This window comes from Cryptotermes secundus, unplaced genomic scaffold (assembly GCF_002891405.2).
Source record: "Cryptotermes secundus unplaced genomic scaffold, Csec_1.0 scaffold478, whole genome shotgun sequence".
In the NCBI taxonomy this organism is placed as follows: Eukaryota; Metazoa; Arthropoda; class Insecta; order Blattodea; family Kalotermitidae; genus Cryptotermes; species Cryptotermes secundus.
The window spans coordinates 909,325-1,025,609 of NW_019721767.1; the positions used below are offsets into that span (position 1 = coordinate 909,325).

The 116,285-nt window shown below is 39.9% G+C and overlaps 4 protein-coding genes across 10 annotated transcripts in view; 1 reads left to right on the forward strand and 3 right to left on the reverse strand.

The window, feature by feature from the left end:
* Positions 1–17,052: 17,052 nt before the first annotated feature.
* On the reverse strand, positions 17,053–52,273 carry LOC111875704 (transmembrane protein 209). Of its 6 annotated transcripts, none has more exons than XM_033750176.1 (13): positions 51,954–51,961; positions 49,640–49,670; positions 44,501–44,629; positions 41,709–41,884; positions 37,999–38,142; positions 33,630–33,845; positions 31,403–31,528; positions 29,147–29,286; positions 27,541–27,769; positions 22,295–22,392; positions 21,022–21,231; positions 19,933–20,075; positions 17,053–17,287 (listed from the first exon to the last, which is right to left on the reverse strand). In XM_033750176.1, exons 3-12 carry the CDS (start codon positions 44,602–44,604, stop codon positions 19,947–19,949), a joined length of 1,572 nt encoding a protein of 523 aa, XP_033606067.1. In that variant the 5' UTR covers positions 44,605–44,629; positions 49,640–49,670; positions 51,954–51,961; the 3' UTR covers positions 17,053–17,287; positions 19,933–19,946. The 6 variants fall into 6 exon arrangements, with proteins under 6 accessions (XP_033606067.1, XP_023727924.1, XP_023727923.1 ...); XM_023872156.2 differs by lacking the exon at positions 51,954–51,961 and adding an exon at positions 52,048–52,273 and having other exon boundaries at positions 17,054–17,287; XM_023872155.2 differs by lacking the exon at positions 51,954–51,961 and adding an exon at positions 52,048–52,273 and having other exon boundaries at positions 17,054–17,287; positions 49,640–49,673.
* Positions 52,274–57,212: 4,939 nt separating this feature from the next.
* LOC111875714 (non-structural maintenance of chromosomes element 4 homolog A) lies at positions 57,213–85,352 on the reverse strand. The gene is made up of 7 exons (XM_023872173.2): positions 85,094–85,352; positions 81,515–81,595; positions 76,963–77,099; positions 72,579–72,791; positions 67,656–67,863; positions 63,809–63,924; positions 57,213–57,507 (listed from the first exon to the last, which is right to left on the reverse strand). Exons 1-7 carry the CDS (start codon positions 85,188–85,190, stop codon positions 57,427–57,429), a joined length of 933 nt encoding a protein of 310 aa, XP_023727941.1. The 5' UTR covers positions 85,191–85,352; the 3' UTR covers positions 57,213–57,426.
* A 3,969-nt stretch (positions 85,353–89,321) lies between these two features.
* The window catches only part of LOC111875710, a 59,133-nt gene continuing 32,169 nt past the window's right edge, over positions 89,322–116,285 (reverse strand). The window contains exons 6-10 of the mRNA XM_023872170.2: positions 98,338–98,528; positions 94,762–94,851; positions 94,388–94,474; positions 91,006–91,240; positions 89,322–89,754 (exon numbers count right to left, since the gene is read on the reverse strand). Coding sequence (XP_023727938.1) covers positions 89,472–89,754; positions 91,006–91,240; positions 94,388–94,474; positions 94,762–94,851; positions 98,338–98,528 — 886 coding nt within the window. The 3' untranslated portion in view covers positions 89,322–89,471. The remainder of the gene's footprint in view (positions 89,755–91,005; positions 91,241–94,387; positions 94,475–94,761; positions 94,852–98,337; positions 98,529–116,285) is intronic.
* The window catches only part of LOC111875711 (carbohydrate sulfotransferase 11), a 28,426-nt gene continuing 22,537 nt past the window's right edge, over positions 110,397–116,285 (forward strand). The window contains exon 1 of one of the 2 annotated variants that reach the window (XM_033750182.1): positions 110,397–110,945. In XM_033750182.1, the coding sequence (XP_033606073.1) occupies positions 110,799–110,945 (147 nt within the window). In that variant the 5' untranslated portion in view covers positions 110,397–110,798. The remainder of the gene's footprint in view (positions 110,946–116,285) is intronic. The other variant, XM_023872171.2, reaches the window with a different exon arrangement.

Consider the following 116,285-nt stretch of genomic DNA (forward strand, 5'->3'; position numbering starts at 1 on the left):
TGTCATTAGTTTCAGCTTCCATTGTGAATTTACTAGTATGTCTAACGCTTTTGAGATGGTGGGGAAATCCCTGTAAATTTGCTGGTCCACGTGGCCATACCACGAACGTGTCGTCGACATATCTGAGAAATTTAGCGGATTTGTAGTCTGCTGTATCCAATGTTATTTCCTCAGAGTGTTCTATAAATACGAGTATATTACTGACTACCGGATATAATGTGTTTCCCATTGCCATACCCTCTTTTTTCTGGTAGACTTTATCCTGAAACTGGAAGTACGTAGTTGTTGCCTACCTACTTACCACTTGGCGCTACAGCCCTGGGTGATCCTTGGCCTTCTGTACAACCAGTATCCACTGCTCTCTATTCCTCATCTTCTCTTTCCATTGTTTCACCTTCATCTTCTTCAGGTCTTTCTCATCGTCTGCTATCTCATCCTGGGTCTTCGTTTTCTGCTTCTGGAATAGCCTTCCTTCTGCAGTTGTTGCAGATGTCCAGTAATTCCATTAGGTCTTCAACTTGCAAAGGTGAGCGTTCTGAGAAAGGATCCGTATTGAGTCTATTTCTTATGAGCTGCAAGATTTCTTCCACTGGTACTTTGGTGAACAGATTAACAACCTCGAAACTTATAAGGTAGTCTCCGTTTCGAAGTTTGATATCCTGTATTAATTTTATAAATTGTTCTGAATTCTTCACGAAGGAGCTTGTATTGCCTGCTAGAGGGAGTAGCGCTAGAGCTAACAAGAAAGTCAGGTTTGTGTACCGCAGGAAGATCATAGAGCTGTAGTGCTTTACAGTGCTAAAGAGTCAGTTTATATTTCAAGGCTGGAGGAAGGATAATTTTGTGTTTGCTAAGAAGTTTCCGTGGCTGGTCACGGTAGCCGAGCGGTCTAAGGCATGCACTGTTTTCGCTCGCTTGGAAACCGGGATCGTGGGTTCGAATCCCACTCAGGGCATGGATGTTTAGTTTGTGTGTGTGTGTTTTTCTGTGTTTGTACACAGGTAGAGGCCTTGCGACGAGCTGATCACCCGCCCAAGGAGTCCTACCGAAAGTGTAAGATTTAGAAAAACCGAAGTGAACGGAGAAGTTCATGGAGGTAGGCCTAGGCCCACTGGGGCTGTAATGCCAAGGGGGGGGGAAGAAGTTTCCGTATCTTTCCCTTGCGCGTATTTATTTTAATGGGACTAGTAGTCAGTGTATAAAGCAGAAGACCGTTTAACAACGACAAAGTTAAAACAAGTTAAAAGCTGTCCCTGCTCCTACTTGATTAAGCACTATGCCATTAAACTGGATATGGAGGTATAGCTCCACCATTCTTGACCTCGGCTCAAGATGAAGTTGAGTGGTCAGCTTAAAACACCGGCCACTTTATTCCCGGGGGAGGAGCCCCTGGTACCCATTGAATAGAAGGCTGTAGGATGTGGAGAGGAGAAAGATCTTGCCGCTGCTGAAAGTCCCTTCATGTAAATTGTTACTCCTAACGTGTAGACTGCACGGCATGCAAACTCCTGTCACACTACAAGTAACTACAGCAAATAACAATTAGACACGCACTGCTTGCTGAGATTACGGTCTTTTGGGTCCAGACCGGATCTGAGACCCAACCAACCTCCAATCCAATGGGTATCGCGGGTTCTTTCCCCGGCGATAAAGCGGCCGGGGCGTGAGGCTGACCACTCACCTCCAACTCATACCGAGGTCAAGAAAATATGGATCTATATATCCATTTCCCTATACGCTTTCATGGTATAGTGCTTAATTACTTAATCACAGGGACAAATTTATATAAAATTTCTGCCGGAATTCCTGAAGGGAAGAGACAGTTTGGATGACATGCATTTACAAAGGAGGAGACAGTATCAAAATGGATCCTGAGGAAATCGAATGTGAGAATGTGGACTGGATATATCTGTCTAATCATAGGGATGAATGGCAGGTTGCTGTGTAAATGATAACGAACCTTCTGGAACCATAAAACGGAACGTTTCTTGACAGCTGAGGGACTGTCAGATTCTCAGAAAGGGTTCAAATACATGGAGTTATTTAACTAGTCGAGAAGAGAAGCAAACACCAGAAGATTATCTCGGGGCAATTGTTTCTGCACTTAATTTTAATCCTGGCTGTTTGTAATATGAGCTATCGGGGCTAGTAAGAACAGAATGTTCTTGAGCATCCAAGTGTCAGTTACCCGCGGGAGACTGTATACAAAGCAGTTTGTTATCCGCAAGAAATGAAGCATGAAACATGCGCCACACAGCAAACCGCGTGGCTGCAGAAATTATCTCGTCAGCTACTCGCAGACGGCAGACACTGTCACTCAAAGAAGCAGAGTATTAACTTGTCAAGGGGATGATAAATGATGACACATCGCGGGTCGGAATGTTACACTAATATATTAGACGACTACAAGTACATACCGTTTGACTCTTCACAAAATCATATATCAACAATTACAAAGGAATGGAATGTACATGTAGCGAATAAGTTAGTCCTAAGAACAGCAATAAATGAAAATAATTCAATATAATTATAATTCTCCTTTAAATTCAGTTATTTATATAAATAACTTCCGGTCTAGAAAAGTGAGATTAACGGCCGTGGGAATCCGTTGTGTTGACCACGCAACACCCTCTATCCGCTGAAGTTGGTACTAACTGAGCCGAAAAGCGGCGGTCGCTCGGTCGGTATAGCTCGCTTACGGACTTAAAACCACGGAGTTTGAGTTTTTTAATATAACTAACTAAACAAACATCATATTTGTGAAGCCAGAACGGGGAGTCTTTGAGCTAGTCTACAAGATCCCCGGCCCTTCATGAATTCCGAAAATTCATTAACATGATCGCGAGTTCGCCATTAGTCCCTCTCCATATGAATTCATTATACATCATCAAGCCATATTTATCTACGACCCAGTTTAATATTATCCTCCCATCTACGCCCACAGCATACAGCTCACTCAGGCTTAGGATGGAGAGGGCCATAGATAAGGGGGTAGTTGCGAATATATTGAATAAGAAATCGCTGGTATCCGGTAAGGGAAGTCCTACAACTTGGGGGGTTGGGGGTTACAGACTTTCGCCGTAAAAGGTTCGTATGTTATGAAATACCACACTTCTTTATATTGTCAATTGTAGTGGTCCCTGAAGACGGGGTACGGATTGGTAATTAGATTTATTAACTACCTACAGGTTGTAACTACAAATAATTATTACACTACTACTGCTGATTTACATAATTTACCATCACTCCACACTAAGCTCTTCATTCCGTTTCCACTAGTCTTCACTACTCTTTTACTGGCAACGGATTTATAACACAGGAACTATAAAAGTCTCACTAAATTACACACTCCTACATATTTTTACCGTCACACACCACGTCTTCTAATTCTTCTTCTGACCACACTGCTGTTCCCTTGGAACTTCGGAACTCAATTTGAAGTCATTTCCCATTCCCGTATTCTCTCATATCTTCTCGGCACGGACCACGCACAGAAAACACAGCCCCTCTATTTTTGCATGGCACAGACCACAAGAATGGCACAGGTGTCACTTATCAGACTGTGAGTTCATTAGCCCGTTCTCAGCGCTGGGGCCGGCGCGGACAACATAGAAAGCGCAGCCTCATATTTTGTTTTTGTTAGACAGCGTTTACAGAGCTGCTGCCTGGCAACGCGTTCATCAAATCCGTTACGTTATTAAAATAATAAATCTAGAACTGCAGGTGGAAAAAACAAAAGTAATGAAAATTTCGAGACAACAATCCCCAGTCACAATAAAGATAGACCAAAAACAACTGGAGAATGTGAAATGTTTTAAATATTTGGGTAACTTGTTAACAGATGATGGAAGGTATACTAGTGAAATTAAATCCAGGATTGCCATGGCAAAAGCTGCATTTAGCAAGAAGAAGAATCTTTTTACCAGCAAATTGGACTTAAATTTGAGGAAGAAACTAGTGAAATGCTACATTTGCAGCATTGCTTTGTATGGGGCTGAAACATGGACACTTAGGGCAGTAGATCAGAAACAGCTGGAAAGCTTCGAAATGTCGTGTTGGAGAAGGATGGAGAAGATCAGTTGGACCGATTATGTGAGAAATTAAGAGTGTTATTTAGAGTTAGTGAGCAGAGGAATATCCTACACGAAATAAGAAAACGGAAGGCTAATTGGATTGGTCACATCTTATGCAGTAACTGTCTTCTAAAAGAAGCTATTGAAGGAAAGATAGAGGGGCGGATAGAAGTGACCAGAAGACGAGGAAGAAGACGTAAGAAGATGCTGGCTGACCTTGGGGACAGAAGAGGATATTTTCATTTGAAGGAGAAAGCTCTAGATCGCATTAAGTGGAGGAACTGTTTTGGAAGAGACTGTGGACCTGTCGTCTGACAGATTACTGATGAATGAATGAGAACTGAAGCTGCTCCCATGCTTAGGCACTATGAAATAAAAGAGTATGGGAGAATTCCAAGATAACTCCATGCATTCTTAATTTCGGCATTAGTTTGTAGATTGCGATCAGCTTCAAGTTCTTCCCGTTTTAAGTCCTGACAAGGAACCTCGTGTACCAATTTAATAGGAGGCTAAGTGGGACGGAAGGCAAGGGTCCACAGAAACTTGCCGCCTCCACCTCCATAATATTCTGAATCTGCCTTCAAAACTCTGGTTCTTCGGTGTTAAGGTCACATCCCAGGGGACAGAAAGCCAGAAAAATTTTTTATAAATGGTCATTCACCTTGTACTTAATCACTGTAGCAGCTGAGCTACACCTGCTCATGTGTAGGCATCTACAATATAGAATTATACTCTCACTAGTTCAGGCTTTTTCGTTAAGTTGCAAAGGAGAATTGCGAGACCTTGAATTGGCTTAAATTTAAGCTCAATCAAATTTAGCATTTTCTGAATAAAAGAGGTACAAATTGAGATGAAAGCAGACTGCAGCGACAACGTGAATAGAAGGACACAAAAATCCTTCCTATTTTATGCATCTCCAGGCGATAACAAATCCGACACAGGGAAGCCCTTCTTCAGAAACTGATGACCACTCAGCTGGTCAGGAAATTCTCAGACTTTTAAGGAAACTGAAAGTTCATTACAGTGTTCACAGGAGGTCGGCATTTTATGCTGTACTGAGCCAACTTTAACAAGTCTAACCCTCACCTCCCTCTTAATCAAATGTAGGGTTTTAATTGAACACCTTTCGTAATGATAGTGGTTTTTTTAACTGACTTTTACAAGAATAAGTTGTTTTACATCTTAGTGACACTGTTAGCCTGTAATGTTGATCACAGTGACCGCACGGACTAAGGCACGGATGTCTTCGCTTACTAGAAAGCGTGGACTGTGTGTAGGTAGCGGCCTTGCGACGGGCTGATCACTCGTCCAAGGAGTCCTGCCGTCTGTGAAAAAAATGAATACGAACCTAAAGAAGAGGCCAGGGCCTAACAGAAGGGCTGTAGAACTATCGATAAATGAACGAAATGTTAGCCTATAATAAGTAATAAGTATTGCCTGAACTTTAATTATATTATCATAATCATCAATACCATCATTCACTTTCTGAATTTGTCCTGTTGTTCATGCTGCCTTAGTTTGTCCTTGTTTGTGTGTGTATATTTGTTTGATTGCATATTTGCTTGTGTTTATTTTATAATTCGCCTTTGGGCTGTTGTGTAAACATGTAAATAAAGAAAGCAAATTGATTTAATTATTACTTTTATTTTAATAATTTTATTTTATTTTTTGTATACTGACATATTTAAAATTCGAATTATTTGTCGCCGTCGTATTTTATACTGACCATATTAAAATAATAGCTGTGTTCATTATAAATATGTATATTATACTTACATCACTTCTCAACAATGACTTTGACATGTGTTAATGAAATTATTATTATTATACAAATTGCCTTGTTTTGTTTCTTTTTTTACTCGTGCTCAGTTTATAATTGGCTCTTAGGCTGTTAAATTGAGTGAGTCATCATCATTTAACCTGAAAATCTTAGAAGCAGAATCAGGCTGTTGTTAATTATAGACTAGTTCCTGGTTTTGTATTAAAGTCGTATTGAACTTACATACTGCAGACGTAATGAATGGTGGTGGTGTGTTCACACAGAGACGCTTCAGAATTGACAGCACGCCAAGAGAATCCCTCACGCGCCCTTGGTGCCATCACAGTGAATATTTTTACGCATCAATAAATTCATGATATGTTCATTAGTATCTCATCTCGACGTAACACAGGATATTGTGTGTGACTGGTGCAGAATAATCAGCAGCATAATAACCAGCTCTGGGCAAACAACTAAAATTATTTTCATATTGTGCTTGGATATATTTTATTGTACATGAAATATTTTAGAAATTTCGGAACTATAATTTAACAAAATCTTGTACATTTTTTAGTTCTTACACTTCTTGTTCTTCCAGTTATCACCCTCCTGGTCTTTGTTCCACGAATAAACAAAACTAAATCTATTTTGACAACCGTTTTCATAAAATTGTGATAGCATCCATGTCATGCCACTCTCTTGTTTACACTGTCAATCGATGCATATCACTTTTCTTCGACATAAGCATACGCTTGAACTAGGGGAGCCTGATTGACCAGTAAAATCCTTTGCTCTCTTGTCTGCAGAGCAAGTAAAAAGCTCTCCCTTAAGAGGACGTTGAGGCCCATAGGTTTCTGAGAATTCGAGGCTCGCACATTTTTTAGTCAATCGGCTCAGGGATGGGGTGAGGTTGTCAGCCTTACGCGCCCGCTGCCCTTTACCCACAGGAAGATTTCTGATACTCATTCCTGTTAAAAGTTGAGTCCACCCAGGGCCATAGTGAGGCTGGAAGAATTAGGTCAATTTAAAAATCCAAGGACCTGATCGGGAATAAAACCTGCGACCTTCCGGCTAGTAGCAAAGTGCCTCAAGCTACTACGCTACAGCGTGCCCCTTTTGAAGGAAATAAAGGAAGAATGTGTGTCATTTTTATCTTGACATTCCTTGTTACGGTTCCTGGAATCTTCTTACAACAAACTGAAAGAAAAATTGAAACAAAAATGTGTCCACTTCCTTCAAAGCAAGCGGCAGACAAAATATCAAACAAACTGACAGACTGCACGGCGCAGAGATCTTCTTGATGCTCTGTATAAAGCAAGGAAAGTATGGTAAACAATTATTTATTTTTTAACATGCAAAATTGTCAAATTTATATATTTATATCACTGCATACTACGAAATCCTTCTTCTTCTTCTTCTTCTATTCCAGTTATTTTTAAGAATTGATTATAGATAGATAGATAGATAGATAGATAGATAGTATTAGTAGTACTAGTAGTAATAGTTCTTGTCCTTGTTCTTGTTATAAGCACACGACCGCATGAAGTTAATAACACTAAGTTGCATAATTGCGGCAAAAAGCGTGCAGGTGCTAACATTTGGGCGTTATGCGCAGTTCGTTCTACTTCATTTCTTGCATCGCTGTTAGAAACTCGTCAGACACGTAAATCCACAAGAGCTGTGGCCTACAGGTGTGGGACCTGTTGTATTACAGCCCTGTTTATGATGCACTCGTAGTTCACCTGATGTATGCAGATGGAGGGCTTCGTCCACGGTGAACCGGTTTATTTTAATGAGTGGTACGTGACGCGCTGATCGAATTCAGTAAATATATTTTTGGATTTTTTTTATCAATTCCATGACTATATTCTCTTCTGCGTACTTCGATTTGACAGTTTAATGTTCGATTTTAGCCGCAAAGTTCAAGAAGATGCGACCGAATTTCTTGACGGAAATGAGCAATAACTTTCGTTAGAAATTATCAAGAAAGGAGACAACTTTGGAGACCTAAGCGCAGTGAATGGATTATTGAAATGAATATTAAAGAAGCAGGATTTTAGTGTATGCCAAGTGAAAGCAAAGTGTACTGCGCAGCTAATGAGTACTTCGCCCACCTCTGCCTAGGTTGTCTAGTCTTAAGAAGTTTATTTGTGTCATGTGCCCGCTGTCTGTAGTTCCTCAAAATCTGTTTTCTGTAAGCCTGTCAAATGAGCAACGGTTTTACACTTCTCTTGTCAGTTTTGAGGTATCCCTTTGGGTAGGAGGGTGGGTGAGCCCTAGAGCCGGTCTGGACGCTATGGAGTAAAATCTTTTGTCCATTCCGGAAAAGGAGCCCTGGCCGTCCACCTTGTAGCCCGTTCCTACAGCCGCGTAAAATTAGAAACATCACAAACGCCAACATTATCACAAATACTGCCGCCACGTTCTCTTTCCATTTAAAATGTTCACGCTCTTTCACCTGTTCGGCCTTCGAAATTCATTTCAGAGACATGCGGTAGGCTTCCCTGATGGGGGATCAGCCAACTACACATAAGAGGACGGAAACGTCATTAACTGGAGCAGAATTTGAATCAGTGATACGAGTAACCATGAGGTCACAAATTGATAGTTATGTTCCGGTAAAGCAAAGCGCTCGGAAGTCTGCATCTTAATTATGCTCCTGGATCGTTGCTTGAGGCCCTGGAAACCTGTCTGCAGAGTTCAGCGACTCTGCAGCTTGTTCCATTCCTTCCTCAGACCTGGTCCGCTCAGGCCGCAGTGAAGTAAACAGAAACATTTGAAGGCTAATTTTCATAACCGGCCGAGAGTGCAGCTTAAGGCGGGTTTGCACTGTGGCAATTTCAAGCAACTTAGTTGCCCTCCTCGGGCGACTCTTTGTCGTCCAATTTATCAAGCAGCATGCGGCCAGGAGCAACCGTTGCCGCATGCGACGGACCCCATTTACACCCAGAGCGACTGGTTGCTTCAATTTTTACGTCAGCGCGTGTAGAGATGTCCTCTTTTCCGTGCGTCAACCTCAAGAAGGAAACTCAATGAAGGGAAGTGCACCCACTGATCACCTTTGGCAAATCCGCCCTTCTTCTTTCTGTACCTGTGGAAGGTCGTTCTGAGATTTGTAACCTTTTCTTTCGCTTCCTTCACCGAACATTCAAACTTCGTGGCTAAGTCCTCCCATAGCTTCAACTTATTCCGACTGTCTTTATAATTGGGATCCCGCAAATCACACAGAATGCTCTTTTCGCGGTATTCTTCGATAAGGCCCTTCGCTTTGTTCGTGTTCCAATTCATCACGCCGCATGCGAGTAGGCAACTGCACCCTTGAGGCCTGGAGCAACTAGAGGACGCGGGACGCAAGCCGCATGCGAATGCGCTACCCAATACCTGCAAGTGAGTAACTTGCAGCATGCGATCGCGTCGCGTGCGGCGCAGTTGCCAATGGTTGCCTCAGTGTAAACCCGCCTTTAGACACCGAAGCAAAATATATTTACATATCTGTCATGTAGGGGATTAAGGCTTTAAGTAAATTAGGACTAAAACTTTGTGGTTTTGGAAGCGGCAGACACCTGGATAAACAGTAGCTCAAGAAACTGCCGTTTTACAAAGAATGTGCAGTTTCATTGCCATGATCACAACAGCCTGCCAGCGGACCCTAACATAAGCCAGATGAACCCGGTTCACATCTCCGCCGAGGTAAAAACATCAGACCCATTTCCATTCCTTCTGTTGTACTAAGGAATCCTGCGTAATATTTCACAACGTTTTAGATTTTACGATGGAATATTTTTAGTCCCCCTTCCAACCCTCGATTTTGGGAACCGTCTCTTGTCAGCTCTTTTATTCAATATATTCACAGCTGCCCTTCACGCTTAAATTTCGTCTAAATGTTTGATCAGAAGATAAATACCTTGACAGTAGGCCTGTCACTGAGTTTGAACCAGAGAAACCTTCTTTTCTGGGGATTTCGTAATTTTATAACCATCAGAGTGTAACCGAATAAGTCACAGATGCTTTTCACAAATTTAAGCCAGTTCATTATGCAGACAAACTTCATACATTGAAATAAAATGTGATTTAAGTAGAGAGACAAAATTTTAGAAAAAGATGAAATTTATATAATATATTATGATTTATATAATGTTGAAGTTAAATGGTATAAACTTTTATTAGGTACAATCTGGTGAAATTAGTGCTGCGTCTATTACATCGAGTGTAAACTTTTCTTTTTAAGTTGTCGATATACTGAATTATGCGGAATCATTTTATTGGTTTCTAGAAGGTGAATTATTGGACGTTTAATACAAATTCTGTACCCCCATGTGATTATCACATATCGCCTCACACCTCAAATTAAGTTAAAATGAGTTTACAATAATCATATTTTTCTTTTTTGATTTCCTGAAAGATTACACGCAGGAATAATTGAATACTTTTAAAAAATAAAAAATCAGTCACCATAGAGAACTTCACGGTTTCCACCTCAGAAGTTTACAAGACTATGTGATACTCCTGGTACCAGAAAGACACCCAATAAATTATATTATGTACCCACTGAGTCTCATAAATGTCGACTAATTTCTGCTTATAATATTGACGTCCTAACTGAAACACGAGGTATATGGAACCAATTTCAAACTGATAATTAACCCCATGACACAGAGTCCACTATGGAGTATCTTTGAGTAGCTCAGTCAGTTAAAAAATTACCCTATTTTACTGCTCTAATACATATTTTAATATTATCTTCCCATCTATGCCTAAGACTACCAAGTGGACTCTTCCCTTCAAGTTTCCGGACTGAACTCTCGGCTGACAAAAGTCAGACGGAAACTGTCTATCTCCTTTTTCATCAACTCCGGGTTCAGGACCGAACGCTCCACTTATGGGACGGAATCTTCAATAATGATGCGGTAACACGCCATTAAACCGATTTCACTGCTGAGTTATTCACAGGTAAACGCGCAGTGATGTACGAACCTGGTAACTTGTAGTGCAGTTTTTCGTCCCAAAAAGAACGTACACAATACAATGGCGCTGTAAGAAGTAATGGAAACTCCCACTTTAGTTTACGGACAAGTGACCCGTGGGGCATGATCCTGCCTGTTAGCTGTCTGAACCTTAATCATATAATTACAGTTCAAAGACAACATTAAATTATGACATGATGCTCAGGAGAACATGAGGACCTAAGAGAGAGGAAACAACAGGAGGACTGACAAAATTCCGGTGATGAGCCTCATAATTTTCAACTTTTAACAAATACTACTTAGAGCACCCTTCAAGCCGCACCATGGCCTTGGGGTCGACTCAGCCTCTAATAGAAATAAGCACCAAGAATCTTCCTCGGCAGTAAAGGGCGGCCGGCGCGTAAGATTGACAACATTGCCGCCATCTGTGAGCCAACTGTCTAGAAAATGTGGAAGGCTCGAAGATTCACAACCCTACTGGCCTTCACGGCCTGTTACAAATATAGATTTGCTATACATCCACTCCCCCATACGTCTTCATGGCGTAGTGCTTAATTAGATAAGCACAGGGACTTTACCTACTTACCTACTATTTACGGAGGTCAAATCAAGGAGGATGATATGGGTCGGGCCTGTGGAACGCGTAGCAAAAACGAGAAATAAATAAATATTTTACTCAGAAAATCTGAGGGGAAAAGATCATTTGAAAGTCCTGAACATAAATAAGAGGATAATATTAAAAGTAAAAGGAAAAGGTAAATTTGTCCCTTTCCTTAACTACATAAGCACTGCGCCATGAAGGCGAATGGGGGAATGGATGTATAGATCCACATTTGCTTGACCTCGGTACTAGCTGGAGGTGAGTGGTCAGCTTCACGCCCCGGCCGTTTTACGCCCGGGGAAAGAGCCCCCGCTACCAATTTTTTAGGAGGTTGGGTGGACCCCAGAGCCGGTCTGGACGAAATGGATAGGAGAAAATTCTTGACCCTACCGGGACTCGAACTCCGACCCCTCGGTCGTCCAGCTCGTAGCCAGTAGCTATACGAACTACGCTATCCCGGCTTCTGGATAATATTAAAACAGATCTTAAATAAACTGGGTGCGGCGATGTGGACTGATTTTAACAGCCAAAGAACACGAGGAAGGCTCTTGTAAAAAAGGCAACGAACTTTTGGACTTCATAAAGGGTGAGAAATTTCTTGACCAGCTCTGCGATTATTATTTTGCCAAGAATAATTCTGCTTCACTGGCACTGGTTGTACATCCTGCATATGACGTCTGTTTTCTACAGATCCACAGTTTGAAACAGCCCGGAGGAGCGGTCCGTAATATAACTGCAGGATCATATTCTACTGACTCCTGCGTTTGTTTTTCTTGTTTATTTAATCACGATTTTCAATGCTCTCTTTACAAAGCGCCGAATGAGATCTGACAAAAGACTATGAGCTGTAGAATGTTAAGGAAACGGCCATTGGCCGTGTGGAAGTAATACCGCGGTATTTGTCGAACATGAAGGCACTGAACCCCGTCTAGTGCCGAGATTACGAATCTGCAGAGCTTAATGTTTACAGTTACTTCTGCATAGCTTTCATATCATGCTTCCGCATAGTGACAGATTTCATGCAAACAGTTTCGAGAGGAATTAAGGAAACCCATATATAATACGTTTGTCCAGTTCCTGTGTAGGATCTGAGGTTCTCACAGCTGTTGTTATGAAGAGTTCTGTCTTCTTGAATTTAACGCCGTGTAGTCCGTTGAAAGTCAAACGAAGTTCCAGAAGAACACATCGCCTCCTTCGACCTTGATGGTGAAGGCAACATAATCCTCCGAAACGTCGGTTGACTTTCAACAGACTATATGACGTTTAATCGTAGAAGACAGAACTTTAATTAGTTAATTCCTGTCGGTATTAGAACTGGGTACCTCTCATACAGGACATAGGAGACGTTTTTTGTTTTGCTCTTTCTACGAAAATTGGGTCTAGTGTTCTTAGTGTTCTCTGAACTAAGTACAGAAACATTCTCAAACTAGGTTGAACTGAGAAAATAAAACATACTCAGTTTGGTCCAATAGACAGAGCTAGCCCCTATCTCCGGACAACTATGCCAGTTTCAGAAGGGGTTCATAAAACAAGCACAAAATAATCCATCTGTGAGAGCTAAGAAATGTTGAAGCTATCATATTTGAGGCTTAGCACCAGAGAAATATCTAGAATGAAATCATATTGGCATAGTTGTCCGGAGATAGGGGCTAGCTCTGTCTATTGGACCCAACTGAGTAGGTTTTACCTGAAGACGGGGACAGATTCCACTTCCCGAAACGTTGTGTTTTAATAGAAACTAGACGGTTTTTTAAGAACAGACAAGATGATGGATAATGTCCAGCAACATATTAATTGTAACAATTTACCATCATCACAAACTTTTAGATCTTATGAGAAAATAAGTTTTGCGGTTTGTCTACATTCTAGGCATAAGAGATCCTTGCGTAAAATTCCGAGTCTGCTGATCAAGGAGATCTTTCGCGGTTTATCCCACTTCTTCCACAAGACTAAAACGTAACGCTTCTCTTTCCGACTATGGTACATTGGATCGAGAGAAAAACGTTGAAGTTTTCAAACTGAGCCCAGCTACAAAGAAATCATATGTGACGGAGCACCAACAAACGCTTTAACAGAATTTCAGTAAACTAATTGACTTCACGGGCTGGTCACGGTAGCCGAGCGGTCTAAGGCATGTACTGTCTTCGCTCGCTTGGAAACCGGGATCGTGGGTTCAAATCCACCTCAGGGCATGGATGTTTAGTTTGTGTGTGTGCCGGTCACCCCAGGTTTCATGCAAAAAAAAAGTTCATAATGTGTATATATTAACATTCTTCAAGTGCATACAATCTCATTTACCACTTCTACACTACATGTTTCGGCAGTATGCTGCCATCTTCAGGTGTATCGATCTGTCAACTATAGGACGTAATATACAGACATTAGAAACACAAGAAGAACGGCTCCCATGTGGATGATCAATAATACACACGAATTTAAAATATGACGTATGAGACAGTAGGTTTTAACAAGTTTTAAATACACAAACTTTATTATTATATAAGGACGTATACAAATTTAATATTATTTGTAAATGGACATATAAAGGCAAGCAGTGAAATGGTTGACGGATCGATACACGTGAAGATGGCAGCATACTGCCGAAACATGTAGTGTAGAAGTGGTAGATGGGATTGTGTGCACTTGAAGACTGTTAATATATACACATTATGAATATGAAGCAGTGAAACAGGTCGCTAAATTCCACAACATAAAAAAAAGAGTTGCTCATGACTTTCGGTATGACCTATGTAGATGTAAGCAAACAATACCCAGCATTGCCATGGTATATGGGAAATCTGGACAAGGAACTTCATGGTTCACTAGATGTCAAAATCAGATGCAGATGAGTGTTTCTAGGGAAAGTCTCGAGCTTCCTGTCACCAATTAGGTAGAGGACCAATACTTTTGTGAAGACTAAAACTGTAGCTATATAGCGAGACACTTTGTACATAATGTATTACAACAGGCATGAAGGTAGCTGCACAGTGCATAACACTTTGGAAAGCGTACTTGCCTTTACACATTAGAATACAATTTTAGAAACACTTATATCATTGTTACATGCAGTTACATTTAAAGAGCTCTCAATAAAATCTGGAAGTTTAGAATTGAATCAGTGGTTAAAATCTAAAGGTCACATGTTGATATCCCCCAGAAAGTTAGGACATATTTCATTACTAATAAATTCCATATAGCACAGCCCTTCTTGAGAAGCTGACAGTCACACAGCTGGTCAAGACATTTTCCACCTTTTATGGAATATGAAGAATTACAAAGGCATAGTGTTTACTTCTACACGACCCTCCTCTTATATTGTAATTAACCTGTCAGTTCCATAAAACCATGCAATTTTTGACAAGCTGAATAAAGACTCCAGAAGACCATGCAGAGTTAGTACATTTTCATACAGTCTGTCACGTGAATACTTGCATTCAATTAGCAAAGTTTTAAATTTGTTATCAATACTTTATTATACTTAATTTTTCCATTATAACCTCAAAATTTGTATAAGGATTCCTGCAAAACTGTTTGCATATTTTCTACACTCTAATTAAAAAAAAAAATCAGAATAGATGTGAGGTCTTCATTTAGATACAGAATGTATAAATTTATGGTTGGGTGTAGGACAGAGAATAAGCACAAGCCTATGCTGCAAGGGTGATGTGTTTGACTTTGGTGCCAAAGGTTGTCAGTTCAGAACCAGGAGATCCAGCCCTGTTTTCTCTACATGCTTTTCCCATCCCACCCCTCTGACAAAGATAAAACATCAGGAATACTAAGCTCCCATAGCAGTTCAGAGCCAGTGTTACAGCAGAGATCCTGTGTTCACAATCATTCTACTACTGAGGGTACCACTGTGCCCCAGACGTAGCCCCATCTGAGAGACAGCCTTCTCCAGTAGTATACCACAGGACTCAGCTATCAGGATGGTAATAGGGCCATAACACAACAGAAAAGTTCATGGAATATACCATGCTGGGTTACATTCCTGTCTATCAAAATATGACTATAGTGTCATATGCCATATGTATGTTTGTACAGGTCATTGACAGCTAGACTTGTGGGTCAACCTCTCAGAAAATGTAAAGCTGGAAAACAGTGGTGAGAGGTGGATGAAACTAGCTCCAAGACTGTACCAGATGGTAGGCTTTAGTAGTAGAGGCTGAATCTCTGGGCCATTGACATTCACATGGTGATTTTAGAATTCTGAAGGATTAGGTTTCAGTATCTCTCAAATTACAGCAGCTATACTTCAAACATGTCTTTATATACATTATACAGGTATAGTTACAATTGTTTGTTAGTTATCATACTACATCAAAATATTTCATACCATCTCAATTGAATTTGATTCCCTTTCAAAAAAAATGACTAACAGCTGCATGCTTTAGAATGGTCTATCCATATATATGCCCTTTAACGATCCTACATAGAATGACACCAGTGTTGTATCACCTCGCAGGTATGCACGGTTGCTGTGTTAAGTCCTACTGACAACAATGTAATCAATCGCGTGATGATTTCGCACAAATCAATCAATGCTGTGTCCATAAAATTGACATCTGCATTTGAATCATGCCAGGCTGATGGAAAAACACACATATCCCAGTAACAGGACCCCTTCTCAGCCTTGATGTAAGACCTGCTTCAGTCCACCTACTGTGCAGACTGCTTATACAGAATGTGGCGTACAAACTTCCTCTTTTTGAAGGCGAATAAAAGAAAAATTATTGCTGATAGACAAAATTTATGTTTAGCTAATGAAAGAACATACTTTAAAGTTTTAAATCATGTAGTTTTAAACAAAATATCTTGAAGGTGGTGGCCACCGTTCTCTATGCACTGATGCAACCGTTTTCTGAAGTTCCCCTCTGCACGTTCCAACATGTGCACTGGAATTTGGGCTACTTCCTGCCGAATAACATTCTTCAGCTGAAGCAGGTTTGTGGGGCGATGTTTAAAAACCTCTGTCTTGAGGTATCCCCATAAAAAGAAATCACAGGGCATTAGATCAGGTGAGTGTGCTGCCCAAGGGATGTCACCTCGAAGCAAGATGAGCCATCCAGGGAACTTTGCCCTAAAAACTGTTATCGAAACTCGGGCTGTGTGGGCCGTGTCACCATACTGTTGGAACCAGATATTTCCTAGATGCATTTCTTCAAGAGGTGGTTCGAAAAAGATCTCAAAATAGACTGTTGAACTGCCTCCACATTTTCTGGCATTGTAACGGTCCATTGTCATCCCGATGATTTTTTCGCCACACTCCCGGTTGTCCTAAAGTTCTCTAGCCACAAAACAATCGATTTCCGGTTGCGAACCAGACCTCTGGGCTTAATAGCAAAGTGAGTACAGAACACACGCTGCACCGCCACGTAGGAATGGTTGTTTGAAAAATAGGCTTCGACAGCAAACGTGTGCTGCTCACTCGTCCAGCTCATGTTTCCTACTGAGGGGTATTAGACAGAAACTTCTGCAACTGCTGCGTTCGCCGAGCCTATCCGCACTTTTCTGCGACCTCCCCTCCCTTCGCAATGTGTCTTCACAAAAAGGAAGTTTCTGTGCCCCACCCTGTACTTGTAGGTCTGTTCTACTGAACAATTAGCAACACCATAATAGGTCAAGGAAATAAAAGTGAACAGGACTGGAATTTTAGATCCATTTATTTTCAAAATCTTACATCTATTAGCAAATGCTTGATTTAAAATATTTAAGACTTTTTCTCCAATGTGAAACATACATAATACATAAATTAAGGTATATTAATTCTATTACAATACACAATCATTCTACACTCTTCCTTCAGTAACAGATGCCAATTCCATCATATTCGAAATGCAGGCACCATAAAGCAGCATCACATGTTTCAACCAGTAAACTAGAAGAAATTCTGAAACATAAAAATTCACAATAAACTTCAAACAAATTGAATATTTACCTAGATCTACAGGAACAAAAATCAGTACTAAATTTAGAAAAACAAAGTTTGGAAATGCTGTTTCACTATACACAAAATTCCGATCAAAAAACTGCAAGGAAAATGACCACTTCAGAGACTTAAACATGTAGATGAGTGGAAAAAAATAAGGTGTAAAGGCAGACCACATTCACAGAGTTTAGGTCAGGGTCCATTCCGTGATTTTTGTAAATGAGGTAATAAGCCTTCAGGTTCCAAAGCATAGAATTTCTAGATCACTCACATTTCTCAAGGACCTTAGTTAGTTAGTTATTGGAGAGGGTGAGTTTCCCCATGCACTTAGACCAGTATTGGTCCATTGTGCTTCCCTCTATGATATTCTACCAGTCTCTATACCCTACCGATAATGGTGCGTGCCATCAGTCCCGCCGAGCAAGCGAGTTCGGCCTCCACTTGCTTAGCGGTGTCTATAATGCTTCCCCCATCTATCNGGCCTTAGAGACTATTGTTGGGCGGGAAACGTCCTGGAATTTGGCTCAGTGATCTCCTTTGGAGATATGAGGTTCTTTTACGTGCCGTAAAGTTACGACACGGGACACACGGCTTAAAGTCCCTCCCGGAGGACTTGTTCCCTGAATTTTTCTGCCCTTAAAAATTCGACTACCTCCACCGGGTATTTGAACCCGCGTACGAGTCATGAGGTGGGAACGTTACCTCTAGATTACGGAGGCCGCTTCTCAAGGACCTTGCTCCATGGGTAGTGAAAGTGTGATGGAATAAATATGGCTTATAATGAGAACTTCATTATAGTGACAAAAACCACTGAACTGGCAATTTCCCAATGTTGTACTGATGGAAAACTATCACATAAAATGGAGTTTCTTTCTGGCATGCCGGTCATAATGAGTGATGCCTAACGAGCTGTCACTCTTTCCCCATTCCTTTCTGCCAACAACTATACCTACAATTTTTCTTCTCTATGAGTAATAGGCAAAAAAAATCCTGTCATCCCAAGCTCTCTGCTGTATCCTTGGACTGGTGAAGGTTTGCATTCCACCATCCACCAGCAGTTTACTCCCTTCAGGCTTTAATCAATGAGAAATGCACATCACATGATGTCCACTGCACTGTGCAGTTATCCTTCTACCTTTACACACACATTTTTTCCCCCCCCCCCCCAAAATTCTCTGGCACAGATGGAACAAATATGTCACAAAATACAACTATGCAGGTGCATGTTTAAGGTTTTGTCACATAAAACAGCCACTGTGTTTCGGTTGGTGCGAACAGCAAAATTTTGGCAACAAAATGGAGGAGCTTACACATGTATACAAAACCCAAAGTAAAATACTAGGGTGAAGTCAGCAGCTCGTATATATCAAATATTTAGGCATGTTTCCGCTTCTATTATGACAGCACAATTCAGCAAAGATGTTCACACCAGTGGGAGTGGAGATTAAATCACCACCTGTAAATGGTTCATAATGTTTCCAGATACATGGCTAGATTTACCTTTGGCCTCACTGCTACATTCAAATGAGGCAAATAAGCCAGGATATGGACAACTTACTACTTCTGATTTCGCTAAAGCAAAAACAAAACTGATTGAAAAACCAATTAAACCAAGGGTGTATGACTGAAGTAATGCAAAGACTAGATGAGACGCTATGAGGAGTTAATCCGACTGTGGAGTCATATAAACAAATGCTTCAAATGAAATTAAAAGTATGAACAGATAAATAAAATACACTGATATTTAATTAATAACATGTATGGAAAAAAATATTATTCCTTTCTTTTGTGAGTACATTCTGGTGAAATTCATTTTGCAATCTGAGTTTGTGACTGCCACATAATACGGCAGGAGATGTCACAGGCACAGGGAACTATGCATGGTAGGGATCCTATCCAGGTGTCTTTATGAAGATATTCTGGTTGTGCTGTAAATAAAGGAGCATCTAACTCAGCCCTGTCTTGATTTCTGGCTGTTCACAGAAATCATGAAGCATAAAAGTAAAGTAAAGTAAAGTAGAGTAAAGCTATCCCTGTACCAGGCCGTGAAGGGCCATACAGTTGTGAGACGTTGAGGGTCTCACACTATCTAGACAACTGACTCAAAGACAGCGGTAACATTGTCAGCCTTACACTCCAGCCGCGCTTCACTCCCAAGGAAAATTACTTAATTAATTCCTGGTACTCATTTCTGTTAGAGGCTGAGTAAACCCCAGGGCCTAGTGCGGCTGGAAGAATTAGGTCAACTGAAAAAAATCCAATGACGTCATTGGGACTTGAACCCGCGACCTTCCGGCTTGTAGCATAGCCCCTCAACCAACTACACTACTGCGTGCCCCAATCATCAAATCATCAGTTGGGGAAAACAAACTTCAATAAAGGAATTACAGAAATATTTTCAAACTTGATATACAAATGAAGAATAAGCATAAAGAAAGCAGGAGACCATGTTGGAAATGATCAAAATTTGTGTGTGGTTCAATTTCAGTAATCGAGTTTGTAATAAAACTAACTTATTCTTGTACAGCAATTTTTAGCAATTTTTCTTAAAACAAGGCCCTTTGGGAGGATAAACAATTGCTACTTGTTAACAATGAAATGCTTACCACAAATTAAGTATTCATGTTTCAATCACCCATAACAAATTGACACCAGATGGACCCAAGTTTACTCGGCCCAACATTCCATGTTCCTTCGTGTTCACTAGATGAAGAAACAGCAGCAGTGTGTGAAACAAATTATTACGACCCTGTTGAGCAAAGAGATCACACTGTAAGGGTCAGTTTGACATGTTATTTGAGGTAAATGCAGCAATCAGATGTTCAATAAATTGTTATGACTTACTGAAGAAAGAGATTATACTCGTAATGTAATGGAAAATCTTCTTCTAGTGTATGTAATTAGAGTGAACAGTGAAGCTGTAAGATGAACTGTTTATTCATTCTATACAGCCCTACAATTTTAACTTATCCCAAATTTGAATATTACCAGATAACAGTGAACAGCTGCATGCGAATTAAATGTTAAAAAGAGTTCATCACAGTTATCTAAAATACACCACCTGTTTCATGAAGTTTTCAGTTTCAAAGCTAATAAAACAAAGGGTATTTTATAATCTAGAGGTGATGATGTAAAACTCATTTCCTTATGAGTTCATTTAATTAACTGAACTGGCAAACCAACAGGCTGAAAATTTCAAAAAGGTATCATCACCTAAGACGGGAATAAAAAAAAATTACAGGATACAGAACCACAGAACATGCACCAAACTTTGCTCAATAACAGCTTTTAATGCACTGTCAGACTTGTGGATATTCACAGCATGCATTACATATCTGAGTGCATAAGAGACAAGTGCACTTTCAAACCTACACAATGCAGCACAATTTATTTGCATTATATACTCCCGCCATGTTTGGTACAGCCACTTTCATTCTCCACCTCAAGAATTATTTAAATTTTGGGATTGTTTATTCCTTATTTACTGGAATGAAATACAAATTCTCAAGCCCAAAGGAATTCATTACTAAAAACCGTTTAATGCTACAGCATAATGCATACACAGTGTTCTACAGTACAATATGCATGCATTTCTTGAAAATCTTAAACTTATTAATATCCTTACAACTTTAAAATGATGCCACAATGTTTTAGTGAGTAAGATTTATATCCAGTCAAAAAAAACTCCACTCTACCTTTGCCACTTCCAGCGTATCTTCGCCATCCAGAAGAACATAGTGAGGGGGGTTCATCTGAACTTGGTAAATAGCAAATGTGTTCTTTCCCTGGGGGGGTTTGTCTGGAGTTTTGGCAAAATATGAGGATGTGAATGGGCGACCATCTGGATTCTGAGGCAATGGAGGTAGCTGAGAATCTAAATATGTTGCAAACAGGTGCATCACGACCTGAAACAGATCAATAAATCATAAAATTTTACATCAGAATCACAAAATAGCAGAGGTAAGACATTACCAAACTGTAAGCATATGAATGGGTGCACAAATTTTCTCAGATATAAATATTAATTACATTTTTAACATATTCACAGAATCACATATTTTGACACTTATCGGGTCACCTTCAGGTGTTCTTAGTTACATTAATTACTGAATTGAAATGCACGATCTTGTTTGAATATTTGTTATCATTGTATGACTGTTAATTATTATATTCCTAGTTTACATACATAAGCTGTAAAGTGGCTATGTATACTTCTTGTTTATTTATATACTACTTATTGGATACTGAATAAAATTGGGGTTAGGTATGAGGTTTTGTGTAAAATTAACAATTTTTTAAAAGTGAGTTAAAATTGATTTAAAAATGTAAAAAATGTTGTAAGCTGTAATTGGCTTCATGTCAGTGTGCTGTAATGGGCCACATTTATCTTCATGTTAGCTTTTTCCCAAATTCTTCTATTATTTGTTGCTTTAATTTGTTACATTGCTCTTCTTATGTTCTGCTTTCTTGAAAGCCAAATGACCTTATTTCTTCTTTGGTATGACTGCATGCCAAAAGTTAGTGTTATGTTCTGGTATTCAGTCTAGTTTACGTGGTAGTACCTAACCCCAATTTAAGTAAATATCCAATAAGTGGTATAAAACAATTAGAAATATACACAGAACATAGCCAGTGTATGGCTTATGTATGTGAACTATGAATACAGTAATTAAGACTTGTACAATGATAGGAAATATTCAAACAATATCATGTGTTAGAATTCAATAATTAATCATATAACTAATAACACCTGTAGATGACCAGATAAGGGTTAAAATATGTAGTGTGGTTTAAATTAATATTATTAGCTAAATAAATTTCAATCTCCTTCATTTTATATTCATTTTAAATGGTTCATTCAGAAATATAAAATCTAGGTTCACTGTAAATGGTTACATCCAGAAATATGTGATGATATTACTTCATGAAGGCTCACTAGTACTGGGTTAACCACAGCACTGTACTTACAGCCGAGTCGGTAGGCAAATGTTCTTCCCAGTCCTTATTGTGAAGACTTCCTCCACTATTCCACCGAAATTCACTCATGCATCCACCTTTTGCCAACTCTATATTAAAAATAAATATATAATATAAAACAAAATATTGGAGTAACACACAATAAACTTTGTGCTGCCTGAAACTGTTGACCTAAACACAAACTCCGTCATTTTTTTATTGCTAGTGAGGTGGGACTAAGTCCCTTGTACTGCGGCCACTTCTGGCCTATTGTACCAGCCCCAGATGATAGGTGAGGGTGATTGTGGAGCAATTGGTGGAATGAAGATTGGCAGGGGAAACTGAAGTACTTGGAGAAAACCTGCCCCAGCACCACTTTGTCCACCACAAATCCTATTTGACCAGACCCGGGATCGAACCTGGGCCGCGGCGGTGGAAAACGCCAGCGACTAACTGCTTGAGCTATGGCGCGGCCTTGAACTCTGCCATACTCTTACCTTAGGGGTTATATTCCTGCTTCACACTGTGCTACTGACACTCAAAACAACTGTGGTTTGGATTCACAAGTGGGATGCCATACAGTCCTTTTCACACAAACTCTGCATATATAAAACGTGCCTATGTAGAATTACTACGTGCACCAACGGTTGTTTGGTAAGAGGGGTAACGGTTTCAGAGATGTATTTTCGGTACCAAAATCATCAAACTATATGATAGTCCTTTCCAAACGGCAAATTTTGAGTTCATACAACTGCCAGCAGATACCAGTCTCTGTAGTAGAGCAAATAACATGGCACAACTGAATGTCAAGGCTGCCTCAGTATTAGTCCCTGTAGAATGAAATATGGCGTTGAGTTTATTTGGCATGGAAAGCCTGGGTAAATCCATAAAAACCTGTCTGAAGAGTAGGTATGCAGGCCAAGACATGACCTCATGACTCCCAAAATGTAAAGCAGCAGCATTAACTCTGTGATGTGTGGTATAAATATATACTGGATTCATAACTACATTGTATTTATTTATGTAAGGTGAAAAAGTAACGTTGTCCCTATGCGTAATTAATTAAGCACCACACCGTGAATGTGTGAGACAGTGGAGGTATAGTCCAGGTCCAACATTCTTGACCTCAGCACTGGATGGAGGTAAGTGATCAGCTTCATGCCCATGCTACTTTACCCTGGGGAAAAAGCCCCCTGGTACCCACTGAGTAGGAGCTTGGGTTTGTCCTAGAGTTGGTCTGGAGGTTACGGAGAAGAGAAAAATTTTGTGCCTGCTGGGAATCTAATCCCGTCCATCCAGCCCACAGCCCACCACTATACTGATGGCACCATCCATGCCATACAGGATAATTTATAGGATTTACTATATGTTTCACTTGTTTGGAGACATTTTGCTTTGTTGTAACTATTAACAGGTAAAATGAGTCTAATATTGAACAAAGGAATGACAATTTATATATACTTTAAAGGCTTTTGACAATAGCTGATTCAATATTACTGATGTGTTACAAATTTTCCATCATCTGAGTTATATTTAGTATTGCAGTTAGTGTACTATCACAGTATACAAAAGTTTTTTTCAATTTCATTCAAACTGCAACTAATATTTACACACACGTGAGGACATGGGTGTGTGTGCATGCAAACACAGATGCAGACATAAAATTATCTATATGATAACCAATTACCTCAGGGCAAGAGCACAGCCAACTATTTCAATGCTGTAAACTTGTAAACTAAATATACCTCAACAACAGTCAATGTCCAGCACAATGTTGGTATTATGGTGATATATATTATTATTTATACTTTTTGTCCTGATAAAGTTTTATTTTAAACTACACATTTTTAAGCTTTAGTAAAAATTATTGTGATGATACTTCCCTTTCCAAGAAAACATTATGCTTAACTACAAAAAAATTTCTCAGATCTCACATGGGTTCCTTCTGTCTTTCAATTTCTATGAATTTTGAATCATGAGCAGGCTTTTTCTTTGAGGATAAAGTGGCTGGAGCATGGAGCTGAGCACTGATTACTCCCCATGTCTTCATGGTGTTCTGGTTAACTTCTATCAAACAGGAATAGATAACACAGACCCCAGCAGCTTGCAGACAGATTTTAAATCATGAATTTTAACTAGTTATGATACGAGTACTGAAAAGATTATGTATGAGGGGGGACCCAAAAATAACCGGAAACGACTTGTTGCGCGCGCATGCTTTGTAGTTATGAGTTGTGCTGCTAGGTGGTGTTAGCTGGGGGTCTCCCGCGACTGTTAGTGAGCTGGCATCAGTCTGAGTTAAGTGGTTTGTCTGTGGTGCTCTGTTGTGTGCGTTCCTGTTTCAACCCTTTGGCGACTAGTGAGATGGCCGACCAGAAGGAACAAAGAGTGTGCGTGAAATTGATGAAGATCGTCGAAAGACCATTGACCAACTTTCTGAGGAACGAAAATCTCATTGAGCACGGTCCAGCGAATTTTAACCGACGGTTTGCACATGAGATGGGTGTCTGCAAAATTTGTTCCTCGCTTGCTCGGAGATGACCAAAGAGAAAACCGCGTGAATGTTTGCCGCGACTTGAAGAGTGAAGTGCAGTTTTCCCTAACAGAAAGCAAAATTTCACGCACACTCTTTGTTCCTTCTGGTCGGCCATCTCACTAATCGCCAAAGGGTTGAAACAGGAACGCACACAACAGAGCACCACAGACAAACCACTTAACTCAGACTGATGCCAGCTCACTAACAGTCGCGGGAGACCCCCAGCTAACACCACCTAGCAGCACAACTCGTAACTACAAAGCATGCGCGCGCAACAGGTCGTTTCCGGTTATTTTTGGGTCCCCCTTCGTATGTTAGGAACTATTCCTGCTAGTCAGGATAGTTCAGTTGGTACAGCAATGGGCTACGGCCCAGACAGCTGGGGTCTGATTTCTGGAACAGGCAAGATATTTTTTTTCTCTTCTCTACATTTTCCAGACTAGCTCTAGCACCCACCTGACCTCCTGGTCAATTGGTACTGGGAGATCTTCACCGAGTCAATAATGGTGGAGGTATACCTCCAGTCCCTAATACATCTTTATGGCATGGTGCTTAATTAATTGAGCACTATTCCTGCTACAATATCCTAGTTTGAGGGAAAACACACATTATTCTTTTAACCAGCATAAAAAGAAAGAATAGCTGAGAGTAATAAGTGCTAATGTAAACACAGCATTACCACCTGTTGCATATAAAAATATAAACACAAATGAATATTACTGTTAAACAATTCAGGGTCTCAGTAAAACACATTTTTCTGTATATACTGTAGCATGTAGACTCATTGCTAAGTAATGACTCCGTAAACAACAACCACTGCTATGTAACGGCTGCAACAAATCCCTTACATGCAACAATGGGACCAACTGGGAAGCAGTCTTCTCTAAGCTGTCCATGCGACAGCTACGTGATGCAACTGCTGGCAGAGGTTTTTGCTGTGTGGACCATGCTGAGTTGTTATAAGCAGGACAAGTCTAGAGTTGAGTTAGTTGTGAGACAGTTATTGGCCAGTAAGGATATGAACATAGAAGCTGAGGGATCTACAGTGTGGGAAGCCACTACCAGCTGATTGGTGAAGACACAGCAGAGAAAACTTAGTACATGCTGTAGTGAAGTACTGAGTGTGTGAATTAGTGATAGCGCTACAGCTACTTGTAGTTATGATTTCTAAGTGTTCAATAAATCCTACTACCAAACCAAACCCCGCTTACAGTCACTCATACATGTGACAATATATAATCTAATGCAAAACTTCTATATTGTGAAAGAACTCTGATTTGGAAGTTTACCTTCGCATGATAAATATGAACACATAAGTCTATATACATGCTGACTGCAAAAAGGGCAATGAATTTGACTGTGCTGATCTTTCATGCTATCTTGAAATTTGATGGAAGCTACGGAAAGGTACAGCCAGCGGTTTGAAAATGATGGAAAACCATTAGTCTCCTGGATAGGATTTCCAAGCTTACACCCCGAAACATGGCAGGAACCATATGTGGAGTTAGCGGGTCTGTAGTGTCTGTTAAGTCACAACTTGGAATAGTTCAGATATGTTTGGTGTGCACTCCTTTAAGATACGTGGCTGACTGACCTACGATACTCTTCAGTTTAATAAATAATGCTACAATATTAATGTTATAATAAATAAATAATTGTTCATCATTCAATTTGTACTTTGTCATCATTCTCCGAGGATCAACTTCCACCTACATACATCATGCCCTAGGGATTTCATGTTCCCAGCTTCCCAGTTTACCTCCACTTTCACCCATATCATCTTTTGATCCCTATACCTGAAGCAATTCAGGTGGTGCTCCTGTAAATCAATCATTAAAAGGGCAAGGTGAAAGTTGAAGGTGCAGTGTCAGGGTACATGCTACAATCCTGGATCTGCCAACTGTTAAGTGTGTCTACCTTCAAGGCAATCATTTGACTGACTCGTGGGTTAGATCTTCCTCTTGGGTTGGAATGAGGCTCCTTGCGCTATTTCCAAAAAATTGAGAACCAAAGTTTTCAATGGTCTATTTTCCTACCACAGAATGACAGAATGAGGTAGTGATTCATTAGTCACCTCCAACAAGTGAATACTTAATCCCTTTGTCCACATCCTCATTCTCAAATTAATGGAACAGCAACTAGTCATTCTGTCCTCTTTTTTAACTTAGCCCATGTGGTGAATGTAGCCTTGAATAATGTCAAAGTTTCTGGGTTTTCCAATGTTCATCACAGAAGTTGCCTTTGGATAATAGTTTATGCATATTCTTCCATATGGCCAGCTGGATCATGTGTACACTGTTGCAAAATCTTACTTTTACTTTACTGGACAAGACAAATTAGTTACAGCTTCAAACTAATACTACTACTCTTCAGCAAATCATTATCTTACATAGAGTCCAGTTACCTAAAAACTTCGGAACTTCTAATTTCATGAAAAAGGGACAAAATGCTGAATTTGTGTGCATACAGCCTCAGATTCAAGATAGGCTGGATCCTGCGCACATTTTTCTTATATACTTCTCTTATCTCTAACTAAGGGCAAAATTTATGAATATGGGGAGTATCAGGCTACTGCTAAGTTTTGGAGCTTTAGATACCTTCCACAAGGAAGGAAGCCCGCACTATGAAACGTCCCCTCTTTAGAAATGGACTCTTGTATTACTGCCAACGCAACTATAAAAAATTATTACCCGTTTCAAGTTTTAAGAAATAATCAACTTACCTTTGATTCGGGTCACAAGATATTCTTGATTTGATGTGAGTTCCAAGAAAGGAATAAGACTAATCAGAGTAGGTATATTCTGTGACACCTGAAGAATTTGTGCAGTCTTCTTTAAGCGTTCTAGGCCAACTGAACCCACTCGAATATCTGCCAGACCATGACGTTGCAATGCTTCATCCACAGCTTCAATTTCCTTCACAAGACGAAATAAGATAGTCTTGGATATCCACTGTTACAAAAGAAAACCCAGTGTAAACATAAAGAGTATGTTTCAAGGTGAGACGTCCTGGCCTACCATGAGGTTGACCAAAGTATCAAGTTAGGATATAAAAGCAGTAATTTGCAATTTTACATCAAAAGATTTTTCTAATAAGACAGATGTCCCTAACCATGAATATGGCAGACAACACCAAGAAGAGGCTGCGCAGCTAAGAAGGGAACACACATCACAAGACGCGGTTTACACAGAAAATAAGAAAAACAACCCCGTAGTGAATGAACCACATGCAAGTTTTAATTAAGACAAATAAGATGAATTATCTTAACAAGTTTTAGCGAGTGTAAATTTATCATAATTGACAAATACGGACTTTTTAAATGGTGTTGTGAAAATATATGAGGGCAGGCAATGCAATAGATTGACGTAATTGGGTCACCTGATGATGGCACTATGTTGCCAAAACATGTTGTGAAGTGACAGGTGAAATTGAGTGCACTACAAGACGGCCACTGTATACATATAATGGATGAAAATCAGTGCAACAGGACACTAAAATATAACATTATTTTCATTTTCAATTCAAGGTGCTGTCAATTTAACAGCAATGTACTTACCATCGATATACGTATGTAGAATGAGATACACTGTGAACTGGAATAAATATTCAAAGTAGTTGTAACAGATTTGAAGGACAGTCCTTGCAAGGGATGAGAAAGAATTGAGGAAAGCCCTTAACCAACACTACAGCAGCAGAACCCAAAGTTTTAGATACCACTCATACAAATCTTTTCTAGGTACGAATATTTTCCTCAGCACTTTGTTTTCAAATTGTAATGTATATTCTCTCAAATGAGGAGACCATCTTCTAAATTAACATACAACAAATGGCAAGCTCCTGATCTTAAGCACTATAGTTAGTACAAAGTATACTTTACAAGCATTTCCAGAAATGACTTAGTCTTCTCATAATTTCAACATGAGGGATAAAAAATAAACAGAAGAATCCAAACAGGACAGCTGGTTCTCTAGCCAAGATATATAATTAGTCCTTCGTGTTAAAATTCTAAAGAATTACCATTGTAGAAACCTGTTCCATCAGTACAAATGGAGAACAATTCACACTGCTGTCATATTCATATTATACCGAATGCATAATTGAGTGATTAACACTTCCATTTCATACGTGACAGCTGGCTATTACGAGTTGAGGTTTTCTATTGCTTTACTCGTTCCCACAAGCAAATGCTGGAACCATACCTTAGCATACACTGCATCTGCTTCTATCCACGTCTTTCCAGTTCATCATTCTCTGTTATCTTCTCAGTGAATGCCAATAACAATTATCAGACCATGCACACAAATAGCTTACCCAATAACAGATCATACCATTCGCAAATTAGCATTCCACTGTGTGAGAACATTTGGATTTACTCGCACGCGCCGCCAAACATCTTGACTCTGATACAGAGAGGATGAAGGTGAGCCTGTTTCATCAGCCTGGCTTCCAGGACTCCCCACTGTAGGCACTGCACAGTGATAAACAAAGCCGAGGAAAACATTCAGAGAAACATCCCTTTTAAGGTTTTGTTGGTGAGGGGGTCAACTCAGCCTCTGACAGAAATGAGTACCAGGAATCTTCCTGGGGGGTAAAGGGCAGCTGGTGTGTAAGGCTGATAACCTTTCTGTCTTCTGTGAGCTGAGTGTGTAGATGTGGGCGCCTTGACATCTCACAACCCTATGGCCCTTCACAGCCTATTGCAGGGATAGTTCTACCTTTTTCTTTTTCTTGGAAGTAGTGGACTTGAACATTAACTAAAGAAAATCTTAAATTGAGGTAATTTAACATTGAGATGAGCTACTTGGGAACACTGAAACTAATGTTAAATGAGGGAAAACCTTAACCCAAGGAACAATAAATGTGGGTTCCACTACTTATACAGAAGATGGTGCACTCAAAAACTTCAGGATCTTGAACAATTTACTGATGTGCAACATACACTGTAACAAAAATTTCACAGCAGATACTGAAGAACCCAAAGGATGGGTCTTATTTTAGTCATTAAACTTCAACCATTATTTTCTACGGAGTGACTTTTTATTCATCAAACCATTTCAGTTGTCTTTCTAATCCACATGGCCTCAAAACTGAAAATTTAGGAGACTCCATGCACTTATTTTTTATTTTAGGTTGGCAACTTGGAACTGTGCCATCTTTATCTCTAAATATCATGGAAATCTACAGTGTGCCGCCGAAAGTTTTCATTGTAAAAGAGTATTACAAAACATTACTGAGAGCCTGCAACATCTTGAACAAATACATATGAGATATAGCAGAGTGAGAAAAATTTTCAGAGCTATCCTTAGCTTTACAAGACAAAGTTAGGGAAACAGATGTTTCATAACTTGCAGTAATTAGTCAGCCTTTCTTCAAAATGAAGTAGACATTTTAAACAGAATCAAGACTCCAATTAGGCTCGTTTTCAAACAGACAGCTATGTAAGCAAACAGTACATATTAGTGAAATTTACAAATTCTGAGACTATTACTGAAAATCCCCTACATCTCCAATGTTTTGGTCTGGTGTACACTTTCTACCAGTGCAACATTCTGACCCATGTTTATTGAAGACAGTCAATTCTCAGTTTTGTCTTAATGTTTTGCAGAATGGCTGTTCCTTCTCTCATGGGTTAGAGTGTTGATAACAATAAGAACTGGTTCCAACAAGACGGCTTGAGGCCTCATACTGCTAATACTGTTGGATGTTTTTGAAGAAAACATTTGGAAATGCAATGATCTCAAACAGATTTCCTCATGTTCATCAAAGAAGTTTTAAAGTGCTCATCTGCTGTGGGGATATTTCAGAGATAAATTTTTCACCACTAACCCTTGCACAACTGATGATTTGAAAGAAACAATATAGCAAAAGGCGTTCTCAATCTCCACAGAAACCAAATTTCATCATTCAACTTCAAAATATCAATTCACAGGGAGCACATGTGAACTTGTTGAAGACTATATTTCATATATCTACAGCCATTGAAAAATAATGACGTTTATACAAATTCATTTTAATTTTATGATAAAAAAAAGGGCTCAATGAAACAAAACTCACTCTATACATTCTTTTCAATAAATTCCCAAATGCAAAAGATCCTCCCATCTACAGAGGAAGTCTCTTCCCTTTCAGTTTTCTGGTTGCAGTTTTGTAAGCATTTCTCTGTTCTGACACAAGCTTCATAATCCTGCCACTCCTCACCCTCCTCAACATTTTACAATTTTTCTTGGGCCATTCCATCTCTGTTTACCTCTTTTCTGGAAGCATCTACCATAAATATGTAAGCAGTAGGCCAATACAACATTTCAAACATTATTTTATAATTTATTTTTATACTATGTTAGTTAATACTAAAATAAAATATTTTCTGAATATAAGGACCATTTTTAGTTTATTTATTAATTTAAACTATGAGGCCAACACTGTTTTTAATAACTCAGAACATAATTTGGAAAATTGTCTGCTGAGGAGTAAACAGACAAAAATGTATATGCTTCTCCTGCATTCAATGGCCACCTTGAGAAAAGCTACATGGCATAGTTTTTCATACTAAATCATATTTTATCCTAACCTGATATTTTTCCTACCTGTGGTGGGAGGTGCCAGTTGATATGAGCAGCGACGCAATGTAGGTGGCACTTCCGATGCTGTGCGAGTGGCTGGGTGGCTCCAGAAGGAACTCAACAAGTTTGAAGGTTGCTCCACACTCTGACCTGTAATAAGATGTTTCCATATGAATGGAGAGCCCATCCACACTTTTTGTTAACTTTTAAGATCCAAAAAATTTTCAAACAACACTAGCAAAGAATGAGATCTTGTTTGTAACACTGTGTAGCCTTGTAAACAGACACATTTATTTCAGAGGAACAGGTTCAGTTATAAAGAGAGGCTACAATGAGGGTAGCTCAGATCCATGAGAGGCCTGGCCAAGGTCAATGGGAATGGTGCAACAGAAAACAGTCATACACTAGGACCCAGTATTTACCGTCAGAAAAGGGAAATTGAATACTGAGGGGGGAAAAAAACCCTTTCCAAGGTCAAAATATTATTGTTTGCCACAGGAGGGAAACTGAAAGTGTGAGAAAAGGTGGTCCTTCCCACAGTCCCTAGAGATGGGAAGTGTGAAAATACCGCATTCTTTTTCAAGCACATGGGTATGGGAGTGCTGCCTAAGAAGGAAGTAACTATCTTGTTCTTGGACAGAACCTTCCTTTCCTACAAACAGCAGATAAGAACCTTTTATGACCTTCTACGCAAGAAACCATCTTCCTGTTTATGTCGTCATGGAGGTGCTCATCTGTTGCTTCCCAAATGAGCTGTTCCCTATGCCTGGATAACAATGAATGGAAAAGAAGAATTAAATAGAAGAGAGAGAGGTATTGTTGGAAAAAAAAGAATATAATTGAAATGGGTTATAACAATGAACGTGTTGAGAACTGATGGAACGATGAAATTATCCCAAATACGCAGATGCACACACAGGGATTTCAATAGGATTTTCATGCTTGGTGTCACAGCTGTGCATAAGTGGGATAATTGTTAAGTTCTAATGAAGCCTTTTCTGGATATTAAAATATGCAGTGAAATAACAGATAATCCCATGCATACAAGACACTTGATAGACTGTGGTAGCCACACACATGGTTAGAATGTGATGAAATTTTGTGAAACAGTATTCTGCCCGATTTCAACATGTACATCTATTTGTGAAATACATTAGTAAGATGAACCTCCTTTAAAATGACAACTTCCTTATGCAAAATACTTATATCGCCTGTTATGTCTTATGCTTTTCAAATATTCTGTTGCTCAATATAGATCAATTTGTTTACAATATAATTCAAATATATTGTATTTCATTCTGCAATATGATGCAAGAACATAATTTGTTACTGGAAAAAGTAATACTTCTATTTTCACTGCAGGTAAAAAGAGATACAGAGATCTTTCAGTAAGTAAAGAAGACTGAACAGTAGCAATCCACATAGGAATATACAGTTTCGACATATGTCCTTTGCACCTTTGCATTCTGAATCTTCTTGCTGTTACAAGTAGTTCTGAAGAAGACAATAACAGTAAAGTAAAGTAAAGCTATCCCTGTATCAGGCCGTGAAGCCCCATAGGGTTGTGAGACATTGAGGGTCCCACATTATTTAGACAATCGGCTCAGAGATGGCGGTAAGGTTGTCAGCCTTACGCGCTGGCCACGCTTTACTCCCCAGGAAAATTATTTAATTAATTCCTGGTACTCATTTCTGTTAGAGGCTGAGTCGACCCCAGGGCCATAGTGTGGCTGGAAGGATTAGATCAACTGAAAAAAATTCAATGACCTTATCAGGACTTGAACCCGCGACCTTCCAGCTTCTAGCATAGTGCCTCAACCAACTACGCTACCGCGTGTCCCCAGACAATAACAGTATTAAGTCCAGTTTAGGGTATTACGGTGATTTTAGTTGGCGTGGCAAGCGATTTTCAGCACGAGCATTAGTGTTAATCCTGTCACACAAATTCGAGCCTCCACCACATTATTACTGACTGCAGTTGATTAAAAGTAGTCGTACAAGTCTAGGTTGCCATCTAAAAGCATAATATCATAACAAATTTCATCAAAACCCATCCAGCAGTTATTAATTTCAAACATACAACAGACAATAATTCTGAAACATGATCTTACTTACATATGAGTCTTTAAGCACATAGTACAAAGAACATATAATAAACTCTTTGTAACTCAATCTGACATGTCAGATTGGGCAAAGCATGAAAACAAAACTTCAAAGAGCATGAAAATAACATCTGAAAATAAATAATTACCAACAGCTGCAGTTCTTTCGAAATTTTCATAATCCTGGAGGTACTGTGTTAATGAACGTTCATTCTCTATGAAGTCCACAGATGAAATGGCTGACAATTGAGAGCCCGGAGAAGTCTGCTGACTTCTATTTCGAGGGATGGACAGGGTGGCCACAGGAGAGCCCTGATGATAAACCCATGATGGTGATGACATTGTGTAGTTGGCACTCATCATACCTGTCATGGACACAAAACATGATTTGTGTAAGATTGGCTTTCGGGTCTGAGTCATGTCATTTGTTGGGACACCGCATTCAGCTTCAGAATACCTCCATACTCGCCACCAAGACGCGATATATGGATCGCATCTTTAGGGAAGCCATTGAGATTGAACTCCATCCCGACAATATGAACAGAGAGGGGGGTTTTGTCTCAGCAAGTCATGGAAGACTCTCATCTGTTCCCTAACCCCCCCCCCGGGACATGACGCCAGATCCACAAGGCCACACAGTCCATGACCCACTCACATAGCAACCGCCCAGCTTAAGGGTTAATGCCCTCCCTTTAACCTTGCCTTTCTCCACTGATGCAATATCCTATACCTGCTCTAACCTTGCTCCTGTCCCAGACCCTTCCCCTCTCCCTCTCCACTGGTTTCCCATGTAGACTTGTCCCTTCCTTCCCTGCTCTCATATAGCTGAGTATATTCCCAACATAGTCTGCTTGCACCTGTTCTGTCTCTTTGCTTGTGGATTTTCTTATTTTTCCTTCTACCCTGAAGATGGAGACGATACGTTCCTCCGTTTTCTCAACAGATGGCGAAGGTCACATGAGTGTCGTGCCATGCGCGCACTGCGAGAAGCGAGGAGAAAAAATGGCTGAAAGGTTGTTCTTTGAGCAATGCAAGGCTGTATTGAAGTGGTATTGCAAGTATGAAAACAATGGCAGAATGAGTTTGGAACTCAGCCACCAACACGTTGAACAATTGCCCGTATTCAGGATAAATTTGAAGTGACGGTACTGTTCATGATGTGCATAAGCAAAGATCTGGGTGACCACGGATAGTAATAAGTACAGCTTCCAGTGCTGTAGTGTTGCAACGCTTTAAATGATCACTGCAAAAATCTGTGAATCAGTGTGCACGCAAAAGTGGGGTAAGCCGATCAAGTGTATGGCGAATTCTGAAGGCTGCAAAGTAGAAAGTGTACATTCCAAGACTGCTGCACGCTATGAATGATGACGACCTAGATTGAAGGCATGAGGATGAGGAGTTTGCAGGGAAAGTTATCTGGTCTGACGAGGCACAATTCAAAATGAATGGTATTTTTAACCACCACAACTGTGTGCATTGGGCTCCTGTAAATCCACACGTTCACGTGGGCAAGGAAGTGAATCTACCGGGTGTTAACATATGGTGTGGTCTGTCATCGTGTGGTTTGGTTGGTCCTTTCTTCTTTGAAGGTACCGTAATTGGTCAGATGTATCTCGATATGCTTCAGACATCAATTTTCTCTGCCATTTGAGAGCTGTTTGGAGAGGAGAGATTTTACCTACAACAAGATGGTGCTCCACCTCACTACCATCAAGATGTCAGGGCGTACTTGAATAACACTCTACCTGGACAAAGGACAGGTCGAAGAGGTGCTACTGAGTACCCACAACAGACTCCAGAAGTAACATCTCTTGACTTCTACCTATGGGAAACCTTGAAAGATGAAGTTTATCGACAAAAGCCAGCTACACTGAACGCACTACGAGAAGCCATCGAAGCGCCGTGTGCAGCCATCACACCGGACACACTGGCAGCCGTAGTTCACTCAACAGTTCGGAGGCATCAATGCTGTTTAGCAGCTGATGGTGGTCACTTCGAACATATACAATGGCTCTCTCTCTCTCCGAGCAAGAATTGTAACTACATGTCATTTTGTTCCAAAGATACTGACTATCAAAGAGTGAGTACATTTTTTTGGACCCCTCTGTAGTGGTTTAACTAAGGCAAATTCTAATCTATCAGAAAAATATTTATTAAATATTGCATTACAAATATGAGTAAGTGGAGAAATTATAAACGGTGAACTTAATTTTATTATTCTGTTTGAAATTTCATCATGTCCACTTGAGTTTTTAGTCTTTAATGATTTAATATTTTTTTCAATTTCATAAGTGGAGGCATACTGCGAATTAATTTTAGTAGAAGTCTACTAAACGTATTTACTAAGTAATTTATTGGATTGGATGAATTTGAGCTTATATATTTATTATGACCTGATATGATAGAATCAGCTATGGATAGAAAGTGTTTGTTAAAAGCATCTGCAATTTTGTTCTGATTCATCATTACTTTATTATCTACCATTATGGAATGAATACCTTTATCCCTTTGTATTTTCCTTTTATCCTCATTTATTATTTTTCAAATAATTTTTATTATTAGAATTCAAAAAGTATCGAACCTTCTTTTTTCCCGCGTAAACCAATGAAGCGCGGGAGGATCCCTTCTGTGGAGATGTGGAGGGGACATTCATGCGCAGTCATGAGTTTTTACCCGCCAGCAGAAAGCGTCAGTTGCTGGCAGTCGACCTATGAGTGAGGACATGTAGTGAGCGCTCGTCAGATTCCAGTAAGGTGTAAAATGAGGGAACAACATTAGCAGCGATACTGCAACAAATTTTGCCAAAAGCTTGGTGATAGCCAAGTGGAAACCATTCACAAGACTCAACAGGCTTTCGGGGATGATGCCATGAGCAACTCACGGATAAAGGAGTGGTACAACAGCTTCAAAGATGGCCACACATCAGTGGACAGCAAACCGCGTTCAGGCAGACCCTCAACAAGCCGAAATGAGAATGTCATTGAGCAAGTGCAGACTTTGGTCATGGAGGACCATCGTATCACAGTCTGAGAACTTGCGAACGAGATAGGGGTAAACGTTGGATCAGTACATTCAATTTTGACCGAGGATTTGGGCATGAGGAGAGTGTCCGTGAAATTCATACCGAAACTGCTAACAATGGAGCAGAAGCAACGCCATCTGGAAATCGCACAGGACATGCTGGACAATGCAAACAGTAACCCCAACTTTCTGAACACTGTGATCACAGGCGATGAGTCGTGGGTTTATGGGTATGACCCGGAAACCAAGATGCAGTCGTCACAGTCGAAACATCTGACATCCCAGGGGCCAAAAAAAGCATGGCAGGTCCACAGCAATGTCAAGGTCATGTTGGCCGTTTTCTTTGACTTCCGTGGGGTTGTGCACCATGAATACGCACCACAAGGCCAAACCATCACAAAGAAATACTACCAGGAGGTCCTTCGTTGCCTTCGTGATGCTGTGAGGCACAAACGACTGGATCTGTGGGCAGCAAAAACTTCGCAGCTCTGTCATGATAATGCACCCGCCCATTCTGCGCATCTGATTCAGACTTTCGTCACCAAATACAATATCCCTGTGGTTCGTCAGGCTCCCTACTACCCCGACATGGCTCCGTGTGACTTTTGGCTATTTCCCAAGCTGAAAATGCCGCTGAAAGGCACCCGATTTGAGTCAAGGGAAGACATCACGTGGNGCGATGGCCGGGCTGATCACCATTCCAAAAGACGTGTTCCAGAAGTGTTTCCAACAATGGCGGAAGCGCTGGGAGAAGTGTGTGCATTACCAAGGAGACTACTTTGAAGGGGATTAGGGTTTTGTACCTCCAAATTAATAAATGTATTTCTGCCGACCAAAGGTTCAATACTTTTTGAACACACCACGTAACTCTATTGCAATATGATTTGTTGCAGCTATTATCACTTTTGATATTTTACAGTATTGTTTATAATATATTTTAAGATTTAAATCATCACTGCATCTGCATAATAACAAGAGTTCTCTCTTTCTTTTACATGAGGTCATTATCCCTTTTGTAATCCATTTATTCTTAATAATATTATGTTTGATTTCCTTCTTTTGGCAAACAGGCATAAAAACATCTTAAATAAGTATTATGAAAGTTATTAAACATATTATTAACATTATTATTCAAAAAAATATTGTTGCACTGTTTCCAAATTAATAACATTTGAAATTCAGCTATGTTATTTTTATTAATGTTTCTAGCAAAGATAGATCCAAATGTATCATTAGGTACAGTAATATTCTTAAATGTTAAGAGCTGTGCATCATGATCAGACAGTCCATTAATACACGGTTTAATGGTATAACTTCTTCTGTTATCAATAAATGTATTTGCAACATTCTGACTAAAGTTTTGTCAGTTCTACTAGCAATTTGAATCCAGTGGGACCAACTTGATGGAAGAGGCATTCAACTCTTCCACCAGAAATCCACTGATTTATCGGGTACTTGAAAAATCTCACTGCATTTCAGAAACAGAAATCAACTCACTGTCACTTGGAGAAGACATGAAAGATGATGACCTCCAGCTGGAAGCAGACAGATTAATCGGTGTTGACGACAGAATGTCTGAATGAGGCAAAGTACTAGACCTTGACATGTCAGCAGGTGGAGAAGTAATCTTGAAATGTGGATCTGGATATCAAGTATATGAATGATAAAACACAGAACATTTCACATGTTTAAAACATCATTAAATATTTTAATAATTAACTACCTTCATGGAGCACATTTCTTCTTTGAGAAACTAACACTCAAGAAATTCCAACCTTTTGTGTAACCAAAATGTTCACAAATGTGTTCACTAGAGCCCATAGTGAAAGTCTGAATCACGTATCAGAAGTCCATTCATATAAAAAACTAGAACAAATTAAGCTCAGAACTTTTGCCATCCTATCTCCTATCTAAAAACATGAATTGTATCCTATCTGTTGTTTTATATGGGTACAAAATCTGGTTTCTTCCACTAAATGACCAACATAAATTGCAGGTGCTGAGAATATTTTGACTTCAGAAGGTAGTAACAGGATGATGGAGTAGAATGTATAATGAGGAGCTTCCTAATTTGTATTCTTTACATTTTATTAGAACAATCAAATTTAGATGGATGAGATAGGCAAGTGCTGCCATTTCCCCTTTTTGAGGCCACACTTGTTTCCCAATGGTTTGCTTTGTGTGGCTAGCTCCTGGATGTCAATATGAGCAATGATCTCCCAGGTGTATTGATTCTTGCTTGGGCTGGCAGAGTGACAATAAATTCTTAACCAACCTCTTTATTTTCACTTATCTAATGGTCACAATTAACAACTTTGTTGTTGTTGTTGTTATTGGAGAGGGTGGGTTTCCCCATGCACTTAGACCAGATATTGGTCCATTGTGCGTCCCCGTGATATTCTACCAGTCTCTATACCCTACCAGTACTGGTGCGTGACATCAGTCCCAACTCAGCCAGCGAGTTTGGCCTCTACTGGCTCAGCGGTATCTCGATGCTTCCCCCATCTACCAGAGGCGTTAGAGACTACTGTTGGGCAGGAAATGTCCTGAATTTGGCTCAGAGGTCCCCTTGAGACATGAGGTTCCTTTACGTGCCGTAAAGCTATGACACGGGACCCACGGCTTAAAGTCCCTCCCAGAGGACTTGTTCCCTGAATTTTTCCGCCCTTAAAAATTCCACGACCTCCGCCGGGTTTGAACCAGCATACCTTGAGTCACGAGGTGGGAATGTTACCCTAGACTATGGAGGCCGCTAATTAACAACTTTACTTTAACCCTTTGAATACCTATGTCAGTCCTTTACGAAGATTACAATACATTACATTGTTCCCTTTTGAAGACCTACACCAGAGCGTGTCAGATACCAAGCATTATGGTGGTTCCAAATTTCAGAGAACTTCTGTTTACAAAAGTTTACTCCACTCCGATTGGTTTAAATTTAGCTTTGAGGTGGTGTTCAGGTTCTATATTGACCGATCAACTGCTTAGGTATCGCACGTCTATCATGCCATGAATAGCTCACAATCCCTGTCTATGGTTTCACATTGCTAGCTATCATGTTACACGATAACTCCAGAACACTTGTTCTGAAAACCTGGGATCTAAGACTTTACTGCTGTGATACTATGTTACATTTCCAAGGAAGCAATTAATTTCTGGTGCCTAGCGAATGTTAACAATTATACTCTGACATTGTCCAGTGGTGGGCTGTTGTAAACACAACAATGAACCTTAATGGTTTTCCTAAAATATACAAAATTCCTTAAAAAGCTGAATGACTACAAATCTCTGCTCCAGAGTCAAACAAGACTGGAAAAGACAACATTTTTTAACAGTCAAAGTGCTATTCATAAAAATTGAATAGTATTTGGATAATCTCTAAAATGAATTCTGAGTAAAACTCAACAATAGTCTACTTTCCTAACACACAGACTTATTCCTACACATTTAAAAATACTATTTATATTATTATATTTTCTTTCATAAAGAACCTACCACATACGGATTCTGCCTACATTAAATGTATCAGATATAACCATTTTGCACCATCATGTTTGTAACTGATGACTTACAAACATTTAATACACAAGGGGCAGTCAAAAGGTTCCCGGAAAGGTGGTATAGCACTCTAATAGTAGGACATACAGCAATGCTTACCTAGTCACCTTCAAAGAAGGACCCTAGCGCGCGCACACTTGCTCCATCGATTCTGCCATTGTTGGAAGCAGGAGTGGAAGGCTTCTTTTGGAATCTTCCAGAGCTCAGCTGTTGCATTCGATTTGATGTCCTCCATGATTGTGAAATGTGTCCCCTTGAGGCCCATTTTCAGAGTGGGGAACAGCCAAAAGTCACTCGGAGCGAGATCCGGAGAGTACGGTGCTTGAGTGACGACAGGAAAGTTTTTCTCGACAAGGAATTGCTGCACAACAAGTGCACACTCTTCAAAGATCTATTACAACTCATCATGTATGACCAAATATTCAGTGCATTATTGCGATGCAGAAACCACTGTCCCTGCCACCTGTCGTGCCACTTCCTCCAAACTGCATCGTGCAACCTCAGCAAAACTTGCATGTAGAAATGGCCAGTAACAGTACGAGCTTCTTGCTCCAATTCCGCGATGGTCATTCTATGATCACATCGAATCAGTTGTTGCACTTTTCCAATCATTTCTTCGGTTCAGGATGTCGAAGGTCTCCCACCGCGCTGGTCATCCTCTAACGTCTCCTGCCCATTCTTAAACTGGGAAAACCAGTTGTAAACTGCGGATTTTTTTAGTGCAGGGCCGACAGCGTCTCTGAAGCAGATTTTCCCAAGTTGCACATGAACTTGATGTTCACACGCTGTTCAAACTGCGACATTGTGCCAAATGACCAACATTCACATTTAATTCAAACGGAACCGTAACGACACTGCACACTGAAACCTGTCCAGACCTGTTCAGCCTGCAAGCAGACATGCTGGGCTTCCCACCAAAACAGTGTGTGCGCTATCTTATTGCTCGTTCTCCGTCTGCAGGGGAATTCCAGGAACTTTTTGACTACCCTACATATAATGTGCAGCCTTAATGGTTTATTAGTTAATGCCATGAAACTGGAGGCTACAGATAATTTGACCATGGCTGCCATGTATCTCTTTCCATCACAAAAGTTACACACTCTTCAAAGATCTATTACAACTCATCATGTATGACCAAATATTAAGTGATACTCTTATGTCCTAAGTTCATGCATTCACAACATTATTACTAATTACAGGAAGGCTGCGCCATAGCTCAAGCGGTTAGCCACTGGCTTCCCACCGCGGCGGCCCAGGTTCGATCCTGGGTCTGGTCAAGTGGGATTTGTGGTGGACAAAGTGGCGCTGGGGCAGGTTTTCTCCGAGTACTTCGATTTCCCCTGCCAATCTTCATTCCACCAAATTCTCCATCATCATAATCACCCAGGGCAGGTAAAATAGGCCAATTAGTGGCCGCTGTGCCTAGTGGACCCCATCCCCCACTAAGAGAATAAAAAAACACAGGAAACTAAAAGTGTGTCTCCAATGGTAAACTATTCATACCAAGTTTTGCCAAAATTAGTGAAATATTTCAAAAAAGCTGGAAGAACATACACATACATATATGTCTAGACACCCACAAACACAGCATGATCATCTCATATGCCGATTTTCTTGCTTAAGAAGGAACTAGATCAATAAAAGCGTACCTGAATCAGAAATACCCAACAGTTTCTTCTGGGTTGGGGAAAGGGTAACAGGATCCAAATAGAAAGTTCTTCGCAAGTAATGGCCAAAATGATAGGCTGTGTTCAACATCAAAACTAGAGCCACCAGCCACTCAAAATAAATCACTGTTGCTGTGTACATTGGACATGTGTATATTCTGGAAAAGCAATGCATAGAACAGATCATTACTTTATCCTGATTCAGATATGAACCAAGCAATAAACAATTTCAATACAAAGACTAGTGATGACAGAAAGCAAAATGTCAAAATTTTAGAGTGACTACAATGAGTTTTGGATTGGTAATTGGATTTATTGAACACATACAGATCATAACTACAAGTAACTCTAGTGCTATCACTAATTCACATGCTATGCAGTTCACTACAGCAAGAACTAAGTCTTCTCAGTCTGCTGTGTCTTCACCAGTGGACATTCCCTCGCTCCCAGTCTCATGTCCTCACAGGGTGGTGACCATCTCACACCAACCTCCTACTCTTCTGATGTCTCAAGACTCCCTCTTGATATATAGCCTTGGCATGGACCGCACAGAAAACACCGCTTCCAACAGTTACTGCACTGTTACATGTTACACAGCTGTTACCTAGCAATGCTGTTTCTCTGGCTCCACAGTTCTTGCTTTGAGCAAATATGCCACAATAATTTTACCACTATTTTGTATGGGTATGAAACTTATTCTCTCATTCTAAGATAAGAACACAGAATAATTCTTTAGAACAGGTAGGAACACACATATAGTGTTCAACAATGAAGTGTTACAGGGAATACTTGGCCTTGGCAGTACCAGGAGGAAAGACAAATTGTATAATTAGGAGCATAATTTATACTTTCCACCTGTTATTAGAACCATCAAATCAAGAAACATAAGTTGGGTGGACAATGTAACATGGGAGAGATGAGAAACACAGATTTTACCTGAAAGACCTGATGGGAACAGAGCAGTGGCAGACACAGGCATAGATGAGAGATTAATAATATACAGACTGTTTTCTTCTGGGTTATGATATGTTTTCTCATTACAACCAAATATATTACATGATATCATACGCCAGATCACATTTTAAATTTTCATCAAACACCAAACACTCAAATTACAGACACTCAATTTATCTTATAGAAACTGGATGTGGGGATGTTGATTTGACTCCTGTGGCTCATGATAAGGTACAGAGGCTGGTTCTTGTGAATAAATGGTAATAAACTCATGTGGTCTACAGAATGTGAGGAATTACTACTAGCTTACTGAATAGTCATCTTCTCAAGGACTCTGCTCCATGGAGCTAGTTTTAAGAACCCTCATGATAAGAACAAGTTACTAAATCTTGTGTGATTTAGCAATGCTTTTTCAACTACACTGGTCATATAACAACAAATGATAAGATGGCTGTGAATATTGACTGGAAGGAAGCAGTCATAAAGCAGTATCTCAGATTATGCCTGAGGAGTTCAGGAAAACCACCAGAAGGTTGTCATGACAGCTGGTTTCAAGGCCAATGCTCAACTGTGGGACCTCTGGAATAAAGAGCTGAAGTTATAATCACTCATCTGCAATGTTTGAGACATCAATAAGAGTGATGTTGATGGTGAAAATGACAATGATGCTAATAACACTCAATCAGTCATGTTGTTGAGCCCTTCTTGAGAAGCTGCCAATTGTGCAGCTACTCAAGAACCACTGCCAGCATTTTATGGAACCTGAAGGTTCATTATCGTGCTCATAAGATCCCTCCACTTGTCCCTATCATGAGCCAGATTGATCCAATCCATACCATTCCATCCTATCTAAGATCCATTTTATTACTATCCACCCACCTATGTCTTGCTCTTCCTAGTGGTCTCTTTCCTTCTGGCTTTCTCACCAATATCCTACATGCATTTGTCTCCTCCATTCGTGCTACATTCACTGCCCTTCTCATCCTCCTTAACTTGATAATTCCAATTATACTTGGTGAAGAGAATAAGTTATGAAGCTCCTCATTATGCAGTTTTCTCCAACCTCCCGTCACTTCATCGCTCTCTGGTCCAGATATTCTCCTCGGCACCCTGTTCTCAAACACCCTCAGTCTATGTTCCTCCCTTAATGTCAGAGACCAAGTTTCACACCCATACAGACCCACAGGCAAAATTATAGTTTTCTATATTCTAATTTTTATGTTATTAGATAGCAGACAAGATGACAAAAGGTTCTGGACTGAATGGTAGCAAGCATACCTGAATTCTATCTCCTGTTAATTTCCTCCTGAATTAGGCTTTGATTTGTTATAGTCATTCACAAATATCTGAACTGTGCCACATATTCAAAGCATCTGTCAGCTAACTTTATGCTAATCACAATGACAATTAAATCCACTTCTTAACAGTAGAACAATAAAAATTGGAAACCTATGAAATACACATATCAATCACCTCTTTAAGACTATAATGATATACAGAAGAGCAGACTGACACACAAAATATAAAACATATCCAGAAGAAAATGTGAAGACCATTTACCAATGAAAATAACTAAAACTGCATTAGATTTTTTTTTTTTTTTACTATTCCACAAGTTATGTATAAAGCTAAGAAAGAAATGGGAGAATAACATACAGATAAAACTTAGAGAAACTGCTTGTGAAGATTGGAAGTTGGATGGAACTTGCTCAGGATCATGTTGACCTGAAGGTGTTGACTTAAAAGAGTCAAAATTTCAGGTCCTATTATTCACATTAATTAGTTATTTCAAAGACAGCAGTGTAAAGTAATGTACATACACATCATATAAAACTATAGCCATCAGAATTCCATTGATGATTCCCCACAGCAAGCTATTTTTGGTTTTGTGCATCTCCTGAGTCACTTGAAGAGCCTGGTCCATAACAGAAGTCTGGTCCCTTCCTGATCTACAAATAAACAGCAGCACATTAAGACAAGTGTTTAAAGAGTGCTTCTAAAATAATGAAGAAACCTGTATTAACTGACACATGCACAAAGTTAAGTTAATTTATTCTCCTGCAGTAATGCAGTTAGGTGGTCCATAAGGCATCATTCCCTTTAAACAAAAGTCGCCGCTACTTATAATCATTCCCTTCTGGCCAGATCTGAACATTACCTTATGCTACAAAAATGCCATTGCTTAAATTTGTTATGCTGCTAGTGAGTAAAGTGGTCTACAGAGCCAATATAAGGCTTCCCGCCAAACAAATTAGGCTCACATGGGAAAACACTAGTTTGGCTTTTATTTTATTATTTTTGTTCCTCAAACAATGTGATATTTACATGGAGTGAACCATACACCTCTGTGCACAATCTGGAATATAGAAAACTAAGTTGAATAATTCAGACACATTATTTTACTTTACAGTGTTATCAATTAAAAACTGCAGTTTTAATGAACTCATTATAACACTGCATGGCCCTGTCACTTCAACCAACAACTGGAATCAGACTGGACATTTTATTTCTTGAAATCAACCACATTTGAAAAAAAAAAAGTGATGTAATGCAGCTTCTACCTTTGCCGCCATATATCCATAATCCTGAATTAAAAATGTGTGGGATGTTGTTATATGAAGAGACAACCACTTGTTGAACTGTTCTATAATAATGTTATATTTTAGCGTCCTGTTGCACTGATTTAAGTCCATGATTTATTTCAACTGTCTTCCAGTTTATTTCCAGCATATTTATCATATATATTTTAGTTATTTTAATATGAAGACGACAAGGCATGCAATGAACTAGTTTAGCGTAAATCGAATAAGCACCTGAAGATGGCACTTTTGTGCCGAAACATGTAGTGCGAGAGAGAGGAGGAGGTAGAGGAGTGTATGCCCTGGAAGACGGTTGAAATAAATCATGTTCTATAATATTTATTACAGTTGCACAGTATACACAAACGAACTTGGGTTCGAAGAATTGAAGTCTAATAGTATAGTACCAACAATATTACTGCTTGCAACACCCACACCACCACTTTTTGTATATCGCCATATATTCCTCATATATAACACTGCAATGGACAGCATAGAAAACACGTCACTGCCTGTACTGTTGTAGGCTTTGCCTAGCAACAGCTGTTTACTCGCCATTGCTAAGCAATGATACTTTTGTTGTCACATTTGCTTGAATGTGGGCAGTTCCCACATCACCCTCCCGCAGAGATGGTTGCTCGGCTGCTGAAGCAAGTAGGGAAATGTACGTCGCGTCCAGAGCGTGTAGTTGATGCGACGGGTGATGGTGGTGATGCAGCCAGTGCTATGTCGGCTGCGCGGTTGAAGGTGGAGGTGGTGCAGTTGGTGGTTTCACCTCAGGGTTGATTTTCTTGGGGTAGAATGTGAGGGGCTGCCAGGGGTTCCTGACGCGTTGCTGCAACACGGCACCCATGGTGGACGTGGAGGCATCTGTGACAAGTGCAAGTGGCCTGAACATGTCGAGGTGTGCCAGTAGAGTGGCACGTGACAAACTTGCCTTGCACTTTTTGAAGGCCTGGTGGAGCCAAGTGATGGGGCTGGCCTGCGAGGACGGCCCTTATATGAGAAGGTAGTCGGTTGGACCAGATGCTATGGAGTCATCTGGCATGTCTGGGGCGAGGCTTCTGAAGTGTCTTAGAAACTGGGAAGGTTTGCGGTCGCCCATGTCTTCTGAGCTCGGGGATGCGATGCTCTTTTGAGGGGGATGGCGTCTTGCCAGTTCCATTCTCAGCGTTATGTATGGGTCGTGTTTCGGCAGAGAGGTGATAATGTCCTCTACTTCTGAGGCGTAACGCTGATCCAACTGTGAGATCACGTAGCAGAACTTGGTCTTCTTGTTACTGATACTGGCCGAAGTGAACTGTGTTTCGGCTTGAGCAAACCAAACTGTTGGTCTGTCGGCCCAAAATGGCAGAAGCTGCAAGGCAATTCTTGGTGTCTCTGTTGGTACTGGTCTGTTTGTAATGCTGGCATCATGTTGTTTTTCTTCCATTTGGTCTTCCTGCCCTTGTCTGGTATGTAGTTTGCCTAGTAAATTCTCCATCTGTGTTACGTACTGTTGAAGGAGGTCTTCTATTCGACCGCTGTCCATTATTTGTGTTGTGTATTGTCGGGGTCACCAATGTGGAATGTCGTTATATAAAGAGACAACCACTCGTTGAACTGTTCTAAAATATTTATTACAGTTGCACAGTATACACAGACAAACATGGGTTTGAAGAATTGAAGTCTAATAGTACAGTACCAACAATATTACTGCTTGCAACAACCACACCACCATATCGCCATATATATTCCTCAAATATAACACTGCGTTGGACAGCACAGAACACACGTCACTGCCTGTATTGTTGTAGGCTTTGCCTAGCAACAGCTGTTTACTCGTTGCTGCTAAGCAATGATACTTGCATTGTCACATTTGCTTGAATGTGGGCAGATCCCACAAATGTTTTTAGTCTGTCCAGTCAAAAGAATAAAACAAATGAATAAATAAATAAACATCTCATTCCATTCACACTCTTCAAAGGCATTTTCTTTTTGTGTACCTACATTAATTTTATTGTTTTGTGTTACTCTGTGCATACCTAACAAAGAACTACCCAAAACAAACCTAATGATTTCTACATGAAAAAGAGTTTGTAACAGTGGAAGCTGTTATCAACACTCACAATGCTAATCAGCTAAAGAAATGTACTCTAATCAATGCAACTTTGCAGGGCTTTCTCTACTGTCTCAGTTCCATCACAGTTAAAGTAGCTACTTCAATTTATTAGCAAATACACAGACATCTGGTCATATAGTCTGTCCTATTTGTATTTTGACATTCAGTAATATGAATTCTCAGCAGGCTGTTGGTATCTGCATTCATCTGCATGGACTAAATTAACATTTCACATATCCTTCTCCCCCCACCTCCCTCTCTAGCATGCATGCATGAAGCCATCAAAGCCAACACAACACTGACAGGTCAAAAAATATGGCAATCTAGTAATCTGTGTTGACTGAAAGGTCTTGGTTGGTGACTAATTTTCCAGATTTCATTCTGGGGTTTGTTTTTTTGGAATCTGGGCAAACACATGGTCTCTTGCTGCAGATAGGATATAGCAAAACTACAGCCAATGAAAATCAACAGCATAATCATCTCTCTTTTAATACGTGCAATGCTCAAGACAGACATTAGCCTAACCCTGAGCACTGACCAATTTCCACTACCTCTTATCATTGTCAAGAGACTGGAAAATAATTCTGAATAAAGACAAGAAATAAATTAAACTAGACTCTGATGCAGGGCACTTTCAAATATGTTTATGCAAATTTTGGACACATAGATATTATTAAATTGTAAAATATGATCACTGATGCACTACTAATTTCACAAATAAAAAAGGAAAAGTTATTTACACTATAATGCACACAAATAACAGTTTCTATTACATCAGTGAAGATCAAAACAAACTATAAATACATACACCTGTGTTTAATGTTTTCATAATCCATCATTGTGCAAAAAACATTGTGAGGCAAGGGCTGATACATACTCCAACACTTCAACTGGTATATTGACAAGAAGGATCTTTTGTACCACCCTTGATTGTATTTTTTTTAATTGCTAGTGGGGTGGGACTAAGTCCCTTGTACTGTGGCCACTTCTCGCCTATTGTAACAGCCCCAGATGATAGGTGAGGATGATTGTGGAGCAATTGGTGGAATGAAGACTGGCAGGGGAAACGCAAGTACTCAGAGAAAACCTGCCACTTTGTACACCACAAATCCCACTTGACCAGACCTGGGATCGAACCCGGGCCACCGCAGTGGGAAGCCATCGACTAACTGCTTGAGCTATGACGCGGCCAACCCTTGCCTGTAAGTATTTTTCCTTATCAGAGCACACAATTCATCTCCTCTGTGCTTTTTTCTTCCCCATAGAGAGAGGAACCTTGTGTAGTGTGTTTCTGTAAAATGTGTGAAAATCTTGAATTTGAATTGTCACCTACAGTCATGCCATCCACTGCCAACACCAAGTTACCACACATTCACTAATCAAAGTTAGATGTGCTAAGTTCCTTAGTTTCTATAGTGTTGTGCAAGAGACAGGCATTAGAAATTGCCAGAACACTGCAATGGAAGGATAACTGCCTTCATCATTTCACCGTCTTGTGCCCCACAGCCCTGTATGACAATATGTGCTCATATAGATCCACTCCTGCTTTTGTGTTCATTACAGTCAATAACAGCTAACAGTTTAATCTTTTCCTTCCTTTGCCTGTTGGAAGTCTTTTATATCTGGGCAGTGTGCCTACTGCTCAGCATCCACATGTCCCTCTTGTCTCTCCACAGCATGGCAAGTACATTATCCTTCTGGTGCAATACCCGTTCACCCTTTTTTACTTCTGCCTCCTTTAGAGCTTTCAGCAATCCTTTTATTGAGTTCAATGTTGCCCCTACAAGGCCAGTGTTCACTTCTGCAAGCTCTTCACCAAGTGGAACACTGGTGTAGAAACGCTCAAAATGAACGGTGTAGCCTTCGTTGGTCAGTTGACCCAACAAGTGCTTTACTACTTCAACACCACTGCTATCTTGTTCAGGGCCCTTCCCATAGGAATGGGAGGGGGGGAGGGGGGAAGAAAAGAAGGAAAAAGAAAGGTAAAGCTATCCTTGTTAACACGCCATACAGGCCTGCAGATCTGTGAGACATCGAGGCTCACACATTTTATAGACAATAAACTCACAGATGGCAGTGAGTAATGTTATCGGCCTTACAAGCCAGTTGCCCATTAACCCCAGGAAAATTTCTGATACTCATTTCTGTTGAAGGCTGAGTCAATGCCGGGGCCACAGCGCAGCTGGAAGAATCAAGAACCGAACTCATAACCTTCCAGCTCGTAGCATAGTTCCTCAACCAACTATGCTACCACGTGTGCGATCCTTCCCATGGTATACCTCAAAATCCATATGTACCCAGTCCTGGTTTCTGCTAGAATGAATAACTTCATGTCACACTTGTTGGGTTTCTAAGGCATGTAAAAACTTAGAAACTATGTCAGTGCACATACACAAAAGGGTTGACAGAATAAATTGATACCCATCTTATTGCAACAATATCTGAAAGAGAGAGTGCATTAAAAATACCTGTGAACTGTGGTCTTTCAATTTATACAGGTTATACACATTCTTCAATCCTACGAGAAACCCCAGAAGTAGAGAGGGAAAAGGTTTATGATACAGTTGTGGATGTTAAGAAAAAAACAAATTATTCTCTAGATCAAGAAAATGTGCCCTACATAATGAACTACCATCAAAATTAACTTGGAACATAATGGCGAATTTACTGGAAGAACCTGTGAGCTGGGCAAAAGAAATATCCCTTAAGGTACAGAGTGTGCAATTCAGAAGACACCAAGAAGGGCACACATTCAGAATATAGTGGTAAGTGTACCATGATGTTCTTGTTCTGAAATATCTGCAACACAGACTACCAATATGGGACTGTCAAGTTCCAGAGGAAGCATACAGATGACAGTAACTGATATTCTGTGGCATGAATTGTAAGTTTTGTTGTATCACACTAAATCTCTACTTTAAAGCATGAACCTCAGCTCTTCTGAATTATACACCTTCAAATTTCAAGATAAACATCCCCTTACCTCTGGTCTTTTGTGATACCACATCCTTTGGCCAATTCCCATATTGTGCCAGCCAACTACACCAGCACTGACAGGCAGTACATTTTCAAAGCAAGAATGTCACCTGAGCACATGATACCATATACTGATAGTTAACCATAAAAGGATAACTCTCGCTCTAAGGTAAAAGATAAAGCTGTCCCTGTGTTTTAACTAATTAAGCACTACGCCATGAAGACGTATGGGGGGAGTGCGTATATAGATCCACGTTTTCTTGACCTTGGCATTAGTTTGTGAGTGACCAGCTTCACAACCCGGCAGCGTTACCCCCGGGGAAATAACATCCCCCCCCCCGGTACCTATTGAATAGAAGGCTGGGTGGCCCCAGATCCGGTCTGGACGACGTGGATAAAATTCTAAAACCCATCGGGGCTCGGAACTCGAACCAGACTCTATCATTCTGATACTTACATTACTACAATCAAAGCCACGCAGCTCTTTCTTACTATGACAATATCTAGACTCTTATATTACCTTCAAAATAACATTACCATCATACCTCAAAAACAGGTATCAAAGAGTTTAAATAAATAATAAAAACTCCAGTCATAATGCATTTTCAAACTGGGGAATTATAAAGCACGGTGTTCCACAAGGATCAATTTTAGGTCCCTTACTTTTTCTTCTCTACATAAATGATCTATCTAAAACCATCAACAATAAATCTAAACCAATTCTATATGCAGATGACACTAGTATAATATTTAAGAACTCTAAATTTGACAACTTTAAAAATGACATAAATATTGTATTTGAAGCCTTAAACAGATGGTTCGAAGCCAATTTACTCTCATTAAATTTTGATAAAACCCATTACATATCATTCACAACTAAAAACAACCACCAAATTGATCTGGACATCAGTTATGCCAACAAATTAATCTGTAAAGTACTTGATACAAAATTCCTTGGAATACATGTAGACAGTACACTGTCTTGGAAAATACATATTGAACAAATTATACCTAAATTAAATGCAGCTTGCTATGCGATGAGATCAATTAAGCCTTTTATGTCACAGGAAACATTGAAGATGGTTTACCATGCCTACTTTCATTCTATTATGAACTATGGATTAATATTTTGGGGGAACTCTTCACATAGTGTAATAATTTTTAAAATACAAAAGAATATAATTAGAATCATTACAGGATGTAGAAGTAGAGATTCATGTAGAGAATTATTTAAGAAATTAAAAATTCTACCTCTTCAATCGCAATACATATTATCGCTTCTCCTATTTGTTGTTTACAACAAAGATAAATTCAAATTAAATTCTGATGTCTATAACATGAATACTAGACAAAAATATAACTTCCACCTACCCTCATCAACTTTATCAGTATATCAAAAAGGAGTCTACTTTACTGGCATAAAAGTGTTCAACAATCTGCCACAAAGTATTAAAAACTTGGGCAATGATACTAAAAAGTTTAAATCAGAGTTAAAGAATTATCTACATGCTCATTCCTTCTACTCTTTAGATGAATACTTCAATGTAAATAGAGAATGATGTAAAATTAAGTTATATTAATTTTTAAGCTAAAATTGCCTGTACTTATGTATGTAACCTTTTGACTTGTTCTGTATCCAAAGGTACTAACCTGCTTAGGATTCACAGAATGTAAATAAATTCAATTCAATTCAATTCAAATTACAACTAACCTCATTCTAGCCGGGACCGCACGTATACAGAATGAAAATGCATTCACACAGTAACCTTCGATATAGGAGCCGCAAGTATGCTTTGAGAAAACCGACAGAAATATTCACGTGACACTACACCGATCTCTGTGAGTACTACAAACAAAAATGTTCACTACGAACAATTAACAAAAAATTTTGACGCTAACTTCCCGCCTTCAAAGGCTTAACTCAACTCTTTTACACATTCTCTCTCATTAATCCGTGATTGTCATTGTTGCCAACTGATAATTTTTCATTTTACCAGCAGTTTTGAAAGAGGTAATGCATGATACGGTAACATATAGCATTGATTCATAATGTTATGTACTTGTGTTTATAGTTTAATTTCGCAGAGTCCTTTGAAACTAATTTCACCAACTTGTGATAGAGTCTCGATTCGTTCGGGAGTCTTGAAAAGGCCCTTGACATAACATGGCATATTGGCTTGCTATATAAATTATCTACATTATAATTTTCGATGTGTAATCAAACTTATTAGCTCTTTCCTTTCTCAGAGAAAATTCAAAGTTTCAGTCGAAGGCGAAATGTGTACATCAAGGGATATACAAGCAGGAGTGCCACAAGGTTCTGTTCTCTCCGCACACTGTACAGTCTATGTATAAACGATACGCCCCAAACGCCTGGTGTCTATCTACTCGTAGGTCTCTTTGCTGACAACACCTGTATATATGTGACAGAACGCATTGAGAGTTATGTTCTCAGAAAGCTGCAGCAAGGTCTCAGTGTTATTGAGACGTGGTGTGATCGCTGGAACATAAAAATCAATGAAGATAAAACTCGGGCAATCTACTACTCTCATAGACTTAGGCCCCCTCAGGCTCATCTTACATTGAATGGGCAGAATATCCCCTTCATCAATCATGTAAAATACATGGGCGGAATCTTTGATAAGAGGATTATGTGCAGACTTCACATAGAAATGATTGAAGCCAAGGCCTTCAGAACATTTATTAGAATCTACTCCCTATTCAAAAGTGAGCATTTAAACTATTCCTCTATAAGGCACTGATCAGATCAGTAATGACTTGTCCCACCTGGGAATTAGCGGCAGACACTACCTCCTAAAATTGCAGTGCATGCAAAACAAGGTTTTGCGTACCACTGGAAATTTTCCAAGGTGTACACCAGTCCGCGACTTGCACGCGGTTTTCAAATTTCCGTGTGTATACAATTATATAACAAAATTGTGCAGATGACAAGCAGAAGTCATACAAAATCATGATAATGAACATGTTTGCAGTATAGGACAAGGTGAAGTCAGACACAGAAAATATAAGAGGATTAACTTGGTGGTGGTCAAGCTTATGACCGTTCAAATAACTAAATTTTCATTGTAACATAAGAAATGTAAGTTAGGCATGATCTGCTCTGTAAAGTAAAAGGAAGAGTTTTCCATAACATATTATATGTGCGAAATATATACTTGACGAAAGGTTGAGTGTATTCATAAGAGACAGATCCATCTTCTTGTCAGAGAGCATGTTACATAAGGACTATTACCGCAAGATTTCAGTTGAAAAAAAAATCTCTGGTCGTGGGTCTCAAGGGGCCTGACGCCAAGACAAACTGATTTGCGTTAAACCAGCTAGTTGTAAAGTAACTCTGACTCTGACTTTGAGACAGTTTAATTGAAATATAGCAGCTGCCAATGACAGCTGAAGTCTGGAAGTGACTGTAGCAGAAGAAGTAATTGGGACACTGACATTGTGAATTGTGTAAGTGTGGATAAAAGTGTGCAATAAATTCTCTAGATCCAAGACCGGTGTGAAGTCATTTGTCATGTCATACAGCCAACACGTGACAATATATGTATATGTATATATATAGGTAAAGTCCCTGTGCTTAACAGACAAGAAACAAAACATAAGTGCCAAGTGCTGACTGAGGAGAAGTTATATGACACAGGGGCCACATTTGAACATACACCTCCAAAATCACTGAAACATCTAGCTCAAGAGACTGGAGTGTCAAAGTCTAGTGCAAGAATGGCAACAAAATTGCTGAAGCTTAGACCCTGTAGAACAGTAATCCATGCCTTGCAGCCACATAATCCAGCTAGCAGGGTTCATTTTCGCAGTTGGTTTCTACAGTCTGTCGTCAAAGGTGAGATCAATCTACAATTGACATTCTTTTCTGATGAAGAATGGTTTCACTTGCAAGGATACATAAATATGCAAATTATCACTACTGGAGTTCACAGAATCCACATCTAATCCACAAAGTCCCACTCAATTAAGTGAAAGTTGGTGTCTGGTGTGCTGTAAGTGCAAGGATTGTTGGAATTGTTTTTTTAATGAAACAATTGCAAAAGACATGTGCAGGTCATTCTCAGGCAGTTCTTTCCAGAGTTAACAAAAATGTAGGACTCTAGGGTTGGTTTCAGCAAGACTTAGCTGCTGCCCACACTGCACGTATATCTATGCAAGTGTTGTCCAATGTCATCAGGGACAGAATTATCAGCAGTGGTATTTGGCCAGCACGTTCATCTGATCTTAATCTTTGTGATTTTTTTTCTTCTGGGGTTGTTTGAAGGACAAAGTTTACAACAGAAACTCCCAAACATAAGAAGAACTAAAAGAAAATATTTGTAGGGAAACTGCAAATATTTCTGCAGAACCTCTTCCACTGGTGCAAGGAATGTCTTACATGTAGAAGGGCAGCATCTTCAACACCTCCTGTGGTCTGTGAACAAAGGTAAGAATTTCCCTTCATCCAAACATTATCGGCTGTCAGGCATGCTGATTTATCAGCAAAATTTGTATGTGTCTTGCAGGAAGCAGTGAACTGGATGCCATGAGGAGCCATGGAACTGGTCAACAAAGTAAAAATCCTCCCTCTATAATCTGTATTATTATGAAAAAAAACTACAATATAGAGAACAGTTTATTTTTAAATTATAAAACTCCAGTAAAAATGAATGCATGAAAAAATAAATATGTAGCATATATACATACAGTACACAATATACAATGCTCAACACAGAAATCACAGCTTCTGACATGACCCATTTGCAGTATGTTAAGATACAAAAATACTTGCAACTTTTCTGGCAGTAATTTAAAATGTCAAGTACTTTAATTCTGTTTACTCCAGAGATATTGCTTTCACACTAGAGTTCTTTATATGATGTGTTTGTAGTGTATGGGAAATACCATGATGTTGCTGCCAAAGACTTCTTGAAAGTGCAAATTGACACAGACTTCCACAAGACATTGGACAACACTGCAACTAATTTGAAAGTTGTGGAGCAAGACAGTGCAAGCAACAGCGACATTGTGTACTGGGAAATGAAGTGGCCGGTATGTGTAAGCTTGCTGCTTCAGTGCAGTCCAACTGCCTGGGTTAATTGCACTGCAAAGCTGTTGTGAGCACCATGTTATTCTTGAAAGGGTTACCCATGTAGTGCAAAGCATAGTAAAGATTATTAGCTGGTCACATTAGAAAACTGGAATAATTCAGTCCACGGGTATGCAATAAAATAGAAGGTGCCCATAAAATTGATAACAGTCCCTACAGTTGAAACTTTTTAAACACACACAACAAGCCAGTGTCTAACGGAGAGAGCAGTGGCTTGATCTCAGCAGTCTCCATTTTGACTGAACATTGCAAGGTAATCTTATACGATCACTTATTTGGTGTCTCATACAATAATTGCAAGGTCAAATTCCTGATGAAATGCAGCTGGAAGTCGTCCAATTCAATACAGTGACAGCCTACCCGCGGAAATTTGCAACAGTTTATTCGATTAGATATGTTCATAGTTAGAAACGCTACCATTAAATAGCAGCGAGGGTCACAAGGGTGACTGAAAATCTTAGTAAATGGGGCAGGGGAGGGAGGAGATTAGGTTGTGTGAGATGGGTGGTATTTTAAGAACAAGGAACAGATAACAGACAGTTTCCAAGGATGATCACTAGTAGTAATAGCAGCAATACCACTAGCAGCTGTAAGAACAGCAGCAGTTGTAGCAACAATTGCATCAGCAATAAACCTGTGAACTTTCATAAGACAAAGGGTTGGGCTGTAACATTTTTGTTTACTTGTGGGAAGTACACATATTTGTTTATTGAGGTGTTTAAACCCTACTAGTAGAAGTAAAAGCACAATTATATACAATTATTTTTAAATGTATTAAATGCATGTACCCCATTTTTGTTATCTTCTTGATGTATATATATCCCCCCCCTTGTCTAACTGAATCGCGCTCTTGTATGGCACTCCTTAAAGCACCTAAGATGCAATGCAAGCATTTGGTTGTGACCATACAGAGGGCAATATTTTCTTGGAGCTGCAATGGAAGATCTCAGCACTGTTGTACAAAATGAAGAATTTTCTCTCCAGTCTCTCCTGAATTCCCATACTTTCACTCTAGTCAACAGAATCAAATTATTATATTATATATTATATATACAGTCGAACTTGGTTATAACGTCATCAAAGGGACCTAAAAATAGTGTCGTTATAAACGAATGTCGTTGTAACCGAAATGGGCACTTCCACAGTAGCCTTATGTTAGTCACGTAAAAATCTACCAAAAACCGAGTTAAAATGTTGCATTTTTTAGTGAAATACGTAGTTAAGTACAGACTAACGTAACATTAACGTGGAATTGCCCAAATGTGTAATATCAAAGACATATTACAGCGCTTTTCACTGACAATACACACATTATTTCACGAATCACTTTAACTTTCTCTTCAATGCTTAAAACTTTCGTTTTCATTGTCATGTTTTCGTTACTGCACTTCTCTGGGTTTAGGCAGGAACGCTATAGGGTAAGTAGACAATGTGAGGTCCTGTTAGACGAGATTCTAGGAAAGGAATGCAGTTAACAACCTGCCACATCCTCTTGCACTATTCACGCAGTCCCACCCCACACCCTTGTTTTCGCATAAAACCCACGCTCCTCTTGCAGCCCGCGGTCGTATTCTTCCAGGACAGTCACGTCAGCAAGTAGAGAAAGTGAGGGTGGGCAGACACATCGAACTTTCCCACGATATCAGAGAAATTCAGGAATGAAAATGACGTTACATATGAGGTTGATGCATTTGTGCATGTCGTACTAAACAAGGTATAAAAACAGTTACTTTATGAGGAATTAGTTCATACCATTGAATATTTGACGCAATAGACAAGGTGTCACAGAAACCGATGTTGCTATAACCAAGTTTTATTGTATATTATAACAAATCAAATTCTTGCAGATTTTGTGGCTATTTTTATGTGTAAATGATGCCCACTTCTGTGTTTACTTTTGACACTTATTTCACAATTTAAAAAAGGCAGAGGAGGGAGGAATGAAAGTGGGAGCAAGGAAATAAGGCTTATATGTGCATGTCAATGATGTGAGTCTTGAGCAGCAGTGATGTTTCTTGGGTTTAACATTGCACGTCTAATTGCAAATGTGTTCTTCAGTTCCTGAAAAGGAATAAAACAAAAATTACACCTTACTACTCTGTGTACATGTATGAAGAGAAGAATGTGTATGTTAGTGCTCTCCACACTATTACACATATTGTGACCAAATTCAGCATGTGGCAGAGGACCTACCTGCTGTAAATTTTCACAATTTTTTTGTCTAAGTATCCAAAAAGAATTTTGGAAACCCCACTGGAACAGTTTTATGCTTACTGCTGAGAATCATTTGTTCTAGCATATAAAGGTATTCTGCATTCAATAGAGCCCATAAGAAATGCCCTGGTTATCCTACATGTCAATCTGTTATGATTTTTGAGACATTAGTTTCCAATTTTCCATAAATGTAACATACTTTTTTATTTTATATTAACATCATTAGGTTGAACAATATAACTTTTCAGTGTATTACCCTTTCTAATTTACTTGTGCATTATGCCCTGGCAACACTAGGTAAATCAGCTAGTTTTAACAATTTCAAATACAGTAGAACTTGGTTATAACGTCATCAAAGGGACCTAAAAATGGTGTCGTTATAAACGAATGTCGTTGTAACCGAAATGGGCACTTTCACAGTAGCCTTATGTTAGTCACGTAAAAATCTACCAAAAACTGAGTTAAAATGTTGCATTTTTTAGAGAAATACGTAGTTAAGTACAGACTAACGTAACATTAACGTGGAATTGCCCAAATGTGTAATATCAAAGACAGATTACAGCGCTTTTCACTGACAATACACACCGCACTAATACTGTATATTAAAGGTAGGCCTACTCACCAAATTACAGTAGATTACATCAATTGTTGTGCCTTACTGTACCTAGATACGAGTACAGCAATCAGTTATCTTCATCTGTTTCCTGTTACTTGCCCAATACACACTTTCTAAATTACGTTCAATGTCCATATCAAAGAAATTCAGGAATGAAAATGACGTTACATACGAGGTTGATGCATTTGTGCATGTCGTACTAAGCAAGGTATAAAAACAGTTGCTTTATGAGGGATTAGTTCGTACCATTGAATATTTGACGCAATAGACAAGGTGTCGCAGAAACCGATGTTGCTATAACCAAGTTTTACTGTATTATAAAGTCAACAAGCCATCAGCTGCATGTAATGTTTGCTCTTAGGCTGGGATGGCAATCATTTTAACTAGCAAGCCATATCATCAGCATATGTATGCTTTATAGGCAATACATCTTTAGTGATGTAAACCAGCATGTTTATTTCAGGTATCTTGCTTACACATATGAGAGTTGGAACTTTAATAGTGGCAACACTGCTGTAGAGACGCCAGGCAATGGAACCAAATAATGTCATTTACACCACACGTTAGTTACATACCTACCTTGCCTCAGAGCAAATGGACTCTCCCTTCCCACATCATGTGCATGCGCAGAGACGAGAAGAAGTGAGCCTCGTGTCAGCTGGAGGTCTGATGTAGGGCTGTCACATTTTCGAAACAGGAACAACTGAGTTGGATAAAGATTGAATGTGCTGGAGGCCGTACAGCACGACAGTGTCATCAAGGTCTTCAAGAAGCTTGCAGGGAATCTGCATTGCCTTACAGAACAGTGGCAAGGTGGCTAAAAGCCTTCAATGATGGACGCCAAAATGTGGCAGACATGTGTCAGCCAGGTCATCCTAATGTCAGTGAAGAAGAAGTGTATGCTCTTTCCATGTTACTGGAGAGTGATCGACGCCATACAATTCTTGAGCTGGCCTGAGAGACAGGATTAGCACATATGACTGTGCTTCACATTCTGAAGGAAAGCCTGGGTGTGAGAAAAATTGCATGACGATGGGTTCCGCGTGATTTGATGGAAATGCAGAAGTGGCTATGATATGACACTGCTTGTAACCACTTGGAGTGCTACGAGCGCAAAGGAGAGGCTTTCTTACGCCGTATCATTACGCTGGATGAGACATGGGCCAAATCGTACAAGCCACAAATGAAACGCCAATCGAATGAATGGCATCATTATGGGTCACCACGAAAATCAAAAGTTCATCAGAACCTCAGCAACGTGAAAGTTATGGTGATTCTCGTGTACAACTGTGATGGTGTTATCATAACACATATCGTTCCCCGACAGCAGACCATCAATACGCAGTATTACTGTTCATTTTTGGAACACAACCTGTGACCAGCTTTGAGAAAGAAGCGCCGTCACTTTCTGCAGAACCCACCCATCATTTTGCAGGACAATGCTCGGCCGCATGAAGCGCAAGCTGTGGCTGATTTGTTCGATCGATGAGACTGGGAAGTGCTGTACCATCCACCATACTCCCCAGACTTAAGCCCTTGTGACTTCGACTTGGTTCCTAAGATGAAGGAACCACTTTGTGGCATTCACTTCAGAACTGTTCCAGAGATTCTTCAGGCAGTAGACCGCTCCATTCGAACTATCAACACAACAGGCGCTGCTAAAGGTATCCTATGACTTCCACATCGTCGGCAATGATGCTGGTGACTACAGTGAAGGACAGTAAAACTTTGAAACATGCATCTATTTTGTATCAGTTGTAAATAAATAGTTGCCACTATTAAAGTTCCAACCCTCGTAGATAAAATTAAGAGTGCATAATAAGTGACTTAAGAAGGATATAAGAACACCAATCATGTAGCATGCATTCATCAAATAAAAATTAGTCGACCAATAAAAAAGTATAGCTCTAGTACTTAGAGCTGATAGTCTAGGAAAAGCTGCGCCGTGGATGGGCAGGTCCATTCGTGAAAGCTGAGGGGTGTTGTGATTAGTCATTCGTCTGCATTCAGTGTGAGGTGACGTCTGAAGAGCATTCTTCCTGTACAGTCAAGTTAAAAAGTTTTGACTCTTGGGGTCATATTTGAGTGTATTATTCTCTAATTACTGTATTAATATTGTGATGCGTTACCTTACGTCCATCGCTGCGCAACGGCTACAACGGAAATTGTTGAGTTCCAACAGAGACAAATCGAATAAAAACAGACCGTTGCGAAGGAGGTCTCCTGAGGCAACGGATTGCCAAACACTTGAGTTTGGAACAGGCACTTCCATGGTAACGCAAAGAACAGGAAGCCGTTGCACAGACAATGCAGAAGCAACGAACGCATCTCCCCAGAAATGAACTACAGAGAGTTTGTTGCGACCGTTACATAACAGCAGATGGTAGAAATGAAACAGTGAGGAATGGTGTCTGGTATCCAGTCCGCAGAACACCTACATAAACCGAGAGCTAAGGAGACAGAAGACAGCAACAAGACAGCAAGAAGTCAGTATTGGAATAGCTGTCGCCGAAGACAGTTGAGATCCAACCATGGCCAAAGATACTTGAGACGTCGCATTGAAGTATTGGGCCAGAAGTCATGCGGTGACACGTGACAATATTTTATTTTATTGTTTATTTTTATTAATTGATTTTCTTTTTTGTTTATTTATATTTGTACATTTTCTATCTCCTTTAACATGTCACCTACACAAAGTAAATTGAGTGTGAAAGTGTTGCATTCACAATTAAGAGAAACTGTTAGTAATGTATATAAGTATGTGAAAGAGGCTGGGCCAACAATTAAGTGAAGAACATAGGAGTGGAAGTAGCAAAGGCAGCAGGTGTATCGGAAAGTAGTGTCAGAAGAATAATAAGAGAAACAAATAATATCAAATCTGGGGCTTCCACTTCCTTTTCAACACCCCATAAAGAAAGAGCTACGAAATCTCTACTAGCCACTTTGGATGACTTTAATGAGTCTGTGGTTCGAAGAACAATTAATGACTTCTACACAGTCCTAAAATGGAGACCTACCCTGAAAAAAATTCACGAAAAGTTGAAGAAAATGTTACATTTTCAGGGATGCATCTCCACATCAAAGAAAATTATTTTGAAACTGGGGTTCCACTGGAAGAAAACAAAAAATAATCAGACACTGCCGGTGTTGCCCCTTTAAAATAGACCCGCGTAATTTGTAAATAAACTCTTCATGTATATAACAGTGAAAAGTGTATAATAATGTATAGTGCATAACAGTCTGCCATTCAGCACGTAAAACTTAACATCGGATGTGTGAACATCAACGAGAATAAACCACCATCACTATGCAACACAATGAGGTAAGAAGTTATATCTTTTTGAGAACGCCTGTACTGCATTCCCCGCCACACTTGTCGGCATGCTGGAGCTCTCCCCGCCACTACCAATACTTCTCCTACCCCGCGTCGGAGGACTGTCACCTCTAAGTACTAGAGCTATAACTTTGCTTATGAAGAAAAGTATTTGAATATACTCATTGTATATTTCAGGTAAAAAGATAAAGCTATCCCTGTAACAGACCATGGAGGCCCAATGGGTTGTGAGATGTTGAGGGTCCCACATTTTCTAGACAACTGACTCACAGTTGGCGGTGAGATTGTCAGCCTTATGTGCTGGCCGCCACTTACCCCCAAGAAGATTCCTGCTACTCATCTCTGTCAGTCAAGTGGAACTTTTCAAGATCAGAGGAAAATGGAAGGGCAACCAGCAAAAAGCAATTTTCTATCAATTTGAAATCCCAGAATCACTGCACCCAGCTTGAAAAGTGTTGTGGGGTCGGCCTATACCTATTCCTGCCTTAAGCTGTTACTCTAACTCAAGGGTCTCCAAACTACGGCCCGCGGGCCACATCCGGCCAGCGAAAGAATTGTGCAGAAATGCGCCAATTGAACTAATTTTCCAATGAGTACTGGTAAAAAAATACTTGTTCATAGATTTCAAATCCATTAATTAAGATTGTGTTTCAAATATATTGATATTCCATATTATGTTAATATTAATATTATTCACAATTTTACTAATTCTGGACCGCATACTGTGCGGTATTTCTTTGCACTTGTTTGGCCTCGATCAGCAGTGTCACTTCATGGCAATGCAGGTAGCACGAGCAGTTCGTTACTAGCCGTCTTGTGCACAAGACTTCTTGCAGTGGTGCAGTGTAATTGTAACAGATCATCACCGCCGGTGTCGTACTTATTACCATTTTTGTATTAAAGGCAACTTATGCCCAGTTTTGCTCTAACTGTTCCGAGAATTGGTAGCGAGGAATGTTGAATTTTGGAAGCGATTTGCTGATTTGGATGCCAGTGCTCAGGAAATTGGATTGCTTCAAAATCCATTTGACTGTGATGCTGCAGATGTCCCAAGTCTAATTCAAAAGGAAATTACTGAACTTCAGGAAAATTATCATATTAAAGACAAATACAAGGAAGGAAATTTGATCAAATTTTATAGATTTCTGAACTCTGAGCAATTCCCAAATTTAAAGAAATTTGCTTGTAAATTTATCTCCATTTTTGGGATGACATATCTGTGTGAACAAACTTTTTCCCAGATGAAGTACATCAAGTCGAAATACAGGGCAAATTCATCTGATGAATATTTAAAGTCGCTACTTGTGATTAGCGTTTCAAAATCTGAACCTCAATTTAATCAGATTTTAAGAATGCAAAAAGAGTTTCATCATTCACATTAATTGTTTTATTATAATTTATGATGAAAATATGAGCATTTGCTGCTACTGTCTGTTGTCATTATTATAGGATAATTTATTCTCACATACTTTGTATTTAGTTTATGAAATTCTGTGCTTTCAATAAAACTCATATACCTAGAGTTATTAATTTCTCATTTTATCCGGCCCGTTGAAAGTGCTGAATTACCTAATGTGGCCCGCGTTTCGAAAAGTTTGGAGACCCCTGGTCTAGATAATTATAACAATGCGGGTAAGTTGCAAAGAACTAGAAGAAATTCATTTACATGGTTAAAATGCAGATGAGTCAGCATGCTCAATATCAAGCACTTGACACACTTTTGGGAATGCTGTACTGATGCATACTATTAAAAGAAATTGTTTACTGAACATTTATATGCTCAACTATTCAGATTCTTAGTACTCACAGGACTTGGTTATTGCTTTGAATTACAAATTCAACGAATTTCCAACTATCCACATTTGAAAACATGTAAAATTGTATCTTCTCAGGTGGGAATTAGCAGATGCTTTGAATTATTAGAATGTTTAATTATCCAAAGCATTTTTCACTACATATTCACAAAAAGAGAGAAGTGTTTCACACATGAGAAATATATTTCATGCTGTATATATTTTATCAATGCATTTGTCTTCCCTTATTGAAAGCTATGCGCTATTAATGATTAAAAATATAATATCCCTAGAAAATTATATCATTAAGTTACCATTTTTGAACACAAAATTAGTGAATATAATAGTGTTCTCCTTGCACCACTTAGTGAAAACCAGTATGTTATGACTTAACTGAATACTTACTTCCCACTGGTTCATATCAATTTCAAGGACCATCTGTTGTCTCGTTTGATCATACTTCTTTCGATTTTCTATGACATCTCTTCGAGCAGGTGCAATGACTGGAAATCTGTTTTCATCTTAAAAAAAATTGTACCAAGCTAACACACTGATAATGACAAAGAGGAATTAATACTGTGAAAGTGAAATGGCATCCACAAAAGAATTATAGAGATACATAGGTACACACACAATAAAATACAGGATATAGGCAAGCAGACCAATGAGTTACATCTGCCATATACATACAAAATTCTGAAATGGAAGCCTGTCCATCTGTTCATCACATAACTTAAGATACCTCCAGATGATACTATGATTTGAAATTGGGTACACATTTCATACGCGGTGCTACTGGAAAGTTCCCAGATTAGGTTAAAAAAGAAATGCTGGCTCAATTTACTCAAGTTTGGCCACCATCTCCTTCAAAATAGTCTCTTTGGGAACATATACAGCTATCCCATCATTTTTACCAAGCATCATGGAAGTAATTTTCCTTAATGTTGTCGAGTATTGCTTGTGATTGATTGCCTTTGGATGTCAGACACTGTTTTAAAATGTTGTCCCTTCAGTTCCAGTGACTAGGGAGGAAGGGGAATGATAACCATGTTGCTGTTAGTCACAGACTCTGTGGTTTTCAGGGACGTGTGGGCAGGCACGTTGTTGTGATGAAGGAGCAACGCAGCACATGTTCAAATTTTCTGCTAAGATCTCCTGGCAAACTCCATAACTAATTCTAGCAGTGTCCGTGAGATCATGGATTGTTCAATGATGGTCTTCGTGGATGAGTTCTTGAATGTTTTCAACTTTTTGCTGATGCTTGGTCACCCTGAACATTTGTCACTTTCAACCGACACTCAACTAGTCTTAAAATGTGAATGCCATTCAAAAATCACTGTCTGGCTTAAAGAAAGTTCTCCAAAAGCCTCATGAAACATTCCAAGTGTTTCAGTAGCGGATTTACCAAGCTTCACGTAAAACTTGATGCAGACACATTGCTCAATTTTTCATTCCATTACAGACAAAACATAAAACGAAGTAAAAAAGCACAATGCATGTTCACAGTGCTGTGTCACGTGGTAGACTGATGTAACAGGCTTTTGGAAGTGTGACCTTGTCCTCCCCTCTCATCTTCTTTCACAAACATAGTTACAACAATAACAGTCAGGGAACTTTCCGATATGGGTCACAACTTCCCAGTATAGCTGTCCAGTTTAGGGGATAGTCAATTGATTTTTTTGTGTATGGTTAGGGTTCTCTTAAAGTCCTCACTTTCATCTCACAGTTGGATATTTCCTCCTGAGACACGCAGCAGGTGGCTTGGGTCAAGCTTGAAGCCAGCTGCCCATCAGTAAATCCATCAAGTTAATGCATAACATGAGACCAGGTCCTTTAGAAATTCTAAGCTTTGACAGGGGAAGTCATAATTTTAGCAGGGTCGTTTTATGCTACCCCAAGTTCCAGTTTGACAGCCACGCAGCAGGTGGCAAGAGTTCACTCCTAAACTCCGGCCCCATGAATATTTATTTTTCTAATTGGAGGAAATGGATTAGGCAGCCTCCCAGCTTGCCTGGTCAAGCCAATCAAAATCTGAAGTGGGATGTCCTTAGCCTGAATTTTGGGTAACCAGGGCAGATGTTTACCCTTCAGAGAGTGCTTGGCTGAAGGACTCTGAAATTTACACTTATCGGGGATACATGTGTTCGATACCTCTAATCCCCATATGCATACTTCATGGTTCCTCTGGAACTAGTGTGTCTTAGTGACTAGTTAAGGAGCCTAAATCCACCAATCAGTTAAGTGGATCACCATGGCACAGTTATCACTTGAATAGTGCAATTCGAATAAAGACTTAAAACTGCTAATTGGTGTTGAGTGTTGACCTTCCCCCCTAATCACCAAAGTCACAGCCAGTAAACAGGACCTGAGAGGAGTTGAATTTCTCTGCCAGAGCCAGTAGTACAAAAGAATGGCTATACCAGAAAACTTAAAAATCCCTGAGAGTGTATCACTTTGAAAACCAGAATAATTAGTGGCCAGAATTACATATTTTGTAACTTGTAAACGGTAAACCATAAAATTGGTAAAGGAAAGAACGTTTTTTACCAGCCTGTTGCAAAATGGATCAGGAAGTTGTTGAATGTTAAAGAACAAGCTGTCTCATTATAAGAAAGTCGCTGAATATTGAAAACCAGCAATAAAATGCTAAAAAATATTTGTGAAATGAAAGAAACACTGTGATATACGAGGTGTGTTCAGGAAATAACGGGAATTTTAAAATTTCGCGGGTTTGGAGAGTCCAATTGTCAAATTTTTTTTTTATTATGTTGGTATACATGCCCCTGAAGTACAATAAAATTTTCAGCTGTATTCATTGCTTACTTTGTCTGTGGCAGCCGCTAAGGTTAGACGTGTTTTTATGAGCTTGGCGATTTTCGTTTGTTAAAAGAAATGGATCAAAGAATTTGTATCAAATTTTGCGTAAAAAATGAAATAAAGTGTTACAAAGTGTGTGAAATGTTAACAAAGGCCTATGGTGAGTCTGTTATGAGTAAAACAAGAGTTTACGAGTGGTATAAGCGTTTCCAAGATGGCCGTGAAGACGTTGCAGATGACGAGCGCCCCGGACGCCCCAGCACATCAACAACCGATGAAAACGTGGAAAAAGTGAAAGCAATGATTATGAATGATCGCCGAATCACAATCAGAGAAGTCGCTGATGATGTTGGCATATCGATTGGCTCATGCCATGAAATTTTTTCGAATGTTTTGGGTATGAAACGCGTGGCAGCAAAATTTGTTCCAAAATTGCTGAATTTTGAACAAAAACAGCGGCGAATGGAAGTTGCTCAGGAATCACTAAAGGAAGTCAACGATGATGCAGAATTACTGAAACGTGTTATAACAGGTGACGAAACATGGGTTTACGGATATGACGTTGAAACTAAGGCTCAATCGTCTCAGTGGAAGCATCCTGGATCGCCAAGACCGAAAAAGGCTCGACAAGTGCGTTCGAACGTGAAGGTTATGCTTACTGTGTTCTTCAATTTTAATGGCATAGTGCATCATGAATTCTTGCCTCAAGGTCAAACGGTCAATAAGGAGTACTACCTGAAAGTTCAACGCCGTTTGCGTGAGGCAATCCGAAAAAAACGCCCGGATTTGTGGAAAAACAATTCATGGCTTTTGCACCACGATAATGCACCTGCTCACACTTCGTTGCTTGTTCGTGAATTCTTGGCCAAAAACAATACTGTAACGATGCCCCAGCCTCCATATTCGCCAGACATGGCTCCGTGTGACTTTTTCCTATTTCCAAAAATAAAGAGAACCTTAAAGGGCCGTCGTTTTACAAGCATAGATGACATTAAAAGCGCATCGCTGAAAGAGCTAAAGGCTATCCCAAAAATCGAGTTTGAGAAGTGTTTCGATGATTGGAAGAAGCGCTGGCGTAAGTGCATAATATCGAATGGGGACTATTTTGAAGGCGACAACATTAATGTAGACGAATGAATAAATATTTTTTCCAAAATACGGAAATTCCCGTCATTTTTTGAACACACTTCGTATACTGTATACTGGCTGAAATATAGACACTTAACTTTAAACTACTTTTGCCCATCTATGATACTTGAGAGGTCATGCTCTGGATTTAGGAATCACTTTCTGTTGTGCCACCTCAATCATACCATATTGCTTAAACTCACTAACCTACAAACAAGCCTGACATGCAGACTTCACTGTACTCACATCTACCAGCATGTTCTTCCAAAATGGTGAGCAAACTGTAACATACTAGAAATATACATACCCCAAGAAAAATCAATATATCCATCTTTCACCAGGAAGGAAACATGGAATATGTTTTCTACTGTAGCTCCAAAAGAGTCTGGATTGATGACTAGCTCAAAATAGCTTATTGGTTTGTTCTTGTTTTGTCTGTATGCTGCAGTCACAACATTCATAATATAATGTACTGTTTCTTCAACTCCATCTTCTTGTTTCTCTATGCGTTCCACCTGAAAATAGATACCCACTGTAATCAATACGGTTGAACCCAATATCTCCAGCTGAAGCCCTTCAGGCAGACAAACACTTCTTTTACACTGATGATCCACAGAAAAAGGAATGGAAATATTCTGACAGGTTGGTCATCATCATGCAAAACTTGTTTCATATTAGGTTCAAATCTCAACCCACATATTGGATATTGTAAGATTCTTCTAGGTTCTCCTCAGTCCAGCCAGGGAACTTATGTGCAGTGAGACTGTGATACAGCATGATTTATACTGAGGACTTCACTCGAACTATCAATTTCTTATTGTCACCCGAATGGAAAATCACTGCATAAAACGAGGGCACCCTTGTCATATTGAGTGATACGTAACTAGCTACCACTATTTTCCTGTAACGTTCTGCACTAACTGTACTTACAGTTTTGTCTCCAAATTTACTTATGACTAGCAGTCCCTGGAGGTCCTGTTACCCCACTCACTTTCCTACCTTTTTCTCAGAAAAAGTTTGGATTTCAGAATCTCAGTGGTTAACTCTGAGAAATGAACAAGTGAGGTAGTCTTACTTTCCTCTGTCTTGTAGCTTGTTTCACTAAATATCACATGATATACATATAAGTTTCCTTATTTGTCCAGTAGTTTGTTTCAGTGTAAATAGTGACACTTGACTTGTTTACAGATACACTGTGCAGTATCTTCCCCTCCTTGTCACACAGGTTTTCTATTCTCTTGAGCTCCCACTGACCTTGGATGATGCTGTCACAGAATATAACTGTGCATGCATTATGTTTAATGCTTTGGTCCCCATCATACATCTTCTGTGTTTCAGTGGGTTCCAATGCCAGAATTTTGAAAACCCATAAGTATAGCAACAAAAGAAAAGTTTGGACTTGAGTATGATGCTTGAAATGATATGCCTGTGTGAAGTCAGCAGCATGTCTAAAAGCTGAACAGGTAGGCAAGATGGAATAATTTCTTAAACATTATATAAGACTTAAGGTTCACACACCAATGGTTATGAAGACTTCTATCTGCTGGGATATAATGCTGTGTAGTCCATTAAAATTAACCAACGTTTCAGAGGAACATGTCACCTCTTTGTTCGGGGACAAAGAATAAGCTAAGCAAGAAAGCAGACTTTGCTTGCTACCTGCTGATGTCTTGCTTGTCTTATTCCTTGACTACAAAGATGGAGGCAACATATTCCTCAAAATGTCGGTTGACATTCAATGGACTACACAACATTATATCCCAGAACACAAAAGTCTTCTTCAACACTGTTTATGAATAACAGACAACATATATGAGAAAACTCAAGCAAATTAAAGGCTTATTTTCATGTAATTATAAAGTCACAACATTTGTGTTATAACACTCAATGTCACAACATACATCACTGTGACAACTGGAAGTCATGTTGTCATGACAACTAGGTTAATGTCAGAAAAAACTGAGTATGATTGTTGGTGCTATGCCATGACTTTGCTGCTAGAAAAAAATTTCACACTGTTATGACTGCAAATGAGCTAAAATGATGCTCCTTTTCTTCACGAGTGTGTATCGGTGAAATTTGTTTCACGACCTCAGTTTGACCATGCTACAAGGGTGATGCCCTAAATACAAGAATTACAGATGGCACGGATTTTATCCACATATGTTGCAAAGAACTGTTTTCATTATGCATGGTAATTTAATGTCACTTAAACTTAATTCTATTAGGTTAGAAAATTAAACAGTCATGGTTTCATATACAGTTTACATGCCACTACCATTTGACAGTTAAGCAGTTATGTAACATGGTGATTTCAGAACAATTTCTTCTTCATATAACGCCCAAAAGTTGCATGTATTTAGTGTGGCATTCAGAACAACTCATAATGTAATACATATACTTTAAATACTGCGAGATTTAAACTGCTTCATTTGTTGGTATTTTACTCCTGTTCAGTACATGATGATCCATTTATTCTCACAGGTATACAGATGCAGCAAATTATGTGTCAAATGTAGGTGAGTCTTGTGAGTGTGCAGCAAATAGTGGGCAGAACTTTACTCAAAAAGGATGGCTCCTAATCAGTGCTCAGATGTAAGACGAAGATATGCAAGTTTCAGAAAATTGTTAAATCTTTAGTTCAGATAATGCTAAGGATAAAAATGCTGAATTATTCCTAATTATTTTGATATCCCTGTGATAACCACTCCAAATAAGTAATATTAATGCATTTGCATTATTTTTCAAACACTAATGCCATACTGCATTATATGAGGGATATTCTGAAAGTAAAGATACAAGTCCAGTAATAATGCAAGGGGATTCTTTTTTTTTTAGAAATGGGAGTGCTGCCATGTGAGATATGAAATGTATGACAGGGCAGAGTTCACTGGTCACAGTCACAGTCACAGTAATGTGCTCACAATATGTTTAAAATGGACGTATCAATTCAAAATCCCCACCAAATGTGAGGTTCGTGCAGTAATTTGATTTCTTTATGTGAAAGGAGAAAGTGCTGCCGAAATTCATCGCCAACTTGTTTCTGTTTATGATGAAGATGTTATGAAAAGGCAAAACATGGCAAAATGTTGTCATGAATTTGAAGCAGGAAGAAGCAACGTTCATGATGAAATAAAGAGTGGAAGACCATCTGTTGTCACTGATAAAATAATCCAAAAAATGTATGAAAACATTCGTACTTACAGACGTTCAACCATTGATGAACATCATCAACAATGTCTAGAAGTGTCAAGAAATGTTCTCCATAAAATTAACAAAAAGTTCAGACTATTGGAAACTGTGCATGTATTGGGTGCCGAAAATATTGACAGACAATCGCAAGAAAAATTGTGTGGCTGCAGCACAGGCATTTTTCTCTCACTACAATGGTCAAGGTGACAACTTTCTGGACTGTACTGTGACAGGAGATGAAACTTGGTATCTCAGCATGCACCTGAGAATAAGTGACAATGAATGAAATGGTGCCACACACACTCACCAACAGCAAAACAATTCAAAACCTCACCATCAAACTGAAAAATCATGGCAACCATCTTCTGGGACAGAAAGGGGCCCCTTCTCATAATTTTTTTGCCTCGAGGAGACACCATCAATGCTGCTGCTTACTGTTAGATGCTGAAGAAACTGTGTTGGGCTATTCAAACAAGAGGACAAGAATGCTGATGCGAGAGTCTGCTTGCAGCATGATAATGTCTGTCCGCCCACTGTTTGTGTCATGCCAGAGTTGTTGCAGTCCTTCAAGTGGGAAGTATTGGTCCATCCACCACACAGCCCAGACCTTGCACCAAGCAACTATCACTTGTTTTTTAAATTGAAGGAAACACTTTTTTGGACGAAGATGAGGTTCAAGACGCAGTGATGACATGCCTAAGAGATTTCTATGATGCTGGAATAAAAAAAATCTCATTTCCAGGCTCACTAAGTGCATTGCAAATCGTTGTGACTATGATGAAAAGTAAATAAAGGTCTGTTGTAAGAGTGCTACAAGTGAATCCAAATAACCTTCATATGTATATGGAAGTTATAGGGTGGACCTGAAGTTACATATTTCAACCATTTTCAGGTATTACAAGCATCTGCTATAATGAGCACTTCCCTTAAGTATATAAATTCTTGTAATATCGAGGCTGCACTGTATAGTATCTTAAAATAGGTCACAACTGCATTCTTCAATGTCCTTCCAAATTCGCTGTTTATGATTCTGTATAAACTATACAGCTGATCGTGGATATTTAAATAAACCAAGAAAGAAGAAAAGAAGAAAAAGACATATACAGTATTCAAGGATTTCAAGTCATTAACACAGAAACAGAAGGAATACACGAAGGAAGTACGTGGTCCACATGAGAATCTGTTAAAAATATATCACAGCCACATGATGTTTACAAGCTGTGTCAGAAAAGAAAGAAATTTCTGAAGAAAAAAAGGCACAAAACAATGAAGCCAATGAAAGTGAAAATTAACAACTGCTTGCTTGAAATTAAAAAAATACGAACATCGCTGCTGTCCACACTTTATAAATTAATTGCTGATCCTGTGACATAACAATGGTATAGTTTAACAAGAGAAGCCATCTGCTGCTACACAATGGCTGGTGAACAACATGTGCCAGTTGGCTTCTGTGGCAACAGATATGCACACAACAAGAGGGAAACTTTTGGAGGTGATGTTTCCTACTGGGTCTGCCCTGAGGTTATATAGTGAACATAAACTAGACAATTTATTCATCTGAGAAAGTAAGGGAGCTGCTGTAATGAGCTGAGTAGTTAGTTGTGAGATAGTAGCCAGCTGGCAATGATGGAAGCAGAGGACATTGTTAGGATCTGTCATCAGGCAACAACCTGTGAAGATACAAAAGGTAAGATTTGAGGCTTTCACAGTGGTGACTATGAAGAAAGCAGTCTTCTGGGATTTGGCACTGTGTATATGTGGTGTTAACCGACGTTTCGGAGGAACGTATCGCCTCCATCTTCAGGGTAGAAGGAAAAATATAAGAAATCCGCAAGCAAAGAGACCGTGAGAACCGGTAAAAGCAGACAAGATACATAAGACTTAGCAAGTGTTGTAGTGAGATGTCAAATGTGTGGATTAGCGAGAGTCCTGTAATTACTTGTAGTCATGACTTGTAAAAGTTCAACAAATCCAATTACCAATCCAAACCCCATGTCTATTCAATAAACATATGACAATATTTATTTACAATACTTACGTTTTCTGGCTGCTTTCTACTTCCTTCTTCCTGCTTCTCCCTCTGTTTCCGTGCCTTCTTCTGAGTGACTGCTACTTCACCAACTTGGAAAGTACCTAACATGTACATGTAAGATGGTGTGCGGCAGAAACATTTTGCAGCAATAGGAGCTAATTTCTGACATATTAACTTGATATTATTGGTTACAGAGGGCTCTTGCTTTAAGTATGATATCTGCAAATATAGAAAATGTAAATTAATTTCATTCAGTCGCCATACTTTATTCCAATAATGCTTGCATGAACTAACTGCACACCTTCTTCCCATTTTATTTGGAGTCTACTGAGAACAGTTATGGCCCTATGACCTAAGACATGAAACGTCTTCACTCACTTGAACACAGGGATCGTGGGTTTGAATCCCACTCAAGGCATGGATGTCTTGTAACCGCACAATGCAAAGAACTACAATGTTTTGTTCACGTGTGTCAGTACTTGTCGCTACATCAAAGCAGAGGCAATACCTCACACCACACTCCAACCAACGGGACCTGAACCCTTTCGCAGTTCTGGGATGGTAAAGTTTATGACGGGTCACAATCCCCGGACTAAACCCAAACCAGCCCGACACTCTCCTTACTTTTAGAAAGCGCCATATGTACTAATAAGAGGAATCTGTCCAAAAGACATTGAAAAGAACTTTTGTCACTAGAGAGAGGTGGCCCTCTAACGGTCATAACTCTCCAAAGGTTAAAGCCTGCCTTTAGAAAGGAGCAGCGAATTGTTTTATTAGTAGAGGAAAGGGGCCAATTTACAACACCTGATTCATCACGGACCTACTCTTAGGAGACCGTTAGATTGAACCCTCTCAATCCACCCCGGGTCAGAAAGACGGCGAAAGTGAGTGAACCCCAACTCTCGCCGCGAACAGCTGACCAGTGGAGGAATGAGAAATCTATCGAACTCCTCCCCCTTCTAAATTCAGCCAACCCGGAGATTTGGAAGATGACAATGAGGCCTTCTTCAAATTTTGGCAGGACCCCTGAATATTCAAAAACGGAGGGTCAGTTCCTGTGGAGAGGCTCGTAAGAACGGTTCAACTGACCGGACGCGTCTGTCTGTCTCACTCGTATGTTAAGTAAATTTAGTGTTCGAGCAACGGGTGGAATTACAGTAGAGTAACGCACTGAAATGTATCTCAGAGGCGCGCAGATTAAAAAAAGTCAATAAAGTTAAGTGGTGCCAAGTGTTTGTGTGTCCCGTGTGTTCTTTCCTCCTCGTCGGAGTAAGGCCCTAAACGACCTGAGCCAGAGTCTCACGCCCACCACTGCTAGCCCGATCATTATCAGCTCCCACCCCGTCCACCTTTTCCCTTCACTTTGCAGCTGTACCCACAGTTGCTGGCGCCCATAACCATCCAGTCCAAGTCCCGGACCGGATACCCTTTCCATAGTGAAGAGAAGTGGTGGAGTTGGAGAAGCGGTGGAGCCAGCTAAAGCCGACCTAGCTGCGAGCTCCACGACCAACGACGGCAATGGTGAGAACAACAAGAGAAAGGAAGGAAGGTAAAGAGTAACAGCAACCGGTGTGGCTAGAGGTTACACAGAGGGGGACGNTTTTAATTAACTGGAACGTGGCTATCTTGGACAAAGTGAAGTTTTGTGTGTTGGTGATTTCTTTTTCTACTATAAATGCCTCTGATGATGGCTCCGTGGTGAGCCGAAACATGTAAGGCAGGTGGTGACGAGGTGGAAAACTTAAAAAAGTGTCACATTTGACGGAAGGAACCTGATTGTTAATTTGTTAGTGTGACGGACCAGAATGAAAGACCTTAAACATATTGTAACGTGTTTGGGTAGGTCACACGACAAATAACTTCACGCTGTATTGAATACAGCGAATTTATTCCACTCACTCTTACAATCACACAATTTGCAAACTCACAATTACTGCCATCTGCAGCATCACAAATACTAGACTGCAATTAACTGGTTGCTCTTTCTCTAGTAACTGGCTCAATACTCACTACTCACTAACTAATCACTCACTGCTAACTACTGAATAGTGTTCGCTGCTCCTTATTTAGTCTCGGCACAGACAACACAGAAAACAGTTACATATAATAGGTACCACTGTTGCATAACGTTGTGTTTACCGATTTGCCTAGCAACAGTGTCGAGAGTTGTTTACTGCTGTTGCAACAGCGGCATCCCTCGGTAACATCACCACAGGAGGGGGCGAGGTGTTGACTGGCCTGTTACCATAGCAGCGGCAACGCTCTGAAGGTGTTACGTCACCGCTGGCGGGGGACGGGGTGTTCTGCATAGTCCAAATATGTCACACTATGTATGTATATATGTATGTATGCGAGAACCTGAAATCCTACAAACGATTCTGCTGATTTATGGCTCAGCAATAATTTGTACAGATACATTCAACATGGCCTGCAGGGTACATGTGACCCTCAGAATCACAAGTAGTTCATTCTCTGTTTCCTTTAGCCTTTAGGGGCTGTATGTTACATTAAATCACTAGAATACCCTTTATCTGAAGCCAGCCTACAGAAGTTATGATACTTTAATGGTCTACAGAGACTTCTGTTATGCTTGCCCAGCAAGATCAATCTTAGCCTGAAAGGATCAGGTTCCAACCTTCTTTTGTCCATGTAATCATTCTGTCAATAAGCTATTCTTATTTCTTCAAGGTCTTGTAAGCTCGAAATAGTGCATCTGCATGAATCAGAAGGAAGAAGTTTGAGGTTCTCATGGCAGTGACTATGAAGAGATCTATCTTCTGTGATGTGATAACATGTATCTTGGTAGAATTTCTCTCATGTATCAGAGGCATTTACTGCCTCCATCTTCAATGTCAAAGAGTAAGCCATGAAACCAGCATGAAGCAAGCAGTGTGAGGTGCATGAAGAAAAATTGGGTCATATATAGGCCTATAAAGGAGCCGACAGAGAACCAACAGCAGCAAGGAGAAGAGTTACTATTGTCGGTCCAGGTAAGGGCTGTATTTGCAAAAGTGGTGAGAAGGAGAACACAAGAGAAAAGTTCCATGAGTGACCAATGGGAAGTACAGTAACAGCAGCTGTAGGCAACATAGTGGGGAAATAAAGGAGGAAGCAGCTGTGGGAAAAGCTGCAATGAGAGGAACAAGCTATTGCAGAAAAACTATGAAGGAGGCTTCTTATGTACCTTCATGGAGCAGATCAATGGTTCCCATGATTTGCATATGCATAAGCCATCCTCTGTGTTCATACCATTTGAATGGGGCCCAATCTTAAGCCAATCCTAAAGGTTTATGATGATGGTACATAACACTTTGGATTACAGAGATTTGGAACTTTGTCCATCACCTAATATTCTAAAGAACCTAACATTTCAGAAACTGCATGTTTCCATCCTCAGGCGAAAGGATAAGAGGCACCTACTTTGTGGGGTCCATCAGAATGACATTGGCTCTTTCTAACAGACCCCATAGAGTAGATGCCTCTCACCCTTTGTCAGACTTAACCTCAAACTTTCAAACTGTATCCATGTTCATTTGTTAACATAAATGAGTGTTTCATTAAAAATTTGTAGGTATGTTTGTGATCTAGATCAGAAACATCTGGAAAGTTTTGAAATGTGGTGTTGGAGAAGAATGGAGAAGATCAGTTGGACCGATTATGTGAGAAATGAAGAAGTGTTAATTAGAGTCAGTGAGCAGAGGAATATCCTACATGAAATAAGAAAACGGAAGGCTAATTGGATTGGTCATGTTTTACGCAGAAACTGCCTTCTAAAAGAAGCTATCGAAGGAAAGATAGATGGGCAGATAGAAGTGACAAGAAGACGAGGAAGAAGACGTAAGAAGATGCTGGATGACCTTGGGGACAGAAGAGGATACTGTCATTTGAAGGAGAAAGCTCTACATCGCATTAAGTGGAGGAATTGTTTTGAAAGAGACTGTGGACCTGTCGTCTGACAGATTACTGATGATGATGATGATGATGATGATGATGATGATGTTTGTGATCTATGTTGACACCAAATTTCGCATGTGTGGCTATAGTGGTTCAATAGTAATGATAATCTAACCAAAAGATGAATACAGTTTCTATGTAAGCATAATGTTGTTTCATATTCTACAGGAAAAATTCTTAACAAGTCACATTCTGATACACTACATTAAGTGATGAATCAACTTCACAATTTTGTACAGCCACCTTACTGATATTATTGATGGTAGAAAATTAAAAGTATAAAGGTGGGGTGATGGGTGCTGTTCATGTCAGCTTTCATAAATAATGTTATCTAATGGTTCAAAAGTTATTATGTGCATATGGGCAAACAAATGTGATACCAGCCTACCTTTCATTATAAACTGAAGGAAAGTAGATCACAGAATCATCAACTTACTATATTGTCACTGTATTCTTCTGCAGTAAAAGAAAACAGATTTGCATTTACAGCTTCAGCAGTTCGCTTCAAAACACTGGAGCCAATACTGATAACTTTTGCATCAAGTAGACCTATTGTATTATTCAGATTCTGCACTGTAACATGAAGACAAATCACATAACACTCAAATTATTGTACATGGGTATGCACATTTAGGTGCAGGAAAGATATATCAGAATACGAAGGGGGACCCAAAAATAACCGGAAACAACCTGTTGCGCGAGCATGCTTTTTAGTTACGAGTTGTGCTGCTAGGTGGTGTTAGCTGGGGGTCTCCCGCGACTGTTAGTGAGCTGGCGTCAGTCTGAGTTAAGTGGATTGTCTGTGGTGCTCTGTGCGTTCCTGTTTCAACCCTTTGGCGATTAGTGAGATGGCCGACCAGATGGTCGTTTCCTCAGAAATTTGGTCAATGGTCTTTCGACGNATACAGATATTAAGTTTCTGGACATTATCCATTGTCCTGTTTTTTATTTAAAGCACAACATTTTGGAGACTGGATTCTGTCTCTGTCTTCATGTAAAAGTTGACTATGTTTTACCTGAAGACAGAGAAAGAATCCAGCCTCCAAAACATTGTGTTTTAAATAAAAATAGGATGATGGGTAATGTCCGAAAACTCAATATTTGTATTGTCACAAAATTTTCGGTCTTATTTACATATCAGGATAGTTTATAAATACATAAAAGGTTCCACAAGTCTTTGCCATGACAAAGGAATTAATTTTCTTCTCCTCTCACCCAGCCACACCATTTTTCTTGAATATTTCATGTTGCCAGTTGGTCAGACTCCTCTGATGTAATTCTGCTAGCTCAACCACAAACAGGGTAACAGAAGAGATATTTCCATGCCTTCTGCTGCTGGCTATATGGCAAGTAGCTAAACCACAAACAGGGTAACAGAAGAGATATTTCCATGCCTTCTGCTGCTGGCTATATGGCAAGTAGCTAAACCACAAACAGGGTAACAGAAGAGATATTTCCATGCCTTCTGCTGCTGGCTATATGGCAAGTAGCTAAACCACAAACAGGGTAACAGAAGAGATATTTCCATGCCTTCTGCTGCTGGCGATATGGCAAGCTGACAGCAGCATGTAGTGACTAGAGGTACTTCATGATTACAACATAGCCATCTCACAGAAGAAGAAAACATAACTGTTCTGATAAAAATGCATCGTCATAACAACAAACATCGTCAGGCTTGTACATATTCTGGACACCAGCACATAATTACACACATAATTTTCTCAAATGCCTTCAATTTTTTTTTCCTTATTATGAGTATACTATTACTAGCACTTCTTTCTTTAGTTCCTCTACCTCTTTCATATCTTGATTTCCTTCTTTCCTTTCTCTCTTACTGCTTTCCAATCCCTTTCATTTATCCATCCTGTCATGATTCATATTCACCTTCCTTCCTTCCTTCCCCACCTTTTGGGTAAAACAGTTCCTTCACACACATTCGTATATCCCTTTATCCCTTGCATATCTTTATTTCCTTCCCTCCCTTCTCCTGTGTTACTTCCCGGCACCTTTATTGCTCCATTCTACTGCCTCTCCTTGGCCTGCATCCCAGCTATGGATAAAGATGGCTTCCTCCCCCCCCCCTCATATCCTAGCAAAGACAGAATGCAGTTTACATTTTCCATATGTTCTAGCAAAGGAAAGTTGGATTTCCTTGGGCACAGCAGGAACTGGCTGTTATTTATATGCAGATGTTTCAATTTTTCTCTTGGTTATAAAAATGAGCCGATTTCTTGTTCCCCCCCCCTTGGCACTACATCCCTAGTGGGCCTAGGCCTTACTCCATGAACTTCTCCGTTCACTTCAGTTTTTCTAGATCTTACACATTCGGTAGGACAACTTGGGTGGGTGATCAGCTCGTCGCAAGGCCTCTACTTGTACACAAATACAGAAAAACGCACAAGCACAAACTAAACATCCATGCCCTGAGTGGGATTCGAACCCACGATCCCAGTTTCCAAGCGAGCGAAGTCAGTACATCCCGAGCCGATTTCTTACCTGAGGTATTTTGCATTTTATACCAGCTCCAAGTTTCTGAGGTTATTCCTCAGTTATATCAAACTTATGCAAGCCTGCTCGTTGTTATGATAATGACTTACAGAAATTCAATAAAAAATGTCTGTCATCTAACAGTGACAGAAGAACGCCCAAAATTATATTTAAGATAAACTTGAGACATAACAAGCAAAACCAATATAATCATAATGATTTTTAGAGCAAATAATTTATGGAAAGATACTAGATTATTGAAGGTCAAAATCCTAATTGAAAATGAAGAATACTGTATGCCTGTTATAGGCACAGAACAATCTTCATTACAGCAGAACAATTTCCATGAAATAACAACCGGCAAATTCATTCACTAGTGTATATAGGAACAATGTTAAGTTGGTTCAGATCCTACCTAACAGATAGAAAACAAAAGACTGAAATAAAACCATCAAATTCAATCCAAAGTACCTACTCAAACTGGGGAATAATAAAACATGGAGTTCCACGGGGGTCAATTTTTGGGCCTTTGCTTTTCATAATTTATATAAACGACCTCCCTCCTACACTAAGGACCTCATCAATACGTATAATATTTGCAGATGACACTAGTGTTATAATTTCTAGGGAAAATTTAGATGATTTCTGCATGTTATCAAGCAAGGTTATTATGCAAATGAGTAAATGGTTTTCTGCAAATAAGCTGTCCTTGGACCTAGAATTTATAAGAAAAAACTCACCACAATATCCATTAAACATAAAAGAAAATGATAAATATATAGAAGAGGGAGTAAACACAAAATTCCTTGGCTTGCAAATTCATAATCATTTAAACTGGAAAAACCATATCGATCAATTGATTCCAAAGTTAAGTAGAGCATGTTATGCAGTTAGATTCTTGTTACAAATTAGTAACACTGACACTCTCAAATCAATCTATTTTGCTTTTTTTCACTCTTTAATGAAGCGTGGAATAATTTTCTGGGGTAATTCATCTGACAGTAAAAAGGTATTTACATTGCAAAAGAAAATTGTTAGAATCATGATGGGTGTCAAATCCCGTAATTCCTGCAGAGATCTATTTAAGAGACTACAGATCTTAACTTTTCCTTGTGAAACCGAACTTATTTTTTTTAAACTTATTTATTCAAATTTTAAGCACAAACCTTCAATCCCCTTCAAAGTACTCTCCACTTACACTAATACACTTGTCTACTCTTTTATTCCATTTTTCAAAACATTGTCTAAATTCATCTTTTGAGATGCTTGACAGCGCCTCCGTCGTTTTTTCCTTCACCTCAGCAACATCAGCAAAACGCTTTCCTTTCATGTCTCTTTTCATTCGAGGAAACAAAAAAAAGTTTTGATCATTTCGGGACTCTTCTTTCAAAGCACAGCATGCTTCCACGCGACCTTGTTTTTGTTCAGCAGTCAGCAGTCGTGGCACGAATTTCGCAGCCACCCTTTTCATTCCCAAATCTTCTGTCAAAATTCGCTGAACTGAGCTCCAAGTCACTCCCGACAGCTCCACAATTTCTTCAATAGTCCGAGTAGATCTTCCTTGATGATTTCACGAATTTTTTCAACATTTTCATGTGTTCGGGCCGTGGAAGGCCGACCAGAATGAGGTTTGTCATCAATTGACATTTCACCATTTTTGAAACGGGAAAACCACTCAAACACTTGAGTTTTCCCCATAGCATCGTCCTTGTATGCCATTTTTAACATTTCAAGAGTTTCTGTTCCACTTTTCCTGAGCAAAAAGCTGAATTTCACTGCCGCACGCTGTTCACGAAAATCAGCCATTGCAAAAACGACGATCACACAAAACAGTTGTCACTATAAACTCTACCGAAACTAGTCCTTACCTTCTGAAGCAACGGTAGTCGGCTTATCGACTCAGGAATGTTAGCTCTATGCGCTCATAGCGGGAAAACACAGTACTACAAAAGCTCTGCCCACAAAAAAATTAGTTTGGTTTCTTTTGGGTACCCCATCGTATATATATTCATTAATAAACTTCATTACAAATAATGAAGAACATTTTCAGATGAATGAGGATGTACAGTGTTAACACAAGACACAAACACTGTCTTCATAAACCAACTGCTAACCTCTCATGCTTTCAGAAAAGAGCATATTATGCTGGGATCAACATTTTTAATAAACTGCCATCTGATCTCAAAGGTCTTATGAATGAAAAGGCATGATTTAAAATAGCACTGAAACGATACTTAAATACACATTCATTCTACTCTGTTGATGAATACCTATTGTCTAGAAAATAACTTATGTATCTTTAAATAGCCTTGTGTGTAGTCACTGTGTATTCTTGGTTTCTCTTGTGTGAGAACTCCATTGGTTCTGTATATTGTTTTGTATTTATATGACATATTCCACATCTTACAGTCATTTTGACTAACTATGGATCTATGGAATGCAATGCAATGTAATGTAATTATTTTTAACTTGTCACAATGTATGCCTGTATTATGACTCACCATCTTTGATGAGGTGATCGGCTTTGCACATGAGAGAAGAAATATGCTGAATGTTCTCTCTTCCTGTTTTGTCATCTTCATCTGTGAAAATAAGAGAACACAGGTATCTTAAAAGAGAATGCAAGTCCAAAAAGTATTATTATTATTATTTGGAGGGGGTGGGTTTCCCCATGCACTGCGACCATTTGTTGATCTATTGTGCGTCCCCCTTTAATTATTCTAACTAGTCGCCATGCCCTTCCAGTACTGGTGCTCGCTATCAGCCCCGTTCTGCCAGCGAGGTCGGCCCTCTCTGGCAGTGGTCCCCGATACTTCCCCATCTACTGGAGGAATTGGAAACTACTTGGGCAGGAAACTTGCCTAATTTTGCTCAGAGGTCTCCTAGATACATGAGGATCTTTTACGTGCTGTAAATCTACGATACGGGACACACGGCTTAAAGTCCCTCCCGGAGGACTTGTTCCCTGAATTTTTCTGCCCTTAAAAATTCCACCTCTGCCGTATTTGAACCCGCGTACCTTGAGTCATGAGGTGGGAACATTACCCCTAGACTGCGGAGGCCACTTAAGTCCAAAAAGTAAGACATAGTGTGAAATTGCTATATCCAATATGGCGTAAAGTTATTTGTCGCGTTATACTCCCAACACATGACAATATATTTTCCACTATTTACTCAGCCTCCAGCAGTGTGTAGATTGTTCATACAGTATAGCCCAGTATAAAGTAGTAAGAAATATAAAGCAACACTAAATGTTAAGGGAACTGTAACAAAAGCATGGAACAAACTTACATTTTCTTCTAAGAAAATAACTCACTGCAAAGAAATCATCAATTGTTATTGGGAAAAGGGATCCTTCATGGGCTAAATTCTCATCTACTAATAATAATAATAAAAAAAGGCTTTAGGCTTCTCTTTTAGGATGAACAAAACTTTTTAATTTCTGCTCCGTGCTTATAAGCCCTACTCAGGAAAACATGCACCAGAACAACTACAAACATTTATGAAGTGCCAAACTATTTTCAATACCAGCTTGGGATTTCTTATAAATAACAATTACTTACTAAACACTTGGTTCTTGTTAAAATGCTTTCCTCATCTGTGATTGAAAAATTAAAAATTTGATTGAAATTTTAGAATCTCACAGCAGTGGTTATGAAGGGTTACTCGTGTAACACTGTGTACTCTTATTAAATTAAAAAGATGTTTTGGAACAACTTGTTGTCTCCATCTTCAGGGTCAAAGGGTAAGCTAAGCATGAAATCAACATGAAGCAGACAGCAAGCTGAGCTGCCTGCTGACTTTCAGCAGACTATACAGCATTAAATCTCAGAAGATAGAACACTAGCGCAAACACCTTTAGAGGAATCTGCTACCTCTATCTTCAGGCTAGAATTCACCTTATCAAAAGTCTTTGAATTTTTAAATTAAAAATGCTCTAATCCCATTTCCCTTCTGCACTTGGTTTCTAAGAGTGTACACTGTGAAAACACATTAGCTGTCAAGATTAGTCCACGTTAAAAAATATCTCTTTTATTTTGCCAGCCCTTCATAATTCCATTTGAAGATTAGATTTGCCACACGACTTTCTCTGAATTTAATGAACTTCCATTCTTCTCTTTTATAATCTTCTAAAATTAACAATTAACCTATTCCTAGTAAAACAATTTATTTTCTCTAATACCACCATCAGTATTAAAATGCAGAAGAGGGTGTTGCAAATAATTAGTGGACTTGGTGAACAAGAGTCATGCAGGCAAATTTTTACAGATTATGGCATCCTCACAGCCACTTCTTTATATGTCTCAGAGGTGTTATGTTACATAAAAAAGCACAAATCAGATTTGATCCAAAATATAAATATTCATAGTTATAATACAAGAATAAACAAGGATTTTCATGTTCAATTCTGCAGAACTACATTATTTAAAAAAGTGTGGTAAATATGGGGATAGAATTGTATAGTAAGGTGCCAAACAAAACAAAAAACTAGGTGGGTTTAAAGACTTAAAATCATTTTTATTGAAACATTCTTTTTATACGATAAATGAATTTGTTAAGTTTTAATAAAAAAGTGGATGGTGCAAGTACTTATGTTTGGATGTCATAGCCATTCATGCGCTGTATATAGTAGTTTGTGTATTTTTTTAAAAGTTGTATTTATATATTGCTTATGATTGTAACAAATGCTGGTAGTATGCTTTGTAGTAACTTTGTAGATTTGTTTTCTTGTATTGCCGAATGCCTTGTCCAAGTGTTACTATGTAGCAAAATGGATGAAAATAAAATACAATACAATACTATGTTAACTTATTTCACATCAACTGAAGAACCAAAATAGCTCATACTGTGGTCTTCTCAGTTATGACAAAACGTAGTTTCTTAGGTGGGTACCAGTATTTTGAAGGCACATACTGCATACTGTCAAGTGAGGAAAGTGGCCAAGTATACAGAAGATGTGAGAAAAATGGGCAACAGAAGGAGTGGCCATTCAGAGCCAGGGATGTGGAAGAGGACACTGATGTACATAACTAAGAAGAAATCTAGGCACCAAAAAACCCCGACAGATTTGCTTACATACAACCTACAAACACCAAGAACTTCTGAAATTGCACATGGCTAATTTCCAGCACACTGTGAAATATTCTGAGGATTTTACCTACACAGATGGCCACACTGTGTGTCAAGTCAAAGGACATCCTCATCAGCTTCATTTTTGTCTCACTCCTCACTAGGGTGCCAATTATGGGGGCACTAAATCTCCTCAGACAACACTGTGATGAAGGCAACATATGCCTACTGTGTAAGTCTGACTTGTATTCAGGAAATGCCTGGTTCAAATATCGGCCAAGACACCACTTATCCTGATGGGTATTTCCTGTGAGATTTTTCAGTCTCTTCAGGCAAATTTCATTACTTCCTTCCACATTCTTTCCAATTCATTATTCAATGTTATTCAATTATTCATCGCTGTAAAGTCTGTTACTGACAGGGTTGTTAAATAAACTAAAAATAAATAAATAATTAAACATGAGACTTTTAAGCCATGTCCTAATGTCTTCACACTTCTGGTTTCATGATAAACAGCCAGTGTGACCATGAGTTCACTACTGACTCCCACCCTTTAATTCCCAGTATCTTCAGGTACGAAAATTTAACATGGCAGTACATATAGACCCTCTGCTGGTTCTGTAAAGTTGATTTTGTGATCTGGTTTCATGGGCTGGAAGAGCTGACATAATTCGTTGGCCACCTAACAGCATCCAAACTATGGGCACAAGTGCTGACTTCTTTGAGTTCTTCATATCACTGACAATTCTTTCTGCAATTACTATAAAATACGGAATTTGCTACAAATTTTCGAATCTTTATAACGTTAGCATTTATCATCGTCGATGGGCCTGCTTCTGCTGTACAATATTTGTTTCATGTTTTCACAAATTTGCCCCAGCTTTTAAAATATCGGATTCTATTGTGTTTAATGATTCAAAATACTGCAAACTGTTCTTACGACGACGGAGAAAAATTCCATCTCGCTTCTGTTTCCAAGATGTTTGAACACCTGTATCATATATACTCACTTAGTAACATTGCTTCGTGAAGCAGATTTCGGTATTCTTCTGTTACATATTTAACTTGCTCGCTCTCACCGTTCCCATAGTTTTCCATCTCAGCCATTTGTCACTACGAACCTGCGAACTGTTGATAACAAAACATCAAAACCATCATCCGAAACTATTCCCGGCACAAAACGTACGCCAACTGCGCAAACGAAATACCGCGAAGTACTCAATTTACAATTTCATTGGTTTTCAAGTTGCGATATTTAAGATTCTAGGCAACTCCACAAAACAGTCGAAAAAGTCTGTGACCGTAGAACCTGTTTGATTGAATTTCCCTATCTGCAATACAAATTTACCTCATCACTAGGGACCAGATTCTTATGCCCTAATAATCCCATAAATATGTATGCATTTATGCATGAAAAACTTCCGAAATATGCACATAAAAATTTATACCATATATTAAAATTGATTTTACATTATTTTAAGACCAACAAATCAATATTTAAGTTCATTTTACGTAATCACTGAATGATTCACTTGCAATAAGAAGCTATGCTTAAGTACAAATCATGCAACAAAGCCAACATATTTCATTACAAATTTAAAAAACCCCATGGAACTCACATTTAGCTCTCCGAACTTTCGACTTCTCTTCTGTTGCAATTCACAATTACTAATTGTTTTAGGTTTTCCAGAGTTAGTCGCCCCCTATTGTCTTGTATGATGGCCTTATAGCGGCAAAAACTTCTTTCCACCTGACAGGAACTTAGGGGCGCATGTACCAAAGCCGCTATTTGCTCCACTGTTAGTGATNAACAAAATAAACATACAAAAAATAATCTTTCAATGCATCGACCATTTAACGTTTTTTTACAACAGGGAGGAAAACGATTTTTTTAATGTGATGTCACGTATATTTTCGTTAAAGCTTATCCCAGAATAAGTGCAATAACAAGAGTATTTGAAATCTTCATACTTCTGTGGATAGTTCATAAATATCTTAAACAGTATTGCTATTGTAAGATTTGAGGCTTTCACGGCGGTGACTATGAAGAAAGCAGTCTTCTGGGATTTGGCACCGTGTATATGTGGTGTTAACCGACGTTTCGGAGGAACGTATCGCCCCCATCTTCAGGGTTGAAGAAAAAGTATAAGTAAATCTGCAANTGATGCTGCACTTTTGGGATCAAATATATTCACGACATTCCTGTTTCTAAATGTTTGGTATAAAAACTCGCTGTACACAGCCACATTCCCCAGCGCATTAAAATTGGTTCTGGCGGAAGTGGAACGCTCGGTGCTACTGCTTTAAAGGCTTGTTTTCTGTATGGTGCTTTAACAAATACCTTCTTCATAGAAAACACCAACTTGTTAACAAGCAGGAAATTTACATGAATTGTTTCTGCAACATGGTGCAAACCATGGGCAAGACAAGTCAAATGTGTCATATTTGGAAATATAACTTTAAGAGCAGTACCGGCTTTCAACATATAACTTGTTGCATCAGTCACAAAGAGCAATACACGCTCATACTGAATGCCATTCGGCCATAGTAAATTCATTGAATTGATAAAAAATTCGGAAACTGCGGAGCTATTTGTGGTTTTGAATTCATTTACCGCACGAAGATATGGAGTAGATTGTTCATTCTTATTAAGGGATCCAACTATACAATTTGCAATAAACCGTCCCTCACACACTTGTGTTTCGTCGATTGATACCTGGCAAAATCTGTGACATCTTCCCATTCTTCCAGTTGGGGATTCGTATTATAAGTCTATTATTCCTAATAGTTCCAACCACGGACTTCGTAAGGTAGTATTATTTCTGGGCCCTGGTTTATAAATGCCTATAAAACTCCCTGGGACGCATCAACTGTTGTAATAGAATACATAGGCTACATCTTCGCACGAAAGTCTGCAGTCCTTGAACTAGAACCAAATTATGGGCATTATAAATACCAGTGTGATTTGTAAAGTGTGGAGATAGTGATGGCACTATAATTAAGTGTAGTCACAAGTTGTGTGTTACAGTGGTCAATAAATCCAATAAACCCCATCGATAGTCACTCAGAATGGTGATAATATGTTTTGAAGCTTTCATGGCGATAGTATGCAGTTAAGTTTTCTTTGGTGATCATTGACATCAATGTGGAGTGTCAGACATTTCAGAGACTGTCTCTCTTTCGATCATGAGGGGTTGCTATCATGAGTGTTATGTTTGCACGCTGTATTTATTCAGAGCTCATGTCTGCTCCAGCCCAGACTGCATGTAGAACTGTGGGTGGAGTCTGATAGTGATGACCTGTTCCACTGCAGATAGCATGGGGAACAGTGGGTTAGTCATCTGTCACCATTGGTCCAAAGACAAGCAACCATGAATTCTGATGATTGACCAAACTCATTCTGCTCACTGTGCCCCATGAGGTCCAGGCTGCAGCAGATGACACAACTCTCTGTGTATAAATATAGTGTGTGAACATAATACTTATTACATCAGCCCCTGATGTTGGAGGCAGTGACAGTCTCTGAAACATCAGACTGTCCACACTGACACAGCTGACATGGCCTGAGAAACCTTTATGTTGCCGACAGCTATTTGTAGAATCAGTTTCCATTTTCAGCTGGCAATTCTTTTGTGGGTACAAAAATACTGTGTTTCACTTTAATCACGAGATACTATTCTGAATGAAAATTGCTATGTTGTTATGTGAGAAGCTGTTATGCTCACTGAATCATGCATTAAGATAGCTGTAACTAACACCTTTTCCTTGCAAATCCTCAAACGTCCTACACTTAAAATAATGTTAACTTTCAGAAAAGTCCTGTGTTTTTACTGATTAGACTATGGCTACAACCAGCTGTACTGTGAGAACTACAATAACACAAGGGAAGAAGAAGGAACCAAACTCAAGGTAGGTGTTAACATGAGCAGTAGTTATATTTGAACATTTTTATTTTCAGTTTTCACAAAGGAATACCAGGATCAAAGTTACATACTTTTAAAAATATAATGCCATACAAAACTTGCAGATCCTCTTTGAATATTAGTATTTTGGTACATCATTAATTTTCATGGTTATCATGTTGGCATTTCTGAGTACAGGTACACAAGATGATTCTCTCATAGAAGGTCCCAAATTAATTATCATCCAACAATTTACTGATAAAAATGAAACTTTGTGAGTACATACCTTGGTAGACATGGAGATAAACAGGTTATGGAAGATGCTGAAAATGCCTGGTTACACAGACACATGTGACAATCCATGTTCATGAATGTTGCAGCCATCATAATGGGAAGGATTACAGCAATTTTGTTGTTAATGGATGTGGCATAAATAGGTATTCAAAAGTTGGTCCCACGGTATGACAAATGTCTCAATTCCGGTGGCGATGATGTTGAAAAATAGCTTAACACTTGCTGTATCTGTTGCAATAAATATTTCCATGAAACTGTGTTTTGTTTCTGTAAACGGCCCCAGGGAAACTTACTTTGTGGACAAGCCTCGTACTATTACTATTTCTTCAAATATCATAGCTGCTTCTGTACCGATTTTCTCTATATTTTATATCTATTTTATTTACTATATAATCTGAGTCATACAACAATACACATAGCTTTGTAATATTCTATCTACTGTTCCTTATTACTTTTCTTTATGCCTTGCCCATTTATTTCCTGTTTAACTAAATATTTCGTTACTTGAAAAGATGAATTCTTTTTCTCATCTACAGCATTTTCTATTCTGCTAATGAATCTCTCCAGTCTATATCAGTATATTGCACCCTATTGTGTTAAAATAACCAATAAACATTTATTTGACAGAATGTACATTAAATGAACTTTATTATTATTATTATTATTAGAGGAGGTGTGTTTCCCCATGCACTTAGACCAGTTATTGGTCCATTGTGCGTCCTCCCTTAATTTCTACTGTCGTCACACCCTACCGGTACTGGTGCGTGCTATCAGCCCTGTTCAGCCAACAACATCGGCTGTCGGTACCTGACATTTCCCCCATCTACCAGAGGCACTGGAAACTACTTGGGTGGGAAACTGTTGCCTAATTTTGCTCAGAGGTCTCCTAGAGACATGAGGATCTTTTACGTGCCATAAATCTACGACACGGGACCCACGGCTTAAAGTCCCTCCTGGAGGACTTGTTCCCTGAATTTTCCTGCCCTTAAAAATTCAGTGACCTCTGCCGTGCTTGAACCCACATACCTTGAGTCATGAGGTGGAAACGTTACCCCTAGACTACGGAGGCCGCTTTAAATGAACTTGCTAATATAACACCATGATTAATTACATTCATACATATGCCATTTGAAGTATAGTTACATTTAATTTTATCATTTTAGCATATATTATACACTTGTAACAATCTGTCTCACACAAAAGCTGTGTCTGTATTCATCTCTAGTTTTGAGAGTTGTGATCGGAACCTGGAGTACTCTTCCATTGACATGCAGATCTCAGACTTATGATGTCCTGTCACATACTGTTTCAGCTGCTCCAGTACTAGCCTGAACTCCTGCTGCAGATGCTTCAAATTCAGGTTCAAACCATCATGCAGGGACTTTGCCTGCATATGTGGTGGATACAGGATCATATGTGGCGCAGACAACACACCGTACATGCAGTGAGCCAATAGGTACACCTGCTGGACATCCCTATAATAGAACATAACCTCATGCTGATATTATCAGAATTTCAGATCTCTTCAATACATCTTTAATTTTGTTTACATTCTATACCTCACATTTAATTTAATGGTACCAAAAGGGCTTTCCTCCAGCTTACGACAGTGTGCCATCATACCAGATAGTATTAAGGGACTGCAGAAAGCTTTTCTGAAATAATCTACCAGCATAATTAAATAGATCTGAATTTATTCTGTCTTCTCCAGGAGCCTTATTATTTTTTAATTTCCTCAAACCAATCAGCAACTGTCAAACTTCATCATACTGTAACAAATGATTCTAAAACATCATCACACCATAATCAGCGGTTCTCAAACTTCATCACTCATAATAAGCAATTTTCAGATTTCATTATGCCATAATAAGCTCTTCTCAAAATTTCATTAAGCTATGATAAGCAATTATCAAACTTCACCATACCACAAACACTTTCCTTGAGGATGAGATTAATCAAACTCCATCCAAAGTATTGTCATGTGTTAGTTACTATATGTGGAATCTTGACTGATAACTGGATTTATTGAACACCATAACTCACAAATAAAAGCAACTCTGTCTCACTAATTTACACACTCTAAATATTACCGTAACTACAGCAAACATAAAGTCTTCTGTGTCTTCACTAGCTGTTGCTTGGTAACAGCTCATAAGAGCGGAGATTCTTCAACTTCCCTGCTCATGACCTTACCAGACAGCAACCATCTCATAACTAACTCATGAACTTGGTCAGAGTCAGAGCCAGTTACTTTATGACTAGTAGTTTACTGCCAAGCCCCTTGAGGCTTACAAACAGAAATTATTTTTTGCAACTGAACCTTTGTGGTCATAGCCCTTAGGAAAGATTCTCTCTGATGAGAGGATGGGTTTGTTTCTTACCAGCCATTGCCCTTCTGGCTCTGCTATTCTGGTTTTTAGCCATCATGTCACAAAATCTTTACCTGAGAACTATTTATTGACATTCCTTTCTTTCCTTTCAGACACATCACACAAAGTTTCACAAATCAGATCATCTCTGAAAGAAACTGTAAGCTGCATTTCAGGTGTGTGCTTGCAACAGCCATTCTTACAGCAAACTGTAGCCACATTGTATGTCATTTTTGTCTAACTTTGGATCCATGTAATTTTGTGTGTGTTTCTGCGTAGTTATTAGTTCACACCCAGTATGCTGCAATATTCTATAGTCCAGGAAGAGAAGAAATCCCAACATGCTATCTTTATTACCTTGCACAAACTGTAAGGTTGTACTTCAGATCTGATACTGTCTCCATATGCAGCATGATACCAGCAAGCTCCAAAAACAAGGTGCCCTTATGGAAGAGGCATCCTATGACAGGAAACTCGCTGAACTTCAGCTCATATATAAGTAACTTTCGGAGTGAAGGTTCAAAATTTGATATAAAAACAACAGGTAATGTAACAATATAGCTGGTCACCAAAACACAAAGTTGATCTGCCTCTGAAAATAAAAAAAGGACATCATATACTAGTTAATAATAACTGTTTGAAATGGTAATTTGCAAACACTGTTCCATGGAACCCCTGGCCTCAGAGATTTCGTTAATAAATTTCTGTGTAAGAAAATTTAATTATGTGTCCCAGGCTAAGAGTGCATTTTCTTATTAGAATTATAAACATGAATGCTCACTTTCTTTCAAAGCTATCTCTTATCACAAATTAAGAAGTATAACAGATGATTTAAGCATGTCTTATGTGTCATAATTACCTACAAAGGCTATATTAGAGGATCACTTGTACATATTTATTAGGTTAATAAAGACTGATACAGCAACACATCATCTGCTAGACTTGATTTTTTTTTATTACAAAGTGTATAGCCCATACTTTTTCATGATAATATAAGAGGCGCTTATTCACACACGGCATCAACATTGTTCTATGATTACAACAATCCCTCATCAACTGTGGCAGTTAGAATCGTGCTAAACACTGCAGCTGGCAAGATCACATAGGCTTACCGAAAATTGGGGGTTGGGGAACGGCAGCCATTGTTAACATTCATCAAAGCCTATGTGCCCGCTTTCCTTCGCTACACTTCTGGCCACAGCAAATGTGGATCTTTCAGTATGCAAGCCATCAGTTCTTTTGTCAATATACAATTCAAACTGTGGGTACATAAAATCGTATTGTCACATGTTGGGCATGTCACGTGACAAATAACTTTACGTGGGTCTCGGATTTAGCGAATCTTTATTAGACACTCACACTTACACACCATACAATTATTGTCACTTGCAGTATCGCCTGACTTCTGGCCCAATACTCTAATACGACGTCTCAACTGTCTCTGGCAGCGGCTATCCCAAGATTGTCTTCTTGCTGTCTGTTGCTCTCGGCTTATGTAGGTGTTCTGCGGCCTGGATACCAGACATCATTCCTCACGGTTTCGTTTCTACTGTCCGCTGTTACGTAACGGGTCTTCGGTTGTTCATCTCTGGCGAAACGCGTTTGTTGTTTCGGCATTGTCTATGCAATGGCTCACTGTTATTGCGTTACCATGGAAGTGCCTATTCCAAACACGTTACAATATAACTCTGGAAGACAGTAACTGGTGAAGGATTCCTGGATTAGGAAATATACCTGACTGACCAGGCTGTTCTTCACGAAATGGGAATGGCCTTTTATGTACAGCATATTACTAACTGCTTGAACGGTGTTCCCAACACTTTTCCATGACTCATTCTCTGTTCCTACTTGATACACCCTGGAGAGCTTTTCAGCTCAGTGCATTGTGTCTGTTATATCCCACTGCTTTTCTGGGCTGCCTGACAGCTGGTGCATGTAGTCATCATGTTTATCAGAAAATTGCAGCAATGTAAGGAATTATGTCACTGCTTTCATAAATGCTATAATGCTATACAGTAGACTCTCGATTATCCGCGGTAATGGCGGGGAGACTTGGCGCGGATAATCAAAAACATCGGATAAACCGAAGTACACATATACAAGCCAGATATACCGGTATAAATTTAACATCGTTAATTTTTTACACCATAAAACGCTACTTAAGCTTACCTTTTGTGATGCAGGCCAATGGTTCTTCATTATAAAGCTTCTGAAGTACGGTACATAGCCTATTATAGTTGAAACTGTTCTATTGTAGATTTATACACTGAAATACACCTACACTGTAATTTTAACCACACNCATGTCAGGACAGCTCAGATAGTAAGTGACTGATGAGGTGGATTATTAGGGTTCAGTTTCAGACAGGAAGATTCTCCTTTTCATTACCACGAAAAGACCAGTTCTTGGACCTATTCCCCCTTCTATCCAATGGACACCAGTCATAAAAGGGAAAGGATGTGAAGCAGACCACTCACCTCTATCTGGTGCTGAGGTTATGAATGTGAATATTCCAAGTATTTGTGGAAGCACTGGTTGTTACACTCTGATTATTTCATCTGTGCAACTTGCCCAGGTACTGGATTTTAAGAGTATAAAACTGTGTGTTCTAAGTAACGAGGAATGGCATGAAGTCTATGGTGAAACAACCGGGTGTCTGGATGAAAGGTAACCAAAATAAAGAATGTATATCTCGGAAACTAATTGTCAAATACATATCCGGTTTATGTCATTGGAAGGGAAAACTCTGAAAGTTTTTTTCATGCCCAGCTTACGCACAAGCGCCGCCACATTTCTTCCACCATGTTAGGAATCACCTTGACAGAGAGATGGCTAGGACATGGATCGGCAGAGATGAACCAACAGCTTGGTCTCTTAGGTCGCCAGATCTAACCCCAGTGGATTTATTCTTGTGAGTTATGTGAAGAACACTGTCTACCAGGTCAAGATAAATGAGCTTCAAGCAATGTGGAATGAGGTCGAATATCGTCTGGATATTTGTTGTACCATCAAGGGAGCTCACATTTAAATATATTGAGAAAGTTATATATGCAGAAAAAACTATGATATTTTCCTTTTGTAATGGTGTAACCGATTAGTTAGTTAGTTATTGGAGAGGGTCGGTTTCCCCATGTACTTAGACCTGTATTGGTCCATTGTGCTTGCTTCTATGATTTCTACCAGTCTCTATATCCTACCGGCACTGGTGCTTACCATCAGTCCCGCCCAGCCAGCGAGACCAGCTCTACTAGCTGAGAGGTATCCATAATGCTTCCCCCATCTACCAGAGGTATTAGAGACTGTTGCTGGGCGGGAAACGTCCGTAATTTGGCTCAGTGACCTCCTTTGGAGATATGAGGTTCTTTTACGTGCTGTAAAGCTACGACACGGGACCCACGGCTTAAAGTCCCTCCCGGAGGACTTGTTCCCTGAATTTTTCCGCCCTTAAAAATTCGACGACCTCCGCCGGGTATTTGAACCCGCGTACTACAAGTCATGAGGTGGGAACGTTACCTCTAGACTACGGAGGCCGCTTGTGTAACCGATTAATGTGTATAATAAATTCTTTCCGAGATATAGTGATTATATTTTCGATACCTTTCATCCAGACACCCTTTATCTAAAATGACCTGCTACTTTGTGCTGTACATAAAGAAGAGCTAAATCAGAAAAATGAATCAAGCACAAGTAAAGTTATTCTGATGTACACATGAAATGGCACTAAACACACACTGCTAACCTGTAATTTCAGATGTGAATGGAGATCCTAGTCTTCTTGAAAAATCTTCCACTCGGAAATGGAAAGGGGAAACTGGTATGTGATGTTCTGTAAAAAAAGATGCATGAACTAAATTTGCTGAGACACTAAATAATATAAAACTCCGTGGAACACAGCCCTTCTTAAGAAGCTGATAATCATTTAGATATTCAGAAATTTCCTCCCTTTTACATAACCATATTCTGAACCAGCTAAATTCAGCCCATGCTTTCACTCCATTTCTTCAAATTAATTTTAAATTTATCTTCTCATCTATCTCCAGGTTTCCCAAGTAGCCTCACGAAAATAAATTTCAATATTCCTGGCAGAAGATAAACCAAAAAGGTAATATTCACCTGTAGTTTCTTCCTGTTTAAGTTTGTATGTTATTGCTCCAGACAAGGATACAATAGCTTTGTCCACAAACTTTGGTGCTTCCAAAATTCCTATAATAACAAAAGATTTAAGTTGTGTTAGCATTATCCTTATCAAGGAATTAAATGGCAGTAAATATTTTTACACTTGGCAGAAAATCCTTCATATGGCAATGTCCATTCTACCTCAGAAAAAGAGTAGCAAGGAAATAGCTAACACCAGTATGGAATATTAAAGTTATCAAAAGTGTAAATAGTTTAAACAGGAAAACATTTCTACAACAAGAATTGTTCAGCATACAGCAGCATTTCACTCAGCCTTCTCTTTCACAAAGTTGTGTGTTGCTTGGAATTTTGATCACGCACATAAAACGTCATTTGATTAATTACACCAAGCAGGTGAGCCAAGGCTAGTGCACCTGAGGTTTCTTTGAGAAGTAACATGTCTGATATTTAACCAGGGTGCCAGTTCACATGACAAATTCACTGTGGTTTTCTTTGGTCACTCCAAAGAAATGTTGGAATACTATCTTGAAACATAACTTTCCAGTTCATTATTCATAATTATCTCCTGATCTCATTCAGTGCTGAATAAACTACTAATGCAGTTGATGGAATGTCTTTAAATAGGAATGATAGATTGCACTACTTTGTCAAAAGAATGTTTATTAAGATTCTGAGCAAAGCACTTAGATCCCATAGAATTAGTATACACTTTTTAGCTTTCTTTTAGCTTAAATCTCTGTTGTTTGTTACTGAAATTTCATATACTAAGTCGTAATTACTTAGGATATACAATTTCAGTAACACAGAACAGAGATGTGGAAATAAAAATGAGTATTTTTAACCAAATGTGCAGCACAATATGAACAGATAAAATATAAAGCTACGGTGGTACGTATTCATTCATTCATTCATTCATTCATTGTTGAAGGAGGCGGGTTTCCCCATGCACTTAGACCAGTTATTGGTCCATTGTGCATCCCCCTTTAATTTCTACTGTCTTCATACCCTACTGGTACTGGTGCCTGTTATCAGCCCCTTTCTGCCAGCGAGGTTGGCCCTCTACTGGCAGTGGTATCTGATAATTAGTCCCTTTCTGTCAGTGAGGTCAGTCCTCATCTGGCAGTGGTACCTAATACCTTCCCCATCTACCAGAGGCATTGGAAACTACTTGGGCGGGAACATTTGCCTAATTTAGCTCAGAGGTCTCCTAGAGACATGAGGTTCTTTTACGTGCCGTAAATCTACGACACGGGACCCACGGCTTAAAGTCCCTCTCGGAGGACTTGTTCCCTGAATTTTTTCTGCCCTTAAAAATTCCACGACCTCCGCCGGGTTTGAAACCGCGTACCTTGAGTCATGAGGTGGGAACGTTACCCCTAGACTATGGAGGCCGCTACGGTAGTACCTATACTTATATATGGATCTGAAATTTGGACTATAACAAAGAACAGGAAGCCAAAATTGAAATTGCATAAATGAAATTTTTGAGGAATTTAGCAGGCTACACAAGGAAGGGTCAAATAAGAAATACTAAAATTAGGGAAGAACTAATCTAAATAATAAAATTCAAAGTAGAATTATCATGTTCTATGAATGGAAGATAGCCTAATTCCCCCCCCCCAAAAAAAAAAAAAATTAGAGGAAATTATTGGAACGCCATAAAATTAATTTTGTTATTAACAAACANGAACAAACCAAGCATGGCCTAATCCATGAAGATGAAGATTATGTTTTAACTTTCATTTTATACGTGGAGAGAGGACTATGTTTTTTTTCAGTTGTGGCAATTTTTAGCCTATTCTTTCTCAAGGATAACAAAGAACTTACAAGATCATCATACTGACCGTATGTGTCCACGTTTCTATTTCAACTTTTCAACCAATTCATCAATTTTCATTCAATTTAGTATGCCATTAGAGGCAAAGACATGGTGGCCAATCAAAAATTTCATTTGTTTCCATTTAACAGTGATAATTAGTGCTTTCTCAACAGTTATGGATACAGTGATTCCCATTCTGAAGTAAAGCATGCTACTGGTCCTTCCACCTTTTCCCAGGTCTTCCCAAGCCTGTTTGTTCTTGGGATCTATACTCCATTCCACCTGTGGGTAAACAATCCACTGGTATCCCCTGCACATGTACCTTCCACTTCTCATGGTATTCACCAATATCATGGGCCATGTTACTTGCATCTTTCTTACTCTCAAATAATTTCATTTCACACATCATTTCTTCTCATTAGTTCAAGTAATGGTCTTGGTAATCTCCTGTGTGCTGCCTCAAGAAATTGTTCCTTGGCTTTACCCACAGTCCAGCATTTGCTGTACTGGTGTACTAGCCACATGTGAAATTCCAGCAGTATGTCCTGCATCATTTGTTTTCCATTCCTTCTTAATATATCATTTATTCTGTTATAATGCATTACAGTATGCAATATGACACCATGTTGTATGGTAGAAGTTTATTAATGTATTAGAGAATCACACTACTTTAACCTTCCAGGCTGAAGGGTACAAGCAACAAACAAAAGCAAGCAAGCATCTTCTGTTGGCACCCATTATCCCTAAGTATATGAAAGTTTAAGCTTTCTCAATTAATTTCCTCTTTAATTATTAAACCAATGGAGCTAAAATATTTAGAAACTTCATATGAAATATTGCTTACAAGACAATGATTACAAACACTGCTAATCTATAAATGTTTCTGAATGGATCAAGAATTACTGGAAGTGCATTTTGAGAGAAGTACATTTCCAGAATTGCAAGCCAGTCTGATGAACTGTAACCATCTGTCCACTATCAAATATTTCAGAACATCATAAAGGATAGAACTGGAGTGGTCAGACATTTCTGGTGTCATAAACGTACAGCCTACCACCCCTAGCAAGCTGGTATTACAACTGAAAAAGGATTTAGGATGTGGAAGGCCAGGAATTTATAGTGTCGTGAAACACAAAATGAAGAAAAAGAATAAAAAAATTAGAAATTACAGGAATGAACAGGTTTCCATTGCGTCACAGTAGAGTGGCATATTCAATTGTAAATTTCATGTTTCAGAAGGAGATTTTACAACACGGATGTTGTTGCAAAAAAGAAATTAGTTTTGTATTTGAACGGCTTGCATTATCTCAAAGTTGGTCAGTCACAAATGCAAATCTTACACAGTAGCCGTATTTGTGGCTTTTATCTTATAAAGGATGCTTCATACAATGTTTATATGCATATTATTGTTGTATGTGTATCAAAGTATGTCCTGCAGACTCTTTACAAGACATTCTACACAACAATCATGACCCTGCAATAAATGACAGTTGTGTCACATTCAGTTCAGAAGTATGAAGAGCCATAATCTTGGTATTACTGATGGTAATACCCTCCTATGGCATGATGTTCACAACAAGTTTCATGAAAAGCCATTAAATGCCTATAACCCTATTACTATGGGAGACACAAACATGCATGCACACACATATGTGAGCCCTCGCAAACAGTCAAGCTAATACCATAAGCCTATCCTTTTCGAGAAGGTACAGCAGACAAAAATTTATCCTTACCTATGAGCACTGCTTTCTTTTCAGGCTTGAGGACAGTTACTTTGTTCCAAGTGGTAACACTATTGCATGTTCTTGGTCGCTTACATGGAGATGGTGTTTCCTCTTCACTGTTGTACATCATCAGTTTTGTAGTATATGTGATTTTCTCTTCGCTGGAACACATCAGTATCAACTGAATATCCAGTAGATCCCTGCGGGGCAAGAAATCACACTTCAAGAGAGGAGTTGTGCAAATAATGTCCCATTTTCTTTCTTATGTTGGACATCCTGTTGTATCACTAGTATGTGGTATATCTCTCATTCACATTTTATGCTCAATAATTGATGTTTATTGAAAAATTACTATGCTAAATGTTTCAGTCATTTAGACCACCATCAGGTGCTTCATAAATAGTGATGCATATTATTGTTTATGAAGCGCCTGATTATGGTCTATACGACCAAAACGTGTAGCATAATTACATTTCAATAAACATCAATTACTGAGAATAAAAAATTGTGATTGATGGATATAACACACACTAAATAATATCCTGTTTCTTCTTGAATGACAAGGTTCAGTTAGAGAATGCCAATTACTCGTACACATTATGCTCAGCAATTCTTTCCCCCTCCTTCCCTTCCTTCTTCTTACAGACCCATATGAGGCACAGAATCCCTCTTAAAAGACTTTATCTTTTGGCAAGATGTCACAACTTCATATTTCTGCAACGCTGTGGAATGACGATAACAAATCAAAACCTGATTCAGGCGGAAATTAAGAGGAGACTGAACTCAGGTAATGCTTGCTACCATTCAGTCCAGAACCTTTTGTCTTCTCGTCTGCTGTCCAAAAACATAAAAATTATAATATAAATAATATAAAATTTTTCTGTATGGGTGAGAAAATTGGTCTCTGACAGTAAGGGAGGAACATAGACTGAGGGTGTTTGAGAACAGGGTGCTGAGAATATTTGGACCGGAGAAGTGACAGGAGGTTGGAGAAAACTGCACAATGAGGAGCTTCATGACTTGTATTCTTCTCCAAGTATAATTAAAATGATCAAGTCAAGGAGGATGAGGTGGGCAGGGCATGTAGCATGAATGGGGAGAAGAGGAATGCATATATTATATTGGTGGGAAAGCCAGAAGGAAAGAGACCACTGGGAAGACCAAGGGGTAGGTGGGTGGACAATATTAAAATGGATCTCAGAGAGATAGGATGGGGTGGTATGTATTGGATTGATCTGGCTCAGGATAGGGACCAGTGGAGAGCTCTTGTGTACACGGTAATGAACCTTCGGATTTCACAAAATGCTGGGAAATTCTTGAGTAGCTGCACAATCGGTGGCTTCTCAAGAAGGGCTCATCTCCATGAGTGAGTGAGTGAGCATGTGGCAATCACTGAACGTCCAGTTCTTGATGGTCTTCTACTTGACTCGGTCTCAGTTCATTAGATTTCTCTTCTGCTGGGTTATATAAAGGACACACGCCTCGAAAGGAACATTGCTAGAAAGTTTGAAGGAAAGAATGTCATAAGCTAAAGTTAGTCTCCCCTAAGTCTGAGCATACATGGCAACAGATGAAATACATCCTGGTTGAATGCCGATCTATAAACAGAGCACACATTCAAAATATAATCGAAAATAAAATAAGTACATTGTTATTTCTGTCAAAAAATATTTTCTTTTATCTTATCATTTTTATAAATACTTAAATTTAAAATACTCGTATTATTTTGTTGCATCTGTACATGCACCACGCGGGAGAAGAGTAAAGCTCTTTTCCACTGTAGTTATAAAAGTGGTTCGAAAAACGTGCTTTTACAAGAGCTTACAAGAAAATAAATTTCATATATCAAAACCAATGCTTCACATTGTGAAATGCCTATAAGGCTACGACCTAAGATCAAAGTTCTCTAAGAAGAACGGGTGTTTTCAACTCCATTCAGATTTTAAAAGAATCTTTCGAAAATAAAACGTGTATCAGTTTCACTTAACACAGAGGCGTTAAACATTGATATACTTGTATATATTTGTATAGGTAAAGGTGTCCCTGTGCACCACGCCATGAAGACGTATGGGGGGAGTAAAGGTATAGCTGAGCCGTTCTTGACCTCGGCACTAGATGGGGGTGAGTGGTGAAGGTTAAGAGGCGGGTGAGGCCCAGAAATGGCCTGGATGCTACGGAGAAGAGAGAAACCTTGTCCCTCCATGGAATCGAACTCCGACAGTCCGGCCAGTAGCCTGTCGCTATCCCGCTATATCAGCACTGAAATGTAGGCGATGAAAATAGGATGGACGGCTGAAGTTCGCAACGCAGCAGGGGGTAAACATTCGTTACACCGCCGCTACGTCCAAACCGGATATAGAGCCACAGTCTCCGGCCAAACAAATACCAAGACTCTGCCCTGGAGGGAGAAGCTTATCATAGAGTCACATAGTCTAGAGCAGCGTTGGCCAACCTAATACATCTCGAGGGCCAAATTTAGTTTATAGAACACCATCAGGGGCCAGATACGGTGTTTCTTTCAGAAGAGTGGTCGGGGAGTATTGCCCCCCAAACTGAATCAGTCACAACCCGTATAAAAACAGTGCATTTAAACCTATGTATTTAAATTTTACGTTGCACCAATAATATTAAGCCGATACTGAAAATTTCACCAATCGATTTTATTGCCTTCTATCACTTCTACCCCCAGAGCATTTTTTNATGCTGTAAGCTAATGAAACGTCCTATTAAAAACTGAATTCTATGCCAATACAGCTGTGAAGTTAAGATTTTTGAAAATAAACCTGAGACTTGGCAGGGGGCCGGAGTAAATCAAGTCGCGGGCCGTATCCGGCCCGCGGGCCGCCAGTTGGCCATCGCTGGTCTAGAGTGCGTGGAACTTCAACTTTACGATTATAATAACACAGAGAACCCAATTAGAAACCTTTATACTTTGAAACAACAATCTTTCTACTAGGTACGCCTACCACCTCCCATCATTTTAGCTGTGAGTTTTGCAGAAATTAATAATATTTCAGGAAGGCACTGGTCTGAGTGAACTCGGTCTACACAAGGCAATAACGGTCACTGTTTGACACTACCAACCAATTAGCACAGCTCTCTCAACAAATTAGCACCTTGGTTCATAACTCAAGTGTTTGCAGAATGACCAGCTCTACAATTTGACCTCTGCCACGGGTTTACCGCTGTTTACAAAACCATCAAACATTTTTCCTTCATATTATTCTGCAGTCAATGCTGATACACTTGGGAACATGGTTAAATGTGGTAGCTGGAAAAACCAGGCATATGACACAACTTATGAGTCTCGATAAACGAATCGAGTGTGTCTGGAATTATACATAGGCCTATAAATCAGTCAGAAAGGATCGGTGGATTGGCATGTAAAGGTAAGAAGGTAAGTAGGTAGGTGGGTAGGTTGGTAGATGCGTAGATATGTACATATTCAGTTGGGCAGGTAGGCAGGAAATCAGACAAATTAATTCACACCGGGGGCGGGCGAGCAGGCAGGCAAACGTACTGTCACGTGTATGTGTAACTATGGACGAAGTTTGGATTGATGACTTGATTTATTGATGACTTATACTGATGACTCGTTAAGTACAAGTAATTGCAGCGCCACAGCTTCCTCCACAATTCACAAATCGCCACAGGAACCGCTAAGCCTCTTCCCAGCCTCCCGTGCCTTTACCAGAGGTTTCCGAGTAACGGTTTCTAACAGTGGAGATTCTTCAGCTTCACGCGCTCAAGTCCTCTCTTCACAGCATCCATGCAGACTCAACTACATTGACAACCAACTTTGTCCCTTGCTTATGACATCTCGGCACTGACCACGTACAAACAAACAGCACTTCCAACAGTAACTCTGTTGTTGCGTGCATATTCGCTGCAGCAGGAAGGTGTTTATCGAGCCGTTGCCCAGAAACGGTCGTTGTTTACAGAGTCACTGCTTAGCTACGAGTCTATACGCTACAATACATACATACTCCGTTTTATTGGTAGAAAGCAAGAAAACATTGATTTATAAAATTATGCCAAGCAGATGTTCTAACAGCCGGTCACGGTAGCCGAGCGGTCTAAGGCATGCACTGTCTTCGCTCGCTCGGAAGCTGGGATCGTGGGTTCGAACCCCACTCAGGGCATGGATGTCTACAGGTAGAGGCCTTGCGACGAGCTGATCACTCGCCCAAGGAGTCCTACCGTATGTGTAAGATCTAGAAAAACCGAAGTGAACGGAGTTCATGGAGATAGGCCTAGGCCCACTGGGGCTGTAGTGCCAAAGGAAAAAAAAAAGGTGTTCTAATGGACTGTATATAAATTAAAATTAACCTGTGCAATTATATGTAAAGAAAGAAAGAATATACATACAGAGAGATAGAGGGACAGATAGGTAAATATTTGAATAGATATGTAGGTAGGTACAAATCGGAAATATTGATTCATTCATACCTGATGCATGCAGCCACACGTACATACCCGCTTTACTGGCGGGAAGCAAGAAAACACTGATCTACAAAACTGTATCAAGCAGATGTTCTAATGGTCTAAAAAGGTAAAGTGAGGTAAAGTTGTCCCTGTGCTTAACTAATTAAGCACTACGCCATGAAGACGTATGGGGAAGTGGATATATAGTAACACTTCTCTTGACCTCGTCACTAGTTGGGAGGTGAGTGGTCAACTTCACGCCCCGGCCGCTTTACTCTCGACGAAAAGCCGCGGTACCCATTGTATAGGAGGTTGGGTGAACCCCAGAGCCGGTCTGGACGACGTTGAGAAAATTCTTGAACCTACCGGGACTAGAACTCTCTCCTCTCGGTCGTTTAGTCCGTAGCCAGTCGCCAAACCGACTCCTGTTCTAATGGTCTAATATAAACTGGAATTAAAGTTAACTCCATTGTTTGGTGAAGCCTTGAACACTTGGATGAAATGGGAGACGAGACGCTCAGGCGGACATTTTGCTTCTTGCAGTCAAGCACTCTTACACGAACGTAATTATTTTGTGCCTTGGTTGCACGTCGCCCGCCTTAAGGTTCCATAAAAGTTGGGAAATTTACTGACGAGTTCAGTAACATACAGCTTATCAAGGAGGATTATACCCGCCAAGCCATGGTAACAAAGGATCCATTTACTTATGCGACCTCTTCTTCTTGCCTTAAGCAATTTACTGCGTGTACAGGCCTCAGCATTCTCGCTACAGGGTCTCTTTTGTCTTTTACTCTTTACTCTCTAAGTCTGTAATTCCATTCTCCTTTCGAATGCCTTTATCCACTCATTACAATACTTGGCTGCTCCCTCTCTACCTCGTCACCCACATTATCGGCTTATAGCTCTAAGTGGATCCCTTGTCACCTTGGCCGGCGCTTTCTCAGGTTGTGGATGGAGGAGATGGCTTTCAGATATGGAGTGTACTTACTTACGTACTCATGGAGCTGAGCCCTTCTGGAGAAGCTACCAATTCTGCAGCTACTCAAGAAAATTCCAGCATTTATGGAACCCGAAGGTTAATTACCGTGTACACAAGAGCCCTCCACTTGTTCCTATCCTGAGCCAGATCAACCCAATCCATACTATTCCATCCTATCTCTCTAAGATCCATTCTAATATTGTCCACCCACCTACGCCTTGGTCTTCCCAGTGGTCTCTTTCCTTCTGGTTTTCCCACCAATATCCTATACGTAGCTGTGTATATATAGAATAAGCAGTCGCGGGCAGCAGACAAGGGGTGGTCCTCCAGTTTGTGCGTGGGGCTAACGACTCCTCACCGTAAGAAATAAGCTTGTTACGAAATGTCACATAGGGCCTAGGGACCTATACAGATTCTCTGGATAAACGACCTAAGCTACAGAAAATGGATATAAGATTTTATTAAAATGGCTCTTAGAGAGACAGGGTGGGGTGGTATGGCCTGGATTGATCTGGCTCAGGATAGGGACCAGTGGAGGGCTCTTGTGAACAAGGTAATAAAACTTCGGGGTCCACAGAATGTTGGGAAATTCCTGAATAACTGCACAACTGGCGGCTTCTCAAGAAGGGGTCATCTCCATGGAGTTAGTTGGCTCTTCATTCACGTCAGTATTTCTTTTGTTTTCTGACCTAATACATGACCTGTTACTGAAAAGCATACTACAAGTCGTAGAAAATGTACCAGCATACCACTTCTTTAGTCTTTTTCATTTATAATAGGAATACAGTACAAGGGAACCTTATCGATTGTAACAGTTTTTCTTGGGAAATCCACAGAGCGTGTACTATTTTAAAACAATGTCTCATTGATTCTCCTGCAAAGGTATGGACTTCCTTCCTGCTTACGTGACTAAGGAGGTGGCCCATCCTGCTCCAGAAGCACAAGATGCACTTATTTATGTACGCTGCTATCGTCGCCATAATTGCGCAAGCCCCTTCCTTGACAATCCTTCACATCGCTCTCAGTGGTTCTTCCTGTCATTGTTCCTGTCAATGAAATGCAGGAAAACGACTGGCCACTCAACTAAACAGCAGAATTTGAAGGTCTTCAGTTATATTGTGCGTTAGTGGAACTCTACATAAAGTGGAAGTATAAACTTAATATCCAACCGTCCTAGGTTTCGTTTCAGCATCACTTAAGCAATAACTAACTACATGCAGTAAGGGTCCTCAAAGCTAATCGAACATTTGTTGGTCTTTTACGGAATTCGAAAGTTAATTGCAGCATTCACAAGAGCCCACCACAGAATCCTGTCCTGAGCCAGATGAAACCAGTCCATATCCTATTTCTGCAACATTCATGTTAATGTCATCCATCCTTGTACACTTAGTCTCCCAAGAGTTCTCTCCCCTTCAGGTTTCCTGATTGCAATTTTGTAGGCACTTCTTAATCTTTCCCATGCACGCTACATCTCCGCCCATAAGCATTTAAGACATTGTGAAATTTGATAGGGAAGTTCTACACTAAACGTTCCTCAGTGTGGCAATATTAGTGATATCGTGTTCAGTTCTGTTTTATCTAACCGGGCTGTGCTGCTGTCTCTCTGTTGGGCTAAAGAGTAGCTGTCTCGATAGTTTTCACGGTTCCTTATACTCGTATTTACTATATTGTGACACGACTCCTGAGGCAGGAATAGCGAAGCCAGGGAATATGTCCGTTGCTAGGCAACGGCTCGGTAAGCACATTTCCGGACAAATAGAGGAACTGGTGGAATCGTTGCTTTCTTTGAGGTGCTCTAATATGTTACGACCTAGGCTGTCTAACAACATCCACGCAGGTGGTTGTGTTCCGGCCGCCACCTTGGTGGCTCCCGGCAGGAGGGTCTGATTGAGGGGCTCGCTGAGTATCCTATTGCCTCCCACTAGAAGCTGCTGTTTGATATCTCGGTCTCTTATCCCGTCGACGATTCTATAGCCTACTTCCTTATGAATGTGTCTTAGGCCCTAAGATACCGCGGTTGTCAGAGATCGAGCATCGCGGGACTAAGCAGTCACTACTTGTGGTTATAGTAATACGAGTTCAATAAATTCAGTATTCAATCCGAACCCTGTGACTTGTGGCCTGAAGCTGAGAAGAATAAGAAGCCGATTCGGGAAACCAGCTATCCTGAGGGCTTCGAGTTTTTCGGCTTTAGGCAAATTCGCTTAAGTCTCGACTAATTCCTTCCACATCCTTTCCTGCGCGACATTAACCAGTATCCTGATTATTCGATGCTGACGTCGCAAAATATTCCACAAAAAGGCCAAGGTTTCATTCCCGGCAAGTCTAAGAACTTTTCTTTCCGCACCACGTCCAGACTGGCTCTGGGGCCCATCCAACGTCCTATCCATTAGGCACGACGGAGTGTGTGGCTGACATGATACATTCATCTAGTGTCGAAATGCAGAGCGCATGGAGCTTAAATTCCACTCCCCTAGGCTCCTTCATGGTGTGGTGTTTTATTAAAAAATAAAACACAGATAAACATTGGGTTATAAAAGTGTGACATCTTCTGTAGGCTTACATATAACTTCTAAGGGCCCCCATACACACACAGTTTGGCCTCCAGTTCGGCCTGCACAGTTGAAGACTGAAAGGCAAAACTGACGTGTGTGGTGCGGCCGGCCGGCCAATCGTTTGGACTGTTGGCCTGTGGGAAACCCGTCAGTCCGTCAGTTCTGCCTGCAGGACCGTAGCACGTGACGTGTGTGACTCAACATTATAGGCTGGAAGACCGTGATTGTGGCATGAAGCCTGCCGGTTTATCTGCGGTGTATGGGGAGCAAAGGGAGGGGGTAAACTGTCACAGTTTTGTCTGTAAGGTCGATCGGAAGGCCAAACTGTGTGTGTGTGTGTATGGGGGGCCTGAGGTACGATATTACAAGCCAGGCAGGTCTCTTAACTGCCTTCTCACACGTGACGTACATTTCAGACTTCCTCTAGACATGCGGGGACAACGAGAAGAGATTTCCTGCTGAAAATTTAGATGCCTGTTCGGTCGGTTTTCTGAGAATGCTGACTTGCCATTCAGCTTCGTGCCTCTTCAGATTGGGAATTCGCCAACTGTTAATAAAATCCGAAGCTTATTATAGGAAACTATCATCAATCAGCTCCATTCATGCCACTTTCCTCAAAACATTTCCAAAGATCCATCTCTATATTATGCCTCCATTTCAGACACGCGCTTTCCAGGACGTTCTCCACAAGAATGCTTCATGCACGACTATTCATGGTTTCAGAATTCATTATAAAACACAAGAGGATAACGCGAATAATTCATTAAAGCTGAACTGTATAGAACACACACATGCCAGCACATACGTGTTTGTGGTGTGTGTGGGGGGGGGCGCCGTGCCCAACATGGGGTAGTTATAAGCATATTCCGATAAAATTCAAACTCCTGTTCATGCAACAAGCAGAATGATAGGGACAAAATAATATTTTACTGGATAAATATTTACTGTGGGGGCACGCGGTAGCGTAGTTGGTTGAGGCATTATGCTACAAACCGGGAGGTCGTGGGGTCGAATCCCGATGAGGTGGACATTTTTTTTAATTCATTCAATCCTTCCAGTCGCACTATGGCTTCGGGGGCGATTCAGCCTCTAACAGAAATGAGTACCAGGAATATTCCTGGGAGTAAAGGGCGGCCCGTACGTAAGGCTGACAATCTCACCGCCATCTGTGAGCCGACCGTCTATAAAATGTGGGAGCCTCAACATCTCACAACCTTATGGATCTTCATGGCCTGTTACAGGGATAACATTACATTTTTTAATGTTTACTGTGTTTTCAATTAACTAAAATTCCATGGTTGCAGCTGACAACAGCTCATCTTATCAAAACATTTCCCTCCTTTCATGGATTCGAAAGCCAGACGTTAAGCGAAAAAACATTTAAGAAGAATGAAGGATCTGAGATTCTCGCAGCAGTGATTATGAAGAGTTCTATCTTCTGCGATATAACGCCGTGTAGTCCGCTGAATGTAAAGAACAGCCGTTTCGGCAAGTCGATTGTTCTGTTTGACATCTACTTTCAAGCCAATTTCTTGCTTCGTTTATTCTTCGACCCTGAAGATGGAGGAGATATGTTTTTCCGAAACGTCTGTTGACTACACGGCGTTATAATTCAGGAAATAGAAATCTTCAAGAATAGAAACGGCAGAAATGCGTTTCCTTAGGGCAGGCGCTCGGCTGAGAAAGATGGGCTCGTAAACTTGATGAAGAAAACTAATTGGGGATCTGGGAATAGCAAACAGCCTATCAACGCAGTGAAAATATTGTGGCATATCCTCTGAGAACTGTAACAGCTTAATCAGAAGTCCGTTACTAGGTTACGGCACAATAAACACCACATAGGCGCAGAGGTTATATCTGGAGAATACAAACACAGCGAAGTCAGTCAAGAGTCGAGCAGTGTTCCAGCTCGCAGGCAGGGAGGCCGAGACAGTCGCCCATTGTCGACCGTTGCATAGCAACATCTAGTTAGTTGTGAGACAGATGCCAGCCAGCAAGGAGCTAGGAGCCGCCTGCCACCGAAGACGTGAGCAGAAGAACGCCCAATGTTGGAAGGCGTTACCCGGCAGCGTAGTGAAGACCGTGACTGCAAACACTAGCCTGTGCGTGACAGTGATTAGTGAAGTATAGACACGAATCAGGGGTCTTGAGACAGACGTTAGGGAGTGCGGTTCGTGAGCCGCAAGGGCATGAATAATAACGCTTGTTACAAGACTGTAACCGGGCAACGACTAGTGGAGGCTGTAACAAGCTGAGAAGACTAATGAGGGTTATAGGGATTTGTGCAGCGCAATAGTTACTTCTAATTTCGAGTTTTAAGTTTGCAATATATTCAAAAACCAACCCAAACCCCGTCTATAGTCACTTATCCCATGATAATATCAAAAGAAAATGATTAGAATGTTCGGAAACAATGCTTGAAAATCTTTTTTCCAAAGCTGCTACGTCAATATAAACGGAATGGTAGTTGCTAGAGACATCAAAGATTTTTAATCTTTGTAATCGAATGGAACAACAGTTTTATTCGTGACGATGGCAACACGCTCAAACGTACGAGTTAGACATTGTTATCATCCATGCAATGAACCAGGTTCGATTCCAGGATGGGCGATGTGGAATTCATAGTGGACGAAGTTGTATTGGGGCAGATTTTTTTTCCTGGCAGTTTCATCATACCAACCATAATTCCATCAACAATCCATATAAAATTACCACCCCTGGTGTGCGAAACAGGCCCGACTAGCCATCATACGCCGCCTTGGTCCAAGCTTGGAGGGCTTCACCTCTAACGCGGTACTTAGTCCAGAAAGATTTCAGGGCTACGGGATGCACGACCAAAATTCGATGCCCGGCAGAGTAATTGCAAATTTTCTCCTACACCTAAAATCGCCCTAGGACTCAGTCTCCTACATAATGGGAACCGGAAGCAGATAATTCAGAGCGTGAGCTCACCACAGGGCCAACTCCTAGCACATATGGGCGTTATGGGATATGGATGGTGAACCAATGCCAGATTTACAGGAATAAAGCGGCGCCAACAGTCCTCGTTGCTCCAGTACCAAGTGAATATCTGCTGATGCATATTATCACAAATTTTCAATTCTTAACTTCTCCTTGGCTTTGGCAGCAACACAACCGACACTCAATTTTTCGTTTGAGACGGGTTTTAGCTTACTTTCTTTATTTTGGAAAAAAGTAGGGTTATGAGATCACTTTGCCGTCTGTGTCCCCCCCCCAATAAACTAGAATAGTGGAGTCAGGGGAGACGGCTGTTGCTAGGCAAAGGCTCCGCAAACACGTTCCAGTTGCAACGAATACTCAAGCAACAATAGATGAACTGCTGGATACGGTGTTTTATATGCGGTCCGTACCGAAGGCAACCCTAGGTCAGTCGTTCGGATTGCTGTTGGCCCTCTCCAAGCACATTAATTCTTGGTTTCGAATCCAGTCGGGACCCATGACTGTATTTCTCTTTTCAAGAATTTTGAGTGTTTAAATATATAAACATATCATGGGAAACCAGTTGAGCGCAGCTCCCACATTCACAACCTCCTTTCGAGCTGTTATCAGACTAAGAGCATTGGTACACATTTCTTGGTTTTACAGATGCGCATTAAATGTCTTGCCCATGTGCACTTTTCAAATTGACAGCTTCATGCTGCAGTGTAGTTGGCCCGGTTAGCATTCTCGCATCGCACACGGAGAGTATGGGTTCGTGCCCCTTTTGCTAAACCGGCTATTCCTGTAGTTTCCTTCAATTCATCCAAGCAGATAATGGGACAGTGCCATAAATTATGTTAATATCGATCCGTATCACATCCTAATTCAGCATTCATAACCATTCTCTCACACAAAACAAGAAAACAATTCCATTCATCTTGTTTCTTTATTCCTACATTTCTTTCTCTCTCCCCATCCTGCCGTTCTCCTTCTCTCTTCCCATTCTACTATTCTTCTTTATCTCCTCTTCCTATTATTTGTTTCCTTCCCTTCCCTTCCTACAATTCATTCTTTTTCCCCTCTCTCCATCCCGCCTTTCTTCTTTTCTCTCCCCTGTTAACCTTCCTTCTTTATTCCCTTGTTTCTCTCTTTCCGCCTTCCTACAATTCTTTTCCTCATTTTTCCCCATTCTGTCATTTTCTCCTTTTTGTCTCCTCCACCTTTCAATACTTATTTTTCCTTCTATCTTTTCCTTTAGATTAGTGGCACTAGGAGGCTCTAATACTGCATGACCTGTGCTGCAGTAAAGCCATACACATGCGCAATGAGTAGCGTCAATCGACCGGCGTGAGGAAACGCAAGCTATTTGGTGCAGTGTCACGGGGCTGGCTGTGACAGCGGGCAACTGTCATGTAGGCTGTGCATCATCACGTGGTTGAGGTACCCTCAAGAACATTGCTCAATGGACCCGAGGCCTTCTAGATCCCACAAGCAGCAATAGCAATCAATTATCTGTAATAACGTCTTCCATTCTGTGTGTCCGAGCCATTTGTCAGAATCGGGTTTTTGTTATGAGACCGCCGCGATATTGTCGTTTTCTTCGGCGCTGTGTCTTCCTTGTGGTGGGAATCACTATTGTCCCCGCGGTGTTCATGATCCTCGCCGGCAGTGAAGCGGGGGTCGGCCGTCTGCACCACCAGTCCGCCTCGCAACACAAGGTAACCTAAACTACACGTATATCACTCCATGAAGCATATTTCTTGAGAGAGGCTGCTCAACAAATTTCGTCTCCCTTACGAAACGCAGGGTTCACTACTGTCTTCACATGATTCCGCCACTACACCCCCTCGGGAGCCAGTCCACACCCTCGCACATTATTTCTTTAGGATACATTTTAATAGTACACTCCCATTTATGCCAGGGTCGTCCAAGCGGTCTCTTTCTTCCAGGTCTTCCGAGTTCTTCAACTACACCATGCGTGGTACATACACCGTTCTCCTTGATAAGATTACTATAATCATATTTCGTTAATAGTACAATGTATGACGCCCGCGTTATGGCGTATGTAATGTTCTTTATCTTCCTCTCTTAGGATGAAACCTAAGACATAAGTTTCAAACCCATACAAAAATAACAGGTAAAGTAAGCTTTTTAAACGGCATATTGCAAAAGATTCTAAACTAACTGGCAGCAAGCACTCCCTGACTTCAATCTGTGCATGTCTGCTCTGTGAATGTGATTCTGAGGTGTTACTGTGGCTCTCAACTATAAAAAATTCCCACAATTACCAAAAAATGTAGACTGCCACACTACTAAGGGGTTTTTGCATGAATACTATGTATCAAACGCATGATAGTGAGATTCTCTGTGTCCATGGTTCCTTTTTATTTCATCCAAAACTACGTTCCAGATTTCGACAAAATCTTGTATTCCGAGATAAGCACTAATTACATTTTGTTCCGAATTTAGACAATTATAAGCTCATACCTAATGATGAACTTCATACCTTGTACTCTTCGCTAAATTATAATCAGAACGACCAAGTCAAGGAGGATGAGATGGGCAGGATATGTGGCACGTATGGGGTAGAAGGACTTGCATACAGGATATTGGTGGGAAAATGAAAGAGACCACTAGGAAAACCTAGACGTAGTTGGGAGGATAACATAACAAGAAGTTCTAGGATGAATAGCCTGCTTTCCTCTGATACAAGCACAGCACAGAAAACGAAAAAAAAAGGGGGGGGGGAAGAACCCAACCACACAGACAGCAAGGTGATCTAATAGACCTAATAAAATTATAAGGGGACAGACAGACAGCAAGGCGATATCATAAGCCTAATTATAATTTTTAAAAACAATGAAAGTAGTCTAAAAATGCATCTGAGAGAAATTGGATGGGGTGGCATGGACTGGATTGATCTGGCTCGGGATAGGGACCAGCGGAAAGCTCTTGTGAACAGAGTAATGAACCCTCGGGTTCCATAAGATGTTGGGAAATTTGTTATGTAGCTAAGGGACTGGAGGCTTCTCAAGGACTTAGCTCCATGGCGTTAATAGTTATAAGCTCATATCTTATATGAAGCTGAAATTGAACTTCATAAATTTACCAAAACTGTGAAGAAAGTCGTCTTCTGGGTTTAGGCACCGTGTATTCTTCGTTTTGGCCGACGTTTCGGAGGAACGTAGCGCCTCCATCTTCAGAGCATTTGAATGGCTTGGAATGCGGAGAGCAGTAGCTGTAGCTACTGTAGCCGAAACGTCGGCCAAAACGAAGAATACACGGTGCCTAAACCCAGAAGACGACTTTCTTCATTGTCATCGCCGTGAAAACCTCAAAACTTACATTACCAAAACTGTCTTTGCGTAAAAAGGTAATGGGACTCTATTACGTGAGATACAGACGTAACTCAGATCACTTTCCGATATGGAGCTTATTCATCGAAATCCTAAGGAAGCGTTAGCTATTTATATCTCCGTGTAGTGTAACACCTTCGCTGTCAATAAAGTCAGTCAGCAACAAAATTTATGATTATGCAGCGATGCGTCTTTGTATAATATTATTATTCCTGGAGGGATTAATAAAACATGAAGAAATAAAAAACCTCTGTCGTAAAATCCGGGCTTCCTGCAGAAATTCCAACTTTACTAAAAGGTTTTAGAAAAAGCATTTTCTCACGTTTTGATAAAAACACGTCACCTTACCAGAAGATTCTTCATTCGTTGCGGTTTATATAGCTCGCAGTATGCAGCGCCGACTGGTAAGACAAATAACAATCATGAATTGTAAGGAATATGGATGGAAGCGTCGCCACATAATTAGATTATTATCCCGAAATTTGTCTGCAGGGACTTTGGAAACAACGAAACACTTTAGTGAGGACTGCCGATGTCCTGGCAGAGATTAGAACCTTATACCTCCAAAATATAAGTCAAAAGCGTTACCTCTTGAACCAACCTTTTCAACGAAATAAACTGAATCCCATTTACTGTTTGATTCAAAACTGGAGAATCCCGCCAACATGCACCAATTCTGCAGTGTTGCCAGTTCTACCAACATTCGACAATGCCACTTTGTCGACTACAAATTCCAGAAGATTGAGTTAAATACGAGAAATGTTTTAATTCCCTCGTCCTTTCAATTTTACTTTACAACATCCAAATCAGGCAGGCCGGTTTGTTTATATGGATACTTCTTAAGTAATATGAATGCCATGAATATCGCAAAAATTCTCATACGGAACAGTACAAATTTGCTCTTGAAGTAAACACAGATAAAGCTAAATGTATGAAGACGAGACGATACCAAAATTGGGCATGAAGTCCATGCAACATGTAGTTAATCATTTATGAATATTTCGAAACGTATCTTGTAACAGCAGTGACAAACACAAATGAGATTCATGATGAAATTATACTAATGTATACATTATATTCGAGACAGCGTCTGTTGTCTAGTGGATAGAGTTTTTGCCTACAAGTCTAGAGGTCCCGGGTTAGATTCCTGGCGCTGTCAGATTTTCTGAGAAGTAGTGGGTCCGGAACGGGGTCCACTCAGCCTCGTGAGGATAATTGAACTATTTCAAGGAAATAGCGGCTCCGGTCTAGAAAATCGAGATTAACGGCCGTGGGGATTCACTGCGCTGACCACGCGACACCCTCTAGCAGCAAAAATTGACGCTAACTTCGCCGACAAGCGGCGGTCGCTCGTTCGGTATAGTTCGCGTGCGGACTACACGCTACGGAGTTTTTTATACATCATGTTCTCACTGGTGCACTAGCAATATTTTGAACTCTGCAAAGTAGGCAGTACCTTCTGGTCTTCCTTCCCTCACATCTACTTAGAATACGTTTGCTTCTAGTAAACAAAACGATTCCTTATTGATATTCAATGAGATGTTTCATCGTTCTAGTTCTTTTGTTTGACATATCTACGCAACGGGCAACCGCCTGCATTATCAGTCCTCTTCCTGACGCATGTAGAAGAGAGGATGGGTCCAGAAGTGTACTGTTTGGTACAATAAATACTGTTACGACTGACTTCACGATGCTGAGTCCTTCTTGAGAAGGTGATAGCAATGCAGTTGTTCAATATATTCTCGATCGTTTATAGAATCCTACGGTTCATCATAGCATACAAACGGGCCCATCACTGGCCCATGTCTCAACCCGATAAATTCAGTCCAAACGATCATACCGTATTTCTTTAGGATCCATTTTAATGTTGTTCTCTATCTTAGCCCGAGTCTTCCAAGTGGCTTCCGGTTAAAATTTTGAAAACATTTCTTAACTCTATGCGTGTTACATGCCCCCCTATCTCATCTTCCTTCATTCGTAAGGTGGAGTAAGGCAAAGCTGTCCCTATGCTTAACTAATTAAGCACTACGCCATGAAGGCGTATGGGGGATTGGCTGTATAGAGCCACATTTTCTCGACCTCGGTATTTGTTGGAGGTGAGCGATCAGTTTCATGCCACGGCCGCTTTACCCCACCGGGATGGGCTCAAAAGCTAGTCTGGACGAAGTGGAGAAGCGAATACTCTTGCCTCCACCAGGACTCGGAACTCCGACTCCTCGGTCGTCCAGCCAGTAGCCAGTCGCCATACTGACTGAGCTATCCCGGCCCCTCCCCCTTCACTGGAACACTACTAATATGTGATAAGGAGTCTAAATTATAAAATCTTCTTAATACTCGACGAAATACCACAATATTCCTGTTAAAATACACTTTTGTCATAATGCACTCTGTCTCTCCAGCATATTCCAGTCGCAACCCCCACAATTTCATGTAAGAGAGTTCGAAATTTACTGTTCTACGTTTCTCAGTTCTATGTCGAGGCAATTAACAAGTGTCCGTCGCACCACATCGAGTATCATGGAAGAGCGACATCCGTTCGAATTCCTCGTAATTCTTCTGGGTAAGTTCGACGAGAAGAATGACGAAAGACAAACAATGTTTGTTTTCATCGTATTACAATTAAGGCAAAAGGAGGTTAAATTCCCAATATGGTCACAAGAAAGACGCGAACCCAGAAGCAAAGTAACATTCGAATTGGAAGCCGCTACCAAAGAACGTAACTGAGGACACTAGTCTGTGTGATCGTGATCAGCGAAGTGAAGTCACGAGCTGTAATATCCAACAGTCAATCTAAACTCCGCTTATTGTCAATTAAACGCGTAAAAATATTTGCATGTCTGAGAAAAGACACTAAAAACATGGCTTTATACTCGTCTGGTCCACAAAGTAAATACATTCCTGAAGCTGTAAATTCTTGTGTGGGCCATTTAATGACACCATCAGCACTAGACCATACAGTGTTGGACGGCAGGATGACTGAATTGGAAAGGATTTGGAAGGGAGCAGTCGCGGCCATATCGAGAGACTATGCCGCAATTTTGGGCACGAGGTAGCGTAGTTGGTTGAGGCACTATGCTACATGCCGGAAGGTCGCGGGTTTCATTCTCGATGAGGTCACTGGATTTTTCAATGACCTAACCCTTCCAGCCGCACTATGGCCTTGGGGTCAACTCAACCTCTAACAGAAATGAGTACCAGGAAGATTCCTGGGGGTAAAGAGCGGCTGGTGCGTAAAGCTGGCAACCTCACCGACATCTGTGAGCCGACCGTGCAGAAAATGTGGCAGTCTTGATGTTTCACAACAACATGGGCCTCCATCGCCTGTTACAGGGACAGCGTTACCGTTTTCTACCCCGCAATCTGCCTGGAAGGACTAAAACCACACAAAAAATTGAGTCAGGACATTCGGTGTCCTGGCTCGGCCTCGAACCAAACGCCTTCCGAAGTACAAGCCTAGAGTGGTACGTCTAGACCAATCTGTTCGGTATGAAGTGTACAGTCTGATACTGACTGCCGCAAAAACAAGTCTACAAGAATATAATATACACATCGACAAGAAATATATCTGCGTTACTAACAATAATAACCGTAGAATAACCTTACGTTGAAAAAAAAAATAGTATTTAAATGCCTGTTCTATCAAAATAAGGCAATGAAACTCCTGTTTAACTGTCAATCACGTGCCAACATATGGTCGCAGAA

Bases quoted from the DNA above. Each gene is read 5' to 3' on its own strand.
- LOC111875704 (XM_023872152.2), bottom strand. The intron at 38,143-41,708 runs GTACGCTTTTAT...CTTGATATCCAG, and splicing joins GTTGGGTATTTCTGATTCAG to ATCCACATTTCAAGATTACT. The intron at 29,287-31,402 runs GTAGGAAAAATA...ATCACTGTGCAG, and splicing joins ACTGGCACCTCCCACCACAG to TGCCTACAGTGGGGAGTCCT.
- LOC111875714 (XM_023872173.2), bottom strand. From the start codon at position 85,190: ATGGCTGAGATGGAAAACTATGGGAACGGTGAGAGCGAGCAAGTTAAA. The intron at 77,100-81,514 runs GTGAGTCATAAT...TTCATGTTACAG, and splicing joins CGATCACCTCATCAAAGATG to TGCAGAATCTGAATAATACA. The intron at 67,864-72,578 runs GTAAGTATTGTA...ATCTATTTTCAG, and splicing joins GTAGAAAGCAGCCAGAAAAC to GTGGAACGCATAGAGAAACA.